This window comes from Drosophila miranda, assembly GCF_003369915.1.
Source record: "Drosophila miranda strain MSH22 chromosome Y unlocalized genomic scaffold, D.miranda_PacBio2.1 Contig_Y2_pilon, whole genome shotgun sequence".
Taxonomy (NCBI): Eukaryota; Metazoa; Arthropoda; class Insecta; order Diptera; family Drosophilidae; genus Drosophila; species Drosophila miranda.
Genome location: NW_022881614.1, coordinates 14,237,623 through 14,365,010, shown reverse-complemented (window position 1 = coordinate 14,365,010; position 127,388 = coordinate 14,237,623). Strand labels below are relative to the sequence as shown.

Below are 127,388 nucleotides of genomic sequence, written 5' to 3'. Positions count from 1 at the left end.
AGGATAGCCACAGCTCTACTCCTGTTCTGTGCAGGTGATTACGATCTATGTGCGTATTTACATTTAATAATGGAAAGGTTACATGTCCTTTCTGGACATTATCGATGATATGTTCGGCAAGGAGTAGAGGAATATTAAATGTGATTGATGAATGTATTGCCAGCCCATTGATAAGCGATAATCAAACTGAAAACGAGGGAGAACGTTTGTAGCATATCACATACAACGATTGTTGTGTGTGGCGGTGCCACTCGAGCTGGTCGGGGGTGTATCGGGCAGGACTGGTGCACGCGCTGGCTCCGGCTGTTTGATCGGTAGTATGGGGGGGTTCCTATACTGGTCCTTTCCTATACGTGCTCGCGTCGATACCTTATCTTATTATTATTTTTTTCGCGTGCGATACCCTGCGTATGACCGTATGACTAGTGTTAGGGGGTTGGGGAAGGAGGATGAGGAGGCTGGGGGAATTAGAAGGGACAAAGGAATTAAGGGGACAGGGAAGTGGGCTTCCGCGTTGCGTATCCGAACCGACGGGTAGCTGTGCTGGTGTTGGATGCAACAGCCATGGCCCTCCCAACCTTGATCATCCTAATTCCGAAGAAAATATGGCTTATGGATGATCCCTTTTCTCGCCGGGGGTCATACCTCACTCTCCCTCATCGATCCCTGCATGGCTCCTAAACAAAAATCTTCTAACAATTCATTTCCAAATCTTTAACAATATTTATTTTTATCGATAGTGCCTAAAGCTAAATACATGGGTAGAAGGAAAATGATATATAGTTATGGGGTGAGTATAAGCTAGGACAATAAGAGAATTAAAACTATAGGAATAATAATTTTAAATAATAGGAATAAAATATATGATCTCAAAAACAGGTGGTAGGGTACTGGGAATAATTTAACGAATAATAACAATAATAATGAATATTTAAGTAGGAACTTTTGTAATTTAAGATTTCTTCATTTTCGGTATTTTTGTATTAATGCAGAAGTAAGGGTAACTAATCACCGTCGCATAGGTGTGAAGCACCTGCTGCCGCTGATCTGCGCTAAAGCTTACAGCTTCCAAAGCTCTTGAGCTTTGCGTGGGCTTAAGGCCTCTTTACAACAAAAAAAAAGCTCCAACATAATTTAGGGAAAAATCAAAGACTACGGGCGACCGGGCTCATGTATGGTTTTTTCTTTTGTCTCTTTATGTTAAAAGTTTATAAACGTTAACTGGGAGTTTGTTCACTTACGTACTTTCATGTTCCGGCCACGTCCAAAAGATCTTTCGGCGAGGGGAATACCTGTAAGTTTTAGAGAGAGAGCACACACACATGCACACGCATGACCACGGCTAACACCAGATTATCTTGATCTTCTTTTTCTTTTTGTTTAGGGTTTTTTTTTTTTGAGCATATATAGTTCATAAATCAAATTATTCCATCTTTAACTTCTATATTTTATACTTTATTCAATATTTATTCGTTTATTTAGATTCGTTGGGGTAGGTCTTGATCCATAGACCAAGGTGTGGGCGCACGGAAAAAGCTCCAAGCAGCTGGTTTCGTTTTATATGCACAAAGGGGTCAACGGCCTAACAAGCGCACATAAGTTCTTTGGGAATAAACGCACAATGGGCCACAAGAGCATCATACGAGTTCTGCCCGTTCCGTTGGGGTTTATTTAATACATTTAACCTTCACATGTCATGATCTGGCTTTTAGGTTAGGGCGAAGCACGGTGACAAAAAAAATTCGGGTCAGGGTCTCTTTTTCCTTGGACGGGTCTGGTTATTCCTGGCAAGGAAGATCACTTGGCACTTTTTGTTTAAGGCTCTTGGCCCGGTGGCTGGATGGCTCACTCTCGGTCGCGACGGCTCGCGTTGGGGCGGCGAAGAGCTCGCTGCTGCCGGCGCTAAAGCTCGGAAACGGCTGAGGGGCCGCTCTCTGTCGGCGCTGAAGCTCGGGAACTGCTGAAGGGCTCGCTGTGGTGGATGGCGTTGGGGCTTTAGGTGGAGCTTCCCAACTCTACGGTGGACCGCGTTGGCGGAGGGCGTTGGGGCGTTGGGTGGAGCTTCCCAACTCTACGGTGGCCCGCTTTGGGGCGATCGTCAGAAAATTCGCACCATCCTCTGCACCGTGGATCGGGGATTGGTTTCTCGTCTGGGTGGATGGGGTCTTTCTTCCGAAAGGCCGGCGGATCGTGCTGGTCTCCCAAGAACTTTTATTTGATTTTTACCTTTTATTAATTTTTTTTTTTTTTGAGCTGGATAAGTACGTCCGTACTGTTCGGATACCACGAGGAGAGAGACAGCTGCTTCTCCCGGAAATCAAGGCCTCATCCCCTCGTTCTTCCCTTTTTCTTTTTCGATTTGTCAAAATGACAGTGGGAGGAGGAGGCCGATTAAAACGTCAGCCAAACAAAATAATATGGGCAGCCCACGGTGACGAAGCGCACCCAGTAGATGGCGTGTTAAAAGCTTAGCTTTCTTGGACCCAACAGAAGACTTAGCCTATTCGCGTAGCATAATTTTAGGGAAAATTAAGACGTCGATGCAAACAATTTTTTCTTACAACAAGCGCACTACATAATCCCCCCCACTTAAATCTCGCTTGGGGTGGGACACCCAAAGTGGGATCCGCGCTTGTAACAATTCATGTCAAGGTTTTATATCCTTGGTATGAAATTTGCCTACAAGGCGGCCTTGAAGATCTTCAAGTTCGTAATAGCAGTTTCCTAGCTTCCTGCGCACTCGGGACTTTATAAAGGTTGGTGCTAACTTTGCGCTAAAGCCCTTAGCGAAATTGCTTTGCTGAAAGTTACGTCTATATACTTCCTGTCCATCCCTATAGGAAATTTGTCTCGTTCGTAAGTTATAGGATCTGGCATTTCGGAAGTGCTGGGCCTGTATAGAGCCTTTTGCTTTGCTGCGAATTATGTCGAAGGAATCTTCTCGCGAAAATTCGACACCGCGATCTTCTAACATGTCTAGGTTACGCATCAGTTTATAGCTACTGGCATCGGTTACCATATGCTGTCCAAAAGCTGGCTAAATGATGGCTAGACCGAAGTGCACAGCAAATGCTGCTTAATTTCTCATCCCAATTACGTTGATCCGGGTCAACATAACTTTTTATGGCCGCCAGAACGGATCTATTTACTCTCTCCGAAGCATTGGCTTGAGGAGAATAAAAGGCAGTATAGACATGAGAGATATTATATTTGTCAAGCAAGGAGTTAAAAGTGTGAGATTTAAATTGGACCCCATTATCGCTTACGATGGTTTCGGGGACCCCGAAACAGTGAAAGAGGTCTTCTTCCAGGAAGCGTTTTATGGAATCTGCTGTAAATTTTCGTACGGGCTTCAAAAATGGAAATTTTGACAGATGGTCTAACACGACAAAGATGCCAATATTTCCTGACTTGCTTCTCGGATAAGGTCCTAAAAAGTCTACAAATAATTTTTGAAAGAATCGAGAAGGTAAGCCCGTATTTCCCATTGGTGGCTTTAAGGGTTGATTTGGATGCTTCGTGGTTTTACAGATATGGCAATTATTTATGAGTTCTTTGACATCCACCGCTAAGTTTGGCCAATAATAAGATCGCCTGAGTCTTTCAAGGGTTTTATTTATCCCACTGTGGGCACACAAGGGATCCTCATGGGCAGCTTTGAGGACGGGTTTTACAAGGGATGGGGGTATCCAAAGTTTCCAGCAGGAATCGTCTGTGATCTTGGTTCCATCGGCATGTTCCGCACGCCGAAAGATGCGTTCATCTTTGATTTTCAGATCAGGCAATCGGGAACTGTTCAACCTAATCTTCTCTTTAATTGACTGATATTCTGGTGATTTGAACTCAGGAGAATCAGGGTCGACCAACATGCTATCAATTGCCAAGAAGGACAAGTCTTCTGAGTGCGTACGGGACAAGGCATCGGGGACTATGTTATCACTCCCTTTTCGGTGTAAGATTTTAAATTCAAATCCCTGCAACTTTAAGGACCAGCGAGCCAATCGGGAGCTAAGATCAGCCTGCGACATTAGCCACTTTAAGGAGGCATGATCTGTAATGATTGTGAATTCTTGGCCCTCAATGTATGCCCTGAACTTTTTTACGGCTAAAACCGCAGCGTAACACTCTTTTTCAGTTACAGTGTACTGCCTCTGGCATTTGTTAAGCTTTTTCGACATAAAAGCAATTGGTACGTCTGCGCCCTCGTTGTTTTCTTGCATTAGAACTGCCCCTACGCCGGTATGACTGGCGTCACAGTGTATTGAGAATGGTATGGAGAAATTTGGGCTATGTAGAACTGGCGCGGAACACATTTGGGACTTTAATGACTCGAAAGCAAGCTGAGCCTCGTCAGTCCAAATAAACTTGCGCTTAGATTTCAGAGTATCTGATATGGGTGAACTAATAGCTGCATAATTGTGGATGAACTTGTGGTACCAGCCTGTCATTCCAAGAAATCGACGAACTTGTTTGATCGACTGGGGAGCTGGAAAGTCCTTAACGGCGGCTATTTTGTCAGGATCAGTGCGAATATTCCCACCACCAATCACGTGGCCTAAATATTTAACTTCTTTCCGGCAAAATTTGCTTTTCTCCACATTTATAGTAAGATTGGCCTTGGAAAGTTGGGATGCGACCAGGGACAACACCTCCAGATGGTGCTCAAAATTATCGGATATAACTAAGAGGTCGTCAAGATATTTGAATATTTCATTCCGTAGATGGGCTGGTATGACTTTATCCATAAGTCGCGACAAGGTACAGGGTGCGTTGGTTAAGCCGAATGGCATGACGACAAACTCGTATAAGGGACGGCCAGGCACGGTAAACGCTGTCTTATCACGAGATTTTTGATCGAGAGGGATTTGCCAAAACGCGTCCTTTAGATCGATGCTTGTGATGAACTCTGCTTTCGGTAGTCTACTCAGGATTCCGTCTATAAGGGGCATGGGATATGCATCCTTTACCGTGACCGAGTTTACTTTCCTACAATCGATACACAATCTAACCTTGCCAGGCTTTTTAACCAGCACTACGGGCGAAGACCACGAACTAACCGATTCTTGTATAACCCCAAGCTTCAGCATTCGGTCTAATTCCTCGTACATTAGCTTCTCCGTTGCCGGTGACACCGCATAGTGGCGTTGTTTAATGGGCTTTGCGTCGGCTACCTCTATCGTGTGAGTGATTACAGAGGTCTTTCCTAGACCTTGCTTTGAGTAAGATGGGAAGAGAGCTATTACCTCCTGTAGTAATACTTGCTGTGAAGGCAGAAGCGCCCTCATTGTGGGGTCTTCTAAGGTTTCAATACGCAAATTTTGTGTCATCAAGTGCAACGGTAAAAGTTCAAAAGCCGTCCAAAAATCGATTCCTAAATAGAGATTACCCGTCAAGGAAGGTACAATATAAAAACAAAGTTCCTTGGATTCCCCTCTATACGTGACTTTTGCGGAAATTTTGCCGACTATACTTTGGCTCTTTCCGTCGGCAGTTCTAACTTTTAGGGACAGCGGCTTATATTGGACTTTATTCCGAATAACGTCGGACGCGCAACTTCCCCCTATGCAGCTAACTGAAGCTCCAGTATCCATTAGTCCTATGACTGGTTTACCAAAAAGCATAATCTGAGCATGGGGTCGTAAATCATTTGGTTTTCCAACTACAGAAGCTAAGAGCAGTCTTTTCTCAAGTTTGCAATGTTTCTTAAAATCGCTTCTTCGGCGCTGGGATCGATTTGGAGGGCTAGCAAGGTGGTCAGCGTATACGCTGTTTGACACGTCTGGTATAATAAGGTCAGTGGAAGGAGAAGAATTGATCACTCGGTATTGGTCGCTTGGTTGACCAGTTGTTTGCGTGCACTTTTCGGCGGTGCACGCGACAACGAGTTTTTTGCCGTGTGGGGGTTGCACTTCCTGCAACTAGGCTTATAAGTATCGGCCCTGCCACAACCATAGCAAAATACCCTACGTTCGGCCATGCACTCTTGGTATCGATGGCCTTTGCCACCGCAATTCCAACAGACGAACTCTACGGCTGATACTTCCAGATCTTCTTCTTCACCTACTTCTTCACTATCTGGGGCAATAGATTCGTCTAATATAGCATTGACTTGGCGGCGTGGTAAAGTTCGGGGGGCCGCCAGGGGAGGCTTGGTTTTAGCTACGGACTGCATGAATATTTCTCGCGTTCGGACCAGGTGACGTAAGGATTTCACCGTCGCAGCCGACTCATATAAAATTTCATGCTGTATCTCAGCCAAAAGGTTTGCTCGCAGTGTCTCAACTAAGTCTGCCTCAGACATGGGCTCAGACAGTTTATCTGCCAATGCGGCAATTACGCCATAAAAATCATCAAAGGACTCGTTTGTTTGCTGTTTCCTTAATTCGATCTCTGTTCTGATATTCCTATCTGTTCTATCGTCTTTAAATTGGCCACGCAAGGCTAGGCATAGATCTGCCCAACGGACTTCAGGGACACTTTTATGATACCGCCAAAACCACTCGCTGGCGCTTCCATCAAAGAGGTTACTGGCGTATCGAGCTGTTATTTCAAAGTTACCGTCCAAAGTTTGCTTTGTAAGTGCTTCAATACGGTAAATGAAGTCCTCAATCGACATACCAGCCTTTCCCGTAAACCGCAGTTTCCAATTAGACATTATCTGGCTAACACGATCTGCCCGAAGGGATGAAGCGGAGGAACCTGTGGAAACTCCTGAGCCAACATTACGGGTTTGCCCCAAATTCGAGGGTGACGAACTATTTCCCGATTGATTAATCCCCGGCACTGGTACCTGTTCACTAGTGGACAGCCGAAAAAGTTGCTCGATCATTTGCTGTTCTAGTTCTGCTACCGGTTGCATCCGAGCTGCATTTATGTTCGGGGAGGGTACAGATGCCGTACTTTGAAGTCCATTGGAAATGGCTCGAACTAGCCGGTTAGTTTGATCAGCCATGCTGGTCGCCAAAATTCGGGTTTGCTCTACCATAGCTACTCTAATCGCGTCCACTATGGACTGCTGTATAGTTTCCGCCATAGTGGCCTGATTCTGTTGAGGGTCGACGGAGATTGGAGACCTGTTGGCATTCTCTGAGTTAGCCATCTCAAGAGGGCTTAACGCTTCAACTCTTTTGCTTGGACTTCTAGTCTGAAGGGACTGAGTAACAGATGGCATTCGTGCTCTAGACGTAGACGGACCAATGGGACTAAGATTCTCAGCTGAGGCCGATGTGATGTTCAGGTCTTGCTGACAAGTGGGACACTTCCGTTTGTTACCACTTTTAGCGGTGAAGCACACTCTGTGGAAGGTGTGCCCACAACTGGCCGACAATAGTTGTATCTGGTAAACGATTACTTCGGAGCAAATTTGGCAATGTTTCCCCGTGTCTTCTGAGAGGGCTAAATTCTCCGTACTACGAGACACCACCATTTCGGTTTGGGCACCACCAAGTATGAATATATTAGATATATATAGCAAATGCAAAAAAAATAATACAAAAAAAAGTCACAGTCAATAGATATGTAGATATCAAAACAGTTTAGGAGCCATGCAATCGTTTTTTGGGTAGGAATAGAGTAAAGCGGATTGCATTGTTTTCGGGTAGGGAAGGGACAGGAATAGGGTAATCTACTTATAACTGAAATCTGCCTCACAAGTTAATCCGTGGCAGGATAAATAATCCCTCATCCAGCGAAATCTAAAAGGTCAGATCAGAAGTATTGGGGCTGAGAAAGGTGCTGGATTAGTTCCACTAATCATCAGGTAGTATGGGAGTCCGATGTCACCTAGGCTTACCGAGGCTTGCAACCTCAGTAATCTTCTCAGGGGTTCCTCGGGACAGCCAAAACCCAGTTAATTAGGGGCAATCTTCGTAGAATTTCATCATAAACGATTTGGAATGCGCTCTCCTTTCCTGCAGTAGTGTTCTCGCTTAGCTCCTATAACAATCTTCAACTAGTTGATAGGCTAAGCTCGACCCACGGAGTTATACCCAATATAAGTTATAACACTTCCAGTGTATCGGACCTACTGCACGCCAATATACCCTGCACGATACTAGGCCCTGTAGGCCATGATGAGCTTACACGGATCCACAGTATCCACTGGATAAGTTGCAGAGGAAAGACGAGCAAAAAACCGCAAAAAAAACGGTCTGGCAAGGATAAAAGTCAGGTGTTACGTTTGACCAAGTTATTTCTTTAAATGGGGCAAGCCGGATCGGCCCCACGTTGGGCGCCAAAATAAGATAAATGTAGCATATCACATACAACGATTGTTGTGTGTGGCGGTGCCACTCGAGCTGGTCGGGGGTGTATCGGGCAGGACTGGTGCACGCGCTGGCTCCGGCTGTATGATCGGTAGTATGGGGGGGTTCCTATACTGGTCCTTTCCTATACGTGCTCGCGTCGATACCTTATCTTATTATTATTTTTTTCGCGTGCGATACCCTGCGTATGACCGTATGACTAGTGTTAGGGGGTTGGGGAAGGAGGATGAGGAGGCTGGGGGAATTAGAAGGGACAAAGGAATTAAGGGGACAGGGAAGTGGGCTTCCGCGTTGCATATCCGAACCGACGGGTAGCTGTGCTGGTGTTGGATGCAACAGCCATGGCCCTCCCAACCTTGATCATCCTAATTCCGAAGAAAATATGGCTTATGGATGATCCCTTTTCTCGCCGGGGGTCATACCTCACTCTCCCTCATCGATCCCTGCATGGCTCCTAAACAAAAATCTTCTAACAATTCATTTCCAAATCTTTAACAATATTTATTTTTATCGATAGTGCCTAAAGCTAAATACATGGGTAGAAGGAAAATGATATATAGTTATGGGGTGAGTATAAGCTAGGGCAATAAGAGAATTAAAACTATAGGAATAATAATTTTAAATAATAGGAATAAAATATATGATCTCAAAAACAGGTGGTAGGGTACTGGGAATAATTTAACGAATAATAACAATAATAATGAATATTTAAGTAGGAACTTTTGTAATTTAAGATTTCTTCATTTTCGGTATTTTTGTATTAATGCAGAAGTAAGGGTAACTAATCACCGTCGCATAGGTGTGAAGCACCTGCTGCCGCTGATCTGCGCTAAAGCTTACAGCTTCCAAAGCTCTTGAGCTTTGCGTGGGCTTAAGGCCTCTTTACAACAAAAAAAAAGCTCCAACATAATTTAGGGAAAAATCAAAGACTACGGGCGACCGGGCTCATGTATGGTTTTTTCTTTTGTCTCTTTATGTTAAAAGTTTATAAACGTTAACTGGGAGTTTGTTCACTTACGTACTTTCATGTTCCGGCCACGTCCAAAAGATCTTTCGGCGAGGGGAATACCTGTAAGTTTTAGAGAGAGAGCACACACACATGCACACGCATGACCACGGCTAACACCAGATTATCTTGATCTTCTTTTTCTTTTTGTTTAGGGTTTTTTTTTTTTGAGCATATATAGTTCATAAATCAAATTATTCCATCTTTAACTTCTATATTTTATACTTTATTCAATATTTATTCGTTTATTTAGATTCGTTGGGGTAGGTCTTGATCCATAGACCAAGGTGTGGGCGCACGGAAAAAGCTCCAAGCAGCTGGTTTCGTTTTATATGCACAAAGGGGTCAACGGCCTAACAAGCGCACATAAGTTCTTTGGGAATAAACGCACAATGGGCCACAAGAGCATCATACGAGTTCTGCCCGTTCCGTTGGGGTTTATTTAATACATTTAACCTTCACATGTCATGATCTGGCTTTTAGGTTAGGGCGAAGCACGGTGACAAAAAAAATTCGGGTCAGGGTCTCTTTTTCCTTGGACGGGTCTGGTTATTCCTGGCAAGGAAGATCACTTGGCACTTTTTGTTTAAGGCTCTTGGCCCGGTGGCTGGATGGCTCACTCTCGGTCGCGACGGCTCGCGTTGGGGCGGCGAAGAGCTCGCTGCTGCCGGCGCTAAAGCTCGGAAACGGCTGAGGGGCCGCTCTCTGTCGGCGCTGAAGCTCGGGAACTGCTGAAGGGCTCGCTGTGGTGGATGGCGTTGGGGCTTTAGGTGGAGCTTCCCAACTCTACGGTGGACCGCGTTGGCGGAGGGCGTTGGGGCGTTGGGTGGAGCTTCCCAACTCTACGGTGGCCCGCTTTGGGGCGATCGTCAGAAAATTCGCACCATCCTCTGCCCCGTGGATCGGGGATTGGTTTCTCGTCTGGGTGGATGGGGTCTTTCTTCCGAAAGGCCGGCGGATCGTGCTGGTCTCCCAAGAACTTTTATTTGATTTTTTCCTTTTATTAATTTTTTTTTTTTTTGAGCTGGATAAGTACGTCCGTACTGTTCGGATACCACGAGGAGAGAGACAGCTGCTTCTCCCGGAAATCAAGGCCTCATCCCCTCGTTCTTCCCTTTTTCTTTTTCGATTTGTCAAAATGACAGTGGGAGGAGGAGGCCGATTAAAACGTCAGCCAAACAAAATAATATGGGCAGCCCACGGTGACGAAGCGCACCCAGTAGATGGCGTGTTAAAAGCTTAGCTTTCTTGGACCCAACAGAAGACTTAGCCTATTCGCGTAGCATAATTTTAGGGAAAATTAAGACGTCGATGCAAACAATTTTTTCTTACAACAAGCGCACTACACGTTGTGAGTTGCTGCGTACACCTCAACTCTACATTTATACCCGATACTTAGTCAGTAGGGCTCTCCTCCGGCAGACACAGCTAATATTAAACGACACGACAAAGAGTGCGTGCGAGTGAGACAGAAAATCAGTCTGAGCGTGACCTCGGGCGCTGCGTAGCCAGTGCAAATTGATTTGTTCCTTTTGGCTATAAAAATTATCTGATCTGATCCAGATTCAGCAATCTGATAGATATGGTCATTATCTATGATTCTGCGTTTCTAGTTTTCTTGAATCTGCAATATTGTGGATGCAACAGATTTTCGTCCTTTGTGTGGGCGGAAGGGCGTGGGGCGAAATTTTGAGATAAACGTTTTATAGTGAAATCTAACAGGAGTGCGGATACCAAATTTGGTTACTCTAGCTTTAATAGTCTCTGAGATCTAGGCGCTAATGTTTTACTCTAAGCAAAGCCACCTATGCTACGTGTGTGTTAGAGAGAGACAGGGCGAGAAAAAATGAAATTGTTTTCTTGATGCTGGCTATAATAATAATACGATCCAACTCAGACTCTGCAGTCTAAAAGATATGGTCATTCTCTACGATTCTGCGTTTTTGGTTTTCTCATATCTTTAAAATTGTGGATGCCACAGATTTTCGTCCTTTGTGGGGGCGGAAGTGGGCGGGGCGACGTTTTGAAATATTTTTATAGCAGTGACATATTACAGAAGTCTGGATCCAAAACATCGTTGCTCTAGCTCTTATAGTCTTTGAGCACTAGGCGCTAATAGGGACGGATTGACGGACAGACGGACGGACGGACGGACGGACGGACAGACGGACAGACAGACAGGGCTCAATCGACTCGGCTATTGATGCTGATCAAGAATATATATACTTTATGGGGTCGGAAACGATTCCTTCTGGACGTTACACACATCCATTTTCACCACAAATCTAATATACCCCAATACTCATTTTGAGTATCGGGTATAATTAAGCCACAAGAACTCGACCCCTAGTTAAGAGAAGAAAAGTCAAAGACCATAAATGTACTCAATCCTAAAGGATTCCTTTAGGAAGCTCCGATTGTATGTGTGGTTTTAAACATTCAATAATAAAATATATTTCAAAAACGGAAAACCTGCATTGCCTTATCTTCCAGTCAATTTACAGCCGGAAAGTTTCATCAAAGAACAGCGACAGAAATATTAGATGCCCAATGATAAGCAAAACGGATAATTATTGAAAGTTTCATCAAAGAACAGCGACTGAAATATGAGATGCCAAATGTTAAAGCAACGGGAATTATAATTGAAAAGTATTTGCCAGCTTCTGCGACCAGTCTCTGTCCCGTACGTACCTTTGCGAGTCCCCGTCCAAACTTTATGTGTCATATATTTCAAAAACTTTGCAAGTTTATGATGCGCCCAAATGCTTACCAGTCTGGCCCTGCGTTCTCCCGACACCCATGCAAACCCCTAACGGTGGTCCCACAGTGCGTATGTGCAACTCGAATTTCCTCTTCCGGCTCGGCTTCGCTTTTAATTGTGAGCCCAGCGCTGCGCAAGTGCTCTGGCCAGCTGCTTGGATGGCGATGGTGTCTGGCCAACGAATGATGGTACCTCCGAGAACGCGGACACATGAGAAATGCCGCAAGAGAGTTGAAATTGTACTCTCTTCGATTGGTCCCTAAGAGAGTGAAGGACAGTGGGCCAACGTGGAAATATGTGTTCTGTTCGGCTTCGTGCACGAAAGTTCCATCGTGTCCACTGTGCTGCGCGCTTGGCCTCAATACAATTGGCTCGCCAACAAGTAACATTTGGCTTACAGCCTGCTATGACGTCATTACCTACATAGGCGCCCACGAAACAGGACATTCCACGGGCTGTAACGCCGCCCGCAACCAGCAACCAGCAACAGTTGACGGCAGTTATCCGAGCCCCGCAAAGATTCAAAAGCTCCCGAGAGAGCAGCTGCCCGCGAGAGAGGAGCAGCTTATCCGTGGAGCCGCTCGGGTATAAAAAGTCGAGTGTCCTGGCAAATGGTAAGCAGTCGAGCGAACGACTCCGTTGCGAACGCGTCTACAGAAGCTGAGTTACTGAAAAGCTACGCGTTGTCCGTTACCGTTTCCACCAGTTACCAGTTTGAATAAAAGTTCTGAGCTACTGAGTACTGAGTCCTGTGCACCTTTCGATTCGAGTGATTCGTGATTTGATTTGTGAGTGAGTCCGTGTTCCGGTACCCCTGCGGTCGTTGCCGCTGATAGAAAGAAGGAAAACCAATTAATAGAGACTTAGCCGTTGACTCTTTTCGGAGGAGGCCAGACACAATGCAGGCGGTGCACAAAACTGCACACAGCAGCAAATGGCTGATACTGTTGCTCTCAATGCTGCTCAATGCCGTAAGTCCTGGGGATTATATTTTCAATTTTCGAATTTTTTCAAATTTTCTTTGTGTTTTATGGACTGGTACAACCTCTGCCTGCTGCTGGCTGCTCGCTGCTGGCTGCCTTCTCCCAAATTTATATTTGTATTTGTTGACGTGTGTGCGGCGGGGCATGCGATTCTGGGAAATTGCTTTTTTCGCGTTTGTACGTACCATATACGTAAATATGTCGTTTCTCTGTTGGTCTACCCAGCACGGTCGAATTTGCTGCGAAGTGGAAAATGGGATATAATAAAGCTTTGGTGGCCAAAGGACTTATACAATTAGCAAAAGTTATCTCAAACAATGAAGATGTTGAGCTTTAAGAGAGGAGTGGAAGGAGGGAAGGATTTGTAATGTGTCCCGGTGTTCTGGTGTGGTAGCTTTCGAGACGCATTCCACAAACTAGACAACTTGCATAGATGTTATGGTTAGCACTGTGTGGGATCTTTCGGCTAGGGCTCGTCGGATGGGGGGGATCTTTCAGTTGTTCCAGCTAAACACATACAAGAGATTCTGGTGCTAACCTGGCCTTTAGGTGTTATACAAATCAAATCAATAGTGCCACATGCATCGCCGCACGGAGTTAGGTCTTGTAATCTCCGCGTTTACCCACCCTACCATGTTAACTCTGCTCGCCTATTTCTTGTGTTAACCCTTAAACCTCTATATGTTCCCCCTTCCCAATACCCCTGTATAGTTATTCTACTCCAATTTCATTTTGATCAATCTTCAGTGTATTTTCATATTTTAACTCCACTCCAACTAACAACCATCCTCAGCATCACCTCAAATCTTCATAACATCTTATTTATGTACAGTTACAGCAACTTAATTTTAGGGGTTTTTTTATATATATAAAGAGGAGAAAAGTTTAGAAGAACAAATCAAATTATAAGCAAAGCGGTGTTTTTCTTACTTTTAGTGGTAGCTTACGTTTGGTTTTCCATCGCTGCAACAGGCCTGCATGCATTGATGTGTCCTAGATTAGATTATAATGTACAAAATTTAAATGCAAAAAAATAATAATAATAGCAATAGTAGCTACGGTTGAATTCAGTGGGTGTGTGTGTGTGTATCAATCATTTTCCTTGAAGACATCCGATATGGATATGTCTGTGCCTATCCAGGCCACGACATAGAATTTCAGAGGCAACTGTATGTCCTCTGCCAAGGTCAAAAATAAGGTTGATCGCAAATTTTCGTTGTGCGGCAGAAGTTTGACCTCCGTTGGATAACTTTCGTCAATATTAAATTACACTGGAGAAACCGAGATCGACTGGCAAAGCTCAGACCCCTTTTGGGGAAGAAAAATTTTATCAGCCACATGTCAAAGCGGGGGGTTATGTAATTACCTTTTGGGGCTTGAAACCGGGTTTATCTTTGGAGAATCACTGATCTTTCGGCTTTTCGGCACACTGATCTTAATTTTTGGGGCAGCTTGGCATGTGCACCCTACTTTCGACGATTTATTTATTTCAATTTTTCTTTTTTTTTCAGACACGTGTATAACCTTTTATTCTTTTCTTTTCTTTTATCTCGCCGTACCACCAAACTGACCTTCCACAATTTAGTTCCATGGATCGAATGATCCAGCGCTTGAGCTTTGATTTTGTTTCTTCATCCCATTCTAAAGCACAAGGGCTAGATAACCCACCAAAATAACCCAAAGCTCGCTCTCCCGTCAAAAGCTTTCGCCTTATTCCCGTTTATTCCCTTGCATGCAGATAAGCTACAGCTCTGTGCACAAAAATAAGTCCATCCAAATATGGGCCGTCACACCACAGGTTATTTTTAAGCTGTTCTACTTGTTCAAAATAAGCTGGAAAACGGTCATCTTTTAAGTTACGCACTTTTGTAGGTCTTTGGCATGGAACTTTCCTATCTGTTGACCATCTTCTTCTAATTCATAACAGTGGTTACCAAACTTTCGAACTACAGTTACCTTCAAAAATTTAGGAGCTAATTTTGCATTAAATGCCTTGATCTTGTTACTTTGGGCAAAGTTTCGTCTATAGACGTGTTCGCCGAGTTCGAACGTAACGTATCTTGTGCGCAAATCGTACGTTCTCTTATTGGTTTGATATGCCTTTTTTATATCAACATTCGAATCTAGACTCAGCGATATACCCCTCATTCTATCTTTAACTTTTCTTATAAAGTTACGAAAACGAACGGTATTTCTCTTAGTTCGGACACAACTGGGTTTTTTAACTAAATCGCTACCAAATATTTTTTCTCTTATTTCTTCATAGTTTCGAAGTCTTATATGATACGGGACTATTGGATATAATTTACCTTGAATATTTTTAGAATTTAAATATTTAGGAATTATATTGACTTTCGGACAGTAAGAAGAAGAATGCTCTTTATTTAATGTTGAGGATTTGAGCGGTAGCTGCTGTTCTTGTTGCCGCTCAACCGTCGGTCTTCCTGACAGGTTTCACAATTTGGTCTTATTATATTCTTAGCTCCGCAACCTAAGCAAAATATCTTCTTATCAGATTGGCAATCTGCGTGTTTATGGCCAAACCTGCGACAATTCCAGCATTGAATCTCTTCTAAGGCTCTAGTTCTTTTTAGTTCGCAAATTTCTTGCTCTCCTAGATGGTTATCTGAACGTTCTTGGTCATACTCCAATGCATTAATTTGCTTTCGTGTGTTTGCTTTCGGGTTAGCGGTGTTATACTCCTCACTAAAAGCTTCTCGTCTAAGGACTAATTTTCTCAACTGGCTAACCGAATTGATTTCTATATAAAACACCTCCTTTCTCATAAACGGTCTCAGATTTCGTTTCAGAATTGACGTTAGTTGACTCTCGCTAATAGGGTATTGTAAGCGATCTACTAAATGCATAACTCCGTTATGAAATTCATAAAAACTTTCGCTGATTTGCTGCTTGCGATCTCTTATCAATTCTCTCACGTCATCGTCAAATAGCGGTTCAAGAAAATAGGAATTCAGCGACTTACAAATATCGGACCAGTTTACTTTGTCTACAGTGCGTCTGTATCTCCAGAACCATTCACTTGCTCGGCCACTAAAGAGAATATGAATGTGTTCGCACAACACTTCAAAGTTTCCTCGTAAGCTATCATTTGTCAAAGCTGTAATCATGTATATGAACTTCCCTACCGGCATACCATTGCGTGAGCCATTATACTGCACTTTCCAGCTACTAATCAAATTTGCTACTTTTCCCACATCGCGACTTAGATTGAAACTACCATTTCTCTCCGGTAGATTGTTACTATTTCTATATTCATTGGGTATGAAGGTGGGTACGTCTCTTTCTAGATTAAGTGACGAAGCTCTAGTAGTTCTTCTTCCCCAATCAGGTTCATTGTTATTTTCATTATCATCTGCATTGGTATGGAAGTTAGGTATTGCATCCGTTCTTCCTGCCCTGTCTGTTGTTAACTTAGAAATTTGACGAGACAGTTCCGAGATCATGGACTGCATTTGACTAATTTGCGAAGTTATTCGATGATCTACCTGTGATAATATTCTCTGCTCTAAGAAACCTACATCTTGGTTTGGGTTATCCGCAGAAGCAGAATTAGACAATACGTTACTGTTATCCTCGAGATCTACTATCTCATTTGATTGCTGCGACTGTCTCTTTTTCTTCTTTTGACTATTAGTTAACAGAATCCTCTCCAAACTATTTGTTTCCAGGTTCAGATTGTGGTCGGCAACATTTTCGGAAAGAACCTCTAATAAACTGTTCCTTGTAACATTGTTTTGACATGTTGGGCAAGATCGCGACTTATCAAGCCAATTCAAAATGCATGTTCTATGGAAAATATGTTTACATCGTGTTATGAGTTTTAAATCCAATGAAATCATTGGGTGTGAACAGACTCTGCAAACCTGTTCATTATTTGTGGATGTGGTCATATCTAAGCTTTGTCTTACGGCCATGGTGCACACACAAATCAATCTTTAAGAATTTTACCGAATAAATGCTCGAAAATGTCAAATTCACTCCAAAAATAAACTATACGGATCAAGGGTATTGAGATTTGGAACATACAAAGATTATGGCAATACATATCACACCATGACTTGTTCCCAAAATATACTATTAAAAAAAAATATTGTCTTCAACACGAGCTGAAGCTTCAGAAAAAAAATATACCAATTGTTCCGGGCAGCAAGATTTAATGACTAGCATTCTAAATCTTAAAGATTTCCACAGACATTAATACAATTTTCTTCCACTTAGCTCCTGGCACGCATATAGACCCGATGCTCCCTCATCGTTTCGGACAGAATGGACTGTGACTTGCACCAACCATTGCAGTTTTCCAGAAAGGAAACAAAAGCAAAAATTCTATATGCTGACAATAACTGAGACACAAAGTTTTGCTACGGTTGTTGTTGTATCGTGCCCCACGTTGGGCGCCACTTTTGTAATGTGTCCCGGTGTTCTGGTGTGGTAGCTTTCGAGACGCATTCCACAAACTAGACAACTTGCATAGATGTTATGGTTAGCACTGTGTGGGATATTTCGGCTAGGGCTCGTCGGGGGATCTTTCAGTTGTTCCAGCTAAACACATACAAGAGATTCTGGTGCTAACCTGGCCGTTAGGTGTTATACAAATCAAATCAATAGTGCCACATGCATCGCCGCACGGAGTTAGGTCTTGTAATCTCCGCGTTTACCCACCCTACCATGTTAACTCTGCTCGCCTATTTCTTGTGTTAACCCTTAAACCTCTATATGTTCCCCCTTCCCAATACCCCTGTATAGTTATTCTACTCCAATTTCATGTTGATCAATCTTCAGTGTATTTTCATATTTTAACTCCACTCCAACTAACAACCATCCTCAGCATCACCTCAAATCTTCATAACATCTTATTTATCTACAGTTACAGCAACTTAATTTTAGGAGTTTTTTTATATATATAAAGAGGAGAAAAGTTTAGAAGAACAAATCAAATTATAAGCAAAGCGGTGTTTTTCTTACTTTTAGTGGTAGCTTACGTTTGGTTTTCCATCGCTGCAACAGGCCTGCATGCATTGATGTGTCCTAGATTAGATTATAATGTACAAAATTTAAATGCAAAAAAATAATAATAATAGCAATAGTAGCTACGGTTGAATTCAGTGGGTGTGTGTGTGTGTATCAATCATTTTCCTTGAAGACATCCGATATGGATATGTCTGTGCCTATCCAGGCCACGACATAGAATTTCAGAGGCAACTGTATGTCCTCTGCCAAGGTCAAAAATAAGGTTGATCGCAAATTTTCGTTGTGCGGCAGAAGTTTGACCTCCGTTGGATAGCTTTCGTCAATATTAAATTACACTGGAGAAACCGAGATCGACTGGCAAAGCTCAGACCCCTTTTGGGGAAGAAAAATTTTATCAGCCACATGTCAAAGCGGGGGGTTATGTAATTACCTTTTGTGGCTTGAAACCGGGTTTATCTTTGGAGAATCACTGATCTTTCGGCTTTTCGGCACACTGATCTTAATTTTTGGGGCAGCTTGGCATGTGCACCCTACTTTCGACGATTTATTGATTTCAATTTTTCTTTTTTTTTTCAGACACGTGTATAACCTTTTATTCTTTTCTTTGCTTTTATCTCGCCGTACCACCAAACTGACCTTCCACAATTTAGTTCCATGGATCGAATGATCCAGCGCTTGAGCTTTGATTTTGTTTATTCATCCCATTCTAAAGCACAAGGGCTAGATAACCCACCAAGATAACCCAAAGCTCGCTCTCCCGTCAAAAGCTTTCGCCTTATTCCCGTTTATTCCCTTGCATGCAGATAAGCTACAGCTCTGTGCACACAAATAAGTCCATCCAAATATGGGCCGTCACAGAATGTACGCATTTGAGCTAATAATCCAGTCAAAATATTCAAGAAATCATCCTCTGAGAACATGAGGCAACCATTTCAAAATGAGAGTGTCCACTTACCATTAATTAGATTGTCAGAAAATACGAAAGTGTTGGCAGCTGCTCAGCTGGAGACCGAGAGCCAACAAGAGGACCAAATTGGACTCCATTTTTCAGGGCACTTTGTAGTAATTTATATTTGCCAATGCCACGCCTTCCCCCGACATTTGTCTTCTGCAACAGTTGCCATTGCGGTTGAAACAACGTCGTGGTCAGCACACTTCCGCGGTGGGGCGACACATGCGGTCCAAAAGTGAAATTTTTCAGTCTTTTGTTTTTTATTGCCATATCCGTATGTATGTGGAATGCATGGAGATTTCTATTGTCTGTTGGTGGCATTTGCCGACATTTTCCAGCATTGCTGCCAGGTCCTTGATGGCCGTTCGTCATAGCTGGCTGCCTGACTGCACGCGAAAACTGCACTGACAAATTATTATTCTCTGGCATACGACTTTTTGTCGATCTCACAACTCAAACTACAGTCCAAAAATACTTCACAGTTTCACTGGTTTAATGGTTTAAGCGATTTAACCCCATTCGAGGGAATGCTGCTTAGAACTGAAGGAAATTGCGGTTTAGTTGTTCCCAAGTTTCTGGCTTCTGGCTTCTGGCTATTCCAGAAACAATGCAGAGAGACAGCTTAAGTGCTTTTGGGATGGACAATTATTGAGCCTATTTGCGGGGAAAGTGGCATAAATGCTTCCAACGCTTTAAAGGGATTTAGGTCTAGTTTTAGAAACCAGAATTTACTTTGTCAATGGATATTCAATATGGAATACATAAATTTCTTAATGATAATGCACCACCACGGAAAGGACAATGACTCAGCCAGCAAATGGAAGGGAAACGGATACGAGTGAATGAGGGAGTCATCCTGTTGTGTGGGAGCCTCCCACATGCAGGATGCGAGATGCGCGATCTATGACGCATCACATCACCCGTCAACGTCAACCGCGAAAGCGGTACCGTGGAAAAAATTTCTAAAATTAGAACAGGCATCGATTAGTGCTGCACGCAGCGCATCATCTGCACCGAATCGATAGCAATTAAAACTGATTCCCTTCATGCCCATCACTCAAAACGAAATCGCGGAAATGACATCAACAGCGGAAAAATTTCCAAAGTTAATTATTTCAGGCAGGCAAAACGCGCATATCTAGTGGGGATGTGCTACACACATAAAAACGAGGGAACGTTGTGAGTTGCTGCGGACACCGCAACGCTACGGTTATACCCGATACTAAGTCAGTATGGCTCTCCTCCGGCAGACGCCGCTAATATTAAACGACACGACAAAGAGTGCGTGCGAGAGAGACAGAAAATCAATCTGAGCGTGACGTCGGGCGCTGCGTAGCCACTGCAAATGGATTTGTTCCTATTGGCTATAAAAATGATCTGATCTGATCCAGATTCAGCAATCTGATAGATATGGTCATTATCTATGATTCTGCGTTTTTGGTTTTCTCATATCTTTAAAATTGTGGATGCCACAGATTTTCGTCCTTTGTGGGGGCGGAAGTGGGCGGGGCGAAGTTTTGAAATATTTTTGTAGCAGTGACATATCACAGAAGTCTGGATCCAAAACATCGTTGCTCTAGCTCTTATAGTCTTTGAGCACTAGGCGCTGAAGGGGACGGACAGACGGACAGACGGACGGACGGACAGACAGACAGGGCTCAATCGACGGACAGCCGAGCGGAACGGAACGGAACGACGGACAAACACACACACATTGTATACAGATTAATTTTATATTATATTAGTTTTCTCGAATGTGCAATATTGTGGATGCAAAAGATTTTCGTCTTTTGTGTGGGCGGAAGGAGGTGGGACGAAATTTTGAGATACACGTTTTATAGTAAGATCTAACAGGAGTGCGGATACCAAATTTGGTTACTCTAGCCATAATAGTCTCTGAGATTTTTGAATATCCCCAGATTTTCGTCCTTTGCGGGGGCGGAAGGGGGTGTGGCGAAATTTTGAAACAAACTCGTATCGGTCCGATATATTAGGAGTGTGGATACCAAATTTGGTTGCTCTAGCTTTTGTAGTCTCTGAGATCTAGGCGCTAATGTTTTACTCTAAGCAAAGCCGCCTATGCTATGTTAGAGAGAGACAGGGCGAGAAAAAATGAAATTGTTTTCTTGATGCTGGCTATAATAATAATACGATCCAATTTCGCAGTCTTAAAGATATGGTCATTCTCTACAATTCTACGTTTTTGGTTTTCTCATATCTTTAAAATTGTGGATGCCACAGATTTTCGTCTTTTGTGGGGGCGGAAGTGGGCGGGGCGAAGTTTTGAAATATTTTTGTAGCAGTGACATATCACAGAAGTCTGGATCCAAAACATCGTTGCTCTAGCTCTTATAGTCTTTGAGCACTAGGCGCTGAAGGGGACGGACAGACGGACAGACGGACGGACGGACAGACAGACAGGGCTCAATCGACTCGGCTATTGATGCTGATCAAGCATATATGTATATACTTTATGGGGTCGGAAACGATTCCTTCTGGACGTTACACACATCCACTTTTACAAAGAATCTAATATACCCCAATACTCATTTTGAGTATCGGGTATAATTATTTCGCAATGTCCGAAATCTTTATAGACACAAATTCATTCAAAGAAGGTTAATCTCTATTTGGGAATCAGAATTATTAATACAAAGAAAAACTGTTCTATGGAACAGATCCATCTTCCATCATTTGAAAGCCCTCGCGCTTGAATATTTTGCTTTGCTAGACATTTTATCCCTGGATTCCCTGGAACTCGCGATATTACAATGAGAAAAGAAGAAAAAAAAAAAAAATACTTTGTGCAAACATCGCATTATATGCGAAGGCAGGAAAATGTAATGCAAATATGTACTTAGACGTGTGTATGTTCGAATGCTGGAAGGGAAATCTGGAAACATATTAATATCCTCTCATGTTTCGATTGCCGCGCCAGTTGTGCGTTTACATTTTCATTACAATGCCAGAGAGTCAAATGGATTTCAACAGGGCACAATGGTAATAAATTGTACCACACCCACGAGGATAGGGGTGGGGATTGCCGGATGCTGGTCCATTACCTCAGCCCACATTTCGCGCCGGTAGCCTGGCTCTTCGCTTTGTCTATTGCCAGAGCCGAAAAATCATTTGTTGCTTTTACGCTCCAGAAAATATTCGAGAGTAAAACGAAGTACACATTTTGGTCCTTGAGATGGCCTTAAGATACGCGGATGCGTTTCAAATTCCTAGAATCGTCTGAGTGCTGTTTGCCTGCAGATAGGCCACGACCATGAAAGTTATGTAAACATATTCAAATCTACACCATAGTTTTTAAGCCTCTTCTCGCCAGTTTGTTTGAGTTTCAGACTGATTCGCACTTTGCTAGCCCCCGAAAAGCGGCACAATGGAAAACTTTATTGATTATTCCATAAAGTAGTTGACACGGTCAGGGGCTATCAATTCAATCTGTGCTATTTCCACAATGTGGGATGCGTGTCCGTGTATGGATCCATTGTCAAGGCCTGTTTGGGTTTCAGTAATTACTGCCATTGTGTGTGTGGATTGTTTCAGCTTTTTCATGTTCATGTAAAGCGATAAAGGGAGTTCCAAGTGGGTTTCATGGCATCCACGGGCAATTACAGAATGTCGGATGACATTTCAAACCAAATGCCAGATGGACATTATGGTAGATGTAGTGGAAATAAATGTGCAGGCGGAGAACCGAAATTAAAGGGAAGGGAAAGGAATAAACATGAAAAGCAAAAACTAGGCGGCATAATGTTTTAATCGAAATGTACTCAAAAAATTAATTATCTCCGTCCTTCTATAACTTATATCAAAAAGGGAAATTCTTCAGCAGGAACCCCGTCCTTTTATCCTTCAATGTGAAAAACATTCCCGTAGAATACATAGCTTGGAACTTCGAACCTTTTTCTCAACTCACCTTTTTCTACAAATTCCAGCAACGCAATGCAGGGCTTGAGTCCCCTCCGTCGCGACTCCGACCCTCTCCGACCCGGGAAGGTCAGAGGCAGAGCACTTAAGTTTTAATATTGCACACAGCATTTATATAAGTAAAATAAAAGCCAAACGAAACAGCGTCATTAAATGTCCCAGGAGAGCGGACATGGGGGAGGCTGGCGACTCTGTTTGCCCGGTGGTCTGCGATAATATGCTTGTGGCTGGACACTGGACACTGGCGGTATACGCAGCTCAACAGGCAACAGCCAACTTAGTGAAAGAGGGGAAAATGGGAGGTCCGCTGCCCTTAGGCTCTATGTTGAGCATCATTAAGGGCAAATGTCAACAGGACTCCTCGCCAATCCGAGCAGATACTTTTGCAACTTTTCCTCTGGCCATTGCAGTTCGTGCATAATCTTATGCCCAATTAGACGAGCGATGTGGGTTCGAATCAATTGTTTGCCGTATCCTTTATTGGCCACGTCCTGTCGGCTTTCCTCTTACTGAGCGCATTGGGCACTTTGATGAAGTTTTCTGCTATTTGCGTATTCTCTTCTTTGTGCCCCATGTTCCAGTTTAATTGGATTTTCATTTAAGCGTCTTAGATTCGCAGATGTAAGGACATTACGATCAAAATCCTTTTTTATTGCGGCCCTGCGGATAAATTATTTAAATATTATCGCGAAATCAGCCCCGAAAGTGTTTTGATGTCAGAGGCAGATATAAAACTACCAGTAAAGTTGAGTTGACGCTGGGCCCGAGTAGAGAGGGGTTTAATGGCAGGGCAAAGGTAATTTTGAGTATGTTTCCAAGAGAGATCCGAAGCGCACAGTTTTAGCTTATGAGGCTTTAATAGCTTTAAATATGAGGATATTCCGAATATTTCATCTCTAGAAATGGTTCGCAGAATTAGCGAAATGAGGCGGGAAAACTTTGTCAACGGAAAATGTTAACCTCCACCCAGTGTCCCGTTTCATTTGTCCTGCCATGAATAAAGGACCTTGGACAGGTAGCACAAGACTGCCGCGCTGCGCAGTGTATCCGCTCGACATCTAGCGGTTTTGTTCGTTTGTTTAGGAAATGCCAGCCACGCAGTGGCATAGACACCAGATTCTGAAGGCCCCCATTCAGCGGCATGCACGACCAAAGGCCAAAATAAATACCAAATATGCGTATTGTCATTATGCGAATTATGGATATTCAAAGGAATATTTATGTACGGCATAATTCATGAATAAACACTTTAATTGCCTGGGCGTGACCAACAAATTTGCCCAAAACACACGATTTTTAAATGATTTGTTGCTCGCAAATCGGCGACCTCGCCACACTGGAATGATGCCACAATATACATATAGTAAATATCTCCGAAGTATATCAAATGTAGTTGACTAAACAAACACCTTCGGGGCATCATATCGAGTGCTAATAAGACATGGGCTCGGGCCTCCGGTTGCGGGTTCTGTACAAAAAGTACAACGCAGAAGCACACACGCACGAGTGCCCACAAGAGGGGTTGGGGGCTGTCAATTTCTGCTGGTGATTTACGAACTCGGGCGCCGCCAGCGAGCACATCCTAGGATACATCCTGTGCGTCCTTGCTCTGCAGAGCCTGGTCCCACTTCCGCCTTCCATTCTCCACGGCGGTCCAGTTATTAAGTTCGGAAGGAAGCATTGTCTCTTGCTCCAGTCCCCCGGCCCAAAGTTTGAGCGGAAGCCCCCACATGAGCATAAACACACACATACTCGTACGCTTAAGATATCCAGTGACTGTGAGTTATCCTTTCACATGAACGACCATTTGCCCAACAAACTGTTTCGACGTGTCTTCGCTTGTCTTGTGTACTTGCAAGGAAAAATACGTATTATGAACGTGGCTTAGATGTTCACAGACGCACTCACAGAGGCATACAAACTTTTGCCATCCAGATTATACACTTTCCACTTTCCTACTAGATGTGCGGAAAGGCATTAAAGGCAATGTGACAAGCCGATGAGAGGCTTTCGATTGCCTGTTGCTCATTCCCCAATGGCGCCCCAAAGTAGACAACTAATAAAAGCTTAAGAGATCCTTTTCTGAGAAAGAAAAGTAGGTAATTCCGAGAATGTCTCACAGTTCCGATGAAGAATGTTAGAGTCTCGATTTGTGAGCTGAGAAGTCGAGAGGACAATGCGCGCACCATCCCCACACGATTTCAAACTCAATTTAGCGCAAATAATTGCTGCGATTAAGTGGAAAACAGTTACAATCCGGAAGAAGTGTTTAAGGCGAAAACCATTTGTTGACCTGGGGGATGATGTATTTGTTAAAGTGCCTAGTCCTTTTCTCATCAATTCTGTTCTGTTACCTTTAGGCCTTTCAGCCGCGCTCGTTTGCCGTGAGTGCCACTGATGATGTTGCAAATGTGTCGCCCTGCGAGATGGAGTCCATAATAAGTCAATTGATGAACCCCAGCCCCGAGTATCAGCTACACGTAAGTCACCTGTCCCAGCTCGTATTTACCTGTGACGTGAAAGGATTTATTTACGCCAGGACAGAGCAACAGCTGCACGGGCTTTGAGTTTAAATTGCTTTTCGCCATCTTCCATCTCTCTATAGGCCTCCGCCTTGCGTAATCAGCTGAAGAAACTGCTCCATGAGCGTCAGTTGGCCGTGGGAGAGGAGCAGCCCCTGGGTGAGTACTCGGACTACATGGAGGAGGGCAAGCGCTCAGTGGCTGCCTTGGCTGCACAAGGTCTCCTGAATGCCCCCAAGAGGAGCCTGGCCACCCTGGCCAAGAACGGACAGCTGCCAACCGCGGAGCCGGGCGAGGATTACGCCGATGCAGACTCCGCTGAGCCGAGCGAGCAGAAGCGTTACATTGGTACCCTGGCCAGTGCTGGCGGATTTATGACCTACGGCAAGCGAAATGTAGGAACCCTGGCCCGCGACTTTCAGCTACCCATGCCCAATGGCAAACGCAACCTGGCCATGGTGGCGCGTCTTCAGAGTGCTCCCAGTACCCACCGGGAGCAGCCGAAGCGGAATGTGGCTGCAGTCGCCCGCTACAACTCGCAGCAGCACCACAATCAACGCGCTGGAGCCGAGAAACGGATCTTGGGGGCTCTTAAATCATCGCCGGTGCATGGTGTGCAACAGAAGCGCGAGGACGAGGAGATGATGCTGCCCGCTGCCGCCCCCGACTATGCCGATCCCATGCAGAGCTATTGGTGGTATCCAAGCTATGCTGGGTACGCCGATCTCGACTGGAACGATTACCGTCGGGCCGAGAAACGTTTCCTAGGTAAGTGCGCGGCCGTCTTGTGGTATGCCAACAAGGGGCCTGAGTCATGCAGGGTACCTGCAATTGGTCCAACATTGCAGCTTTTTTTATATTCAGTCTAACCGGAAGACGTATTTCACAGACCGATATCGATATCGACCTCGGATAGCCGGGGATGCCACTCCTTTGACTTGTTTTCTCGAATTTTTGTTAATGCAATCAGCACCTTTACCTTGCACCCTAGCTAGCTGCTATCCGGCACCTTATTAGCACAGTTTTTGTACATACGTTTATATATATTATTCCATAAAAGACACTTCCAAGGATCCCGAGTTGTTCGGCATTGAGCATGGCAATGATGCTGAGCTCAATGACGCTGTCGCTGTTGCAGCTGCAGATGTGGATGCCGATGCCGAGGAGCCGGACACGGAGGGGAACGAGCAATCGACATCGCCGCAGAAGCGTCACATTGGGGCCGTGTACCGCTCGGGCTTTCTGCCCAGCTACCGATACCTTCGCAGTCCCACTGGAGGCGGTGGCGGGCGCTTTAGTCGATCAGGACGTGACGCCAGGCAATTTGTATGAGTAAATGGCGTTCGATGGTTCGATGTGTGGTCCTTAAGTGTATTTTATTTTTTTATAATTCATTTCCTTGTGATGAATGTGATTGCCTTGCATCTTACTGTTTTTTGTTAGCTAGAATGACCTGAGAAACTGGTTGTATTATGTTTCACGAGCAGTTCATAGCACTTGCCTGCCACAGAACCCTCATCTGCGTTCTATCGCCCGGCTACTGGCTACTGGCTACTAGTTACTAGTAGTGAATGTATCTTGATTATGTCCACGTTTGTATTGAGCATGATAGACATCGATCGCCTAGTACACGTTGCATCTTATAGATTTACTGTGGAAGTTGAAAATTGTTCAAAGATTTATTTGTGCCCTTTAAAACAGGATGAATAAACCGCAAGGCGTGTTTTTCCTACACTTTTCACTTGATTATGGACTCATTTCCGTTCGCATTTTAACTTATTTCTCGGAAATTCCATTTTCTGCTTCTGACGTCCTTGCCATGGTTGCATTGGGTGTTGAGGATAACCGGCTAATTTCCGGCACATTGTCTCGTTGTTGGCTTACGCTTCATCCTCCTTAATTTCGACAGCCTGCACTTTCAGATGTTTGTCAGATGAAAAGTTTTCAGTTGCACAAAGCCTGGGCCTTAAGCGCTTTAGTTCGAGTGCTGTCGTTGTTGGTGGAATGAAAATGTAAAAGTTAATATTGCACTGGTTTATGGTATTTTCATGGAAACGTTGAAATGTTTACCGCTTGCGCTTCACCGCTTGGGCTGGTTATGCCGGAATAAAGCCTCCAAGGAGCAAGGGTATTTTTCAACAGTAACAACACATTTGAACATCGCGCCCATTTGCTACTTGGTTTTTATATATTCCCAAAAGTATGCTATGAATCTCATCACAATAGACACTACCAATAGGTGGCGCCTGCGTCTCCACAGCTTTTTTCAAAATTTGAAATTTCCCGCCATACACATCTCTTTTATTTGTATTCGCTGATCGTAAGAAATCTATTTGATTAATTCTGGCAATCGTGATTAATATTTGTATTCATATTCCTTTTCATTTGTATATAAATTCACTAAAAAACTGTTTTGGTTATTAACTTAATTAAATTATTTAAATCTCTACTCTTAATTGGCATGCTACGGCTAATTGACATGACTGACTCCATCATTCACATATCTTTTGCTTAGTTTGTTTCTTTAACTAGATAAGAACCCATTCTTCGTACCCTTCTTCTTGTAGTGGAGCTTGTATGAGACATGTCTACAATTTTCACATTGAGTCTATTAGTGCACTTTTCTTTAATGTACATCTGTAGACCTGTGATAGCCGTTCGGTTTGATGCTTTATGGGATAAGGGATAAGACTAATTGAAATCTTCTCCCCATGCAGGTCGCGTACTACCCCCAACACGAGCGACTGCGTCAACCCGCAGCCGTTTGTAAACGCTGTTTCCTACCCAATCAACCGACGATGAATTGGAGCGGTGCTGGCATACGCGGTCGTTTTCCCCAACAATTTGAGGGCGAGTCTCCGTCTCCCAGCGCCTTTTCTGCCCACATGCGAAGCATCTCCAGCAACTCGCTGCCCACGGGATCAACGAGGAGCCTCAAGCGCCCACTTTCTCGCTCTGGTGCTCCCGTGTATCCTCCCTTCCACTCCTGGGGCACTCCACCGCGCATTACAGCACTGCATCGACGCGAATTTCGACGCAACATGGACAATTACGAATACTAAATATCGACAATATACTCTCTATACAAATTACGCTATATCGATTAGAATAATACTGTTAATGTTAATGGAACTTTAAACTCTACAGATCTAATGTAGCTCCCCAAAATTAATCCACCTACTTGGCAGGCACACACAACTACCGCCGCGAGGTGTAGGTGTAGTTGTGGGTGCCCCAGTCATCAGTACGTTGTATCTGTATCGATGTATGAATAATATCTACAAAACTGAAGTAACTGATATCAGTGCAAAGCGAAAGAACGTTTAATATCAATGCAAATCATATCGCCATTTATGATTTATACACTTGAAGATGAATATTAAATTAGTGCCAATGTCGTACCTTAGCAGGAAGTGCTAGAGTCTCAATATAACTGGATCGATCAATCTAATATATCCCTTACCTGAGGATACTCTTTAGATGTATTCCATTTGAATTTCTCTCTCCCCCGTCATTATTTTTCCCCTTACTAAAAACAATATATATGGGAAAACTGCTTAACGACAATAAAACTTCGGTGAATGTCTTATATAATTATATCAATATACACGTAAACAAATACATAATACATATATGTACTTCGGACAATAAAAATAATGATATTGACAATAAAACGATGAACTATTTCAAATATTTCGAGTATTTTATTTAAAAGGTCCCTGAAAAAAAAAAAACATATTCACTGTGCGTAATTATAAGTCTGATTTTGTCAATAATTAACATACATGTTTCAACTCAAAATATTCAAAATTCAGAAGGTTAGAAAAACTGTATTTATGTATGTAAAATACCCACGGAAGCAGAGAGTTTGCTCTGGTGGAAGTACGCGTAGCATTAAAATATCAAAGTTATACACACAATATATATATATATATACGTATATGAAATACCAATCTAATAAAAATATATACATATTACTGGTTTGATCCTACACTAATGATCCAGAACTGTGTCCTATCTGAATGGGAGGATTCAACAGGCCAGACGATTCGGGAATCGTCCTTGAATGGGTAGGTATTTAGAAGCATCCATAACTTCTGAATTGTCGATTAAAAATACCCTTTATGCATACCATTTGTAAATTCACTTCTATGTCATTTATTAAAAATATATTTTTTAATTTTTATGCTTTTGTTTATGTTGAACAATATCGCGTCACGTTTAGAGTATAAAAATAAATATGTATGTATATCTATGTGTATAGACTGCTTAAATAGAAACACGTTACCAGCCTTAATGCGCCTCTAAAAGCCATGTAATTCACATGTAGTAAGCGGACTAATCCTAAATTATAGCCAAGCCAATATTTTCCATATTCACGTTCACGGTGCATTGTATAAATAGTTGTCTAACGCTTACATGTGCCTCTGCCTCTGATAATTGAAATGCATAAAACTGACACGAAAGTCGGAGTCGAATGGGGTTCGGTTCGTCGGAGTGTCGTCACCGGCGGATCCATTAACTCATGACCAGTACTTGGCCTGACCCTGCGCCGGCAACGGCTGATTGTATGCAGCGGCCGCTGCTGCATTCCCATGCGCCGCTGCTGCGGCATAATCGTTGAGCTGGTGTTGGGCCACGTGGGCATTATAGTTGGCTGCCGCCACAGCAGACTGGTTGAGATGGTATGCGGCCTGCGACCAATTCGAGGGCGATTCCAGCTTCGAGTGGTTGTCGCTTAAGTGCAAGGAAGGCGAGATCTTTGATACGCTATCGGCGGTTAGCTTGGAGAAGTCATCGATGGACAGCTTGGAGTAGTCTGCATTGGAAATACGTCGAAAGATAGGAAAGTCTTCGTTTATAAAGGGTCGTAATATAAACATTTGTTCTGTTCATGTACCTTGGTGATAGTAGTTTTGACTGGCAAAGTGCCCGGGCTGTGCAAAACCTCCAGGGAATCCGTGCTGGGCCGCACTTTGGACCAGGTCGTAGCCTCCCATTTGCGTGTGATGATGCGCCGCCGCCGCTGCAGCTGCTGCACTGTGGTGGGAGCTTGGGGCATGAGCGGAATGATGAACCCCATCGTTGAGGCTTGCCCCATTGGCGGTGGTCTCTGCAGCCGGACTGTAGCCGGCCATTGAGCCAACGCCGAGAGGACCGAAGCCGAGGGGAGCCGTAGCTCCGCTAGGACCAACACCCACTCCAACTCCAACTCCCACACTGGCACTGCCACTGTTCATTGGCGAAAGACCGGAACTTGATCCGCCAGAATGCTTGCGCAGACGAGCCCTTCGATTGGAGAACCAGACTTGGATGCGGGCCTCAGTCAGGGCTGTGGTTTGGGCCAGCTCCTCCCTGGTGTAAACGTCCGGATACTGCGTGCGAGCAAAGGCCCTTTCCAGGGCCTCCAGTTGCTCAGCGGTGAAGGTGGTGCGGGAACGTCGCTGCTTGCGTTTCAGCGGAATCCCAGGCTCAGACTCCGTGTCACTAATATCCGAATCGCGGCCTGGAATCGGATGGGAAAGTTATCATCAGCGGGAACTCGGTTCTTTATTGAAAGGCAACTAAAATTATGAACGCCTTACGATTCTCCACGCCCCATTGTCTTCCGACAAAACTGAATCATATATGTGGTGTGGTTCGATCTTCGGATCCACCGCGTAGGGCCACCGACGTGGATCGCGGCGATCGTGTGACCCCCAGCACAACGATCAGTACAAAGTCATAGCTCCATATAAATGGGAGTCGACGTTCAATGCGCGCCATTGCATATTAATTGAAATGTTAGGGAGCGCAACAAATCTGTCAAAAGCCACCGACAATCACACAGAAGGCAGCAAGATGACGCGATCGGAGGGTGGAGGGCGAGCTGCTGCGAATGTGGCGAGGGCGTATCCGCAGGCAGCTCGTAAAAGTCACAGCACTTGACAAGTGACACAATATATCATATTACACAAGAAGATGATCGGCAAGTTGTCAGCGGCCATGGAGGAGTGCGCCAATTAACTTCGGCATCTGTTTACGAAAGGGAAAACGCCGCCGTCATTGGCAATCGGGCTTGAAGCGCGGCGTGTGGCACACCAGAGCCATGCCAAATTATTTGGAGAGCTCATTACACAATAAACTGAGTTTTCAAGGCGGGGCGGAGTCACAGCCATGCCATGCCGGCTTAGGATCAAAGCGGAGAAACTATCGCCCATAATCGGAATTATTCAACAACATCACAAGCTCATTTTTCAGAAGGAACAGAACAGGGACAGGGCCGTGCATGTCTTTCCCACAATCCTGCGGTGTATTTTATGCGTGTGGGTGCTGATGAGCGGAAATACCTTTTAGTCCGATCAAATGGATCGTCCTTCGACCTGAATGCAAACGTATTTTAATGTTCATATTGTGTGGTTGTGGGTGTGGGGATCCCTAAGAACGCTGACCTTTTTCTGTTGCGGTCACTGTTCGAGTCAATCGTTTCCGGTCTGTCAAGTGAAATTATTAATTGACTCAACAGCTAAGGTGTATTTCCTGTATACTTAGACACATGATTAATAGGAGTTTATAGAAAATGGGAAGTACAAGTCAGATCTTTCAATAGGCAGGAATCATTTCAAGATCTACTTAACTGTCTCTTTGATTTGATATAATCAAAGTTCTAGTACCTTAAAGGTAAATGTACCTTTTCAATTTCTAATGTTTTAGCTTTGCAAAAGCTAAGTAAAGCTTATATTCGTACGTATTTTAAACCAACTTTCGGCACGCTTATAAGCATCTCGGACTCTCACGGGCCACACCCAAAATCCCCTCAAGCGAAACCGCCGAAGCGAAGAAACCTCGGATCGCGGAACGCCCACAGTTTAGTGAGGTCTCTGGTTTTTGGTCTCTGGTGTCTGGTCCAATAAAGAAATCGAAAAGTTCACATGCGTATTAAGTATAAACGAATGGATATGAATGATAAAATACAGAAGTCCCACTATTAATCTTTCAGCACACGAAACAATAAAACTTAATTATACGAAATAAGGGGAGTCGATGCAGAAGCCATGGAAGCCATGGAGAAGCCATGGAAAGAAGACAAAGAGAAACGGGTTCGGGTAACGACACCAAAACAAAGGAGGAAGGTAGAAAAATCAATTAGTTTTTTAATGTTAAACATTTTATTAATTTGTTGTTACTTGCCCATTAATAATGCTCGTATTCGTATACCGAAAAGAGAGCCCACCAGAGAGAGGAAAAAGTCCAGCAGCGCTCGAAACAAAGGCCCTTTTATTATTGTGGCACCAGCATCGACAACGACTCCGGCACCACTCTGGCTACCGTGGTGCTGCTCTGTCTCTCGGTTTTGGGGGCTTTCTTTTTGGTGACTGGACCCAGTGGAAAATCGACTGGGGGCTCTAGCTCCAAGCTTTGATAAATTACTGCGGCTTCGTAATCGGGGAAGGGTATTCCATCATTTTTGACGACGCGTCATTTCAAGTTGCGTTTTGTCGAACAGCAGGCAGCAGGTAGTACTTCAGAGGGACCTTTGGGAACCGACTTGCCTCCTGCTGCCTTGTGTGGTCGAATAAAATGAACTTGAGGCAAAGTGCAAAAGGCAAACGGGCAGGGCAACTTTTTACATTATTTTCCATTTTTATACCCGATACTCAAAATGAGTATTGGGGTATATTAGATTTGTGGTAAAAGTGGATGTGTGTAACGTCCAGAAGGAATCGTTTCCGACCCCATTAAGGACATATATTCTTGATCAGCATCAATAGCCGAGTCGATTGAGCCCTGTCTGTCTGTCCGTCTGTCCGTCCGTCCGTCTGTCCGTCCCCTTCAGCGGCTATTGCTCAAAGACTATAAGAGCTAGAGCAACGATGTTTTGGACCCAGACTTCTGTGATATGTCACTGCTACAAAAATATTTCAAAACTTCGCCCCGCCCACTTCCGCCCCCACAAAGGACGAAAATCTGTGGCATCCACAATTTTAAAGATATGAGAAAACCAAAAACGTAGAATTGTAGAGAATGACCATATCTTTAAGACTGCGGATCTGAATTGGATCGTTTTATTATTATAGCCAGCATCAAGAAAACAATTTCATTTTTTCTCGCCCTGTCTCTCTCTAACACACACGTAGCATAGGCGGCTTTGCTTAGAGTAAAACATTAGCGCCTAGATCTCAGAGACTACTAAAGCTAGAGCAACCAAATTTGGTATCCACACTCCTAATATATCGAACCGAGACGAGTTTGTTTTAAAATTTCGCCACACCCCCTTCCGCCCCCGCAAAGGACGAAAATCTGGGGATATTCAAAAATCTCAGAGACTATTAAAGCTAGAGTAACCAAATTTGGTATCCGCACTCCTGTTAGATCTTACTATAAAACGTGTATCTCAAAATTTCGTCCCACCCCCTTCCGCCTACACTAAGGACGAAAATCTGTTGCATCCACAATATTGTACATTCGAGAAAACTAAAAACGCAGAATCATAGATAATGATCATATCTATCAGATTGCTGAATCTGGATCAGATGAGATTATTTTTATAGCCAATAGGAACAAATCAATTTGCAGTGGCTACGCAGCACCCGACGTCACGCTCAGACTGATTTTCTGTCTCTCTCGCACGCACTCTTTGTCGTGTCGTTTAATATTAGCGGCGTCTGCCGGAGGAGAGCCATACTGACTTAGTATCGGGTATAACTGTAGAGTTGCGGTGTCCGCAGCAACTCACAACGTTCCCCCTCGTTTCATTTCAATTATTGGAGACCAATCATTTCTGATGGACAACTGCTGCATGACCTTTGTCAGAGTTGTGGCAAAGATCAATCTGCCTTTGGCTATTATCTTATTTGAGCTCATATCATAGGAGCTCATATCAATCAACATTCCTGACACTGGCCCTACCATTGAAATTGGTGCATCTGATGGGGAAGTCTTTGGGGCTGCAGGCAGAATCAAACTGCAATTGAAAAACAATTCTTAAATAACGTTTCCTACACTGCCCCGCCGGGGAGAGAGGCCCAAACTGTCAGCTGTCAGTGCGAGACACGCGCTTGCTCTGTCGCCGAACATCAGATTTGGGATTTGAAAAATCTTGGGGCCATACGACATGTACTGGGGCATGGCTGAAGGGGCCGGCCAACTGGACCCAACTCAGCTCGGTTCAGTTCAGTCGGATATGTTATTTTTTAAGCCTTCAGATTCATGTCAGCAAAAGGATTACAGGAGCTTTAAAACTTATGCCGCTTGTATGTTTAACAAGCTCTGAACTGAGCTGAGTTGAGAGTATGGACGCATGTACCTGTGTATTTTATGTGGAATATTTGAAATTTATAAAAATTATAACACGAGTATAGTTTCAAATTGAAGAAGAGGTTCGAATAGATAGTCGGCTTAGTTCTGAAGACCGTATAATTATATGAACATCCAATTATTGTTTAAATGCTTGCATCGCATATATTAATATTCCACCGATATAAAGTATCCACACTTTATGCTCTCAACGCCCTCGCAATGGGAAAGCCATTCCGATTCGAGCCCAAAATCTAAATACAAACGAGTGGACAACTAAATACTCCCATCAGAAGCCCATTTAAACTAATTTAAAAAAGTCGTCGAGACTTCGACATGGCGGAGAAGAACATGAGACCAAAATTAGTTATAATCATAATCCGGCGGGGTCAGAATGAAACTAATTTTAATAACAATGAATACAAATACTTGATCAATACAAATCCCAGATGATGCCCAGCTCGGCAAAGGCACCAACAGAAAGAGAGTGGAAAAGAGCAAAATTGTGAGTTTTAAGGAGGAAGAGACAGACAGGGAAGAGTGAGAGAGAGAGAGAGAGACAGAGAAGTCGGTTAAAGTGTGATAATGCGTTAATAAAATATTTTGTGACTCATCAACACGAAAGATGGACTCGGGGGGCGCAACAGTGCTCCGACGGCGGCTGAGATGATCAGGGACACAATGAGATCAAACAGAACGCACCAGGACACCCTGGTGGGCACTAAAGTTGCCGCCCAAGATCGGTGCATTTGAAGTCAAAGCGATGCTTTTGTTACGTTGACACTTTTTTCGGGCATGAACGATTTTAATGGGTTTTCAAGTCGAACCATGGGACCAGGCCATATGTGTGAGCGAGGAGTGGCAGGGGTAGGGGCAGGGTCAGTGCTGCGGGGTTATAGACCGCACGCACATGCATATGGTAGGGCCGGAGCAGGAGCAGGAGCAGGAGCAGGATATTTTTGCGCAATCACCGAGAAGCCGAGCTCTTCCTCGCCGTGCAATCATTTGTCATGTGACACTGCAAGAATGCGGCTCTCTCTTGCCGTCTCCCTCGGCTTCCCGTGGCGATGCATTAGAGAAGGTGTGACCCGAGCTCCTATAACTGGATTCCCTTGGTCGGCGTCCGTTTGTCTTCGTCAGCCATCTCGAAGTTTTTTTTCGCAAATAATTGAACCTGTTTGTATTTGGACTTGGAAAGGATCTGCCCTCGCACCGCTACCGCTTTGTCTGGTCCTGGCCATCGAGGTGGGGGCATGTACAATATATTTTGTAAATATCCCTGGCCATTCCCACGGCGGCCTCTCTTGATGCCATTGTTCTATCCACTAATTGCCACAAGTGTTGGCCTCGTCTTTTCTTCTTTCTTTCTATCGTTGACTTCTTGTCGGTGTTTTGGCATTTGATTTCTTTGTGTAGCCCTACTTTCTTTCTTTGAGGGGGCGAGCTGTGCATTCCCAGGGCTAAATAATAAAAATCGCACGCGTATTTATAAGGCAAGCGGCTTGACTTTGACTCTTGGCTTCGATATCAGACATCAGACAGCTTGGCTATTGTCGGGATATTTGGCGAGGGCGTGGCGAACGTTTAGCGGCCTTTTTTATTTTGTTGTGCCTTCACTGGGGCGTGCAATTAAAATTTATCAAGCTGCAGTTTTCCGAGAAGTCCAAGGAAAAATTTCATAGTTTTTCGGTTTACGAAAGATGAAAGCGAGCCGCCGATAAACGCAGTCAGAGACAATGAGCCATCAAAGCCGGGGAGATGGTCGTTGGTGGGGCTGTGGAAGGGGCAGTGCAGGCAGGGGCTGGGTCTGCGTCTGGGACTTGGAGAAGTCGACGGAAACGGACGTGTCCCTATAAATTGTACAAAATCAAAATCAAGCGAAATTATATGCGAAATAAAAGATGAAGCAACATATTTAATAATGCATAATTTTATTTTCGGTGTCTTCAGGTGAGGGCCAGAAATCATTCAGTCGCCGGCAAAGAAGGCGTTGATTACAGGCACCGGCACCGACTTTGTTATCCCAGGTCCCAGATCCCAGAGATTCCAACGCAGTCGGGGTCTGGCCAGTTGCATCTTCGGATGTGTCTCTGCGATGCCGGTTCCGATTGGGGTTCTGATTGTGACTCGAGGACGGGTAGATGGCTACTCTTGCTGGACGGCCGTAATAATGGTCCGAGGCCTGGCTATCGCCATGGATGGAGATGCGGACAGAGGAATCAATTATGATGGGAGGGCGTGAGCTTATTATACGCTTCGACAACATAATGACCACTTTGCGGCAGGGTTATATAGATTATGCTTAGTACATAATTAATGTTCGTCGGGCTCGGCAAAAACTCAAATTGGTTATGTAAACAGGTGCTGACAAAAGAGATCCAACTTGAACGTAAAGTGTAGAGGTCAGACTGTCAGATCATTCCTTAAATTCAAATTTTAGCCACCCTTCGCTCAGAAATCCACCTGATGTCCCACCGGCACATCCGAGCATTTCTCTCGGCATTTTGCAAACACCAAAAAGGAAATATAAACAACATGACTTCGTTTCAAGGCAACGGAAACCCCTTAAAATTCCTGTATTATTCATTGCATGAATGCGGCCTGCACTCATTCAGAAGGACAACGTCAAGGTGACAACTAAGGGTTTCGCCCTCTGAGCCATTGTGAGGCGGGATCTCTGTTGTGACAGGCGGACGAGGCCGGCAAAATATCACAGAGTGTTCGCAAAATTAACAATTGCCAAAAACCTGATCACAAAATTTCGGCTGCCGGCCCTAATGAAAACGAGGGGGAACGTTGTGAGTTGCTGCGGACCCCGCAACTCTACAGTTATACCCGATACTTAGTCAGTATGGCTCTCCTCCGGCAGACGCCGCTAATATTAAACGACACGACAAAGAGTGCGTGCGAGAGAGACAGAAAATTAGTCTGAGCGTGACGTCGGGCGCTGCGTAGCCAGTGCAAATTGATTTGTTCCTTTTGGCTATAAAAATGATCTGATCTGACCCAGATTCAGCAATCTGATAGATATAGTCATTATCTATGATTCTGCGTTTTTAGTTTTCTCGAATCTGCAATATTGTGGATGCAACAGATTTTCGTCTTTTGTGGGGGCAGAAGGGGGTGGGGCGAAATTTTGAGATATACTTTTTATAGTGACATCTTAAAGGAGTGTGTGTACCAAATTTGGTTACTCTAGCCCTAATAGTCTCTGAGATTTGTGGATGCCTCAGATTTTCGTCCTTTGCGGGGGCGGAAGGGGGTGTGGCGAAATTTTGACACAAAATGGTCAAGGTCCGATATCACAGGAGTGTGGATACCAAATTTGGTTGCTCTGGCTTTTATAGGTTCTGAGATCCTTGAACTCATATTTTGCAATTGGCAAAACCGACCATGAAACCTGTGTGTTAGAGAGAGACAGAGCGAGAAAGAATGAAATTGTTTTTTTGATTCTGGCTATAATAATTATACGATCTGGTTCAGATTTTGCACTCTAGAAGATATAGTCATCTTCTACGATTCTGCGTTTTCAGTTTTCTCGTATCTTTGAATTTGAGAATGCCACAGATTTTCGCCCTTTGTGGGGGCGGAAGTGGGCGGGGCGAAGTTTTGAAATATTCTTGTAGCCGTGACATATCACAGAAGTCTGCATCCAAAACAACGTTGCTCTAGCTCTTATAGTCTTTGAGCACTAGGCGCTGAAGGGGACGGACAGACGGATAGACGGACATGGCTCAATCGACTCGGCTATTGATGCTGATCAAGAATATATATACTTTATGGGGTCGGAAACGATTCCTTCTGGACGTTACACACATCCACTTTTACCACAAATCTAATATACCCCAATACTCATTTTGAGTATCGGGTATAAAAAATCATCCAAGTACAGTGCTCTCAGTGCTACAGTGCTACAGTGTTCGTCTAATGATGCATCGGGAGATCATACGAAATAATTTTCTTCTCAATTTCCAACCAACAGACACCGCTTTGACCCCGCCGATCGTTTATCGAATGACTTTGCATATTTAGTGTGATTATTGGCTCCGCTCAAAGTGTGAGGGTCGGAAAGGGAGAGAAAGATGAGATCTCACGCAAGGCAAGGCAAGGCAGAGCAAGACAAGGCAGTGGAAAGCGGTGTTATTAGCTGGGACTGGGACTGGGACTGGGACTGGATCTGGCACTGGAACTCGGTCTTGGTCTGGGCTTGGGCTTGGGCTGTGCTGTGAAAAAAGAATCTGGAATCCTGTGTACTTTTGATTCTCAGGTGTCATCATCTATACCTATTTCGGTTGTGTATAGCCAACAAGCGATCGAGATCGTTATCGTATGACCGCAGAGCGGTCTATTGTAGTATTTTTCCCCTTTCTGAGCGGCTTTGAGTTAAGTTTAAGTCGCTCGTTCTAAGACGATCAAAGCAATTTTGCCGACACAAGTTTGTTGATTTGAGCTACAAATGATTTGATGATGATTTTCCGAAATTATTAAATAAATGATCGTTGGTTTTCACAACGAGATTACCTCTCCACATTCCCAAATTGGTTTCTCTATCATGGCAATCTTGCTCTTGCTTACCGCCAAGTATTCCGTGTAAGGTGTAGTCCTTGCGACCGTCTTCGCTGCCGTGATCGTTTCCCCTCAACAGGCGGCTGATGGACGACGTTGATGGTGGATCCGCAAAGCCCTCCTGTATTCAACAAATAAAGGTTTCCGATTAGACGTGAGTTTAAAGTTCGATCTATAATGAGCATCGTAAGTCACACAAATCAAAACCAATTAAGATAAAAGAAGGCCGGCTAAATAGCTACTTTTTTGTTTGACCCGATAATATATGCCTGTATGGCATACCCTGCACAGATGCTGGACATCTTGGGTACAATTTTGAGAGCTCTGACATTAATGCTACAGTTGCTGGGCAGCTCTTTGTGTTTGGACAATTTTCATGTAGCTGTCTTTCTCACCCCTCCACTTCGCCCCATCTTGGTCGTGTAATCCAATTAGGGAAATGTCAGGCCCAGAGTTAGGCCAGGCATGAGAATTTATCTCTACCCGATGCCGTTTGCCCTGCCCGTGTCGCGTGTTGCATTAAGAGGCGAGACAAGTGTTGAGATTTGATGTAGAGAGAAGTATGCGGCGGGAAATCAAATTACAGGAGATGGGCCGACGTAAATTTAATCTCTCAGGTGCAAAGTTAAGCTCTTTCTTTCCTTGACATGATTTCCTTGAGTAGTACGCAAGCTTCTGTTTGAAATACATACAGACAATATGTTATCGAGCAGAATAACTGATCTGATACTACCCCTTTTCTTCGGGAAACCCTAAATCAGATCCCGAAATCAATTCGAAATCGGAACAAACCAATTCCTCATTCTAAGCCACCGAAAGCTGTCAGTTTTCATTAGAGCAACATGTCGACTTCAACTTTAACTCCAGGTTGCAGCTAATCGCTGCAAGACGAAGCGCAACTGTGCGACGCGCCATCAGATCGGGAGGGAGAACCGACTCAGTACTGGATTCGTGGTACTTGGATACTGGTTACTGGTTACTGGTTACAGGAGGTCTGGGGCCAGTCGGTTGCTCAAATGGAGTGGCATGTGCCGCAAACATTTTCATGATTAATAATATTTTTCCACTGACGAAATGATCATGACTCTCTCGCTCTCTCTCTCTTGGGGTTTGTGGCTAATTCTTGAACGAACAAAGGTGGCATAACTGGCACCTCATAGACAAGACAGGGACCAGACCAGACCAGACCAGACCAGACCAGACCAGACCAGACCAGACCAGACCAGACAAGACAAGACAAGACGCCGAGCACGGAAACCGAAACTGACATTTTGTCCAGTCTGGAACGGGGCACGGGTACGGGTTGTATGTAGCTTCGGACGCCGTGGGCTGTCTGGTTAGCTCTGGCTACCGACTCCTATTTCTATTGAATGTGTCATAAATACAACAACAGAAATGTGTTTTGATTTTCAACTGGACTTTGTTACGTTATTTATGAGTGTGGTGGGGCTGCCTACCCTACCCTATCCTATCGTACCGTACCGAGCCGGTTGTCCAGCTGGAATGTGTGACGGCTTATCTTGTATCAACTGACAACTGGATCCCAAACACAATTTCAATTCCAAACTCGGTCCCGATCTCGAACTCCAACTCGAACGAGCCCCCGACTGCGAGATACATTTTTGCCTTCTCTCTTGGATTCTGCCTTAGCCGTTTCAATTGAAATTTAATTAATTAGTTGACAGTTGGATTGACACTTGACTGCGCTTTATTCCTGAGCATATCGTATAGAAATATTTATCTACATATTTGAGTATTAATTCCCTTCTGCGATCGTATTTTTATACCCGATAAAATGGAATTGTGTGTAACGTCAAGAAGGAATCGTTTCCGACCCCATAAAGTATATATATTCTTGATCAGCATCAATAGCCGAGTCGATTGAGCCCTGTCTGTCTGTCCGTCTGTCCGTCCGTCCGTCTGTCCGTCCCTATCAGCGCCTAGTGCTCAAAGACTATAAAAGCTAGAGCAACGACGTTTTATATCCGGACTTCTGTGATATGTGACTGCTACAAGTATATTTCAAAACTTTGCCACGCCCACTTCCGCCCCCACAAAGGGCGAAAATCTGTGGCATTATCAAATTCAAAGATACGAGAAAACTGAAAATCGTAGAATCGTAGAGGATGACTATATCTTCTAGAGTGCAAAATCTGAACCAGATCGTATAATTATTATAGCCAGAATCAAGAAAACAATTTCATTCTTTCTCGCTCTGTCTCTCTCTAACACACAGGTTTCATGGTCGGTTTTGCCAATTGCAAAATATGAGTTCAAGGATCTCAGAACCTATAAAAGCCAGAGCAACCAAATTTGGTATCCACACTCCTGTGATATCGGACCTTGACCATTTTGTGTCAAAATTTCGCCACACCCCCTTCCGCCCCCGCAAAGGACGAAAATCTGAGGCATCCACAAATCTCAGAGACTATTAAGGCTAGAGTAACCAAATTTGGTACACACACTCCTTTAAGATGTCACTATAAAAAGTATATCTCAAAATTTCGCCCCACCCTCTTCTGCCCACACAAAGAACGAAAATCTGTTGCATCCACAATATTGCAGATTCGAGAAAACTAAAAACGCACAATCATAGAAAATGACCATATCTATCCGGTTGCTGAATCTGGATCAGATCGGATAATTTGTATAGCCAAAAGCAACAAATCTATTTGCAGTGGCTACGCAGCGCCCGACTGATTTTCTGTCTCTCTCGTACGCACTCTTTGTCGTGTCGTTTAATATTAGCGGCGTCTGCCGGAGGAGAGTCATACTGACTAAGTATCGGGTATAAATGTAGAGTTGCGGTGTCCGCAGCAACTCACAACGTTCCCCCTCGTTTGGGGCTGCGCTAGCGTCTGGCTTGAGTGACAGGTGTAGTCTGTAGTTTTTAATTAATCGAGTTTCTTGGAAGTCAGCAGTTTGTTAGCGAAAGTGGGGAACCATCAGCGTGGGGCTTCATCAGCGTGCAACAAACTGCGAGCACTTCCACGACAATACCAATGGGCAGTAACTATCAGTAAAATCAATCACGATCATCGATGGATACACTGCCTCCAACCAAATGGTATCTGTGCAGACAGGGACAGGAGGGGGGCACACAAAGAGAGAAATCCAGATAAGTTATAGAGTAAGAGAGATGCCGATAGCGCATTCTAATTCAGCGTGAAGCGCACCTGGAGGCTGTTTTTACGCCTACTGCACACACAGGGTGCATCTCACAGATACAGGACGGTGCAGTGATGCAACCGGCGATGCAATTGTGTGCGTGAGCGATATCTGGCCCGATCATATCGATGGTCGCCCGAATCGGTATCGCTACATAAAGTGTAACTAATTGCGGCTTCAAATAAAGAGCAGGCCGGCATGAGCCGCCAAAAGGGGCTGGCGCATGAATATGCGAATACAATGTATCTCTCATCCTCTGTGCATATAAACTTGCCGAAAGGCGAAAAACAACTCCAAGACAGCCGTCATCGTCCATCCATCCAAACAGGGTTCCAAGGTGGTGCCCTGCCAAACATCGAGACAGTTGGTCTGCTCTGGGAGTCGGATGTCCATGAATAAGCTATATTGGCGTAGGTTCAGAAATCAGTTGGAGCTCCGTCTCCATTGACTTTGCTTTCCGCTTGCCTGATTCAAGTGTGTTTCTGTGTGTGTTTTTTATCTTCCATAAAGTTTAACGCTAATTTGTGGAAAAATAATGGCAGAGCATGTGCGATTGTGACGAGGTGTTTGGGTTTTTTCGGCTTTGATTTTTAGGTTGACTGGTTGAAATGGTTGAAAGAGGGCAAGGGGACAGACACTCCACTCCGTACAAGTTTTTTGTTTGATTTTTAAATCGTCCAATAAAACGTGACATGAATTAAGTTTGGCTGGTGGGCTGAGATCACAAATAAGCGAATAACCTGCCGAAGGTACACTGAGGGGTCGAATGACAGAAACATCATACTGATGGTAAAGAAAAATCCTACATCAAACCCATTTTCTTTTAGTGTAGGCAGCGTTAAGTAGGTTGACTATAGCCTTATATTACCTGATTCCTTTTTTTTTGGCGCGTCAAGCCGGAAGTTTGGAGCGATGCCTCAAAGCCAAAAGGCAAGATAAATATATGTATTTTTTTCGCACCTTGTTGCCTCCAGCGACAAAAACAGCGACAGCATCTGCCACAGCCTACTCTTTATGGTTTAATCGATTTCTTAACGGTATGGGTGGCATGCGAAAATTTGTCGTCGCCGTTGTACAACAAATTTGTCAATGGGCGGCCAAGTTCAAAATCTATCCTGGGGCAATTAGTGCCAGCAGCCGGCATATGCAAAGACCGGACCGGAGAAATGTCACCGGCAACGTGCCACAACAAAGACAGCGGGCGGCCCGAGTCTGCCACGTGACTTTTCGGAAAACGGAAGTAAACGACCGGCGAATGGTCTTTGCGAATCAGTTGGTATTGGTGCATCTCTTGTCCGCACATAATGCCCATGCGACCATGCGGTTATGGCTACTGGTGGGCCTAGCAAAAGTCCTTGGACCCTTTGTTTTGGCACATTTTATTGCTGCCTGTTGTCGTGCAGGTGCAGGTGTCTGTAAGCCACCGTGTAACTCACCTTGATCAGCTTCTCTCGTATCTCCCAGCTGAATATGCCGGGATTCTCCTTTCGCAGCTCATCGATCCGTGTCTCTATCTCGGGCGAGGTCACCTTGGGCTTCGATCCGCCTATGACCCCGGGCCTAATCGAGCCCGTCTCCTGATAACGGTTAAGAATCTTCGACACACATCCATGCGAGACGCGCAACTGGCGGGAAATCACACAGGGACGAACTCCGCCGGCCGCCATTTCCACGATCTTCAGGCGAATGTGATTGGGCAGCGGTCGACCATTGATAAAGACTCCTCCGAGTTGGTTAACGCGACCTTGTCCTGTAAATGGGAAAGAGCCAAACATAAAGTATATGTACAAAGCGGAGTGCAGTCTTTTGGCGAAATACCATTTTCCATTGCTTGATTGTAATCACATTAAATGTGGAAACGACTACGAGTATGTCCAAGCTATATTTAGAGTGTGTCGACTTAACTGCTTTTGGTAGGTGATAAGCCCTCCGGTTAGCTTACCTTGAAAGGGATAGCCCGAAAATAGAGGCCGCAGGTAGTTGGCGCTAGACATATCCATATTTGTCCGAATTGTCCAAATCCAACTGCTTATACAATAACTTATGAACTCAATCGATGCTGCACTGCACACGTTAAACTGGCTATCACATGCGAAGTGGCCGAAAGGCTCCACCGCGTCAACAAGAAAGAAGTCTGCCACATGCGATTTCCGACTCCCGTTCCGACGGAAGTTTGCGACTCTCAACCCGATAGCGTGATAGCGTGATAGCGGCGACAATCCAGCTCGGCAAAACGTGAGTTTTTGCAAGCACGAGACTTGCAAAGCAACTAAAGAGAAGCGCGAGCATAAATTAACGGAGGCCGGCCGGGACCGGGTGACGTCGACGACGTCAGAGCGACGGGAGAGCGAAGGTAGCTTTCGCGCCCGCCCTTTCTGTGTTTGCTGCCTGCTCGGGCGCCACACCAATATGGCAACGATCAAAAAACTTCAGTGTGCGACCGAGAGGGAAGACAGAGTGCCGCGCGAGAGCCGAGGGAGCGCGGAACTCGTCTTCTCTCGTCGCTCTGTCGCTTTAATCGAGCTGCAATGCCACGCCTCGAGAGAGTTCTGATTGGCTGTGCTCGCTCAGGGCGGTTCAGGGCTGAGCTCGCCTCGCGTTTGATTTTGTACGATATCCGCTATCCATCCGCACGTCACACTTAAACATCAACCCCCTGCCCGCTGCCAATCGGCCGATCATTTTGGCTGTGCAGCTGTCCCCCGGGCTCGGGCTGGGCTCCGCTCCGCTCCTGTCACGGCCGACGACACATTTGTGTGAATTGTATGACTCTTTATTTTGTCACTGGCAGCCAATTAAAGCGTGAAGGCTGCCGTCAGCACAGGACATAGACCGGCACCCGGGCCCAGATCCAGGCCCAGGCAGAGACCAGGACGCATTATCAATCGTTCCGGTTTTGGCAGTTTTAGCACCCACAGTTGTGTGTCGTGTCGTTGTCGTGTGTTCTCAATGTATGTTTATCCCACTTTTCCACCTCGACCTCCGTCTCCTTCCTCTTTTCCCCCTGCCGGCCCAGTTGGGCTAGGTCTTTGTCTTCAAACTTTATGGGGGTTCGGTGCGGGTTTCCTTTGGCTTCTTGGCTTATCCTCTCCAGCTAACATTCGCTGAGATACAATGCAAGTTCATGCTTGTTTACGATGAAATTATGTGAGTGTTGTTCCCTCTGTTCGGTTAGCAGATGAAGCTGCATTTGATTTACGATATGCAATGTAATAATGACCTTTGATAAGGTCGCTACTTTACTTCAAGCTCATTAGAACGAAGTACGTTGTATCCACGTTCCATCATCCGTGCATACATGATTGCTAGATATGGGGAGCCAATCCCTATACCATGCACGACCCTAATCCTTCCCGCAACTGCCAAAGTCATTTACCAATATACAAACATAAAAATTTATCAACATACATTATAGCTAACGAAAGTCACACCTGGTACGGCTCGGACTGTCTGCAGTTTTTGAAAAATTAAAAAACCAACGAACAAAAGCGAAAACAGCGAAAGGACATCATCATACTATGAGAAATTAAGCGTGAAGTTTACGCATATTAAGGATACGCACATGCCGCCTGCATCTGGCTTCGGAAAGGGCAGAGAGGGACAGAGGAAAATTTCGAGAGAGAGAGCTACAAAATGGCTGCCCTTTGCCTTTGTTTGTGCATGTGTATGTGTGTGGTATGCCGGCGTGGGTCTGTGTGGAGTTGGGCCGCATGCAAATCTCTGATCTATAATAATATTTCAGCAGCAGATCTTGACGCTTGCTGTGATACCGTCCATCGAAGCCCCCTGCCGATGTGACACCTTCGTCCATCGCCCTCCGTCCACCGTCCTCTCTGGTGCCTCATGCCTGGGCCCGGCGGGACCAACGACAGCGTTTGTTTGCCTCGCAAATTTAGCATGAAGGAGTGAAAACTGAGTGAAAGTGGCGGTCTGCCAAACTGTTTGTTTTGCCTTCCGTTTGGTCAACATGTCCTTGGCTACTGCTGCAACTGTATCCTTTCGGGTTCTTGTACATCTGTTGATGTTGTTTGATGGATCATTTTGCGGAACTTCATTATAGTCTAGCACTAACGGATAAGTATTTATTGATAGATTGCAAAGGATTGCAATAAGGAGCATGTTCCAGGAACACAAAAATGATGGCCAGAAGCCTGTGGTCTGGTTTTTGAAATGGTTTAACCATCTATTGCTGCAGAGTGAGTTTAGATTTCGAAAGGTGCAGCCGCATATGGTTTGGAATAAATTTCAATTTCATTTGGTCATTTCGTTACATGTGCTTTTTGTATCTTTTGGATACAGTCGGACTTGTAAAAGCGATCTGCGAGAGAGAGAGAGAGAGAGAGAGAGAGAGAGAGAGAGAGAGAGAGAGAGAGAGAGAGCAAAACAGACGTCCTCTTGCGACTTTGATGGATCCGCCAGAGCAGGAAAGTTTAGCGTGTTTCACTTAAATGAAGTACCAAAAACTCAATTTATTTGCAATTAAATTGTGAAAAACAAAACTGCACGGAACCCGGACCAGGACCGGTCTGGGCCTGGGCCTGGGCATTTGCATTGTCCGGTCAAAAAATAAGACTTTGCTTTTCTCTCTTTCCCTCTCTCTCTCTCTCTCTCTCTCTCTCTCTCTCTCTCTCTCTCTAGCTAGCTATCTCAAACTGTGTCTGCGTCCTTTTCTCAGTTGCAAGTGCGCTGCTGCGGCTTGAGCTTTTGATCTTGCCTGTTCAAACGCATGGTCTTTTCACTCACTCCCCACTCCGTCGCCACCCATCAGCATCTCATTTGAAAGCAAAGCCGCTCCACCGTGGGCCAACTCGGGACGGGACTGGGCTATATGTCATTGTAACATAAAAGTTCAATTTTAATTGTCGCGCTTGACGTGCCCAAGGTATTTGGCTTGGCATTTTTACGATCACTTTGGCAAATGTGCGCTTCAAAGCCATTTCGGTCAGCTCCGAGCTCCGAGCTCGAAGACCGCCAACCGCCAACCTTCGAGTGCGCACGGATCAGCGGCCGACTTTTGTCGGCCACTTTGTCCAGTCACTGCAAGATACCGACACCTCAGACACCATCTCCGTCCATGTCCGTCCCCATCCCAGCAGTCCTCTGAAACTCTGTGTCAAGTCGTAAAACACATCAGCATCAGCGTCAGCCCCAAGATGTCGTTCCGAGCATGGATCTTACATATGTATGTTCATTTGTTTATATGACTGAAGTTTGCTGCCGACTCAGATTGGTACTCAAGTTAAGCGATTGCAAATCCGTAACTCATTTCGCCTCTTTTTTCTTCATTTTTCCGTTGTTTAAATACTAACGCAAAATGCTGAGGTGCAACCTTAACCGAAATTTCGAATCTGCACTTGCCTGGGCAGTGTTTTCCACAAACCAGCAACTGGCGACGGCTGGGGCAGATCCAGGCAAGGGCCGACGGGTTCATTCCCGAAGAAGTATATAGATTTACGGCCAAAGAGTGGGAATGCTTGATAGAGAGACATAGAGAGTCATTTCTCCCAGTGCAGTCCATACATCTTTCGCATCAATAACATAAATTAACGAGGTGGAACGTTGTGAGTTGCTGCGGACACCGCAACTCTACAGTTATACCCGATACTAAGTCAGTATGGCTCTCTCCGGCAGACGCCGCTAATATTGAACGACACGACAAAGAGTGCGTGCGAGAGAGACAGAAAATCAGTCTGAGCGTGACGTCGGGAGCTGCGTAGCCACTCCAAATTGATTTGGCTACAAAAATGATCCGATCTGATCCAGATTCAGCAATCTGATAGATATGGTCATTATCTATGATTCTGCGTTTTTAGTTTTCTCGAATGTGCAATATTGTGGATGCAACAGATTTTCGTCCTTTGTGGGGGCGCAAGGGGGTGGGGCGATATTCTGAGATATACGTTTTGTAGTGAGATCTAACAGAAGTGCGAATACCAAATTTGGTTACTCTAGCCTTAATAGTCTCTGAGATTTGTGGATGCCCCAGATTTTCGTCTTTTGCGGGGTCGGCAGGGGGTGTGGCGAAATTTGGACACGAAACGGTCAAGGTCCGATATCACAGGAGTGTGGATACCAAATTTGGTTGCTCTGGCTTTTATAGGTTCTGAGATCCTTGAACTCAAATTTTTCAATTGGCAAAACCGACCATGAAACCTGTGTGTTAGAGGGAGACAGAGCGAGAAAGAATGAAATTGTTTTCTTGATTCTGGCCATAATAATTATACGATCTGGTTCAGATTTTACACTCTAAAACATATAGTCATCCTCTACGATTCTGCGTTTTTGGTTTTATCGTATCTTTAAAAATGTGGATGCCACAGATTTTCGTCCTTTGTGGGGGCGGAAGTGGGCGGGGCGAAGTTTTGAAATATTTTTGTAGCAGTGACATATCACAGAAGTCTGGATCCAAAACAACGTTGCTCTAGCTTTTATAGTCTTTGAGCACTAGGCGCTGAAGGGGACGGACAGACGGACAGACGGACGGACGGACAGACAGACAGGGCTCAATCGACTCGGCTATTGATGCTGATCAAGAATATATATACTTTATGGGGTCGGAAACGATTCCTTCTGGACGTTACACACATCCACTTTTACCACAAATCTAAAATACCCCAATACTCATTTTGAGTATCGGGTATAAAAACTCAGCCGAAAAGGGAAACTCCCAGCGGCATTTGCTTTGAGCAAGCTGCTGACATATGCAAACCCTCTACGAGATCTTGACTTCCACCTTTTTCCCTGTGGCCCCAACGTCGGGTCGGAGGAATCTCCAGACTGCGTGTCGTCTCCCACATGGACTGGCGGGCTCAGCAGCAGACTCTGGAAGTCCCTGGCCCTAGCCCTGGCTCTGGATCTGGCCCTGGCTCTGGCTCTGGCAGTGAGCAATTTGTTTGCAGCGGTGCCCATTCCGCTTAGCGTCTCAAGACGGGGGGGGGGGGGCGTTCTTTGGCGGGCAGTTCGTTATAATTTATTTAATGGCCTACCAACCGTCCCCTCCCGTCTCGTTCCTCTTCCTTGCAGCTAAGATTCTCCCGGCACAGCTGTTGAGTAATTTGCTAAACATGCAACCGCCAATCGATGGAGCGAGACTGCCCACATTTTCGCAGATTTATGAGACGAGCTGGTGTTTTATATCTTGTTGGGGCATCGGCAGTAAACAGACTTGTGAGCTGCCGAATGCGTTTTTAAACAGTGCATCTTAAATCAAAGATCTGTGGGCTTCAGCCGCCGACTGTCGATTTCCGGCAAAATCGCGTGCAGTTTTGAGAGATAACTAAATTACGGCAAACACAACGACCACAGGCGTCATAATTGCGGTAAAGCTGACGGGGGGCGGCGGAGGCGTTTTGGGTGGGCGGAAAATCGTGTTTGCTGTGACCGACTAGGAGACAGCGCACGAAGCAGGACGCAGGACGCAGGAGCAAGGACACCGGCATGTACTAACAAACTATTAACACTCGAACCGCAGACTGACAACCCGGGGAAGATGTTTCGATGTTGCGTTTGGTACCTGGGAACGGCGGTAGGTCCTGGACCTGTATGCCAGCCTTCTGGGAGTCTTCTTCTTTTTGTCGCATGATTAGAGGCCATTACAAATCGTAAGTGTTACGCTCTGCTCTACGCCGGCGACTCTCCGTCTGGACATGTACCTGTCGGTGGTCCAAGCGTAGTCGCTTGCCTTTGTTTCGCTTCGTTTTGTTTCCTGCTTCCTCCCGGCTGTCCAGTCAAATAGAATTGTCAAACTGTGCCAATGATCGATTTGACACGCCAACTTAGTCAACTTGTGGATGTCTACATCCTGCACTGGCGTTTCCAATCGCTTTAGCAGCGCTATTAGCCAAAACGAACAAAACAGAAATACGAGTATCTACGCGCAATCCAGCAGATACATACCGGCCGGTAGGTGCCGCCTCGATACCCAAAAAAGGTGTGGCCAAATTATGCTAATTGAATTAGTCGCGTCAAGGTGGAAACACACTATGGGAGTGGGAATCTTTGTGGTTTCCACCCGAAATGGCATCCGAGTTAGCATAAAGCGACAATAACAATAACAATAATGACGATGATGGCGATGGCAATGTGTCTGATGTGTTAATTGACCTAATGCCGTTTAGTTGTTTATTGCAAATTGATTTTCGACGTCCACTAAAGATATTGAGATATATTTTAAAATCGGAAAAATATAGAAATATTCTGATAGGTGCGTGATCTTAAAAGATTCGAAAGGTTACCAATCAGATATATTGGCAATATGTACAATAGATGATACTCGAGTACAATATACATTACGATTTCACAAAGTTATAATTAATAATATAATAATGGTCTTATCGGATCGGCGGCATCTTCAAAACCAGCTCAATAATAATCTTTGATTCTGGGAACTTTACTTCAATTAGATGCGAAAAATGCCGCAGCAAATCAAAATCTAATTAAATCAACTGGAGATAACATGCAGCTCAATATTTCACACTCCACTCTCCGCACTCCGCACTCAGTGTGAAGAAACGATCCACAAAAAGCCGTTGCAATTTGTTTTGGAAAAGTCGGCACGAGACTCGCCGTTTGGCTTAACGGAACCTGGACTTGATGACACAATTATGGGGGGAGCTCCCAACTTTGACATGTGCCGACTGACGGATCGATTCACCTGAGAATAATTGAAAATCACGCCAATTGTCACTTTTTGGAAAATCAACGAAAATTGAAATTGTAGCAAATCGATTTGTGCCTGCAGCTGGAACCGGAGTGGGAAACGGGTCCGGGGTCGAGCTGCAGTTGGAAATGGACCTGCACATGGAAGCCAAGAAATGTATCTTTAATTAGAAGTAGAAGCTCCATGTGGACTTGGGTTTTTAACCTTGCAATAATTATTTATTTTCCTATTTTCACATAGCATTTGCTGGCGATAATTTTTTGAGAGCATTTCCAATGCATTTATATCTCCTATGGTAAATAAATTAAAACGGGAAAGCGGCGCGGTGGCCACCGTACAGTCTCCAAGAGATTCCTTCTTATGTAGATTATTTATGTATTTGTTTCCCGAATAAAACCTACTCGTGTTCCCTTGAGCTGCTTTGCATCATCGTAGGAAAGGATTGATTGCGTTTCGTGATTATTTCGTCTATGATTTCTCGGTGCATTAATTTTGGAAAATTTCCTATATTTCAATGTCAAATTAGTTGTAATCAAATCTGATAAATATATGAATTATTTGGGTACGGATTATGGAAAATGGAACTGAAGTGGATCGCAAATGCATATTTCTCTAGGATGGGCAAAGATCAAAGTAGCATAGGGCCATCCCCATTTGTGCGTAGCTCGGAGGCAAAGCACAAGGAGGATTGCCCCTGAAACTGCCTTCAAGTTCATGACGATCGATTCTGTGCGTGTCCGAAATGAGCGGCGAAACCCTTTTATTAAGTCATTTGTGGATTATAGGCGTTATAGTTATAATCATTGACATCACACCTCTCGAGGGCCCACAGGTGTTGAACGAATTTTATGGCTTGACGCCACACACGGCACGATCTTCAGGGAGGTGCTGGCGAGGAATTGAAGCAAAGGAGTTGAGGGCATGTCCCTATCAGAAGACGAGCGGAGTGTGAATCAAGAATCAGCTCCAAATTAACAGGAACGCGATAAACGAAGGAGCTACGCCGAAGTGCAATTAAGGTTCATCTTCATCTTCATCCTGATCATCGGACTCGTCGGACTCGTCGTTTCTCTGCCTTTCCCACTTTGTTTTCAAAGAATCCGAGTCCGCCACATTTCAGCGACTGTGACTGGGGCTCAAATGTTTTATTTACGACGGCGAGGGCCACGCCGACGCGGGCTGTTACACTTCGATGGTGGCAGCGGCTTGGGTGTCCTCCCTCTACGTCATTGACGCTCACTTCACTCCCCTACTGGTCTCTCTCTACACTTTTGCCGACAAAGCGCCGCAAACGGAGCAGAGTTGAAAGGGAAACCACAGATCATGCACATAATGGCATTCTTTGTGTGCCCATCCAAAAGTCAAGCGATCCCTATGCTCTACTGGTATGTTCGAGACATCCTTTTGCCATATCATCGTGACGATACGCGTGCCCGCCTCTGCAATACTCCTGATTGGCCGCAACATCCCCTAGGATAGCCGAAGGGCTATTAGATGATTCTCCTTTCGTTGAGCTGGCCAACTGGCATTACACATTTTGGGGGCGTCATCCGATCACACATTATTAATTCGTTTTTAACCGTTCCGAAGGAGTGATATATTTGTACATATTACTCTTCTCACCTCTCGGCCCAACTGTCCCGATCAACTGGCAACTGCTCTCCCGGTCCGATCCCACTCTGGCAAGTAGCCGCCCTAATTAATAATCTTTCTCCTTTATTTCATTTCTGGGCTTTCAGTTTCAGCCCCAGTTCGAGGCTTTGATGAGCCGCCCCTTCGTGGTAACATTTGCTGTGTAAACAGTTGCGGTTGGGTTTTAATTTAGTTTTCTTGTTTCACCGACCGCAGTCGGGGCAGCCTCTGCCCCCACAGCTGTTGCCGTACCCGATGGCCTCGGGGCAGAGGGGCTTCGTTTAAGCTGATATATGGGCGTTAGTGGTAATTTTTCAGAGGAATTTATTGGGAGCGCTTTAAGAATCATTAGCCCAGCATTTTGGAGGGATCTTCATTACTTACTAATATAAGACGTTTTGAAAAATTGGTCTTCAAGGGAGTAATTTAAATCAATATTAGAGCAGGCCTCCGAAAAGAAAACTCTCCCGTCTTCCAATAGTCGTAGAAATCGAATTCCACAGCATTTTAAAGGCATCACTCAAGTCAATGCAAAAGACCTTCGTTGGTGAAAATGAATTTTCCGACTCCAACTGATACCCGAGCAATGTGCCAACCGTCACCCGTCAGCTAGGCCAATAAATGGCCTCCATTACTCGTTTCCTTGTCTGTCCTTGTCTGGGTAAAATATTAAAAAATTCCCACAAAAATGCCACAGTCGACGAGTGTAAAGTATTTCTCTATAAACTGAGGAATAGTTGGCTATTTATTTTTCCAAATAATATGAATTGAAAGGCAAGCGCGAAAATAGGGTGAATAAAGGAGAAGCGGGATTCGAGATGGAGAGACAGACAATAAACCGAACGCACACAACGGACACTTGCCATTCGAAAGTTCAATAGATACAGATACATCACTGCCGCAGACAAACAATCTGTGCCTGTATCTGTATGTGTATCTGCAGCAGTATCGCTATCGGCAGCGGTATTTTTGCCAATCGCACAGTAGCTGTTTGAGTTGTCATAAGATTTGAGCGATTGCCTCGAGGCGAAGCCACACACAGAGCGTGGCGGGCAACCAAACAATAGCCTTACAATTATTGCCAAATGGCACACATTCAACGTGAGCGTCAGTGGCGGTGGCGGCATAGCACCCACGCGAAAAGTATCTCACAGATACACACTCGTACGCCTCCATCGGCAGTGGCAACAAGTTTGTTCATTTGGTCCATGTCTTCAGCCTTGCTACAGCCTTGGATATGATGCCGCATAATTTTCAATGCTCGCACACGCAACATGCCCAAAAGTTCTTTGATTTCGACCGACACTCGGCGCAAAGAGGTCACAGCACAGAAAGAGCCCAGCAAACAGCAAATTAACCAAAAGTCATGCACTCGGAAATGAAGTTTTTTTTCCCTTTTTCCTCGTGCGAAAATCTTTTTGTCAGCTTCCCACTCGTTCACACATATTAGTGGCCTTTCCGCCTCTCCGTTTCCCATGAATTTTAATGTTGTCTGTTGTCTGTTGTCTTGGGTATCGGGTTCATTCTAATTAACAAAAGCAAACAACAGCAACAGCAACAGCAGGCCTGTTGGCCAGCTCCAGTAATTGAATCACATCTTGGGAGTGTGCAAGAGAACAAACATTTAATGGAGCACACCGAAGTTATGGTAACTGCTGTACCGAAATAGCTATGAGTTGTACGAGTGTTATTATACCATACCATATCCAGAAGGCAACGAACAGGTTCGTCTGATGCCGGATACAGAAAACACTGATGCTCCCCTTTTAGCCCAAGGCCAAGGTATGCCTGAAGGCGTTTTCCAGACAAAGCGGAATGCAAATAAAATGCCATTCGAAGGGTAAAAGGGGGAGCCACGCTAAGACCTCCCAGTGACGTCGGTCAGACTGTTGAATATGGGCGGGAGCGCGTGCATCTTGCCCCCCCCCCACTCCCTTTCGAGGGGGCTTTGTAACCTTTTTCACATTCTGTTATTCTTCCTTCAATCTTTCAAAGTAATTCAAATGAGCAAAAGTGTTTTCTCTCCTTCGGCTTCCTCGATGGAGGATTTTTTTACGTTGCAAAATACACGTGTATTTTCACAATGAGTCTTTAAACGGAAAGCAAACGGAAATCCTGTAGATAATATGATTACGACGTGTCCAATCAACCCAAATGCCAGCCGGAAACATAAAGTGACTGTTGGTAAACTGGAGACCTTAGAGACGCAGCAGCCCTAGGCAAACACTGGAATTCGCATAACTCCAAATCAAGAGCAAATAAAATAAATAATCGCAGTGGAGTACCGACTCGGAGCCCACTTGGGCTTATCCAAAAAATCAGCTCCACCGAGAAAATGAAACAACATTAAATTTGGTTTTGGTTTTGGTCCGGGGGCGGAGCTAAGCGGCATTGCAGCCATACTATGAAAGTTCGTGTGGTTCTCTCTTTCTCGCCTGCTTATCTCCTCTAACACAGGGCTGGCACTGCTCAACTCTAGCACAGGCCGCAGCCACGCTCTCGGGCGATCGCTACCTACCTCTCGTTCTCACTCCGACTGCTGACTGCTGAGTGCTGCCTGCTTGCACTTCCACCCTCGCTCGCTTGGGTTTTTCTCCGACCAAAAACTTGTTTCCTTGGCTCTGAGAATCTCACGAATTCGTTTTAGTCTTGGTGGCTGACCATTTCAAAATCAGTTTCGAGGTGTCAAGCAAACGAGCAGCATCACTGAGCACTGAGCACTGAGCACTGCGCATTCGCATTAACAAATCGAAGGGAAAAGTTATCTTGAGAAAAATCTTTCTTTGTGGATTTCCTAGTGATTGTGAAGATTAAATACTGTTAGATAAAAAAAAAAAAAAAGAAGTAGAACACAAGTGTTGTCAATATTTAGCCAAGCCAAGAGAACGGATTACTGAAAGATATGGCTGTGTCGGCTCTCAACATGACTCCCTACTTTGCTGGATATCCCTTCCAAGGTAAGCGCTGATAGCAGATCACAGATTCTACGCACTGGCCTATTACCAATTACCACAATTACGAGTACAAAACGTCAGACATTGAAAAGTGCTGGCTCATCATTTGGGGCAGCGCTTTCGCCCGCTGTTTTCAAACGAGAGATCATTACCCGGTCGGCAGCATGATCAGCTTTTTGACTTATTGATTGTGATCGGGGACTTGCAGGCCGGACAGAATCCCAGTACCGCAGCACCGCAGCATTTTTGGCGCGGTCGGTCGTCTGGCCAGGCCAGCTCTTGGCTTGACTCTTGTCTCGTCTCGTCTCTTGCCTCTGTCGGCTATTGCGCTTTGATCTTGGCTCAGTGTCTGTGTCTGAGCTGGGGTTCGCGCTTGTGCTTTGGGTCTTGTGTATCACGTAGCAGTACCGTCAGCGCCCCAAACAACAGACTCCGACCCAGACCCAGAGCCAGAGCCAGGCCTGGACAGAGACTGCGTCCCCGACTGCGACTGGGGCTGGAGCTTTATTTCACTTTTGGGTTGTTGCCTGTTGGCCGTTGTTGTGTTTTTGGGGCTGGCCTTTATATACTTATATTAGCTGGCACAGCTGGGTGTCCGCAGCGCTTATGGATTATTAGTTTGATTTGATTGCATGGGCCAACATGGGATGCAGCTGTGCCGCATCATTCTCCGGCCTGAGCGGCAGTTTCAGTTTATCCCCCCACCCCCCCCCCCCCCCTCCCAGCCACTGCCACTGCCAGAGATCAGCGCTTTCTTTTCTTCTGTTCGAAAAGACCTACGCAAATTGGCAATTTGCGTTTTGTTATGTTTACAAATGACCAACGAATCGTTTCTAGCTCAGCAGAACAAAAGATCGTGCGAATTGATCCTTGGGCTGATCCTGCTTAGTGCATTTTCGAATGCAATGCAGTGAAGTGGGCAGTGCAGTCTAAATAGATTACCAATTGCTGCTCAATCGAGCACAGAAGAAAAGTTAATTGAAAGATCGACCCAAGAACAGTATCACGGGCCGGCCACACACAATAAATACACATAGAACAAATCCAGCTTGTAGATTATCTGGAACTGAAAAGAACTCTTAGAGCTTGATACTAATCATCCTTTCTCTTTCGTCTACTTTCAGGACAAGGTCGGGTAAATCAGCTTGGAGGCGTTTTCATCAATGGCCGTCCATTGCCAAATCACATTCGTCGCCAAATCGTCGAGATGGCAGCAGCTGGGGTCCGTCCGTGCGTGATCTCTCGCCAGTTGCGTGTCTCCCATGGCTGTGTCTCCAAGATCCTCAACCGCTTCCAAGAGACCGGCTCCATTCGCCCTGGTGTGATCGGCGGCAGCAAGCCACGTGTGGCCACACCCGACATCGAGACCAGGATCGAGGAGCTGAAGCAATCGCAGCCCGGCATCTTCAGCTGGGAAATTCGCGCCAAGCTGATCGAGGCCGGGATCTGTGACAAACAGAATGCCCCCTCAGTCAGCTCCATTTCGCGCTTGCTGCGCCCCACCTCGGGCTCCGGAGCCTCCCATAGCATTGATGGCATCCTCGGGGGTGGCGCTGCCTCGGCGGGCAGCGAGGACGAGAGCGAGGATGACACCGAGCCCAGTGTGCAGCTGAAGAGGAAGCAAAGGCGCTCGCGCACCACTTTCTCCAACGACCAGATCGATGCCCTCGAGCGCATATTCGCTCGCACCCAGTACCCAGATGTTTATACACGGGAGGAGCTGGCCCAGAGCACCGGCCTGACCGAGGCCCGTGTCCAAGTCTGGTTCTCCAACCGTCGTGCTCGTCTGCGCAAGCAACTGAACACCCAGCAGGTGCCCAGCTTCGCATCCACAGCCACTTCCTATGGAGCAACAGCTTCAGCTGCCTCTGCCACAGCTCCCAGCATGGGAATGAGCTTGTACAGCTCCCAGGCGTGGCCCGCATCGGGTGCGGCCTATGAGACGCATGCTGCCTATGGCGGCTCGGTGGCCTCCATGTCGCCAGCCAGCAGCACGGGCAGCAGTTCCGCCGCCCACAGTCCCGTTCAGTCGCAGGCTCAGCATCCGGCCAGCGGCACCGATTTCATGAACTCCACCTACTCCATGAGATCGGCCAGTGCTGCGTACTCGGCAACTGGCTCCGCCGGAGTCTACACAATGCCCTCAACTGCCGCCACATCCGCTGAGCAACTCCGTTCGCAGTTCGCCTCCGCCGCCGCTTCTGGCTCGCATCATCCCTCCTCTTGGGACAGCTACAACTTCGCTGGGTCCTTCTTCCCCGCCAGTGCTCCCCCGGCCAACCACATGGGCGGCTACCACCACCATCAGGTGGAGCAGAAGAGCTCCATGGTCCCAGCTGCTCCAGCCTACCCGTACTTTGGCTTCTAAGAACAGAATGGCCGCCATGGCTGGCTCTACGGAATTGGAAATTTGATTCGATATTCGTCGTTTAAACAATTATTGTTTTATTACTTTACTTCTAATCTACTGGTAGCATTATCTTGTGTAAAGACCCTAAGACTGTTTATAAATATTTTGAATACCTAGTAAATTTAAGCAAAAAGCGAAAATCAAAATCAAAATTAGCACTTGTTTTATGATTATCGAAACAAAGGGCAAAGGGCACCTCTGGCCATTAAAGAAGTTTTTAGTGTTAAGTTTCGTTTGGGGCAAATGTTGGTGCGCTTCGTCACGCACACACTCGCATGCCTTCCAGTGTGTTGGTTTGCGAAACGGAACATTGTATTGGTGCCAACCACAGCCACACACGTGTACGTGAGCCAATCGCTGATTTAGATGGAGCTTTTGTGGCAAGCCAATCCAGTCTCCACACACCCCCAGTAAGTGAAATCGAATTAGAGAAATCTTCTCACACTTAATTAAACTAATGGCGTTCCTCATGATCTTGGACCACACACATGTCCTGTTTCGGTCGGGTACATGTCGCCTGGGCCTGGACAGGTCCACAATCAACTAATCCTTCAAAATCGAACAGAAATTGTCCACTAAACTGATAGGAGAACAATGAACTAACACAGGGATACGCCTGGAGCTGAAAAATCCCTTGTAGAGTGAGCATTTCCCAGACATGGATAAGGGCGCTCTCTTGACATATCCAGACAACCCGCTGACTCATGATCTGACAATTAAACAATTTTATACAAAAACGACAAGCACGCACTGCGGATTCGATAATACGAAAATAATTTACGAATTGGCAATTGTTTAAAGGACCCACACACATAGCAGAGAAATAGAGCAATTGACAAAGGAGATGCGCAGAGTATGGGCAGAGAGAGAGTCCGACGACCACCAACGTCAAATATGAGGGTACTTTCAAGATGCCGCCAAGTTGTGGGCCTGGTCAAGGATGAGACGACCCGACACTGGAGAGGAGAGCCCACGGGAGTGAACAAAGCCATTGACAAAATGCGGGAGGGAAGAGGGATGGACACTACATACTCGTAGCCATCGGCTGGGCATCCTCCTCATGCACTAGTTACGACCGATCGAAGTCCTGGGTGGTGGTGGTGGTCCCTGGTAGGTAGCCGATGCTCAGGATATGCCTTCCCTTCCCCGCTGCTTTCAATTATGTGTGCACAGCGGGCGTCGCACTTACCACCTAGAATGAATACGTTCTCCGGGTCGTCCGAGTGCCTAAATGAAAACATCAATTAGTTCATATCGCCGGGGTCTTGAAACACTGAAGAATGGGAAGAGTCCTGCCACAACGACAGGTTCCCTAGTTCTCTTTCGGGCCCACTACGTCACTACGAGGGCGATAATGTGTGTCAACTGTGACAATCATAAATGATCGCCCAGCTCGTCCTGGGGAGCGGAGTTCTTGCCTGCCTGGGGCAGTTTCACTTTGTCACTGCACTGCCATACAGTAGCCTGCGGCTTCGTTTGTCCTGTCGGCTCGTCCCGGGTCCGGGCCCACCAACTTGGATATTTTTATACAAATTTAATTTGTGTGGCAGTCGAGAGCTGAGTGTGAGTTCCGATGCGGCACACATTTGACAAAGCTGTTGAAAGGCCCAACCGTCTGAAAATGATCGTGATTTATTCGTTTTCGATAGTGAGCCCTCACTTGCCGGTAGCATGCGAATTTTTCATTCCTTCTTTAGCTCAAAGCCAACTTCCTGTGTGGCCAACTTGGCTGAGAGTGTAGCTCCGGTAGCTGAGTTCAGTTTGTGGTCGCTTTGTCTCGAAATGCTGAATTTTGATTGATGATCGGAGACCGTGTTGATGGACGACTTGATGAGCACTTGGTTGGTGGATACTATATAAATCACATACAAAGTTCTAGACCTTAATCCACTTTGCTGATTATTCTGACAACTTGACGGCTTAATCTTGTACCAAATTGTACGTGTCCAATCCGAGTTGCAACCGTTAATTGCTACCGATAGCCAACATCGCGTCGATCCAATGATCCGCACCGAAACAAACATCAGCAGCCAAAAAACACACAATTTTCAAGTGTTGACGGTGTGGAAATTTTCCGCTAATTTTTCACGTACTCATTCGCTTGTTTTAGAACCACACGCCAAAAAAATTTATCATATATTCATTAAAAATTATTTACGTATTAAATGGGGCATCAAAACCAATCTGATAATTCCGTTACATAACGCAAATTTAGAGCGTATCTCTTTCTGCTTTGTTTCGGGACTGTGCAAGGGCTGGCTTTCAGTTCACACAACCTCCGGTTGCCGCTCCTCTGCGTCATCATTTCCGAGGGTGGCCCTTTGCCGGTCCTGTTCCTTATTTCTGTACTGCTCCAGAATCGCTCCAGGGCAATTAAGCATTGAATTTTTTATCAAATCCCGTTGAAAACTTGATAGGCCTGGTATTGGAGTTACGCATGCGAGCTTTTAAATTACACCCGAAGCATTCTTGGGAGTCGCTGACATGTGATGGCTAGTTCAGCAGGTGGTTTGGAACTCAAGAGGGTTACTGTATCGATCGATGCAACTAAAATTACTCTCACTTGGCCATCTGAAATGTCTTAATATCCCATTGAAACGAGCCTTAACCATCGATTCGGAGGGGATCCCCTTAGGCGATCTTTGCCTCCACCAAGTCTGCAAGTCGCAGTCGATGACGTAGATGGAGAAGAGGCAGTGGCAGTGGCAGCGGTAACGGCAACGACCACCAAATAACATTATAATTCAATAAGAAACCACTTCGACCAGGAGAAGACCAGACACCGGGGACAGAGACAGAGACGAAGCCGGAGCTGTGGAAGAACGGCTGAATAATGGTAGTGCAGCTGTGCTGTGATTTCGTTGCCGGCTTGGGCCAATTGGACTGGGCATGCTGCGGCTGCGGCAGCCAGCCTGTCTGCAGCGACTACAAATTGTTGTTATTGCTGCTGATGCTGGCCATCAATTGTAGAAATCATCAAAGTGCCCAACATGTAATTAACATCGCTGATGGAGATGGAGATCGAGTAGTGGGGGGAGGGAGAGCCGATCCGTCGGTGATCTTCTTTGAGCCCGGCACTCGGCAGCTTTAACCAAGCGTAAAAATATGCACAAACGCCAAGCGAAAGAGCTAAGGGTTCTCGAAATATGGATTGCGAAATGTGATTACAATAGTGATTATTTATTAAAGCCTGCTTTTGGGTGATCATCGATCAGCGGTTGATGCAATTGCTTGATCAGGTTTCACAAATTGAATGTTATTTTACAAAATGCGCGCACGTAGTAAGTATACGTGCAGTATGCCACAGCGTGGAGCAGAATAAAGTTACCTTTCTGGGGATAGAGAGAAGGGTAGAGCAGAGTAGAGAACGATTGTGGACTTGGCATAGCGCGCGAAGAGTCTTTGAACATTTTACGCTTATTTGCCGGCACACACAGTCACTGACACCCGAATGATCTTTAGCATATTTTACGCTCAACTTGTGATCAAACCGTAACTTTGGTGTCGTACCTGCTCTCAGTTTGTGGCATCGTGGTATCGTGGTATCCTGGAATCGAGTCAGCGGCCACCACTGCGGATGACTCATGAACCATTTGCCTGTACCATCCATCAGGGTAACTAGCTGGCTATGATATATTTGCATATTGCTTGGGAAAGTTGTCGAGTCGAGTGAAATCGAGTGGAGTTGAAGTTGGTGTTGGTATTGGCATTGGTGTTGCGATGCTGCTTGTTGCCGCTGTGTCTGTGCCATTTTTCTGTATTTTCTGTATTTTCTGTTATTTCTTTGGCAGCGGTTTTGCCTCGCTTTGATCTTTCGCCGACCCGCCAACTGGCATTTGTAATTGTATTGTGCTCTCCCGAGCACGAGTACTCGTACTTTCGAGTAGTTTCGCTTACAGCCTGGGCTCGCTCTTTCTCCATCAGAACGCACAGGTGGAGTGGGTGAGACGAGCGTTTGTTATTATGTCAATTGCTTGTAATTTCTACCATTTTCAAAGATGACTGGATTCCCAAAAGCTCTCACATTGGATGCGCCATGCGGCGACGACGTTCAGCATCAGTTTTCTGCTTAAGCGATCTGTCAGGTACAGCAGAAAATTTCACTCAACTATTGTAAGGCATTTCCCACCAACCATATATTATACATCCTTATATCCTCTGCAAAACCCAACTCTGCATGCGATTGGAAAAGTAAATTTCCACGGCAACCATTTCTCAGCTCTCCGTCTCCCCTCCTTCCCATCCATTTGGCTATACAAACAACCCAATCATTTAAATGAAATTTATTTCGTGGCATTGAAAGTGATTCACAGAGCCAGCGTGGAACAGGGAGGATAAAATGGGAACAATATGCGAAAGGATGTGGTAGTTGAAGCTGATACCGATTGGGAAACGCGTACAGCAAACGCGTACGGCCCTGGGAGCGGCCTGAGCGGAGCTGCGTGTACCACCACCACCACCACCACCGTCACCGTCACCGTCACCACTGCCGTCAGCTAGCTGATAGGCGCACAAATTGGCGTGAAGCGTGCAGAAATCATGAAAAAAGGACAAAGACGGGAGCGGGAGCGAGAGCATTATTTTTTAACATATCTAAAACGAAACATTTTTTGACACTTTTTTCTCCTGCCTTGGCCTCTCCGACAGCTGCCTACCCGGATCCTGATGGCGGAAACTGGCGGCGGCAAGGGGTCGCGCCAGGCCGTTTATCAGGACAGCGCCTGCAGCTTGCTTAGCAGAAAGATGGATTATTTGTACGCTTATTTCGATCTGCTCGGTGGATGTTTGCTTTGGGCAGTTATAAACGCTTGGTGTGACCGCGCTCCAGCCAAAAGTCGTTCCAAGTAGTACGACACTTTCCAGTCGGGGTTGCAAACTCTGATTTTCCCCTCAATACGGCAGCCATCATGGATTGCGAGCAACAACAACGGAAGCCATTGCAATTCTGATGTGGCATTTATAATTGGATTTACATTATGGGATTTCTTTCAAGTCGAAGAAAAGTCCTTAGGAAAACATGTTCTTTCCATTTCAATAAATGGAATGCAAAAGCTGTTTGCTAATACCATATTCTACACTACTCAAAATCATTATTTCTGTAGGTGCTACTATTAAAGGAATTAGAATTTTGCACACATTTCATTATTCAACGAAGACACAAATTGCACAAATTGAATGTTATTTTACAAAATGCGCGCACGTAGTAAGTATACGTGCAGTATGCCACAGCGTGGAGCAGAATAAAGTTACCTTTCTGGGGATAGAGAGAAGGGTAGAGTAGAGTAGAGAACGAACCGACACCTTGCTTATCTTTTCCGGACCCCCTGAAAACTCGACCATGTCCGCAAAATGCGTAGAAGTTTCCGATAATATGAGACGAAGTAATACCCCGTGACCAAGTTTAATTTGCTCACACAAGGAGGTGACAGCGCAGGACGAAAAGTCATTGGGGGGTGGCTTGTAACTCACTTTTCCTCATGGCAGATTCGCATCCAAGATTGCGCACTGCTCTGGGCCTAAGCTGAAAATCCAATAAAACCAATAAATATTGCCAAACTGTGGCGGGCTCAGGGCTTTGTGAGTGCAAGGATCAGATAACGATCTTGATCTACAGCAGGTTGCTACGCAGAGGCAGGAGGTTCAAGAAATTGTGTCAGTGGCAGGGCAAATCCTTTTTGCCACAACATGACATGACTTTTGGGCCAGTAGGCGTTGACTCGACTTAGGAGCGGCTCAGGCCAGAAGGATCAGTGCCACGACGCGGCGTGTCTGCCGACCTGTCGACATGTCTGTGATGAGTTTAGCGCAAAGAGCTCTTGCTTTTGAACCTCTTTAAATTTTTTTGCTTTTGTCGCCTTTCCGTGGCCGACTCCCGAGACTCCCGAGACCTGCCTCTGCGGTCGCCTATGTGTAACAAGTGCAAAGGATAATCCGCTGCACACGCGCATTCGAGGGTGCCTGCTTTTGCCTCTTCGCTCTTCTCACACGCTTGGCCAAATAAATAAATTGTAATCTGCTTTTGTGTTTGATTTCAATCAAAATGCAGCAACGCCCACGTTGCCTTCGGTCAAGTCTTTATGCCTTGATTCCTTGACTCGTTTTTCCGTTCCTTGACTTGTACCCTCATCGGATTCGGATTCGGGTGCGAGCTGGGACTTAAGCTCGGTCTGCGGTCTGCGGCTGAGCCATTCGAACGTTTGACAACATGCCGTTTTCTTGTCTTTTTTCGCCAGCTTGTTTTTGTCCGCTGATCGCATTGATCTATATAATCGGATATTCTGATTTCAACAGAAAACTCCAGAGGCTCTGGCAGGAAACGACTTAGGCAGTTCCTGAAAAATATTTTGGCTGATTTTTGATTTTGTGACAATTTATGGATTACCCTTGTGCTCAGGTTGTGCCATTCTTTCATTTGTGAATGAACAAGGATCGTGTACTGTATATACGAGTATATTCAGAAGAATGATGCTGTACTGTAGCCATGACTATGCCTTAAACTCTCGCTGCTAAAATGTAGTTCACATAAACTGGAAAATGATGATGGATCGCTTAACGGACTGATTTACAAGATCAAGATCGCACCGATCACATATCAGGCAGGGAAATAACAAAAGACCTCCGCCAGATTGCCGTTAGACTTCCCTTTGTAGTTGAGCCGACAAATCAGCGCAATACTCGCCCATTTATATTCATATCAGCGAACAATCGACATGATCGCCATCGACAGCAAGAGCAACAGCAAGACAGATTGCCTGCGGAGAGCAGTGGCCTATGAAACACTCACAGAAACAAGACGGAGCAAGCAACCCACCAAGCAACATATTCATGAGCCAGGCCAGGACCTTAAGGCTAACACAGGCAAGGCAGCCTCCCCATCGATGATGGCGTTGGGTTGTCCGTTCATCTAAGCTGATCCTCGGCTGAATGAAGCACTTAGTAAACCCACCAGGCTGCCAATTGAAGGTCCGAGGGGGCAACCCAACATTAAGTGCACTCAAAGGCAAGTAAAGATATCGATTTTTATACCCGATACTCAAAATGAGTATTGGGGTATATTAGATTTGTGGTAAAAGTGGATGTGTGTAACGTCCAGAAGGAATCGTTTCCGACCCCATAAAGTATATATATTCTTGATCAGCATCAATAGCCGAGTCGATTGAGCCATGTCTGTCTGTCCGTCTGTCCGTCTTACTACGTCCGTCCGTCCGTCCTCTCGCCCTGTCTCTCTCTAACACACACGTAGCATAGCCGGCTTTGCTTAGAGTAAAACATTAGCGCCTAGATCTCAGAGACTATAAAAGCTAGAGCAACCAAATTTGGTATCCACACTCCTAATATATCGGACCGAGACGAGTTTATTTCAAAATTTCGCCAAAATTGAGCCCTGTCTGTCTGTCCGTCTGTCCGCCCCCGCAAAGGATGAAAATCTGGGGATATTCACAAATCTCAGAGACTATTAAGGCTAGAGTAACCAAATTTGGTATCCGCATTCCTGTTAGATTTCACTATAAAACGTATATCTCAAAATTTTGCCCCACCCCCTTCCGCCTCCACAAAGGACGAAAATCTGTTGCATCCACAATATTGAGGATACGAGAAAACTAAAAACGCAGAATCATAGATAATGATCAAATCTATCAGATTGCTGAATCTGGATCAGATCAGATCATTTTTATAGCCAAAAGGAACAAATCAATTTGCACTGGCTACGCAGCACCCGACGTCACGCTCAGACTGATTTTCTGTCTCTCTCGCACGCACTCTTTGTCGTGTCGTTCAATATTAGCGGTGTCTGCCGGAGGAGACCCATATCAAAGGCTAGGGGCAAAAAATGTGGAAAAAAGAAAAAATGGGAAACCTAAAAGAGAAAATTCATGCAGCTTTTGTCGCCTTTAAAAGCAGCCATCCGTCAGAACATGGGTACAAAAAAAGAAATTCAAGCAAGACCCGGCCACTGGCAATTCCGGTCAGTGTGGGTGGCAGGACGGGGTATGTGCAGAGCGATGTGATTGAATGTGTGGCCTATGGGAACGTCAAAGGATTGATACGTGAATTGATACACTGTTGACATGTGGAGGACTCTCAGTATTTATTTTTCGGCACCGAAAGAGCAAGAGAAATAGAGCACAAGTTATGAGGAAGCCGAGCGGTTGAAGTTTGCCGCGGCCAACGACAGCTAATAAGAATTCATCATGTGCTCCATGCTCCACGAGAGGCAGAGGCAAAAACTCTCCCAGGTGGAGGCACAGCGTCCCCTGCACGCGTCGTAATTGCAACGCAACAGGAGGGCTGAAGATCTCCTCGTCCAGGAGCAAACCAGAGCAGCCGCAGCACCGACGTCGTCGTCGTCATCATGGCCCCTCGATGTTTATAAACTTAAAGTCTGTAATCACATTAGGGCATGTAGTCCGAGAGCTCCGGCTGGCCAAAGTTTTGCTGCTTTATCACCTGACGGAGCTTCGCTTCTTCACTTCTTCGCTTCTCGGCCTGCGCATCGATTACTCTCCTCCTTGCATATCCCACGATCGCGATCGATGACAGCACGTACGAGTTTTTCTCCCCTCTTTCGGAGACCGGAGAGCAGGCTGCCGCCTCGCCGACTTCGGCTAACTTGGGGCACTAGAGGCGTGACCGAGGTGGGCGTTACACTGCACATTCATGATAAAATTATTATATTGTTGGAGCTTCATGCCGCCGCTTTAAGGAAGCCGTGGGTAAGAAACAGAAACAGAAACAAAAACAAAATAAATATATCCCTTGGAGGTGTTGATGTCTATTAGGGTATTCAAGAGTACGGGCATTTATTTCATTGCAGTCGCAAGAACCTAAGAAGCAGAAAGTGTATTGTTTTTTTTTCCAAGGATCAGGCTCATAAATGCTCAGGATGTTGGCCACGAGAGAATCGTTCCTGGTTAGGCTTGCATCCCATAAATAAATAGACGCACGACAAAAACAATGCACCGTGATAATGTGGCAAGTAGGAGGCAATGCCGGTGAGGCGAAGCAAATCGCACGGGCGGCAGATGTGGCTCCGTTCACGGGCTTCACTTCGTTCATGGTTTGGGACCAGGTCATTTCACAAAACGATCGCCACTGCCGTCGCTAATCTGCTGTAAATGAGTAACATGAAGCAATGGGAATCGTTACTGCGGCTCAGGCCTCACGATCCTCCATATGCTCGATGGATCCTCATCCTCCCAATCGGAACTAATTGTGGAAACAATGAAATCATTCTTCTCCACGTCCCTACGAAGTGTGAAGGCAAATCCAATCATAGACTGAGCGTTCGCCAGTGGCCGTTTTCGATGGATGTGGCATTAAAATGATTGTCCAAATAGCAAACAGTCCAAGAGAGGATCACTGATCAGGGGACAAGATGATCGCCAAAAGGCAGAGGACAGCGCAAAAATGGCGATTCGATGCGCAGACTTGTTACGTTTGCCGATCAACCCCGAGCTGGCTGTCGGCCCTCGGCAGGGAGCCGACCTGAAACTGGGTGTGGTGTCACTATTGTCAACTCTGTGCTATTGCCATCTTGCTCGCTCTCGGCCAGTATTGGCATGCGGTCATGCTGGCCTGCTGTCCCGCTATCCTGCTGCTTGGCTCGTACTATTACATCATGCAGTGAGCACATTTGTCATTACCATGGCACCGCTTTCGGTGGGATCAGATCTCTTTGGATCTCCCTTTGGCTGTCGAATTGGGGCCTGTCCGCAGTCTGCCTCATGCTGCTGCCTCGCTGTCTGGCCAGGTCTGCGTAAGGCACAACAGCATATCACTGGCCTGGGATCAGCAGAGCTGCGTCCCATGTTGGAGGCACGCGCAAATCCCTAATGGAATCGCCCCAAGATTCGTATGTGAGGCCAAGAGAAGTGTGCAGAGTGCTAAGTAGAGAATGTAGAATGTAGCATATAAGATTTCTCTAATTTATCGACCCACTCGTCGTAACTGGCTATCGGTACGAGCATTAACATTTTATTAACAATTTCTATGAAACGAATGTTCTATACAATATAATTTATACAGATGCGAGAGAGCAAATATGTTGAGGAATACAATTGGGCCTAGGGGCTAGGCAAACAGTTCATTCATTGAAATCGACGCCTTCCCCATTCACCTGAATGGTGATGTAGTCTCCGTTTCCGTTTCCGCTGACCTCCCTCTCACGATTGGCCTGGGCAGGAGCTGTTCCCCCAGTGCCTACCATACCCCCTCGCCTGGGTAATGGGCGCAAGGATATCTCATCGCTTTCCCGCCCCATGAAGCGGCGCCGCGTTCTGGCAAAGTCGAAGGTCTCCCGCTGCCGCTGACTGGACTGAGCGTACGAAGCATCCGTCAGCTGTTGCAGGGATTGGGTGGAGCTCGATCGAGGGATCTGAGGGATGTCCGGCTGAAGCTGGACTGAAAGCTGGCGCTGTCGGCCGCCAAAGCACCCGGTGGAGTAGCGACCATCCGCGGAGCGGGAGCGACGATGGCTGGCCGATTCCCGGGCGCCCAGAAGTTGCTGCGGGGATACAATCGGTAAATAAAGGTAGTGAATGTGGAGTTATTTGCTATTCGTTGCGTTGGCCACCTGCTGCATTTCTTCCTTTCGCAGTCGTCGCAGTCCCTGCTGCTCCTCCAGCTTGTTGGTCATCAGGCTCATCCAGTCTCGCGCCTGCCGGAGCGACAGCGAACTCTGCGACCTCTCTGGTAGTCGGATGGGGAAAAGTATTTCGCGGGCGCCCACCACGCTGCCACTTTCGAGGACGAACACGCGAGGAAAGTCTATCACGAAGTCCCGAATGCGAATGAGGTCGGCCAAGGCAGTGGGGCGTGTCGAAGGTGGGCCCTGACTGGGGTCCGTGCCAGAGCCATCCGGACGATCTGGTTGGTATTCCAGTATGCTCTCTTCGCTGCCCAGAAACTGAACGAGGGGGAACGTTGTGAGTTGCTGCGGACACCGCAACTCTACAGTTATACCCGATACTAAGTCAGTATGGCTCTCCTCCGGCAGACGCCGCTAATATTAAACGACACGACAAAGAGTGCGTGCGAGAGAGACAGAAAATCAGTCTGAGCGTGACGTCGGGGGCTGCGTAGCCACTGCAAATTGATTTGTTCCTATTGGCTATAAAAATGATCTGATCTGATCCAGATTCAGCAATCTGATATATATGGTCATTATCTATGATTCTGCGTTTTTAGTTTTCTCGATTGTACAATATTGTGGATGCAACAGATTTTCGTCCTTTGTGTGGGCGGAAGGGGGTGGGGTGAAATTTTGAGATACACGTTTTATAGTAAGATCTAACAGGAGTGCGGATACCAAATTTGGTTACTCTAGCCTTAATAGTCTCTGAGATTTTTGAATATCCCCAGATTTTCGTCCTTTGCGGGGGCGGAAGGGGGTATGGCGAAATTTTGAAACAAACTCGTCTCGGTCCGATATATTAGGAGTGTGGATAACAAATTTGGTTGCTCTAGCTTTTGTAGTCTCTGAGATCTAGGCGCTAATGTTTTACTCTAAGCAAAGCCGCCTATGCTACGTGTGTGTTAGAGAGAGACAGGGCGAGAAAAAATGAAATTGTTTTCTTGATGCTGGCTATAATAATAATACGATCCAATTCAGATTCCGCAGTCTTAAAGATATGGTCATTCTCTACAATTCTACGTTTTTGGTTTTCTCATATCTTTAAAATTGTGGATGCCACAGATTTTCGTCCTTTGTGGGGGCGGAAGTGGGCGGGGCGAAGTTTTGAAATATTTTTGTAGCAGTGACATATCACAGAAGTCTGGGTCCAAAACATCGTTTCTCTAGCTCTTATAGTCTTTGAGCACAGACAGGGCTCAATCGACTCGGCTATTGATGCTGATCAAGAATATATATACTTTATGGGGTCGGAAACGATTCCTTCTGGACGTTACACACATCCACTTTTACCACAAATCTAATATACCCCAATACTCATTTTGAGTATCGGGTATAAAAAGAAAAGCGGGCTATATGGTACCCTTTCTAGTTCTTGTTCCTTAAATTTCAATGAGCTTTATGATGCGAGCGATTCTAGACAGCAAACAAGCGGCAATTTTTAAATAATTTGTGTTATTTTATTGGTTTGGTTCTTAAAAAGTTTTGGGTCCACAATTCGTTCAAGGGTACTAGCAAACGAAAATCTTATAAGGTTTTCCAATACATCTAACAATACAATATCGTCTTACAAGACCACTTCTACCTTATTTGATTACGCTATTTGGGGGCAGTTGATTTTCGGGTTGTTTCGAGCTTGAAAACAAAAAATAAAAACCAAAAGATATGAATATTAAAATAATCCAGCATATTATTTTTGGAATGTCGCAGAGCAGTAAAACCTGTCAAGATATCCAAATAAAAAATAAAAATGTAATACTCGTACCAACGTTTCAGGATGTAAATTAATGTAAATTGAAATATCTTTTCGTTGTTGTAGATTTATTCAATTTGAACAACTAAAAGCAAATACTTTGGCACCTTCGATATTAATGTAGTAGTTTAAGTTGCTTGATGGCAACGAGTAACATTTATTTGATAAGTATGTTGGACTTAAAATTATAACAGCTCCAAGTTTTACAAGTATGTTTGTGACTAATTATATGCGTGTACGTCTGATGCGTGGCTGAACTGACAACTGACTCATCTCTCTCTCTTGCTATCGGCTCTCTCAGAGCCGATTACTGCTCTATCCCGACGACACGACGAAAACACGACCGCTTCGTGTCTCTCTCTTTCTTTCGTTTCCTACATTCGGCTGTCCTGACGGACCATTCGCCTCGGATGGGTCTAGCCAAGGTTTCATATATTCTGAAACTGTAGAGGTCTTATAGGGACCCTCAGTATCCCCAATCTTCTCGACTTCGTACCTTCCATGATTCTTTACCCTAACCACCTTATACGGCCCTAGATACTTTCCTTTTAGCTTTAATCCAGTACCATACTGAGTACGCTTGATAGCTACTAGCTCATTAACCTCACACTGTCTATCTAGTTTCCTTTTTAAGTCAAAACTCTTCTTGTTTTCCTGCTGTAACCGTGCAATGTTTTCAACTACTTCCTTTCTAATTTTTTCGCGGTCCTTGTTCAACTCTTCGATAAGTGATTCTTCCAATATTTCTTTTATTTTTGGATCCATTCCTATACGCATGTCTAGCCCAGTCAATATCTTGAAAGGTGTTAACTTGGTACTTCGCGGCTCAACACTGTTGATCATTTGCTGTACTTTTCCTAGATGCTTATACCAACTACCGGAATTACCCTGACACAATTTCGACAACATAGGCACCACTATCTTGTGCATCCTTTCGACTTGACCATTCCCACGTGGAACGCCTGTGGCAATCATTAAATGCTGTATTTTCTCTCTCTCACAATATTCACGAAACAAATTGGACATAAACGCTGCACCCCTATCCGTCACTATTCTGTTCGGATTACCAAAACTAGTCCCCTGAATTTCCAAACACTTAACGACCTCTTCAACGCCTGTACTACGTGTAGAATATAACCAAACAAACTTAGAAAATCCATCAACGACAACCAGTATATAATTGTACTGTTTTTTAGTCATTTCCCTTTGTCCAACGTGAAAAATGTGATACGTTTGTAACGGCCTATCACCCTTGTCTATTGGTTTGCAAATAACCCTCACGTTTTCCAGTCTTTTCATTGACAATGATACACTCGACACAACTATTTATTACGCGCCATACTTTGTCTTTTAACTTCGGAATATAATACGACTTTTCAATGATATCTTGTGTCTTTTTAACTGAAAAATATCCTTGCTTATGTGCTATTGATATAATCTCATTTTCCAACTGAGCTGGTACTACGATGAGCTCCTTATCCGGATCCTTAAACAAAATCTGATTCTGAATATAATAATCCTCATATTCCTTGTCCTCCACAATACTTTTAACAGCCTTAACCCAATCGTCGGTTAGCTGAGCTTCTTTCAAACGATGAGCTTTACTTTCGGTCACCATAAAACAAGATACACGACTCAACGCGTCAACGTGCCTCATCTTCGTTCCTGAGCGATGTTCTATAACATAATTAAAATCTTGTAGGTACATGGCCCAACGTGCTACTCTCAAAGGAACGTCTTTCTTTTTGATCGTCATTGTAAATGCATTACAATCTGTGACAATTTTGAACTTTATACCCAAAACGTATACACGCCATTTCGCTAAAGCTTCGATAATTGCCATAACCTCAAGGTCATAAGCAGGATATTTCTCTTCACATGGCTTAGTCCTACGGCTCATATATTGATCTGGATGGAATTGGCTGTCTTCCAAACTCTTTTGCAGTGACACGGCTCCATACCCCCATTTTGATGCATCAGTATGGATTTCTGTGTCCAACTTCGGGTTGTACATTTCTAAACCAGGTCTACTAATCAATGCTACCTTTAGTTGTTCAAAGGCAACCTGATGTATCTCCTTAAATTGAAATTTAACATCCTTCCACAGCAGATCTGTCAATGGTTTTGCAATAACAGCATAACCCTCAATAAACTTTCGGAAATAAGAAGTCAATCCTATGAAACGCTGCACTGCTTTTTTATCAACTGGCACTGGGAACTTTTCGACTACCCTCGTCTTCTCATCACTTGGTCTTATCGTATTCTTTTCTATTATATACCCCAGAAAATTAACCTTTTGTCGTAACAGCTGACACTTTCTCCAATTTATACGTAGCCCATTCATTTCCGCTATCTTCAGTACTTTTTTCAACTTAAACAAACCCTCTTCTATATCTTGACTACAAATAATAACGTCATCCATATAGACTGCTGCTTCATTATTCTTTACCAAATCTCTCAACACAGCCATTATAAATCTGGTAAACACCGCTGGAGAATTTGAAATTCCAAATGGTACATATAAAAATTCGAACTGACCATTCTGAGTCACAAAAGACGTATATTTTTGAGACTCGACTTCTACAGGCACATGGAAAAAACCATTCGTTAAATACAACGTGGTGAAATACTTTGCACCCTGCAGTTTCTCCAACACTGTATCCATATGTGACATTGGAAAGTTATCGCGAACTATTTTCTCATTCAGCTTTCGGTAATCACAGCATAGTCTCTTGCTACCGTCCTTTTTGGGTACCAACACTACTGGTGATGCATACTCCGATGTACTTGGCTTTATAATCTTCTGAGCCAGCCACTCTTCCACTTGCTTGTCCACGATTTCCTGTTCACACAACGGTAATCGTCTCGGATGCTGGAAAACTGGTATCTCATCCACTAATACAATTTTCATTTTTATCGGCGCTTCTACATTTCTCTGAGGTTGGTACTTTCCTACCATACCCCTAACCTCTCTAGCATGTACTTCACTGAGATGACCAACATCAATTGAAAACTCCTTCTCAACTTCGTCAATACTTGACATGCAAATGCCTTTATATTCATTAAACAATTCCACGCATGAGGACGATGCTACCTGATCAAGTTTCTTATCTTTATCCTCGCCACAAACTCTACGAACAAATCTTGTTCCTGTCTTAGAAACTTGCATGTCAACATGATCCAGAATAGTCCTTCCTAAAATGGCTTCAAAACCAATATCCTCGTCTGGAATGACATGAAATTCTACCTCCATTTCAATCTCATCGATTTTCACTGGTATCGAAAAGCTACCAAAAGTTACAATTTGACTATCTCCAATACCTGTTAAACATTTCTCCTGGCCGATCAGTTCAAGATTTCCAAATTTCAAAAATACCCTCCTGCGAATTAAACCCAAATCTGCTCCAGTATCAATCAAACCTTGGAATACCAAATTCGCGTACTTAATATCCTTTAATTCCAAACCTGATGGAGTGAAAATACCTGACGGCTTATCAACGACTTCCTTATCTCGAATAATGTTCGTATTCGATCTCTTTTCTTGTCTGGTTTCGACCTTGACATTACAGCTTGCAGCACGGTGTCCTGGTTGGCCACATTTGAAACAACAAAAATCATTTTTTGGACAATCTTTCCTCAAATGCTATTGGTCTCCCCACTTAAAACATTTCCTAAAATTCTCTGCCATCGACCCTTTCACCGAACTCTCACTTTTATTACTCAGCGGCCAATTCTTACTCATCGGCTTGGATCCGCCTCTAGCTTTCTGGTAAACATCGATCTGAAATTTAAGCTCCTTTAAGTTTCTAGCTTGGTACAGCATTGCCTTACTTGCCCTAGCGTCTGGTATACCATCCACAAAATATTCTATTAAACTCTCATCATCTAGTTTAATTGGCTTGGCTATCTCCATTAACGCATACAAAAACTCATGCAACGACTCTCCTTTTTATACCCGATACTCAAAATGAGTATTGGGGTATATTAGATTTGTGGTAAAAGTGGATGTGTGTAACGTCCAGAAGGAATCGTTTCCGACCCCATAAAGTATATATATTCTTGATCAGCATCAATAGCCGAGTCGATTGAGCCCTGTCTGTCTGTCCGTCTGTCCGTCCGTCCGTCCGTCCGTCCGTCCGTCCCCTTCAGCGCCTAGTGCTCAAAGACTATAAGAGCTAGAGCAACGATGTTTTGGATCCAGACTTCTGTGATATGTCACTGCTACAAAAATATTTCAAAACTTCGCCCCGCCCACTTCCGCCCCCACAAAGGACGAAAATCTGTGGCATCCACATTTTTAAAGATACGATAAAACCAAAAACACAGAATCGGTGAGGATGACCATATCTTCTACAGTGCAAAATCTGAACCAGCTCGTATAATGATTATAGCCAGAATCAAGAAAACAATTTCATTCTTTCTCGCTCTGTCTCTCTCTAACACACAGGTTTCATGGTCGGTTTTGTCAATTGCAAAATATGAGTTCAAGGATCTCAGAACCTATAAGAGCCAGAGCAACCAAATTTGGTATCCACACTCCTGTGATATCGGACCTTGACCGTTTCGTGTTCAAATTTCGCCACACCCCCTTCCGCCCCCGCAAAGGACGAAAATCTGGGGCATCCACAAATCTCAGAGACTATAAAGGCTAGAGTAACCAAATTTGGTATCCGCACTTCTGTTAGATCTCACTATAAAACGTTTATCTCAGAATTTCGCCCCCCCCCCTTCCGCCCCCACAAAAGACGAAAATCTTTTGCATCCACAATATTGCACATTCGAGAAAACTAAAAACGCAGAATCATAGATAATGACCATATCTATCAGATTGCTGAATCTGGATCAGATCGGATCATTTTTGTAGCTAAAAGCAAGAAATCAATTTTCAGTGGCTACGCAGCGACCGACGTCACGCTCAGACTGATTTTCTGTCTCTCTCGCACGCACTCTTTGTCGTGTGGTTCAATATTAGCGGCGTCTGCCGGAGGAGAGCCATACTGACTTAGTATCGGGTATAACTGTAGAGTTGCGGTGTCCGCAGCAACTCACAACGTTCCCCCTCGTTTCTTCTGGCGCTTTTGCAACATTCTATGTACTTCAACGGACGACAGTTTAACACTAAACTCATCCAACAGAGCTGCCTTCAACGAATTCCAGTTACGAATATCACGCAAACTACGAGCGAAAGATTTTGCTGCACTAACTAACAACTGATTGGCATAAATGAATAATTGTAATTGACTCCATTGAACAGTAGCTGCGCATTCTTCTAATTCCTCTATCCATTGATTGATGTCGGGGTTATTAGAACCAGAAAATTGTGACACACTACCTTCCACGGTCTTTTAGGGTAAACCAAGATTTATACTCTGCCTGTCGCGTACCTGGTTGAACTGCTACGGTATCATCAAATGCTGTTACTACGGACTCATCCTCTGACTCTTCTTCATTCTCAACTGGAAAGCCGTGATGTATTAATAGTCTATCTTGCAAATCGCGCTTTCGTCCCGTCGTCTGCAACGCAAGCTCTCTTAACTTCTCTCGCAAATCTGCGACTCTCAGTGTCATTATCTCTTCAACTTGCATCGTGACGATTTAAATACAAATTAATTGATATTAGCTTATATCTAAGAAAATGTAATTAAATAAACTTAAACAACCTTATTACTGCTGGCCTGTTAACAATTTTCCAGTTAACATGGACTCCGAAAACGACTTTAAAGTCGTCACTGTTAACGATCGCTTTTTTGTTATCGCTCACCTTACTATGGGTTTACCCTTGTTAACTCTCGCTTCTGCGCAGAACTTTCCAGACTCCAAATTTGACGCACACACACCACCATATCCAGATCTCGCTTGCCTGTCGATGTCGCTGTTGCCGTCCTCTCTTTGTTGCCTTGCCTTGCTCTCGCTGTTCGCCGTTAACTCGTTGTCGCTTCCCGAATCGTCGCTGCTTCTGCTGTTACAAAATGGTCGTCTCCTTGCTGCTTGTCTCTTCTTGTAGTTGTAGTCTCCGTCCGACACAGTCAGGAGTCGTCAATTCATTCAATTTCGCACCGCGACCGATCTCTTATGTCACCAGTCTCGTGTTCGCCAAAATTTCCAAATACACGCACAAATCTCACTTGCAAATGTTGTTGTCTTGGGCTTATTTTCGGACGAGCCCCCAATTTGTAGTAGTTTAAGTTGCTTGATGGCAACGAGTAACATTTATTTGATAAGTATGTTGGACTTAAAATTATAACAGCTCCAAGTTTTACAAGTATGTTTGTGACTAATTATATGCGTGTACTTCTGATGCGTGGCTGAACTGACAACTGACTGATCTCTCTCTCTTGCTATCGGCTCTCTCAGAGCCGATTACTGCTCTATCCCGACGACACGACGAAAACACGACCGCTTCGTGTCTCTCTCTTTCCTTCGTTTCCTACATTAATATAGACATCTATGATTAAGTGTGTGCGCTGTGCGATTGGTATAAGTTACTATGTTGTATATGCATATACATATGTATGTAACAAGGGGATGGCTAGCTGGCCTATTGAGGGGGCAGCGGAGATAAGCAACAGCAGTAATAACAGCAGCACAGGAACAGCTGATTAGCAGCAACAGCAGTAGTAACAGCAGCTGCAACAGCAGTAGTAACAGCAGCAGATCAACAGCGGACAGAGAAGAAGAGGAACCGAGCGAAGCAGTGAAAAGGAGAGAACAGCAGCATACGGACGCGACTCAAGCAGCAGCAGAAAATCAGCAGAAATAAGCCGTAACATTAAGAACTTTTGTAAGCACATATAACAGGCCACCGCGATAATAATACGAATAAACAATACTCTAAATAATATCTTACATTTGGGGGCTCAACCAGTCGCGTACTGCCTGTGTAAAGTGGAAAAAATCAAAAATTGTGTGTCTCATGTCTCAGAAGCCGGCAGCAGACGAAGCGAGACGGAAAAGCAAAAATTCGGTGCAAAAAAACTGCGCATTAGACTCTCAGAAGCCGCAAGCAGAAGAAGCGAGACAGCGAGTGGGTGAAAAGAAGAACCGAGAAAAAAGGGTTGTTTCAAGCTGGCTGCCCACAAGAGTATTGCGCAGTAGAATTATAATGGAAAATACAAGTGGACCACCAGCCGGGAATATGCAGCAAAACGCGAACGAGGAAGCGATGAGGTCAACACTCCTAGAAGAAAACACACAGACGCTCCAACAGCTGGTTCAACTGCTCTCGATGAAAATAAATGCTGATGAAATAGACAAGAAAAATGATGCAAAGCTGGTAGTGGAAAATTTTGCCAAAATTATTCCAGAATTCAACGGAGAAAATATGTCGGTACAGCAGTGGTTTATTAACTTCGAGCTAAACGCTGAAGCATACGGACTACAGACACGGAGTCGGTGATTCGATACATTGTCGACGGACTGAATTTAAAAACGGATTATAAGTACACCTTGTATGGATGCAGCTCATACAAGCAGCTGCGAGAGAAGTACGAAATCTACGAAAGAACGCTCGCGGTTGATGGGGCTTGGCCCCGAAACAAAAAGACTCACAGCCGTTCGGAAAGAAGTCCAATTTCACCAAATATGAAAGGAAGCAACACTGCTACAATTGTGGATCCCAGGAGCATCTACGCAAGGATTGCCGAGCTGCATTAAAGTGTTTCCGCTGCAATCAGACTGGACACATGTCTAAGGATTGCCCGAGTGCTGCTGCCATAAACGTTGCATATGAGGAAAAACGCCTGAAGTCTCTTAAAATTAACGACGTGCAAGTCAAGGGGCTCATAGACACCGGTGCAGATGTTTCCCTATTAAAGATGTCAGTGCTCGGCAAAATGAGTGGTATCCATCTGCAAGCCAGTTCGTCAACTTTGAGGGGACTTGGAAATAACATCACACGCTCCGCTGGGCAGTTTACGGCAGAAGTGGAGATCGACGGAATGCGACTGGCACACAAATTCCTTGTGGTGGCCGATCATGCCGTCGGATGCGAATTGTTGCTTGGACACGACTTTATATCCAAGTTCACAAAGACATCAACGCCAGGAGGATATAAGTTTTCTCCCCTGCCGGGGCAGGAAACTGAGGACACCAAACAGATAAGTATTTACAACGTGGTCGAAGCAAATACTGACATAAACATTCCATCGCAGTTCAGAGATGCCGTCCAATCAATGATTCAGGACTTTACTATAAAGAAGCAGACTGCAGTGTGCCCGATCATGCTGAGGATCGTACCGGACGAGAAAATAGCGCCGTTTCGACATTCGCCAAGTCGAGTGGCCATCAGCGAAGCCGACGTTGTCAAGCAGCAGATCGATGAATGGGCCAACGCTGGGATAATACGACGCTCATCATCAAATTTCGCCAGTCGGACTGTAATTGTCAAGAAAAAGGATGGGAGCAGCCGGGTCTGCGTGGACTATCGTTAGTTGAACAAGATGGTCTTGAAAGATTGCTTTCCCGTTCCAATCGTTGAAGAGGTGCTGGAAAAACTGGAAAATGCTAAGGTGTTCACCATCATGGACTTAGAAAATGGGTTTTTCCACGTTCCTGTGGAAGAAAGCAGCAAAAAATATACGGCGTTCATAACGAAGGAAGGCCTCTTTGAGTTCAACCGTGCGCCTATCGGTTTTTGCAATTCGTCAGCAGTTTTCATCCGTTTTATAAGTTTTGTATTTCAAAACCTTATAAATGAAAACATTCTTGACCTGTACATGGACGATATCGTTATACACGCTGAAACTGCCGACGAATGCCTGGGAAAGCTGAAGAAGGTTTTTGATGCAGCAGCTGAATACGGGCTGAAGATAAAGTGGAAGAAGTGCCGATTTCTGCAGTCGCCCATTACATTTTTGGGTCACCAAGTTGGAGGAGGGGAAATCAAGCCTGGATTGGAGAAAACCAAAGCCGTCAGCAAGTTCCCGATGCCGAAAAACATAAAGGCTGTGCAGTCGTTTTTAGGATTAACTGGGTTTTTCCGTAAATTCATAAGAAACTATTCGCTAATCGCCAAACCACTGACCAATCTGCTGCGAAAAGATGTCCCATTTAAAATGAGTCTGGAGGAGCAGCAGGCGTTCGCTACATTAAAGGAAGCATTGGTGAAAGAGCCGGTCTTGAAACTTTATCGCAGGAATGCAAAAACCGAGATACACACTGATGCGTCAAAGGACGGGTTTGCAGCGGCGTTGTTACAATGGCACGAAGGACAATTGCATCCGATCTTATTCTGGAGTAAGAAAACCTCGGAGTCTGAAGCACGACAGCATAGCTATATACAGGAAGCCAAAGCAATTTTCCTAGCGTGCATAAAATTTCGTCAGTACATACTTGGAACCAACTTTAAGCTCGTAACGGATTGCGCTGCTTTCAAGCAAACGTTAAGCAAGAAGGACTTTCCGCGGGAGGTAGCCCAATGGGTCCTGTACTTGCAGGACTACGACTTTGAAGTGGAGCACAGAGCAGGAGAACGGCTGAAGCATGTGGATTGCCTGAGTAGGTACCCAATTGATGTCATGATGGTATCTTCGGAAGTCACAGCAAGAGTTAAGAAAACCCAGCAGGAGGATACGACGATCAAAGCAGTTTCCGAAGTTTTGAAAAGTAAACCATATGACAACTTTAAGTTGAAGGCTGGTCTCGTATACAAAGTGGTGCAAGGCACGGACTTGCTGGCAATACCGAAGTCATTAGAAAAAGAAATAATAACCGACGCTCACAACGCAGGACACTTTGCCGCTCAAAAAACAATGCATACCGTACAGCAGAGCTATTGGATTCCACATCTGGAAGGAAAAGTAATGCAGATTATAGGAAACTGTATGAAATGTATAATCTACAACAAAAAGCTTGGCAAAAAAAAAAGGAATTTCTGCATCAAATTGACAAAGGATCACAGCCGCTGTATACTATACACGTGGATCACCTTGGGCCTATGGATGCTACTTCAAAGCAGTACAAGTACATCTTCGCAATGGTTGATAGCTTCAGTAAGTTCGTATGGATGTATCCCACAAAAACAACAGGAGCAGACGAAGTTCTCAAGAAGTTAAGGGAGTGGTCTGATGTATTTGGTAATCCGGCACGCATGGTAAGCGATCGTGGAGCAGCATTTACATCTTCAAGCTTTGAGGAGTTTGTCAAGGAAAAGAACATCGAACACATATGGAGCACCACAGGGGTACCAAGAGGAAACGGACAAATTGAACGCGTAAACCGATCTATTCTGAGCATCATTTCCAAATTGTCGTCGGAGGAACCTGGAAGATGGTATAAGTTCGTACCGCGAGTTCAGAGGGCTATTAACAGCACCGTTCATGTGTCTACAAAGCGTTGACCATTTGAGCTGATGATCGGGGTAAAAATGCGTTGTGGGCCGGATAGCGACATACTTCAGCTAATAGAAAAAGAGATGGTTGATAATTTTGAAGACGAGAGGCAAAAGATGCGACAAGAGGCAAAAGAAAATATTCAGCAGGCCCAGGACAGATACAAGGAACAATTCGATAAAAAGCGGAAATGCGAATACGGATACAAGGTCGGAGATCTCGTAGCCATACGTAGAACACAATTTGTAACCGGAAGAAAGATGGCCAGCGAATTCTTAGGACCATACGAAATAACCAACGTAAAACGAGGCGGACGCTATAATGTTCGGAGGGCAGCAGACGTCGAAGGACCAAGCAATACGACCACAAGCAATGATAACATGAAACTATGGAGCTTTTCTGTAGAAAACGAGGACGCATGGTCATCAGGGACTGATGACTAATCAGGATGACCGAGTGTAAGAAGGAGTTGGCCAGCTGGCCTATTGAGGGGGCAGCGGAGATAAGCAACAGCAGTAATAACAGCAGCAGAGGAACAGCTGATTAGCAGCAACAGCAGTAGTAACAGCAGCAGCAACAGCAGTAGTAACAGCAGCAGATCAACAGCGGACAGAGAAGAAGAGGAACCGAGCGAAGCAGTGAAAAGGAGAGAACAGCAGCATATGGACGTGACTCAAGCAGCAGCAGAAAATCAGCAGAAATAAGCCGTAATAATTCGAAATAAGCGATAATAATTCGAATAAACTATACTCTAAATAATATCTTACATGTATATGTAATCGGCAGGGATTCTTAATGCCTTTGATCAGCAAATCAGGCTACAAATGATTCCATTTAAGTATATACTTTAATCTACTACGTCTATACGATAAGTGTAGTCATACATACTCGAGTGGGTATGTAGGTATGTTAGGTAGGTATAGTTATTGTAGTACGAGTACGCTACTATTTGCATCTACTTTTATCGACAGTCGGTACGCTTAATCAGAACTTAAACATTTAACTTAAAACTCTACTTGATGCAATTATATTTCCGTTTTCAAGTTGAACTTCCAGCGGTTATTTGTATGTGTAAGTGTGCGTGGGATTGTTGTAGAAAATAAAACTGAAGTCTTCTGGTCAGCATTTTTAAGTACACTGTTCTCAAATGAACTTATTTACAAACGAGTGTATATATATCATTTTAAATAAAGCCTTTGTGTTACTCTCGATCAGCAGCTGATGGATTGGGATGTAGCTGTCCGGCCCATCAATCACTGGATGATCTGCAGTTAGTGTCCTTTGTTGAACAGGAACTTAAACATCGTTTCACAACAATTTATAAAAGAGTACCTAATTTTACATTTTTTTTACCTACAAAATCACATATTACAACTTGTGTTATCATAAATTATTTAAAATTAATAGACAGTTGCGGCTTGATGACGATTTCTCCTATACTGGTGGCGGATGGTAGGTTGCCCTGTGTACCCGCTCTAATTGTTTCCCTTCCATTTTGCTATACAAATACAATACAAAGGTCCTAAAAAAAAAAAGTGATGAACATTGTTCTGGTTATGCTTCTTTATATTCAAATCTAACCGCTCATTGCACACCACGACTGCTTACTCTCGAATTCCTGCACACCTAAAACATCAGTGACCTGATGGCTGGCAGTACAAATGATAGCATGTGGCATAGTAGCTGGAGCTGAGTTCCGTCGGACGCGCTCCATGGCCTCTGATGCTGCTGTTGCTGTTGTTGTTGTGGCGGAAGCTGCTGCAATTGGGGCTGATTACTACTACTAGGACTACGACTACGCGGATGAAAATAGCTAGCACCAAAACTACTCATGTTGCTGGCCTGTAGTTGCTGCAGAGGCTGCTGCTGCTGCTGCTGGGCCTGTGATAGAGCCACTACAATGACAGGAACCTCCTCAATAGAGGGCTGTGCGGCAGCGACAGCAGCAATGGGCGCAGTGTGCTGTGGACTGGGCGTTTGATAGATTTGATCACCCACCACATAGCCATAGAATTTGAGCACATCTAGTTTGCACATCGGACAGGTTCGATGCTCGATGAGCCACGGATCGATGCAATTCTTATGGAATTCGTGCCTAAGGAAATGCATTTAGTTAGATTTGTTAATGCTTTAAATGGATTCGAGATGCTTTCGCTTACTTGCACGGCAATATGCGTATTGTGTCCGTGGGCTTGTAGGCCTCAATGCATATGGCACAGCAATCGCTGTCCAGGTCCTTCTCATCGCTTATTTTTCCCGTCTTCGTTGGTATCTTCATGATGGCTTTTTTGGTAACAGAGCACAGATTGCGCTAAAGGTAGAAGAAGTTAGAAGTTAGTATATGGAGACAGACAATATACATATGTATGTAGATAGAGGAGGTTTCCTTACCGATTGCTGATCCTTCGCCTGCATGTAACGGAACCTCTGAATATAGTAGAAGATGAGCCATACCAGCGATATTATCATCAGAACGATGAATGAGATGGAGACGAATAACACTGAAGTTCTGAAAATGAATTATGAACCGTTAATATGGGATTTCAAAATGTAACCCAATGCTAGCCCAAGTCGATAAACAGATCTTGTCTGCTGTCGAGTAAAGCATTTGGCGAAAGAATGGCTCATGGGGACGTAGCTCAGTGGTAGAGCGCTCGCTTCGCATGTGAGAAGTCCCGGGTTCAAACCCCGGCGTCTCCATATAGAACAAGTCTTATTTTTTACTTTTGACCCTGCAAAGTTTGATTAGATTTATAAGGATCTCCAATTTGACTTTACTTTATGTTAATAAAATAACTTTATGTTAATGCCGTAGTACTTTCAGCACTAATCTAAGAAAACTTGGTATAAAAATCCACTTCAATCTAAAATTTGTTCTATAAGGAATTCGTGTTAACGAAAAAGAGTATTTACGAGTCGTAAATATGAAAAATTGTTACACTGCGCTACTGACGTTTGTTAACAACAAAGAGTAGTCTGGGCGGTAATAGCACGTTTGTCTCAAATAGGATGCCAGGGGACGTAGCTCAGTGGTAGAGCGCTCGCTTCGCATGTGAGAAGTCCCGGGTTCAAACCCCGGCGTCTCCATTTTCAGCTTAGAACTATTAATTTTTTTCTTGACTTGCAAACATTTATTAACGGAACGGAAAATACTTATTAAGTTCAGTAACTTGAACGTCGGCTGTCCGGTATGCATATTTCTTCTTCACAAATTAAATTTTTTGTTCAGCTTTTTACCAATCAATTATTTGAATTTGCAAACAAATCGACAATGAAATTTTTGTGCAATTTCTAAACTGCATCCGTAATAGAAGTCCTAGTTGAACAATTGCTTTGATCTGCCGACAATTTCAAGGGGACGTAGCTCAGTGGTAGATCGCTCGCTTCGCATGTGAGAAGTCCCGGGTTCAAACCCCGGCGTCTCCATTAAATTCGGGGCCAATTTTGTGTCGTTTTTTATACTTTTTTTATAACTGAACACACTTACCGGTTTAAGCTACTGACAGTTCGCACACCACGGCGTCCCTCGATTATCGATATATTCACAATGTATCCCCTATCAACAGTAATTGCCAGATCTTGTCCGAAAATTCATATGTATTCCGAATTCAAGAGCTTTCACCACAAAACTCACGCGTCTTGCCCTTGATCTGCATCTTCTCCAGCTGAGTCACCTGCTTGTCGTTGTAGATAATGACACCGGCGGCGTTCTGCTGATAGACATGCTTAACCTTTTCCTCTAATGAACAGCGGCCGCGTCTAACCAGGGCAATCCATTCCACCCCCTTGTCGGGCATGGCGGCGCCCATAGTTCCCCGGATATAGGGAGTGCAGGCGTAGTCATCGCTAACGTTGTCGGTGGCACTGATGTGGATCAAGCGGCCAGTTACATTCAGCACCCGGCCCTCGCCATAGCGAGCCTGCTCCAGGGCGAAATCCGTCTCACACAGCGTGTTGCCGTGGTCCACATATGACCAGTTGAGGAAGGCGTAGTTGTAGACATCCACGGCAATCCGCTCCTCCATGCTGGCGAAGGTGTGCGTGGCATTGGCTGCTCTAAAGTAGCGCTCCAGGTCCTGATTGGCAATCGACATGGCGGCCACCAGAGTGGTGGTCGTGCTTGTTGACGTGAGATGCGGCAGACCACCGAGCAGGAGGACCAGGCCGGCCAGCGTAAGCATTTCTTGTAGATACATGACGTGAGCAAATTCTGACGCGGTTTAGGTATTTTTAATCAATTCGGGGCATTTGCCCCTCCTCCGCGTCCACTCAAGATCGATTCGGCAACTAAAATGAAAAATAGCGGAATCGAAATGTGAATTTTGGCCAACAACCTGGAGGGCCGTATCTGGCGATAAGCAGTCTATTCAAAAACTCTCACTAGTCGACGATCGGCCATCCATTTACGAGCGCCTATTTTGGTACTGTTATTTTGACTGTCTAACCCGATAAGGGCCTTATCAGAACTGCGCCGCATGGAAGACCATTGAAGAAATGAAGCATTGCTTGTCGTTAATCCAAGCCTTGCTGGAGAGTCTACTAAGTTATTAAAAATTATGCCTACACTTCGGGTCTCGTCCGATGGAATTCAGCTACTTTCTCTCTGCCAACGTCTTCTGAAGGATGATGATGGCCAGGATGATGCTACAGGGCAAGTCACAGCAGAGGCAGAGGCGTGGGCGTGGGCGTGCGCCGGACACTGAAAAGTGGTTCGGTCGGACATGAAAAGAGGGCTGGGGCTGGGACAGCAACCAGTTCTCTCATACGACTTTTTATGCAAAACACAATAAGAAACTGCCACAGACACAGACACTATAAAACATTTGCATGTGCACGGTGCGTCTTGGGCTGAATCGCGGACCTGGTCTGAGACACCTACTGGGATTACTTTTCTGCTTCTCATGGGGCCATAATAAATAAGTCTTCCAGCGAAGTCCTAGCCAGGAACGGGCCTCGAGTTGAATACCAACTATATTTTGACGGCTATTTATGTGCAAATAAGTGAGTGCCTGCGATTTGTGTGGGTTACCCGCCGAGTCGCTTCTGCACATGCACTGCTGGGAGTGGCTTCTACGGATACGTTTAATCAGATTCAGGGAGTTCGTAGTTCGAATTGGGTTCCCTCTGGACCCTAATCACTCTCTCCCCATGAAAACTATGAGATCTGTTTCAACAATATTCCCAGATAATACATATGCCAAACAGGAAAAACATGGTGAGATAGATGTGCCAAACAGCAATGCCAGCAGCACCAACAACAGTCAGTCTGGTTAGGATAATGACCCTGACAGTTGCTGCCAAAAGTGAGCATACGAGCATGAACATGCGTATGCATGTATGCATACTCGTACATGCGTCTCGTCTGGATCTGTGTGTCTCTGGTTGAATGCAGAACAACAAAAGTGAAAAATGATACGATTGACTTTGGCTTTCGGTTTTTATACCCGATACTCAAAATGAGTATTGGGGTATATTAGATTTGTGGTAAAAGTGGATGTGTGTAACGTCCAGAAGGAATCGCTTCCGACCCCATAAAGTATATATATTCTTGATCAGCATCAATAGCCGAGGCGAGTGAGCCCTGTCTGTCTGTCCGTCCGTCCGTCTGTCCGTCCGTCCGTCCCCTTCAGCGCCTAGTGCTCAAAGACTATAAGAGCTAGAGCAACGTTGTTTTGGATGCAGACTTCTGTGATATGTCACTGCTACAAAAATATTTCAAAACTTCGCCCCGCCCACTTCCGCCCCCACAAACAACGAAAATCTGTGGCATCCACATTTTTAAAGATACGATTAAACCAAAAACGCAGAATCGTAGAGGATGACTATATGTTCTAGAGTGTAAAATCTCAACCAGATCGTATAATTATTATAGCCAGAATCAAGAAAACAATTTCATTCTTTCTCGCTCTGTCTCTCTCTAAAACACAGGTTTCATGGTCGGTTTTGCCAATTGCAAAATATGAGTTTCGCCAATTAAAAATCCAGCAGGCGGTTGGTGCTACTCCAGTCAGCAAAAGGCTGATATCTTCGCAGACAGTTTAGAGCAAAGATTTAAGCCATTTAATCTTACGTCTGCTGTTACACGAAGGGCCGTCGAGCTACAATTGGAAATGCCATTTCAAATGTCCTTGCCAGCAAGCCCAGTCACATTTCAAGAGGTGGTGCAGCAAATTAAGAAGCTGAAGGCCAAAAAATCCCCTGGTGAGGACCTGCTGGACAACAGGACTTTAAAACTTCTGCCTAAAAAAGCGCTGCTATTTATAGCGCTGCTCCTCAACAGCATTCTTAGGATAGGACACTTTCCTACCTGCTGGAAGATGGCGCTAATCTCCATGGTACCTAAGCCAGAAAAACAACACACAGAAGTCGATGGCTACAGACCAATTAGCCTGCTCTCAGCGCTAGGGAAGATGGCGGAAAGAATGATACTGAACCGCATCATGCAGCTTGAACCTGTAAAGAAAAGAATTCCAAAGTGGCAGTTTGGATTTAGACAAGGTCACGGCACGCCAGAACAACTTCATCGAGTGGTCAACTTCGCGCTTGATGCAATGGAGCAAAAAATGTATTCGGTAGCTGTGTTTATGGACATTCAACAAGCGTTTGACAGGATGTGGCATGATGGCCTCCTCTTTAAGCTGAGAAACGTATTGCCGCCGCAGCTATTCCAGCTGGTGAGTAGCTTTCTAATGGACAGAAGTTTTAGAGTTGTTGTAAATGGAGCAAAATCATCGAAGCGCCCAATCTGTGCAGGCGTCCCACAAGGCAGCGTTCTTGGACCAACGTTATATACCCTATATACAGCCGATATGCCTTCCTCAAGGGTAATAACTGGGTTGGACGAGGACGATGTGTTGATAGCAACCTACGCGGATGACACTGCAGTGCTGACCAGAAGTCCAAGCATAAATCTAGCTACGGAAGCTCTGCAACAATATGTGAGCAGCTTTGAGGTCTGGGCTCAGAAATGGAACATAGGCATCAACAGCAGCAAATGTGCTAATGTTACTTTTGCTACGAGAACACTTTCTTGCGGAGGCATTAATATGCTGGGCTCCACACTTACGCACAAGAGCTCGTACAAATACCTGGGTGTTGTACTCGACAGGTCACTAAATTTCAAAACCCATACTACCATGGTTCGACAGTCTGTGATGGCGAAAGCGGGAAAGATGGCGTGGCTACTTGCACCAAGAAATAAGCTATCGCTGTACAGCAAAGTCACGATATACAAGTCCATCCTCAGCCCCATATGGAAATACGCACTTCAAGTTTACGGCATCGCGTCAAAAACCAACTTAAATAAAATTAGAGTTGCTCAGTCAAAAATTCTACGACGAATATGCAATGCTCCATGGTACATACGAAACAGCGACATCGAGAGGGAACTAAAGGTTCCCAAAGTGGGCGATGTTATACAATTACATGCAGCAAGGTACTTGCAACGACTTGGTGGTCACCCTAATGCGCTAGCCAGACGTCTAATTAACCCGCCAAGGAAAAGAAGACTCAAAAGGAGTCATCCACTGGATCTCCCTACTAGATCCCTCCTCTAACATCTCCTTAACTTTTTGTAAATATTCTAAATAATGTATGTACCTACTCCATATATGTAACATTAAGTTTAAGTATGTATCTCCTGTGATCAATTGTTTTTCCCCTTAAATGTAAAACTAGATTAAGTTGCCACGAAAGGTAGCAGTAAACTTGTTTACAATAAAATACAAATTTTCCACATGAAAAAAAAAAAAAAAAAAAAAATATGAGTTCAAGGATCTCAGAACCTATAAGAGCCAGAGCAACCAAATTTGGTTTCCACACTCCTGTGATATCGGACCTTGACCGTTTCGTGTCCAAATTTCGACACAACCCCTTCCGCCCCCGCAAAGGACGAAAATCTTGGGCATCCACAAATCTTAGAGACTATTAAGTGTAGAGTAACCAAATTTGGTATCCGCACTTCTGTTAGATCTCACTATAAAACGTATATCTCAGAATTTCGCCCCACCCCCTTCCGCCTCACAAAGGACGAAAATCTATTGCATCCACAATATTGCACATTCGAGAAAACTAAAAACGCAGAATCATAGATAATGACCATATCTATCAGATTGCTGAATCTGGATCAGATCAGATCATTTTTATAGCCAAAAGGAACAAATCAATTTGCAGTGGCTACTCAGCGCCCGACGTCACGCTCAGACTGATTTTCTGTCTCTCTCGCACGCACTCTTTGTCGTGTCGTTTAATATTAGCGGCGTCTGCCGCAGGAGAGCCATACTGACTTAGTATCGGGTATAATCTTTGGACGTTGACATGCAATGACTGCATCTTTCAAGAGGCGATGCAGTTACTGCACCGTCAAGTGGCCCGTGTGACACCAGCAGAAGGCTGTTACGCGCGGATCCCAGGCAAAACCCAGCCCTCCTCCCGCCCAACCGACCGAGGGGCGCTGCCGCATGATGCACGGTGCGTAGCCGAACCAAACGCGAACATGCAAGAAAGATAGCTATTAGACTAACATTCGAGGAAAATTAGTACTAGACTTACTAAGAAACTAAGCATGCAATCAAAATACAAATACCACTACAGTTACTAATTAATAGAAAGGTTTGTAAGGATTAATAATTTAATAAGAGGAAGAGAATTAGTGTTGGATATAATATGGTAGAGGGAATTATAATCCGAGCATAAGACCCTAAACGGTTCATGCAAGGAATAATTCGATCTACAAAGTGGAAGGAACAACGGTATAAAATTTCTAGTCAATCTAATAGGAATCGTGAAGTTTATGCGGCTCAACAGATCAGGGCTGTCTATGTCACCCCTGATCAAGTTGTGCATAAATATCACACCAAGCATTTTTCTACGGTTAACTAAGGATGGGAGGTTTACTAACAGTAGTCTACTAGAGTAAGATGGGAGTCTTACACCCGCATCCCAGTTAAGGCCCCGCAGAGCAAAGAGTAAAAAGTTTTTCTGTACTGATTCTATACGGTCCTGGTGTACTTTGTACTGAGGGCACCATACACAGGAGCCGTATTCTAAGATCGGACGAACAAGCGAGGTATAGAGAGTCTTTGTTATATAGGGGTCGTCAAATTCCTTTGACCACCTCTTTATAAACCCAAGCACGCTCATGGCCGTAGAAATGTGTTCGGAAAACTTTAACTTGGGGTCTAACATAACACCCAGATCATACACCAGGGTAATTCTCTCAAGAGAACCACCAAATAGGGTGTAGGGAGCCAACAAAGGGCTAGAACGATGAAATGTCATAACTTTGCATTTCGAGGCATTAAGGTGTAACAAGTTTGCACAACACCATGACTGAAAGTTATTGAGATCGGATTGCAAGTGAGAATGAAATGAAATGTCCTTGCACTGGACACAGAGTTTAACATCATCCGCATACATAAGTACTCGAGAGTATGTTAATACTGAAGGCAAGTCATTAATAAAGAGTGTGAAGAGTAAGGGGCCTAGATGGCTGCCTTGTGGTAATCCCGAAGAAACCTTTACTGGTAAAGAGAGGGAGTTTTTGAAGAGGACTCTTTGAGACCTAGAACAAAGATAGCTAGAAATCCATCTCAGGAGGTTGGGCGGAAACCCTAAAAGGTCAAGTTTATGCGCTAAAAGGGAATGGTTTACAGAGTCGAATGCTTTACTAAAGTCGGTGTAAATAACATCCGTCTGTAAGTTACATTGAAAGCCTTTAATAGTGATAGAGGTAAACTCTAACAAGTTCGTGGTGGTTGATCGCCGCCTTATAAATCCATGCTGAGTTGGAGATATAAGTGACTTGCAGAGATGTTGCAAGTGCGGAGTTAAAACCTTCTCAAACATTTTAGGAATAGCGGATAACTTTGCTATACCTCTATAATTTGTTGCATCAGACTTGCTAGCTTTTTTATGGAGAGGAATTATAAACGATTCCTTCCAGATCGGGGGGAAGCAAGAAGAATCAATGGACAGGGTGAATAGTTTAAGCAAAGGTCCACACAGAGCCTCGGCGAAGTACCTGAGTACACAACCTGGAACCCCGTCTGGATCCGGTGAAAACACCGGCTTAACTAGTCGAAGATCATGAAGTAGGGAACATTCATTTAACAAGGGACTGAAAATGCCGTTCGACCTCGGTAAACCGTATGGGTACGGATGACCAGAGTAGCTTTCCTCAGAATAGGTGGTTTGGAAGAATTGGGCAAAAAGATCGGCAATTGCCTGATCATTATTTGCCGACGTATTACAAAATGATAGCGAGGATGGGTGTGCGGACGTTCTACGCTTACTGTTTACGAAGCTGTAAAACTGTTTAGGGTCCTGAGAAAAACGTATCCTGCATCGAGATAGGTAGTTCTTATAGCAGTGAGCATTAAGAACTGAAACTGTAGAGTTGCGGTGTACGCAGCAACTCACAACGTTCCCCCTCGTTTAATTATACCCGATACTCAAAATGAGTATTGGGGTATATTAGATTTGTGGTGAAAATGGATGTGTGTAACGTCCAGAAGGAATCGTTTCCGACCCCATAAAGTATATATATTCTTGATCAGCATCAATAGCCGAGTCGATTGAGCCATGTCTGTCTGTCCGTCTGTCCGTCCGTCCGTCTGTCCGTCCCCTTCAGCGCCTAGTGCTCAAAGACTATAAGAGCTAGAGCAACGATGTTTTGTATCCAGACTTCTGTGATATGTCACTGCTACAAAAGTATTTCAAAACTTCGCCCCGCCCACTTCCGCCCCCACAAAGGACGAAAATCTGTGGCATCCACAATTTTAAAGATATGAGAAAACCAAAAACGCAGAATCGTAGAGAATGACCATATCTTTTAGACTGCAGAATCTGAATTGGATCGTATTATTATTATAGCCAGCATCAAGAAAACAATTTCATTTTTTTTTCGCCCTGTCTCTCTCTAACACACACGTAGCATAGCCGGCTTTGCTTAGAGTAAAACATTAGCGCCTAGATCTCAGAGACTATAAAAGCTAGAGCAACCAAATTTGGTATCCAGACTCCTAATATATCGTACCGAGACGAGTTTGTTTCAAAATTTCGCCACACCCCCTTCCGCCCCCGCAAAGGACGAAAATCTGGGGATATTCACAAATCTGAAAGACTATTAACGCTAGAGTAACCAAATTTAGTATCCGCACTCCTGTTAGATCTCACTATAAAACGTATTTCTCAAAATTTCGCCCCACCCCTTCCGCCTACACAAAGGACGAAAATCTGTTGCATGCACAATATTGCAGATTCGAAAAAACTAAAAACGCAGAATCATAGATAACGACCATATCTATCTGATTGCTGAATCTGGATCAGATCAGATCATTTTTATAGCCAAAGGAAACAAATCAATTTGCAGTGGCTACGCAGCGCGTGACGTCACGCTCAGACTGATTTTCTGTCTCTCTCGCACGCACTCTTTGTCGTGTCGTTTAATATTAGCGGCGTCTGCCGGAGGAGAGCCATACTGACTTAGTATCGGGTATAACTGTAGAGTTGCGGTGTCCGTAGCAACTCAAAACGTTCCCCCTCGTTTTTTATACCCGATACTCAAAATGAGTATTGGGGTATATTAGATTTGTGGTGAAAATGGATGTGTGTAACGTCCAGAAGGAATCGTTTCCGACCCCATAAAGTATATATATTCTTGATCAGCATCAATAGCCGAGTCGATTGAGCCATGCCTGTCTGTCCGTCTGTCCGTCTGTCCGTCCGTCCGTCTGTCCGTCCCCTTCAACGCCTAGTGCTCAAAGACTATAAGAGCTAGAGCAACGATGTTTTGTATCCAGACTTCTGTGATATGTCACTGCTACAAAAATATTTCAAAACTTCGCCCCGCCCACTTCCGCCCCCACAAAGGACGAAAATCTGTGGCATCCACAATTTTAAAGATATGAGAAAACCAAAAACTCAGAATCGTAGAGAATGACCATATCTTTTAGACTGCAGAATCTGAATTGGATCGTATTATTATTATAGCCAGCATCAAGAAAACAATTTCATTTTTTCTCGCCCTGTCTCTCTCTAACACACACGTAGCTTAGAGTAAAACATTAGCGCCTAGATCTCAGAGCCTATAAAAGCTAGAGCAACCAAATTTGGTATCCAGACTCCTAATATATCGTACCGAGACGAGTTTGTTTCAAAATTTCGCCACACCCCCTTCCGCCCCCGCAAAGGACGAAAATCTGGGGATATTCACAAATCTCAAAGACTATTAACGCTAGAGTAACCAAATTTAATATCCGCACTCCTGTTAGATCTCACTATAAAATGTATTTCTCAAAATTTCTCCTCACCCCCTTCCGCCTACACAAAGGACGAAAATCTGTTGCATGCCCAATATTGCAGACTTGAGAAAACTAAAAACGCAGAATCATAGATAATTACCATATCTAACAGATTGCTGAATCTGGATCAGATCAGATTATTTTTATAGCCAATAGGAACAAATCAATATGCAGTGGCTACGCAGCGCCCGACGTCACGCTCAGACTGATTTTCTGTCTCTCTCGCACGCACTCTTTGTCGTGTCGTTTAATATTAGCGGCGTCTGCCGGAGGAGAGCCATACTGACTTAGTATCGGGTATAACCGAAGAGTTGCGGGGTCCGCAGCAACTCACAACGTTCCCCCTCGTTTTTAATTTGCCTTTTGCCTGCACACATGAGTGGAGTGGATGTACGATAGCCGTACGGCACAATATATGGGCTTGTCGCTGAGGGATTTATCTCGAAAATGCGCGGAATTCTTTAAAAAAATGAACCAGGTGATTCGACGAAACGTGAAGGATGTGGCGGAGTGCTGGAGTGTAATACACTATTCCTCCGAAATGTTCCATTTTAGTATTTTCATTCTGCTTTGTGCCACGTTAAAATGTTTATCATCACTTCGATTCGTGGCGCATCTTGTTGGCCATTGCACTTGTTATTGTTTATTTTTATAAGAATTTTTTTATTCATTTTGGCCAATTGCCAGCCACGCCGCGAAATGTTTTCCCAAGCATTTCTGTCTTCTTCGTTATTTCTATTTAAATCAAAAACACATTCACATACTTGATATTTATGTATAATTGGACAAGTCTTGAGTCGTCACTTGATATATTCCTTTGTTTACTTCATTAAATGCACAAAGAGATCCACAAGTGGCTCTGTTCTAATGGCAACAAAGAGCCTTTTCAGCTGTGTTTTGTTTCTTGAGATAAATTAAAAGCTAAAAATAAAATATAGTTTTTGTATCTATTCGATTGTTTGCCTGGCAAAACGTGATTTGCTATAACGTGCTTCGAATGATAATCATTTTGGGATATTTTATTTAAGTTTTTTTCTAGTGTCCGTGCCGTGGCTGTTTACTTGTTTGCCTCACATGTTTTCTGAAATAAATAAATACTTGATTTGCGAGGGGCTTTGCATATCAGATGAGCAGAAGAAACCTTCGGTTCGACTACAGAAGCGACAAGAGGCGAGTGTCCAAGTGCCAAGAGCTTTGATAATGGATAAAGGTATAAATTAGAAATTGTAGAAAATTAAAAATTAAAAATTGACCAAGCAATTATCCGATTTTTGGTGAGTGTTATTTGGTTGAAAGAAGTGGAAGGCGGGAGAGCAGAATTGAGTTAATCCAGTTAGAGCCACAAGCCATCAAGCTCTACACATTTTACCGCTTCTTTGGATGGAATTTTGTGCTCCAACAACTCTGAAATATCTGAAAATACTTCACAGTTTCCGTACAATTCTCTTAATTGCTGCAAAGCTGTTTTAATTGCAGGGTTTTAAAAATTCTTTAGCAATCAGCCAACAACAAAAGTTTTTGTACAATTCTCGTTGAACATCTATCTGGGATCTGGAAAAAGCTTTTGATTTAACATTTGAGTGATTTTGATGCTCTGCTGGGCCTAAAGCATTTCGCTGAACTCTGAACAACTCCACTCCACTGCCACATGAAGGGGACAGGTGCGGACAGGGTATACTCAAAATGAGTATTGGGGTATATTAGATTTGTGGTAAAAGTGGATGTGTGTAACGTCCAGAAGGAATCGTTTCCGACCACATAAAGTATATATATTCTTGATCAGCATCAATAGCCGAGTTGATTGAGCCATGTCTGTCTGTCCGTCTGTCCGTCCGTCCGTCTGTCCGTCTGTCCGTCCCCTTCATCGCCTAGTGCTCAAAGACTATAAGAGCTAGAGCAACGATGTTTTGGATCCAGACTTCTGTGATATGTCACTGCTACAAAAATATTTCAAAACTTCGCCCCGCCCACTTCCGCCCCCACAAAAGACGAAAATCTGTGGCATCCACATTTTTAAAGATACGATAAAACCAAAAACGCAGAATCGTAGAGGATGACTATATGTTTTAGAATGTAAGATCTCAACCAGATCGTATAATTATTATAGCCAGAATCAAGAAAACAATTTCATTCTTTCTCGCTCGCCAAAAGGAACAAATCAATTTGCACTGGCTACGCAGCCCCCGACGTCACGATCAGACTGATTTTCTGTCTCTCTCGCACGCACTCCTTGTCGTGTCGTTTAATATTAGCGGCGTCTGCCGGAGGAGAGCCATACTGACTTAGTATCGGTTATAACTGTAGAGTTGCGGTCTCCGCAGCAACTCACAACGTTCCCCCTCGTTATTATTTTTATTTGTCACAAATTAATGTTAAATTTGAAGTCATGTCACGCCATACATAATCGTATATGTACCTATGCATGGCCCCCAGAGTAAGGTGGATATTATTTTTCACTCCCCTGTCTCAAATCGAATTATCGCTCAGCAGTTAACCACAACTGCGACAACTGGGGAGGGTGTAATTTACTTGTATGCAAATGGTTTTTACTAGTTATCGTATGGAATAGAATCTTACGAGTCTAGTATTTACGCAGCAAGAAATTGTTTTATCAGTTGTGGCTCTGTTCTGTTGCTGCTGAGAAATTGTGACTGCAGCAGACACGCCACGCCACTCCACGCCACGCCGCGCCGTCTGTGAAATGCATAGAAATGATTCAGTTTTCTCCTCCCGCCACCCAGGTGCTGCCACCTTGCGAGGGAGTCGAGTCGTCGTTCCTGGCGGTGACTGCTGTTCCGCTTGTTTGCATATTGCAACATCTGTGCAAGCGAAAGCAATTTAAAACGAGGGCGAACGTTGTGAGTTGCTGCGGACACCGCAACTCTACAGTTATACCCGATACTAAGTCAGTATGGCTCTCCGGCAGACGCTGCTAATATTAAACGACACGACAAGGAGTGTGTGCGAGAGAGACAGAAAATCAGTCTGAGCGTGACGTCGGGGGCTGCGTAGCCAGTGCAAATTGATTTGTTCCTTTTGGCTATAAAAATGATCTGATCTGATCCAGATTCAGCAATCTGATAGATATGGTCATTATCTATGATTCTGCGTTTTTAGTTTTCTCGAATGTGCAATATTGTGGATGCAACAGATTTTCGTCCTTTGTGGGGGCGGAAAAGGGTAGGGCGAAATTCTGAGATATACGTTTTATAGTGAGATCTAACAGAAGTGCGGATACCAAATTTGGTTACTCTAGCCTTAATAGTCTCTGAGATTTGTGGATGCCCCAGATTTTCGTCCTTTGCGGGGCGGAAGGGGGTGTGGCGAAATTTGGACACGAAACGGTCAAGGTCCGATATCACAGGAGTGTGGATACCAAATTTGGTTGCTCTGGCTCTTATAGGTTCTGAGATCCTTGAACTCATATTTTGCAATTGGCAAAACCGGCCATGAAACCTGTGTGTTAGAGAGAGACAGAGCGAGAAAGAATGAAATTGTTTTCTTGATTCTGGCTTTAATAATTATACGATCTGGTTGAAATCTTACATTCTAAAACATATAGTCATCCTCTACGATTCTGCGTTTTTGGTTTTATCGTATCTTTAAAAATGTGGATGCCACAGATTTTCGTCTTTTGTGGGGGCGGAAGTGGGCGGGGCGAAGTTTTGAAATATTTTTGTAGCAGTGACATATCACAGAAGTCTGGATACAAAACATCGTTGCTCTAGCTCTTATAGTCTTTGAGCACTAGGCGCTGAAGGGGACGGACAGACGGACAGACGGACAGACGGACGGACGGACAGACGGACAGACAGACATGGCTCAATCAACTCGGCTATTGATGCTGATCAAGAATATATATACTTTATGTGGTCGGAAACGATTCCTTCTGGACGTTACACACATCCACTTTTACCACAAATCTAATATACCCCAATACTCATTTTGAGTATCGGGTATAATAAAACATACGACAGCACAGGCTCCGTCCGACATGCACATGCTGTCGCACCCACTCCACTCCCTTCATATGCTTCTAAAAATATCCACCGCAACACATTTCCCGAGTCTTCGTCTTTATGTTCCGTCTTTATTGCACTTTTGCTTGAACTTCAATTTGTCTTGCCGCCGGCTCTTTCAGATATAGAATTTTGGGAATTTGGTGACATGTTATGCTTAATTACTCGCATATTTTGCACATAAGCACTCTCGGACTTTGATTTGATCTTGCCGAGAAATGTTAAACAGTTTTGAGAAATAATTTTAATTTAAGCTAAGAAACCTTAGAACTTATGTTCATATGTATACACATGTACATGTTTGGTGTGTGAACTAAGAGAGAGAGTATGTTTGAGGTGTATGCAAATTAAATAACTGCGGTAGCGGATTGCGTTTTTAAAAAGTTTTTATTTAACTTCTAAGTTTACAGATATAGATTTAAGTTGAGGGTCACAAAGGATTCCGGGCAAAGGGTTTGCGCGATCTTAGTTTTTAGCTCGACTTTTCGGTGTCGCTTCTGGATCAAGACTGACTTGAACTTTTTATACCCGATACTCAAAATGAGTATTGGGGTATATTAGATTTGTGGTAAAAGTGGATGTGTGTAACGTCCAGAAGGAATCGTTTCCGACCCCATAAAGTATATATATTCTTGATCAGCATCAATAGCCGGTCGATTGAGCCCTGTCTGTCTGTCCGTCCGTCCGTCTGTCCGTCTGTCCGTCCCCTTCAGCGCCTAGTGCTCAAAGACTATAAGAGCTAGAGCAACGATGTTTTGGATCCAGACTTCTGTGATATGTCACTGCTACAAAAATATTTCAAAACTTCGCCCCGCCCACTTCCGCCCCCACAAAGGACGAAAATCTGTGGCATCCACAATTTTAAAGATATGAGAAAACCAATAACGTAGAATTGTAGAGAATGATCATATCTTTAAGACTGCGGAATCTGAATTGGATCGTATTATTATTATAGCCAGCATCAAGAAAACAATTTCATTTTTTCTCGCCCTGTCTCTCTCTAACACACACGTAGCATAGGCGGCTTTGCTTAGAGTAAAACATTAGCGCCAAGATCTCAGAGACTACAAAAGCTAGAGCAACCAAATTTGGTATCCACACTTCTAATATATCGGACCGAGACGAGTTTGTTTCAAAATTTCGCCACACCCCTTCCGCCCCCGCAAAGGACGAAAATCTGGGGATATTCAAAAATCTCAGAGACTATTAAGGCTAGAGTAACCAAATTTGGTATCCGCACTCCTGTTAGATCTTACTATACAACGTGTATCTCAAAATTTCGCCCCACCCCCTTCCGCCCACACAAAGGACGAAAATCTGTTACATCCACAATATTGCACATTCGAGAAAACTAAAAACGCAGAATCATAGATAATGACCATATCTATCAGATTGCTGAATCTGGATCAGATCAGATCATTTTTATAGCCAATACGAACAAATCAATTTGCAGTGGCTACGCAGCGCCCGACGTCACGCTCAGACTGATTTTCTGTCTCTCTCGCACGCCCTCTTTGTCGTGTCGTTTAATATTAGCGGCGTCTGCCGGAGGAGAGCCATACTGACTAAGTATCGGGTATAACCGTAGAGTTGCGGTGTCCGCAGCAACTCACGACGTTCTTTGCATCGTCGATCCCTTTCGGGAATAGTTTTTCTATAAACATTTCAATTGATTTCGCCATCCCGAGTATTGGATTTCGTCATCCAAAGAGAGAACTGTAAAATGCCTAAAGTGCAGGATCTGCAGAAAGCCGGGTGTGAGATTGTTTATGAGAAGCCGGGTGTGGGCAAACATTGGTTTTCCATTTAGGCGAGTGTCAAAGATTGGGATTGTGGCGGGAGCCCTTGAGATTGTACATCTTAGGCGGAGGCCCAAGATTGAAATTGTTTTCGTTTTGGAAAGCCAAAGATTGTTTACAACTCGTATAAGAGCTCAATAGAATTGGGTACGTTAACTCCCCCCATTCTTAAATGTTTCGTCCCGATACATTTTGAAGTTCTGATAGAGATCTAATTTCTTCTGACAGTATTTGAATGCTGCTTTCCACTATTTCTTCTGACGGTATTCTTATTGATTTAATAAGTACAAATTTGGTTAGTTTATAGCCGAAGTAAAATAACATTATCAATATCAAAATGATTAAAAATAATGTTGTTAATGGTAAGGCCGTATTACCTAATGTTATAAGGGGATTTAAAATATTAACATTATGAAAAGAAAATTGCTTATCATTCGATTGTATATAATCAACTAATTCAAAATCGCTATATCTATGATGCGATATATATCTTAGAATTTTACCCTTATCATTTATGTGGGTTATATTATTTATTAAAATTGTGTTGTTGAATATAAGGAGATACGAACCTAGCAAAGTAGTATTGTCTACGATATTTTTGCCTGAAACTAATATGGCACCATCCTGAATGATGTCTATTTCTCTGTTTTTTTCCCTTTTTTTAGTGCAGTTGGCTTTAAAGCCATTAAGTAAATTGGTGAAACAGGTCTTCTTTAAATTTATTTGTGCGTAATTGTTAAAAGTTTCACTTTTAAAATTATTCATTAAATAGTATTTCTCCTTACATTTGTTGAAGAATGACCATCTCTAGCAATGCACGCATGTATTGACAGACATATGAGTATGTAGACGTATGTATGAGTGAGAGACGTAACGAAGCGACGTTCTCTTATCTCCCTTTTTGTTCTCCCTTTCGTTTCGGTCTCTATCTGCCTGCGAGCAGAGCATTTATTAGTCACAAATAAACCTTACATATGAATGGTTGCGTTTTTACTTTTCGGTACAAGAACTTCCCTTGCAACGGCAGCGAAATTCTGTCCAACAGGTTATGGGCCCAGGTTCGGATTTTGTAAATTAAAAGTAAAGTGATTGTTTTAGTTACGAACTATTAACATCGGTGTGACTCAGAGACTAAACGATAATCAGCAATGAGCGGGATGTATCAAATAGACAAATTAGAGGAGGGAAATTATGACTCCTGGTGTATTCAAATGCGGTCTGTGTTGGTGCACGCTGAATTGTGGAGTGTGGCATCTGGTTACCTGCTACCAACGAATGTTCCTGCGTAAAACTGAAGGAAGAAGGCGAACGAAAGGGAAACACAGAAGATCAAAAGGAATACGCAAAGGCATATACCGCAGTACATAAGCCGGCCGCGCACAGAGCGCAAAAGAAGAGAAACAATACAATGATATGTTTCAAGTGTGGTGAGCGCGGGCATATGAAGGCTCAGTGTAAGAAGGAGAGCGTAAATGTGGAAAGGGCAGCAAGAGTGGAGAACAAGCAGTGCAGTCTATTAAATGCGTTGGACGCAGATAATTTGAAAAAGAGTATGTGGTGTTTGGATAGTGGTGCCACAAGCCACATGTGTTGTGAGAAACAGTTATTCACAAAGTTCGAGAAACACACAGAAATGATTGGTCTGTCTGACTCCGGTTTCCTAAAAGCTGAATGAAAAGGGGAAGTAGAGCTGAAGACAGAGATATGCACGCTGCTGTTTAAGAATGTTCTCTATGTGCCCGAAATGAATGGAAATTATTTCTCGGTGAGCAGCGCTGTACAGAATAAATGTTTCGTCACTTTTAGACAAGAATATGCACGAGTTATCCAAAATGGCGAATGCATTGTAAAGGCGAACAGAGTTGGAAACTTGTATATGGTTTTCCCGGCGAATATGAATTGCAAAACATGTATGGTCAGCAAGATTCATGCGCAAACATTTCCTGTTGCAACCACCAGTAGAGCTCAAGATATATTGGAACTAGTTCATGCAGATGTGTGCGGGCCCTTTGGCACACAGTCGCTTGCTGGATCAAAGTATTTTCTAACCTTCATCGATGACAAATCAAGGCATATATTTGTGTATTTCCTGCGGACAAAGGATGAAGTCTTCCAGAAGTTCGTCGAGTTCAAAACCCTGGTTGAACGGCAAACGGGAAAAAGTCTCAAATGTATCCGGAGCGACAATGGCGGTGAATTTGTCAACAAATCGTTTGATGAATTTCTGAAAACTAATGGGATTGAGAGGCAGCTGACAGTGGCGTACACTCCACAGCAAAACGGCGTTGCTGAGAGGGCAAACCGCACTCTGGTGGAAATGTCAAGATGTATGCTGGTCCAGTCAGGATTAGGCGAATCCTTGTGGGCTGAGGCAGTCAACGCAGCTGTGTATGTACGGAATCGATCACCGACCAAGGCGCTGACCAGTATGACGCCTATGGAAGCGTGGACTGGTAAGAAACCTTTTGTTGGTCATCTAAAGGTTTTTGGCTCCGTTGCAGTAGCTTTGGACAAGGGTCCAAGGAAGAGTAAACTTCAACCAAAAGGCAAAGAATATCGCATGATTGGATATTCAGTAGCGGCTAAGGGCTATCGACTGTATGACCCTGTGTCTCATCAGGTGATTGAGAGGCGAGATGTTCTCTTTGACGAGATCCAAGACGACAAGGATACAGTCACATTCGAACTTCCGAAGGCAGAAGTTAGCATGCAGTCAGGCGGCGATACTGATGACATTGACAGCAGCGGTGGAGACAGCAGCCATGGTGCAAGCGTTGACGGGGAGAATCCCAGTAGCAGAAGTACTGATGGGTACGAGAGCGCAACAGAAAAGGATGAGTCAGATGAGCCAGCTCCTCGCGTTGGACCTGGCAGACCAAGGCTGATTCGGACCGGCAAACCTGGCCGTCCGAGAAAGGAGTACAACATTCTTGGTGCTCTGGTTGCCAGCGACGTAAAGATTCCAGTATCCTACGAGGAGGCGTTGATCAGTATTCATGCATCACATTGGTCCGAAGCGATGCAACGCGAATATGAGGCATTAATGGCAAACGAGACATGGCAGTTGGCAGACTTACCGGCAGGACAACGAGCAGTTGGATGCAAATGGGTATATAGCCTGAAACGCGACAAAGATGGTCAAATCGAACGATTCAAGGCGCGGCTGGTGGCAAAAGGTTGCTCCCAGCAGTACGGCATAAACTATGCGGAAACATTTTCTCCAGTCTGCAGATTGGAGAGCGTGCGATTTATTCTTGCGCTAGCAGCAGAATTGAAATTATATGTCAACCAAATGGATGTATGTACGGCATACCTCAACAGTGACCTGAGCGATACGGTGTACATGAAGCAACCACAAGGGTACATTGATCGAGCTTATCCAGCGAAGGCTATGCTGCTTAAAAAGGCAATATATGGATTGAAGCAGTCAGGAAGGGAATGGAATTCGAAGCTGAATGGCGTCCTGACTAATCTGGGTTTTGTTTCCTGTGACAACGAGCCGTGCCTCTACCAGCAGAGAGGGAAAGGTAACTTATCGTTAATCTTGGTATATGTTGACGATTTACTTATAGCATGTCAGTCCAAAGAGGACATGCTCGGTATCAAATCGGCTATTTCAAATGCGTTCGAATGTATCGACAAAGGTGTTCCAGAGCTGTTTTTAAGCATGGAGGTGCACCGTGAAGGTGAGCTTGGGCCTATCACCATAGGCCACTCGCAATACATCAAGGAACTATTGCAAGCTCACGACATGGACAAATGTAGACCAGTGGCTACTCCGTTGGATGCAGGGTTCCAGGTGGATTGTACTAATGAGCAGTGTCAAAAGGTTGATCCTGTCATGTATCAATCCATGATTGGTGAGCTGATGTGGCTGGCACTCACAACCAGACCGGACATTTTGCATTCAGTTGCAAAGTTGGCCCAGAGGAACAAAGATCCGCACGCAGAGCATCTAGCTGGTGTGAAGCACGTTCTGAGGTACTTGGCAGCGACGATGAACTTCAAACTACACTACAAAGGGTGTCACTTACTGGATATGTGGATGCGGATTGGGGCGGCGATCGAACTAACCGGAAGTCGTATACGGGCTATGTTTATTTTTCGGCAGGTGGCCCAATTTCTTGGCGATCTGAGAAACAACGCAGCGTGGCACTTAGCAGCACGGAGGCAGAATACATGGCACTGTCGGCTGCGTGTAAGGATTCCATATTCTTACGTCGCTTAATCATTGAAATTGGCTGTGGAGATGAAGCTACCTCAGCTACCTTATATGGCGATAATCTGAGCGCACAAGAGCTGGCTAGGAGCCCAGTGCATCACTCAAGGACCAAGCATATTGATATTAGATATCACTTTGTACGACAGATTGTAGCAGAAGGTCAAGTTAAGTTAAAGTATGCTAGTACAACAGATATGATTGCAGATATCTTGACCAAGAATCTCCCTAAGAGAAAGCATGTCGAATTTACAAAATTGTTAAGTTTAAATTGAGTTAAATGGAAGCATGCACGCATTGAGGAAGGGTGTTGAAGAATGACCATCTCTAGCAATGCACGCATGTATTGACAGACATATGAGTATGTAGACGTATGTATGAGTGAGAGACGTAACGAAGCGACGTTCTCTTATCTCCCTTTTTGTTCTCCCTTTCGTTTCGGTCTCTATCTGCCTGCGAGCAGAGCATTTATTAGTCACAAATAAACCTTACATATGAATGGTTGCGTTTTTACTTTTCGGTACAAGAACTTCCCTTGCAACGGCAGCGAAATTCTGTCCAACAACATTCACAAACTTTTTCACTTATAACTAACATTCCATCATATTGTGAGATGGCTCTTGCATGGTAAAACTTGCAAATATCTTTAATTTGAGGATATTTTATATAAATGATTATTAAATCTGCATTTCGAATTATTTTAACCGTTGCAATGTCCAGCAGATCAGACAGTTCAACAGGATGTTTTTCATGCTTATAAATGTCCTCTATTTCGTTTTTATTTAAAATTTTTGTATTGAAAATGTTTACTTTTAAGAGGGTTATGGTATCAACTAAATTTAGTAGGTCAAAAGTTATTAATTTTAAACGATGCTTTCTCAGTATCGTTTCTTCATTGAAGATGACATTTTTTAATGAATTTGATAGCAATTCTATTTCTTTGAAAAATTTGGAATTTATTACAAATTGTTTATTATTATTTTCAGTTAATTCATTTACTTTATTTTGTATTTTCAAAAAGTCGTCATGATCAGGGCTGCCTGCTATCCATTTCCAAATGGTACCTAAATCATTAATTCCCCTTTTATTCCGTTTTGGAACTAATTCTGAAATCATTAATTTTAATAGACTTAAGTCCATTGATATTTCCCACTCATCGTCTGAATTAATTGATTTGTTGACATATTTGGATTCTATATCAATTATCTCTCTATAAAAACTCAAATTAGTAATATGGAAAAGTTCAGCGTATGTTTCATAAGTGTAAACGTCTCTGTCGTCTTTGAGCAATAGATAGTCACTATGCGTATAGTCAATTACTTCCGAAGTCGTCAATATAACAAAAGTCAGTATATGTATATACATTCGCATACATTTTCTGGAAAAAAATATTTAATATTTAATGTTATCTTTATGTATAATTCTGTTTCTATTGTTGAAGTTTATTTCTTTCCCCGAATTTCTTTTCATAAACTACTTCTCCTAATTTATAATCTTTTTCTCTTCTATCTTTGTTATGTAGCTTAAGCATTTTAGTCTGAGCTTCCTTAAGTAATATTGGATTATTTTTGTGCTCTATATTGTTATACAATATGTCATATGGCATTTGATTGGTCGTTGAATGTATCGTCAGGTTATATTTCAGTGCCGCCCTTATTATTATTTCTGAATAATCTGTTAGATTTAGTTCATCCTTGATGTACCGTGCTATTTCTGTTAGTGTGGAATGTACCCTTTCTACCTGACCATGTGAGGTGCTGTGTCTGGGATCAGCATAATAAATAGTTAAGATACTTCTTTGTATGAATGATCTAAATTGTGCTGAAGTAAAGCTTGGTTCGTTGTGAGTCATTAATGATGTTGCTAACGGAAAGTGTTGCAAAATTTCTATTACCTTATTTTCAATGTTTAATTTACTTTGAATTTCCTTGACCACCAAGTATTTGGAATAAGAATCTATACAAGTTATGAATGTTAGGTTTTGGGCATAGTATATGTCTAAATGTAATTGATCTCCTTCTTTTGCTGGAATGGGAGCTTCCCCAATTGGAATTTTTACAGGGTGTCTGTGATATTTGTTTTTGTTACAGATCTCACAATTTTTTATATATTCTTTTAATTTTTTGTGCAGGTTTGGCCAATAATACAACTTAGTTATTTGTTTGTAATTTTCGTCTAGTCCTCTATGGGCTCTGCAATGTGTTTCTTCTATAATTATAGCTTTATCTTCTGAATTTACTACATCTTGGAGGAACTTTCTCGTGAAGAGAAATTTATTTATGAAGTTTTCCTTTAGCTTATTTTGGATAAGGTATAAATCTTCTAAAGTGCAGTGTATTCCTGTGGTTAAGTGAGGCTGAATAAATTCCTTTAAAATGATTAGCAGATTGTCAACCGTATCAAATTCAATAATATGTCGGGTATTTTCATAAACTTTTACTAACTCATGAACTGTGAATCTCCCTTGCGCTAATAGTAGCTGCTGTTTAAATTGGTTTAGAGGCTTGCTATTCTCTTGAATGACGTTTTCAAAACTACTCTCTGCTGAATGCTGAGTATTTATGTCTGATTCTGATTCTGTCTGGTCGACATCACTATCTGTCATATGATTTATTTTAATCCGAGATAAAGCGTCCGCTACTACGTTAGTTGAGCCTGGCTTATAAATGATTTTTGGTGTGAAATTTCTATGAAGTAATACCAACGTTTCATTTCAACATTTGGATTTTTTTGCGACATTGCAAAGGACAAAGGTTGGTGATCTGTATGTATTTCAATTCCACTCACTCCTTATAAATAATTTCGCAAATTTTTTAATGCCCATAATGCCCACAATAGCTAATAATTCCTTTTTATTAGTAGCATATAATTGCTCGGTTTTACTTAAAGTTTTAGAAATAAATGTTATGGGATTCCCATCTTGCGACAAAACTGCACCTATTGCTATGTCCGATGCATCTGTGGTTAATGTGAATTTTTTATTGTAATCTGGTTGAACTAATTCAATATGTGCTATTGAACTGTCCTTTAAATTATTAAATGCTCCAATTGCTGGTTCATCCAGCTGTATTAATGTTTTCTTGGATGCCCTTCGTGAAACTTTCCCATTTACTCCACTCAGATATTTTGTTAATGGTTTGGCAATTGTGGCATAATTTCGGACAAATTTTCTGTAATACCCTGTTAGTCCTAAGAAGCTACGTAGCTCTCTGATATTATAAGGAATTGGATAGTTTTGTATTGTGGAGATTTTGTCTGGATCTGTTTTCATGATATTATGGAAAACAATGTATCCCAGAAATTTGGTTTCCAATTGAAAGAATTTAGACTTCTCTAGGGAAATTTTCATATTAGCATTTTGCAAAATCTGTATTATATGAATAAGATCTTTATAATGTTGTTCTATAGTTTTTGAAAATATTATTATATCGTCCATATAGACGTGACAAGTTTTCCCAACTTGTTCTCTAAGTATATCGTCCATTGCCCTTTGGAAAATTCTGGGAGCGTTCGTCAATCCCATAGGCATTCTTAGAAATTCATATATGCCGTTATTTATGGAAAAAGATGTTTTTTCAATATCTGATTCCCTCATTAAAATCTGATAGAAACCTGACTCTAAATCAATGGCCGAGAAATACTTTGCCTTACCTAAATTGGCAAGGATTACTGAAGGATCTTGCATAGGGTATCTATCCGGTATGGTGTTTTCATTAAGTTTCTTAAAGTCTATTACTAATCTATGCTTAGGAGTTCCGTCCTCATTTACTCCCTTCTTTGGACCTACTATTACCGGTGAACAATATGGGCTTTTACTAGGTCTGATTATACCTTCATCTAACATTTTACTTATTTCGTTATTAACGAAATCGTTAACCGAATAAGCGTATGGATACTGTTTGCCATATACCGGTCTATCATGTTCAGTGTTAATCTCTCCTTTTATATCCGTTCTGAACGGTAACTGTAAATCTATATTGGCATGTTCTTCTTCGATGATAGATACCATTTTCTCTCTGAGATTTTCTAAATTGTCCTCTTTGTAGGTTATTGTGTTATACAATTTCATTTTTTTCAATTCAGAATTTGCATAACTTTGTATGTCGGATATTTCTACGACGGCGCGTTCAGGATTTTTGCATCCCAACCTTTTAAATTGTTCATTGTCGGATAATTCAACGACGGAGTGTTCAGGATTCTTTAATCCCAAACTATTCAAACTTTTAGTGTCGGATAATTCAACGACGACGGGTTCAGGATATTTTAATCCCAAACTATTGACGGATAATTCTTCGTCGGCGTGCTCAGGATTTTTTGATCCCAAGCTATATAAACTTCCTTCTACCTTTAGTGAATCACTTTTCATTTTTTTTTCTTCTTCAAAATATTTTTTTATTATATATTCCTTTAATGGAAGGATGGTTTTTCCTTCTATAAAGGTTAATTTGTTTAAAGAAAGGACCTCGTCATATATTAGTTTTTCTTCATTGTCTTTATAACTTAAAGTCCCCTTTCCTGTATCAATAACAGCTCCGATTTTCTTTAATAGGTTAAATCCTATTAGTAAATCTGCCTCCATTCCATCTATTTCATAAAACACTTGTTTTGTGTTGAAAATAGTTATATTATGGAAATATTTAATTATTGAAAACCCATTTACTGTAGCAACTTTCTTATAAATTGATAATTCTTTTTTATTTTCGTAAATTCCCTTTTTTATATAACAGGAAGTTGCTCCCGTATCTATCAAAACTTTTAATTCTCTGTTTATTTTTATACCCGATACTCAAAATGAGTATTGGGGTATATTAGATTTGTGGTAAAAGTGGATGTGTGTAACGTCCAGAAGGAATCGTTTCCGACCCCATAAAGTATATATATGCTTGATCAGCATCAATAGCCGAGTCGATTGAGCCATGTCTGTCTGTCCGTCCGTCCGTCTGTCCGTCCCCTTCAGCGCCTAGTGCTCAAAGACTATAAGAGCTAGAGCAACGATGTTTTGGATCCAGACTTCTGTGATATGTCACTGCTACAAAAATATTTTAAAACTTCGCCCCGCCCACTTCCGCCCCCACAAAGGACGAAAATCTGTGGCATCCACAATTTTAAAGATATGACAAAACCAAAAACGTAGAATTGTAGAGAATGACCATATCTTTAAGACTGCGGAATCTGAATTGGATCGTATTATTATTATAGCCAGCATCAAGAAAACAATTTCATTTTTTCTCGCCCTGTCTCTCTCTAACACACACGTGTCATAGGCGGCTTTGCTTAGAGTAAAACATTAGCGCCAAGATCTCAGGACTACAAAAGCTAGAGCAACCAAATTTGGTATCCACACTCCTAATATATCTGACCGAGACGAGTTTGTTTCAAAATTTCGCCACACCCCCTTCCGCCCCGCAAAGGACGAAAATCTGGGGATATTCACAAATCTCAGAGACTATTAAGGGTAGAGTAACCAAATTTGGTATCCGCACTCCTGTTAGATCTTACTATAAAACGTATATCTCAAAATTTTGCCCCACCCCTTCCGCCCCACAAAGGACGAAAATCTGTTGCATCCACAATATTGCACATTCGAGAAAACTAAAAACGCAGAATCATAGATAATGATCATATATATCAGATTGCAGAATCTGGATCAGATCAGATCATTTTTATAGCCAATAGGAACAAATCAATTTGCAGTGGCTACGCAGCGCCCGACGTCACGCTCAGACTGATTTTCTGTCTCTCTCGCACGCACTCTTTGTCGTGTCGTTTAATATTAGCGGCGTCTGCCGCAGGAGAGCCATACTGACTTAGTATCGGGTATAATCTTTGGACGTTGACATGCAATGACTGCATCTTTCAAGAGGCGATGCAGTTACTGCACCGTCAAGTGGCCCGTGTGACACCAGCAGAAGGCTGTTACGCGCGGATCACCGGCAAAACGCAGCCCTCCTCCCGCCCAACCGACCGAGGGGCGCTGCCGCATGAGGCGCGGTGCGTAGCCGAACCAAACGCGAACATGCAAGAAAGATAGCTATTAGACTAACATTCGAGGAAAATTAGTACTAGACTTACTAAGAAACTAAGCATGCAATCAAAATACAAATACCACTACAGTTACTAATTAATAGAAAGGTTTGTAAGGATTAATAATTTAATAAGAGGAAGAGAATTAGTGTTGGATATAATATGGTAGAGGGAATTATAATCCGAGCATAAGACCCTAAACGGTTCATGCAAGGAATAATTCGATCTACAAAGTGGAAGGAACAACGGTATAAAATTTCTAGTCAATCTAATAGGAATCGTGAAGTTTATGCGGCTCAACAGATCAGGGCTGTCTATGTCACCCCTGATCAAGTTGTGCATAAATATCACACCAAGCATTTTTCTACGGTTAACTAAGGATGGGAGGTTTACTAACAGTAGTCTACTAGAGTAAGATGGGAGTCTTACACCCGCATCCCAGTTAAGGCCCCGCAGAGCAAAGAGTAAAAAGTTTTTCTGTACTGATTCTATACGGTCCTGGTGTACTTTGTACTGAGGGCACCATACACAGGAGCCGTATTCTAAGATCGGACGAACAAGCGAGGTATAGAGAGTCTTTGTTATATAGGGGTCGTCAAATTCCTTTGACCACCTCTTTATAAACCCAAGCACGCCCATGGCCTTATTTACCATGGTAGAAATGTGTTCGGAAAACTTTAACTTGGGGTCTAACATAACACCCAGATCATCCACCAGGGTAATTCTCTCAAGAGAACCACCAAATAGGGTGTAGGTAGCCAACAAAGGGCTAGAACGATGAAATGTCATAACTTTGCATTTCGAGGCATTAAGGTGTAACAAGTTTGCACAACACCATGACTGAAAGTTATTGAGATCGGATTGCAAGCGAGAATGAAATGAAATGTCCTTGTACTGGACACAGAGTTTAACATCATCCGCATACATAAGTACTCGAGAGTATGTTAATACTGAAGGTAAGTCATTAATAAAGAGTGTGAAGAGTAAGGGGCCTAGATGGCTGCCTTGTGGTACTCCCGAAGAAACCTTTACTGGGAAAGAGAGGGAGTTTTTGAAGAGGACTCTTTGAGACCTAGAACAAAGATAGCTAGAAATCCATCTCAGGAGGTTGGGCGGAAACCCTAAAAGGTCAAGTTTATGAGCTAAAAGGGAATGGTTTACAGAGTCGAATGCTTTACTAAAGTCGGTGTAAATAACATCCGTCTGTAAGTTACATTGAAAGCCTTTAATAATGAAAGAGGTAAACTCTAACAAGTTCGTGGTGGTTGATCGCCGCCTTATAAATCCATGCTGAGTTGGAGATATAAGTGACTAGCAGAGATGTTGCAAGTGCGGAGTTAAAACCCTCTCAAACATTTTAGGAATAGCGGATAACTTTGCTATACCTCTATAATTTTTTGCATCAGACTTGCTACCTTTTTTATGGAGAGGAATTATAAACGATTCCTTCCAGATCGGGGGGAAGCAAGAAGAATCAATGGATAGGGTGAATAGTTTAAGCAAAGGTCCACACAGAGCCTCGGCGCAGTACCTGAGTACACAACCTGGAACCCCGTCTGGACCCGGTGAAAACACCGGCTTAACTAGTCGAAGATCATGAAGTAGGGAACATTCATTTAACAAGGGACTGAAAATGCCGTTCGACCTCGGTAAACCGTATGGGTACGGATGACCAGAGTAGCTTTCCTCAGAATAGGTGGTTTGGAAGAATTGGGCAAAAAGATCGGCAATTGCCTGATCATTATTTGCCGACGTATTACGAAATGATAGCGAGGATGGGTGTGCGGACGTTCTACGCTTACTGTTTACGAAGCTGTAAAACTGTTTAGGGTCCTGAGAAAAACGTATCCTGCATCGAGATAGGTAGTTCTTATAGCATTGAGCATTAAGAACTGAAAAGTTTGACCGAGCTAATACATAGCGAGAGTGCGAAGTAGGAGAACCCACTTCTTGAAATTTTTTATAAAGTCTTGATTTTAAGTTTTTTTAGACTGGATAACTCTTTGGTAAACCAAGGGGGTTTTCCAGATCTAGTCGGACAAGAAAGCGGGACACAAGAATCGAAAAATGTGCCAAGAGCATTGTAAAAAATGTTTGTGCCTTTTATGATATCAGTGCACAAGTACAAAGCGGACCAATCAAAATCCCTAATGAGGGTATTAAGCTTCGCAAACTCGGCTTTACGAAAGCAGCGGACACGTTCGGGCAGCCTACTCGACCGATCCAATACAGTTGGTCCTATATCTAGCGACACCTCGAAAGTAGGGTGGTGGGTGGTAGGCGTCTTCAGGTATAGTGAGCGAAAGGGCTCGGGTTAACAACACTATGGTCGTATCCGATACAAAGCACAGATCAAGCAATCGACCCAAGGAATTTTTCACATGGTTGACTTGAGACAGGGATAGGTCAAGCAAGCTGTCAACAAAGTCATGTCGTGACATGGGCACTAGGATACTAGACTCGTTTACCGAAGACCAAACAGTGCCTGGCAAGTTGAAGTCACCAAGAACTATCATACGATCTTTATCAGATAGCGAGGAAGAAACAGCGGTTAAAGCGGACAAGTGCTGCTCATAAATTGAAATATCCGAAGAAGGTGGGATATACGAGCAAGTAATGAATATAGCGAAAGCGGGAAGAATCAGTTTTACACACAGGAATTCCAGTTCCTGTTGAACTTGGACTGTGAAGTGTTCCGACGTGAAGTAAGAGTCCACTGCAATTAGAACCCCCCTGCCCGTCGAGACGAACGGTCCTTTCTAAAAGTTGTGTACCGACCTGCCAAAACCTCGGAACTAAGAATGTCCGGCTTTAACCAGGTTTCAGTAAACACAATAACGTGGGAAGCAAATGCAACACTATCCCGGAAAAGAATGCTGAGCTTACTACGCAAGCCTCTTACATTCTGATAGGTTACTAAAAGAGAAGTTAGTTTTTTGGAAAGGTGGAAGCAAGACGGGAAGTTGAGGAAGAGGAAGTTGAGGTTGAGGGTGGCACACTGGAAAGATTTGGAAGGGATATGGGGGGCCTATTCTTCTTCTTAGCCTTAAACTCCTTCACCACCAAATGCTCCGGCCAAAATTTGTCGGAGCAAATGGTGTTAAATTGAGTTGGGGAGATGCTTATCTTAAACGAGGCTATCTCCCTGGCATAAAAGAAGTTAAATTTCTCCACCTTTAAACCCACGGCTTTTATTTTGCTTTGAATAAAAGCAATTACATCATTAGATGTGAGGTCAGGGGCCAGCCGTGAAACAAAAACTTGTCGTTTTGGTGGTGTATATGTATTTACATCGTGTATAGGCCAGCCGTAAACAATTTCCGCGCACTGTGCCAACTCCGTGCGCCCCGGTCCCAACTCGCTCTCGCGCGCTCGGAGGGGCGCTCGGATCCACAATCCACGATCCACACGGCGCTCACGGCAGAAAAAGCACCATAAGGCATAGAGTTAAGCAGTTACGATTTCACCCCCGCTTCAGACGGCCGATCTACCGCGCCACCGACCAACCAAATACACACACATAATTATATATATACCACGAAAAAAACGGTTTTCATTTCTTATGACGGCTACATCAATTGCGTTGTGGGAGAGTTGAGCTTCGATCCGCCCCACTACAAACATTGGTCCTTCGAGCCGGATCTTCGCCTTCCCCATAAGGAGAAGCTCACCCCAGCCAGCATCGGCGGATCGCTCCAAGTTCAAGATAAGTACTCTTCGATTGTGCCTAACAACAGTGCAGTGATTTTGTGCGAGTTTTCCATCCCAGTCCGAGTTCCCGTGGCATATGTACATACATATGTACGCTCTAGCTCCAAATTAAACCATACTTCGTTCTGCCAACGGTTGTGGCTTCCTACTTCTCCAAAGGTTTAATTTGATCCGAGCTAACTCCTGCGTTCAGCTTCCGATCCAGTGTAAATAATATTCTTACCTCTCCAGCTACCAGCTGAGCTTTCGTTGCTAACATGCATACAAGTTAACGTACCCAATTCTATTGAGCTCTTATACGAGTTGTAAACAATCTTTGGCTTTCCAAAACGAAAACAATTTCAATCTTGGGCCTCCGCCTAATTGATTTCTAAGATGTACAATCGCAAGGGCTCCCGCCGCAATCCCAATCTTTGACACTCGCCTAAATGGAAAACCAATGTTTGCCCACACCCGGCTTCTCATAAACAATCTCACTCCCGGCTTTCTGCAGATCCTGCACTTTAGGCACTTTACAGTTCTCTCTTTGGATGACGAAATCCAATACTCGGGATGGCGAAATCAATTGAAATGTTTATAGAAAAACTATTCCCGAAAGGGATCAACGATGCAAAGATCAGAAAGTTCAAGTCAGTCTTGATCCAGAAGCGACACCGCAAAGTCGAGCTAAAAATTAAGATCGCGCAAACCCTTTGTCCGGAATCCTTTGTTACCCTCTACTTAAATCTATATCAGTGAAGTTAGAAGTAAAATAAAAACTTTTTAAAAACACAATCCGCTACCGCAGTTATTTAATTGGCGCCCAACGTGGGGCGACGTTGTATAAAAAGCACCGAATAATAAAAGTGTTGCGTCGTGCCGAAAACCGAAGGACAATTAATTAATGGAATAAGTCCTTCAGATATAAAAACGCGGAGTGACTGTGAGATATAAGATAAGAAAAAGTGAGATAAAAAGGAAACAAACCGGAGCTTAGGGTGTGCAAAAATAAATACAATATACAATACAAATACAAATACAAATACAATACAAAATACAAATAAATACAAAAGCTAATCAAGACAATTAAAAAATACAAAAAAACCAAAAAAAACCAAAGTTTTTAAACAAAACCAACCAAACCAAAACACAAAGAAAGTAAAACTATCAGCTAAACCAAAGAAGGAAGACCCCCAGAAGACCCAGTTAAACAAAGAAATTTAAGAAGGAAGACCCGTTCGAAGACCTATCAGCCAAATCAAGAAGGAAGACCCGTTCGAAGATCTGTCAACCAAACTAAGAAGGACGACCCCTACCGGATAGTTCGTGAGCAAAAGTTGTATTAATAAATATATAAGTTCAATTAGGTTATATTAGATTATAAAAACAAACATATAAGAAAAATTTAAGGTGGATCAACTAACTTTAGATTTTGAAAAACTAAAAATGATTAACTCACAAACAAGGACCGATCTCACTGCAGATCTGGTCAAACAATTGATAGCACTTCAAATTTCACAAGTACAGGAGCAAATTGTAAATTTAAAACAACAAATAGAAACTAAATCCGATCAGGTATCAGATTATCAGGCAGAAACAATAGACGAGACAATAAAAGATGACACCACATTAAAGGTAATAGAATCCCTACCAATTTTCAATGGTGGATTAAACCAATACGTAGGATGGAGGGAAGCTGCAGAAACTGCAGTGAAGTTATATAAGAAAGGAAGTAAGCAATATTATATTGCCTTAACAATTTTGAGAAACAAAATAACAGGACCAGCACATGACGCACTGACCAACCACGGGATAGTTTTAAATTTTGATGCCATACTTTCACGACTTGACTTTGTTTACAGTGACAAGAGACCAATTTACATAATAGAACAGGAGTTAAGCGTTCTCCGACAAGGGAACCTTTCAATAATAGATTTCTATAACGAGGTTAACAAGAAAATGACCTTGTTAATAAATAAGACAATAATGACTCACGGAAAGGACAGTGAAATCACGAAAGAATCAAATAAGAAAATTAGAGACAATGCCTTACGCATTTTTGTCACTGGCCTAAACGGCGGCATTGCAGAAATCCTATTTTCATTGAATCCCCCAGATTTACCGAATGCCTTGGCAAAGGTACAGGAATTGCAATCAAATAACATTCGGGCCCAATTTGCCTAGCAATTCAGTGGCCCCAGAAATTCAGGGAATAATAATTACAATACATTAAGATTCAACCAACGACAACCAAGGACTAATAGTTCACCATTCGACCAAAAAAGGGATTTTCAGAGGAATAACATGTCATGGGGACAACCCTATTTCTTGGGTAATAGACAACAAAATCAGGCCCCAGAACCAATGGATGTAGACGAATCATTACAAATCCAGAACCGACTGAACAGCAATCAATTCAGGGGAAATAATAATAATAATAATAATAGATATTATCGGGAGAATACTAATGGTTATTATCGGAGAAATAATAACAATTATAACCAAGCTCAGCAATTTAGAGCAAACGTAGTACCAAATAGTCAATATAACGCAAATCCAGCGTAGAAACGAAAACCAAATGAAACGTCGGAACAACCGGCTAATAAAGCAATGCGGATAAATAACATTGAAGAGGACCAATTTTTAGATCAGCCCCCGAAGTAGGTCTGCCCTATTTAAAAAGAGTAGATACAAAAATATACAAAGAATTAAAAGTTTTAATAGATACGGGAGCAACTTCCTGTTATATAAAAAAGGGAATTTACGAAAATAAAAAAGAATTATCAATTTATAAGAAAGTTGCTACAGTAAATGGGTTTTCGATAATTAAATATTTCCATAATATAACTATTTTTAACACAAAACAAGTGTTTTACGAAATAGATGGAATGGAGGCAGATTTACTAATAGGATTTAACCTATTAAGAAAATCGGAGCTGTTATTGATACAGGAAAGGGGACTTTAAGTTATAAAGACAATGAAGAGAAACTAATATATGATGAGGTTCTTTCTTTAAACAAATTAACCTTTATAGGAGGAAAAACAATCCTTTCATTGAAGGAATATATAATAAAAAAATATTTTGAAGAAGAAAAAAAAATGAAAAGTGATTCACTAAAGGTAGAAGGAAGTTTATATAGCTTGGGATCAAAAAATCCTGAACACGCCGACGAAGAATTATCCGTCAATAGTTTGGGATTCAAATATCCTGAGCACTCCGTCGTTGAATTATCCGACACTAAAAGTTTGAATAGTTTGGGATTAAAGAATCCTGAACACGCCGTCGTTGAATTATCCGACAATGAACAATTTAAAAGTTTGGGATGCAAAATCCTGAACGCGCCGTCGTAGAAATATCCGACATACAAAATTATGGAAATTCTGAAATGAAAAAAATGACCATGCCAATATAGATTTACAGTTACCGTTCAGAACGGATATAAAAGGAGAGATTAACACTGAACATGATAGACCGGTATATGGCAAACAGTATCCATACGCTTATTCGGTTAACGATTTCGTTAATAACGAAATAAGTAAAATGTTAGATGAAGGTATAATCAGACCTAGTAAAAGCCCATATAATTCACCGGTAATAGTAGTACCAAAGAAGGGAGTAAATGAGGACGGAACTCCTAAGCATAGATTAGTAATAGACTTTAAGAAACTTAATGAAAACACCATACCGGATAGATACCCTATGCAAGATCCTTCAGTAATCCTTGCCAATTTAGGTAAGGCAAAGTATTTCTCGGCCATTGATTTAGAGTTAGGTTTCTATCAGATTTTAATGAGGGAATCAGATATTGAAAAAACATATTTTTCCATAAATAACGGCAAATATGAATTTCTAAGAATGCCTATGGGATTGACAAACGCTCCCAGGATTTTCCAAAGGGCAATGGACGATATACTTAGAGAACAAGTTGGGAAAACTTGTCACAACTATATGGACGATATAATAATATTTTCAAAAACTATAGAACAACATTATAAAGATCTAATTCATATAATACAGATATTGCAAAACGCTAATATGAAAATGTCCCTAGAGAAGTCTAAATTCTTTCAATTGGAAACCAAATTTCTGGGATACATTGTTTCCCAAAATATCATTAAAACAGATCCAGACAAAATCTCCACAATACAAAACTATCCAATTCCTAAAAATATCAGAGAGCTACGTAGCTTCTTAGGACTAACAGGGTATTACAGAAAATTTGTCCGAAATTATGCCACAATTGCCAAACCATTAACAAAATATCTGAGTGGAGTAAATGGGAAAGTTTCACGAAGGGCATCCAAGAAAACATTAATACAGCTGGGTGAACCAGCAATTGGAGCATTTAATAATTTAAAGGACAGTTTAATAGCACATATTGAATTAGTACAACCAGATTACAATAAAAAATTCACATTAACCACAGATGCATCGGACATAGCAATAGGTGCAGTTTTGTCGCAAGATGGGAATCCCATAACATTTATTTCTAAAACTTTAAGTAAAACCGAGCAATTATATGCTACTAATAAAAAGGAATTATTAGCTATTGTATGGGCATTAAAAATTTGCGAAATTATTTATAAGGAGTGAGTGGAATTGAAATACATACAGATCACCAACCTTTGTCCTTTGCAATGTCGCAAAAAAATCCAAATGTTGAAATGAAACGTTGGTATTACTTCATAGAAATTTCACACCAAAAATCATTTATAAGCCAGGCTCAACTAACGTAGTAGCGGACGCTTTATCTCGGATTAAAATAAATCATATGACAGATAGTGATGTCGACCAGACAGAATCAGAATCAGACATAAATACTCAGCATTCAGCAGAGAGTAGTTTTGAAAACGTCATTCAAGAGACTAGCAAGCCTCTAAACCAATTTAAACAGCAGCTACTATTAGCGCAAGGGAGATTTACAGGGAGGTATTAACCGTCGCGGGAGTGTTAATGTGGTTTTAAAAGTCCCAGAGAATCGAGGTGTTTTTAGCATAGGCCAGCAGTTCCTGTGGCGTCCTTTTGGAGGCATCTTCCAGTGATGCCAACACTGGGGCGCCCAGGTATCTCCTCCTTGCCCTTGAGAGAGCCGGATAGTTGCAGATGAGATGTTCCAGGGTTTCGATAGCCCCAGGTTCCTCACATTTCCTACAACTGTCTCTGTTGGTGATGCCTAGCTTTGCTGCATGTGCAGCAGCCAGACAGTGACCTGTTAGTATTCCCACTAGCAATCTACAGTCTTTTCGTGGTAGGTGCAGTAGGTAGTGGCTAAGTTTCTCGTTGCGCTCCTTGCACATTATCTTCGAGGTTCTGCAGGTCGTGGTACTCCTCCACCTGCTATCAGTCTGTGCTCTAGCCTGCTTCTCTAGATCGCCTAGCAGCGTTCTGAGGGAGACAGGCACGTTCTCGGTTCTCCTATTCTCCAGCCCGACGCCTTCCTTAGCTAGTACGTCCGCCGCTTCGTTTCCTTCGATGCCCTGGTGGCTGGGAACCCAATAGATCCGCACTGTCTTTGTCGTGCTTAGGATGTCTAATGCCTCCCTGCTCGCCAAGACACTTCTGGAACTGACCGCGGACGACTGCATGGATCTTATCGCCGCTTGGCTGTCGACGAATAGGTTGACCGCATCGTGTTCTCGTTCTGTGAGGAGAGCGACCTCCGCTGCTTTCCCGATGGCAAAAACTTCTGCCTGGAATATGCTGCATTGGTCCGGTAGCTTATACGACAGCCTTATCTTAGGGTCTGTACAGTATAGGCCCGCTCCTACTCCTCCGTCCATCTTGGAGCCGTCTGTGTATGTATTGAGGTGCTCAGTTTGGTCCCTTCCAATTTTCCAGTCTTCAGGTCCCAAAGATGTGGTTGTTTTGACGTCAAGGCAAGTTTGGGGGGTCATGTAATCAGTTGATCTGGTCATTTCCCTGCCGATTGAACTATGCCCGTAACCTTGTGGCGATAGATTTCCTGATGCTATGAGGCGTTGTGCTGCCTTTCCCGCAATCAGGCGAGCGTGAATATCCAGGGGGTCGATTCCGAGTACAGTTTCGAGTGCTTTTTTTGGGGTTGACCTCAGCGCCCCTGTAATACAGAGCATAGCTTGTCGCTGAGTCTTTTCCATAAGCTTATGGTATGTCTTGTTTTCAGTAGCCTGCCACCACACTAAGGCTCCATACAGCAGAGTTGGTCGCACCACCGAGATGTAGATCCAGTGCATTAGAGCAGGTGACAGGAACCATGTGCTGCTGAGCATATTCTTGGATGCATAAAGCGCAATGGTAGCCTTCTTCACCCTTTCCACTACATTGGGCCTCCATGCCAGCTTGCTGTCCAGTACTGTGCCTATGTAATTCACCTGTGATTTTGGAGTCAGCCTAGTTTGGTCAATTTTCGGGGGGTCCATATCGGTACCTTGTACCTCTTGGTAAAGAGGATGAGGTCCGTCTTGTCCGCGTTGATACTGAGTCCTACCTTTTCCGCCCACTCACGTATCTCCCTGAGTGTACGTTCCATTAAGGAGCTGAGGGTCGATGGACATACACCCGTAATAAGTATGCTTATGTCGTCTGCATAAGCTGTTATCTTTGGGGCCTTCCTTTCAAATCTCTTGATGAGGTCGTCGACCACCAGATTCCACAGTAGTGGCGACAGGACTCCACCCTGAGGTGTGCCTCTGTGTGCCCCCTTTACCATGGAAGCAGTGCCCCACTCCGATTGCACCCGTCTACAACTTAGGAGGTTTTTGATCCAGACGTTGATTGCAGGGTGTATGTTTTTCGCTTCTAGGCGACTTGTTATTGCGGTTGTGGCCACGTTGTTGAATGCTCCTGAGATGTCCACAAATGCTCCCAAAGCATACTTTTTATTGTGAAGGGCGCTCTCGATGGTGGCTACTAGCGAGTGTAGTGCCGTCTCCACTGATTTCCCTTTAGTGTAGGCGTGTTGGTTTGTTGGCATCAGTCCCTCTACCTCATTCCTGATGTGCAAATCCAACAGCTTTTCTAGTGTTTTTTGTATAAAAGAGGTAAGGCTTATCGGTCTGTAATCCTTGGGACTCACGTGGCTGCACTTTCCTGCCTTAGGGAGGAAGACAACTCTCGAGGTTCTCCATTGGATGGGGATATATACTTAGGCATGCTGAGTATATTGCGAGGAGCCATGGGGTAATAACCTCTTTGGTCAACCGCATCATGGCTGGGAATATCCCGTCCAGTCCTGGTGATTTTATGCCCGCGAAGGAGTCTATGGCCCAGTGGATTCTCTTAGTGGTTAACAGACCTATTGGAGGGTGCTGTTCCTCGGTTGCTAGGTCCTGATGCTCCTTGGCGTCAGTGACCTCGGTGCATCCAGGGAAGTGCGCCTCCATTAGTGCTGTTAGGGCTTCTTTACTGCCCTCTGTCCACTGTCCGTTGTCTAGTTTTAGTTGGCTCTGTACTGTGGGCTGCTTTGAAAGCAGCTTCCGAATCCTAGCGGTTTCGGGCACTTTCTCGATGTTGGAGCAGAAGTTTCTCCACGAGTTCCTTTGTGCCTTACGTATTTCCTTCTTTTAGCTCCTAAGTAGGATTTTATATTCCTCATTGACAATCTCTTCGTTCGCTTGTTTGGCGATCTTGAAGAATTCCTTGAGGTTGTTCCTTTGGAGAGAGAGATCTCGGTTCCACCAGAGTGGCTTGGACCTCCTCTTCGTTCTCGAGGGTTTGCACGATGCATGGCAGGCGTTCAGTAACTCGTTGGATAGGGTCTTTAGGGACTTCTCTATATCCTCCGCGGATTTCACTGAGCCCGGATTCGCGAGCTTCGAAGTAACTGTCTTTTTAAACTTTGCCCAGTTTGTGTTCCGGGGGTTTCTATAGACTGTTGTCTTCGAAGGGTGTTTGAATTCGCACTTGAACTGAATGTACTTATGGTCTGAGAAGGATGGTCTTTCGAGGACCCTCCAGCTAGATACCGTAGTACTGTTTCCCGTTGCAAGTGTTAGGTCTAGCACGTTGGATAAGGTCGGACCTACGAAGGTGTGCTCCTCCCCAACGTTTGCTATATATAGATTAGTTGCTAGTATAAAGTCTAAGAGTGACACCTCTGTCATTGATGTCGGTGCTTCCCCACACATTGTGGTGGGCATTGGCGTCCGTTCCGATGACGAGTTGATAGCTTTTGGTGCCGGCTTCTGTCACCAGGCTCCTGAGTTCGTCGGGTGGTGCGGGTCTGTCGTGAGCCATGTAGCAGGAAGCCACCAGAAGGCGCTTTTCCTCACTTTCCAGCATCACAACCGTCAGGTCATCCGTGCTGTAATGAGACATAAGGTAAGCATGGATTCCCTTTGGTACGAGTACGACGGTTCTGTTCCTGCTTACCGATGTTGAGTAGAACAGGTTCTGATTTGAGGACTTTAGTCCGGCCACTGAATTGCCTGTCGCAATCCAGGGCTCCTGGACTAGAGCTATGTCGGCGAGCCCTTGCTCCATGGCGATGAGGAGCTCCGCCGACGCTACCTTGCTTTTATGCAAGTTGAGCTGCAGCACACTCAGCATGGGTGGCTGGCTCACTTGCACCTGACGGGTTGACTACCAGCGTCAGGTCACCGTCTTCCTCTTCTTCGTCTTCAAGCGCAAGACCCTGGGCGGCCTCCACGATGGACTCGAGACCTAAGTCCTTTTCCACCTCGCCTGCCTGCAGGGTATGCGCGTCCTTGTCCTCAGGGTGGCGCTTTTTGAGGCGCAGGTAGACGCTACCCATGCCCCACGCCATCTTCCCGAACTTGGGGTATAGCAGATCCTCTGCTTCCTTGTTTATTTGGAGGATCACACATTGGCCCCCCTCGTTGGGTAGTGGGCTACCAATGTGTAGGATCCTCCAATCGGCCGTTGGCACGTCCGCGTTTTGCCGCTGAAGGAGCTTCAGCGCTCGGTCCCCCTGGATTGTGATGGGGAAGAGTACCTTCGCCTTAGGCTTGGACGGGATAAGCTCCCGGTCCACAACCTCCAGCTTGGCCCCCTCCCACATCGCCTCCAGTTGGCAGACCGTACGCGTCAGCCACCTTAGGGTTGGATCATCATTGCACTTCAGGATCTTAACCCCATTTAGCCACCCAGCACCATCGAACGTGGGCATTGGGGCCGCGGGGTCTTCCTCCATCTGTGCAAAAAGTGCGTCGACGAGACGCGCGTGCACCAGCTTCCCCTGTGCCGCTGACATCTTGCCGTTTTCCTCGCTGCGGTCGATGAGTGCCACGATCAGATGTCGTTTGGTCACATCGCTGACCTTCGCTTTCGGCTTCGTTGGCTTCTTGGCCGCTTTCGGTGGAGGGGCTGCACTCTTGGGCCCGCGTTGCCGCTTGCTCGCTGGAGTGTCCTTAATGGCACTCTCAGTCGAGCGTTGCCTCTTGGTGGTCATCATCTCCTCCACCTTATTGGCATATTCGCCATTCGACGCCCTCATCTGTGGCAACTGAGCATAATGTAGCCAACCCTCCTCTACTCTCTGCTCGGCCCAGGCTAGCTTGACCTTCTCCTCCTGGGAGATGTCTGCTTTACCTTGCAGCCGGCTTTTGATGTTGAGGGCCGCTTTGTATTGCGCTTTGGCCTTCATCCCCTCCTTGGAACGCTTCGGCCCTTCCCTACGCAGGGAGCTGGTGCCTGGTTCCGGCGAGCGGAGAAGGCTCTCTTCATCCGTCCTGCTTAGAGAGAGCACGCTCTCCAGATCCGTGTCTGTATCGACTACGGCATCTGTGCGGCTCAACTTGCAGGCTACGGAGTGAGTTATTTTTGTTGTTGTTGTTGTGGCAGTAGCTTTACAACTGACCTGGCCTGCTCCCGCCAAGTCTGAGGTGTGACCGCTGGCGACACGCAGAGAGGACTGCTCCTCCCCGTGCCCGCCGGTGGTAGCAGTCACGCTTTCCACCGACGTTTGGGGTGACATCCCAACCCGTGCTTACTCCTTCTTCGACTCCATAGTTGGCCCGAGGGTCCATATTGGTTAATATTTTTCGGGGGGACCACCCCCTAGCGTTTTAGGCCTGACCGCCAGGCACCTCTAGCCATGGCCCTGGTTCGGTTCCCCCGACTTTGAATCGGGAAGACGCCGGACCATAGCCTGTAACATTTCCACGATATATTTCTATCCGTGAGTAGGGGATGGATTGGAGGGGATGTCGAGGTCGCGGTCGGGGGGGGGGATTCTTTGGTTCCGTGCTCATTCGGTAACTTGGGGGGGGTTCGTTTGACCGCGTCTCGACGCCTTACACATAAACTTTAAATTTTTTAGAATCCCGTGACTCTACCGGGAGCGAACTCCGAAAACAACACTATGCCTAGTCCGAGCATAACGGACATTAAATGGCACAATCATAGGGCGTACCCGAAAAGTACTAGTGGCTTTCGTCGGCGTGTTCCAAACTCTCGCGGGCGTGAGGTCTTGCGATGGAAGTCGACCCACACGATTCTATACCCACCCTTCCATGATTTCCAGTGGTGCGAAGGTTCTGGAAATCCCTAAAATTCTTACCCTACCCCATTACGTCACCCTGTCCCTTGGAAATTATAAGTCTACTCCATGTTCATTGCTAATAAAATTCAATATATTTCGTTGTACTTCATCATAGACATGTTGCTTCAATCAAAACCTAGCAAACCAAGTTTCACTTCCAAAAAATAACACAAGTATTAAACTACAATCAGCAGGCAACTAAAAAAAATTTTAGTGGAATGAAAAAAACAATAGGAGGCTTAATCCCTAAGGAGAAAAAAATTTTTATAGATATAGGTATATATAAACGGTGGAGTATAAATAGAAAAGATAGGAATATAATATAGGATATTCGAAATAAGTAAATTAGGTATGTATAAAGGAAAAAAAATAAAAATCAAACAAATTTTCAAAAGCAGCGGGGGTCATACCAGCGATCAGCAATGGTGAGCCAAAACGAAATTTAATTAAACATTATAAATTTATTTATTTATTTTTTCTGGGTTGAGGAGATGTTTTTTTCTATGTTGGTTAGTGTATAGCTTGGCTACGTTTCCATGCATTAAAAGAATGCAGGGAATGCGAGCAAGGCAAGCTTAGCAGAATGGCACCGAAGAGACCGAAAAGCTTCGAGCGTGTGGAACGCAAGCGTTGCGCTCTCTTATCAGCAGCGGATGGCCGCTGCTCATGCGTTTTAGGTTTTGACGAAGACAGGCGCAAAGGAGAAAATTGAAATTGGGTCACTTACGGCTTTAATACAGTGGTCCCTCGCTGAAAGGCGCCTTTCGTTGTGGAGCTGTGGAAACCATGTTAATGTGTGCCCAGGGCGGAGGGGGATTGGTAAATAGGGGGGGTATGAAAAAGGTTTTTTTTTTTTTTTTTTTTTCATGTGGAAAATTTGTATTTTATTGTAAACAAGTTTACTGCTACCTTTCGTGGCAACTTAATCTAGTTTTACATTTAAGGGGAAAAACAATTGATCACAGGAGATACATACTTAAACTTAATGTTACATATATGGAGTAAGTACATACATTATTTAGAATATTTACAAAAAGTTAATGAGATGTTATAGGAGGGATCTAGTAGGGAGATCCAGTGGATGACTCCTTTTGAGTCTTCTTTTCCTTGGCGGGTTAATTAGACGTCTGGCTAGCGCATTAGGGTGACCACCAAGTCGTTGCAAGTACCTTGCTGCATGTAATTGTATAACATCGCCCACTTTGGGAACCTTTAGGTCCCTCTCGATGTCGCTGTTTCGTATGTACCATGGAGCATTGCATATTCGTCGTAGAATTTTTGACTGAGCAACTCTAATTTTATTTAAGTTGGTTTTTGACGCGATGCCGTAAACTTGAAGTGCGTATTTCCATATGGGGCTGAGGATGGACTTGTATATCGTGACTTTGCTGTACAGCGATAGCTTATTTCTTGGTGCAAGTAGCCACGCCATCTTTCCCGCTTTCGCCATCACAGACTGTCGAACCATGGTAGTATGGGTTTTGAAATTTAGTGACCTGTCGAGTACAACACCCAGGTATTTGTACGAGCTCTTGTGCGTAAGTGTGGAGCCCAGCATATTAATGCCTCCGCAAGAAAGTGTTCTCGTAGCAAAAGTAACATTAGCACATTTGCTGCTGTTGATGCCTATGTTCCATTTCTGAGCCCAGACCTCAAAGCTGCTCACATATTGTTGCAGAGCTTCCGTAGCTAGATTTATGCTTGGACTTCTGGTCAGCACTGCAGTGTCATCCGCGTAGGTTGCTATCAACACATCGTCCTCGTCCAACCCAGTTATTACCCTTGAGGAAGGCATATCGGCTGTATATAGGGTATATAACGTTGGTCCAAGAACGCTGCCTTGTGGGACGCCTGCACAGATTGGGCGCTTCGATGATTTTGCTCCATTTACAACAACTCTAAAACTTCTGTCCATTAGAAAGCTACTCACCAGCTGGAATAGCTGCGGCGGCAATATGTTTCTCAGCTTAAAGAGGAGGCCATCATGCCACACCCTGTCAAACGCTTGTTGAATGTCCATAAACACAGCTACCGAATACATTTTTTGCTCCATTGCATCAAGCGCGAAGTTGACCACTCGATGAAGTTGTTCAGGCGTGCCGTGACCTTGTCTAAATCCAAACTGCCACTTTGGAATTCTTTTCTTTACAGGTTCAAGCTGCATGATGCGGTTCAGTATCATTCTTTCCGCCATCTTCCCTAGCGCTGAGAGCAGGCTAATTGGTCTGTAGCCATCGACTTCTGTGTGTTGTTTTTCTGGCTTAGGTACCATGGAGATTAGCGCCATCTTCCAGCAGGTAGGAAAGTGTCCTATCCTAAGAATGCTGTTGAGGAGCAGCACTATAAATAGCAGCGCTTTTTTAGGCAGAAGTTTTAAAGTCCTGTTGTCCAGCAGGTCCTCACCAGGGGATTTTTTGGCCTTCAGCTTCTTAATTTGCTGCACCACCTCTTGAAATGTGACTGGGCTTGCTGGCAAGGACATTTGAAATGGCATTTCCAATTGTAGCTCGACGGCCCTTCGTGTAACAGCAGACGTAAGATTAAATGGCTTAAATCTTTGCTCTAAACTGTCTGCGAAGATATCAGCCTTTTGCTGACTGGAGTAGCACCAACCGCCTGCTGGATTTTTAATTGGCGATTTAGGCATGACTACTCTTTTAAAGTCTGTTACTTTATGATTAATTTTTTCGGTCTCCAACCCGAAAAAATTAATTCCGTTTTGAGAACTTTCACATTCCCGCCTATCGAGGTAGGACTGTGAGGCAGAGTTAAGGAAAGTTACATAGTCATATAAGTGCTCAGAAGGAACCAAAAAAAATTACAATTAAAACTACACTATGCTACGAAATCTGGGTCCGGATCCGTGGCGGCGTCTTCTAGGCCGTCGCAGACAGCGAGTTAGCGGCGCATATGGGGGGGTGATCTCTATGCCCTCTATGCGCGTACGTTAGATATGGCGCAAGGGAGATGGCCGGTGGAGGTTATGTCGCCGGGCAGGTGGATGCTTCAACGACTCCAAAAGGGACAAAAATCTCGGCCCCACACCAAGGTCGACTCCGAAGAGTACTCCCGTCAAGGGTGGGAGTTTGGTGTGGGTGGGGCAGAACTTTGGGAGAGCCGGGTGGCTACCGCTCGGGGCCAGGGCCCTATGGGCGAAACAGAACCAAAACCACGAGGGCTAAGAAAAAAATCTAAATTTTCCCTACAGGGCACTTTAACATACCAGTTTTTCGGACTTTTCCACGGAGACACGAGCGTTGGGTTCTCCTGGCAGTGCTGCGGGACGCACGGGTTTGCAACAAGAACAACACTTGCTGGCGAGGCGAGGCAAACATGCACTTTTCGCCAGGGTAGTTTCTTGCCAGATAGCCACCGGCTGCACAGATTCAAATTTTCGAAAGAGAACGTTCTGGTGCTTTTGCACTGCTTAAATAAGAGCTTACCGATCTTAAAGCTCGGCTTCGAAAGCTCCGTTGCGATGCGCTGCACAGCACTTACGGCAGCTCAGCTCAGCTGTTCCCTACCTCGAGCTTGCTTGCACCCACCCCAACTATACTATGCCCTGCAGCGATAATTGGCCCAAGGTTATTGCATGCGATATCCGAGCACCATAGCGATAACCTATTTTGAATCGGTATTGTCCAACCGCAACCGTTACACCACCCGATAATATGCCACCGTTAGACGGAATATTAGCGGGAATCAGGATCGAATGTCTTTCGCATGAAAGGTTCCTATTTCTCGGCCCTGCAGATTTTCCAGGAGGTAGAAACAATTACCCAGTTTTTTCCGCACGCGACATTTCAGAAATTTAGGAGCCAATTTGGCATTAAAATTTTGCGTGAATTTGCTGAAGGAAAAATTTCGGTGAAATACTTCCTGACCTTCTCGGAACGACACAGGCTTGGCTCGTAAATTGTATTGAACAACGTTGCGCTCATACGCTTTCTTAATATTGCCCTGTATATCTTTTCGAATTAGAGCTAAATTGTCTGACCTAGCTACCGGGACAACGGGTTCTTCCAGCAAGTCTAAATCCTTCAGAAGCTTATAATCCGTCC

The 127,388-nt window shown here is 44.1% G+C and overlaps 4 protein-coding genes, 2 long non-coding RNA genes and 3 other non-coding genes across 12 annotated transcripts; 5 read left to right on the top strand and 4 right to left on the bottom strand.

The window, feature by feature from the left end:
- The first annotated feature begins 12,646 nt into the window (after positions 1–12,646).
- Positions 12,647–29,150, top strand: LOC117185787 (neuropeptide-like 1). Of its 3 annotated transcripts, none has more exons than XM_033397983.1 (5): positions 12,647–13,002; positions 25,255–25,374; positions 25,500–26,184; positions 26,477–26,742; positions 28,134–29,150. In XM_033397983.1, the coding sequence occupies exons 1-5, from the start codon at positions 12,931–12,933 to the stop codon at positions 28,476–28,478; spliced, it is 1,488 nt and encodes a 495-aa protein (XP_033253874.1). In that variant the 5' UTR covers positions 12,647–12,930; the 3' UTR covers positions 28,479–29,150. The 3 variants fall into 3 exon arrangements, with proteins under 3 accessions (XP_033253874.1, XP_017150629.2, XP_033253875.1); XM_017295140.2 differs by having other exon boundaries at positions 26,477–26,748; positions 28,134–28,222; XM_033397984.1 differs by lacking the exon at positions 26,477–26,742 and having other exon boundaries at positions 28,134–28,284.
- LOC117193238 lies at positions 14,187–14,703 on the bottom strand. Its single transcript, XR_004474547.1, has 2 exons — positions 14,381–14,703; positions 14,187–14,322 (listed from the first exon to the last, which is right to left on the bottom strand). It is a non-coding gene; the product is annotated as an uncharacterized LOC117193238 (long non-coding RNA).
- On the bottom strand, positions 17,796–18,142 carry LOC117193237. 2 transcript variants are annotated; one of them, XR_004474546.1, is made up of 3 exons: positions 18,130–18,142; positions 18,018–18,063; positions 17,796–17,911 (listed from the first exon to the last, which is right to left on the bottom strand). It is a non-coding gene; the product is annotated as an uncharacterized LOC117193237 (long non-coding RNA). The 2 variants fall into 2 exon arrangements; XR_004474545.1 differs by lacking the exon at positions 18,130–18,142 and having other exon boundaries at positions 18,018–18,108.
- A 397-nt stretch (positions 29,151–29,547) lies between the features above and the next one.
- On the bottom strand, positions 29,548–44,770 carry LOC117193236 (protein gooseberry-neuro-like). The gene is made up of 5 exons (XM_033397985.1): positions 44,369–44,770; positions 43,863–44,176; positions 39,268–39,379; positions 30,317–30,922; positions 29,548–30,235 (listed from the first exon to the last, which is right to left on the bottom strand). Exons 1-5 carry the CDS (start codon positions 44,424–44,426, stop codon positions 29,940–29,942), a joined length of 1,386 nt encoding a protein of 461 aa, XP_033253876.1. The 5' UTR covers positions 44,427–44,770; the 3' UTR covers positions 29,548–29,939.
- Positions 44,771–55,402: 10,632 nt separating this feature from the next.
- Positions 55,403–58,227, top strand: LOC108160731 (protein gooseberry). Its single transcript, XM_017294917.2, has 2 exons — positions 55,403–55,674; positions 56,796–58,227. The coding sequence occupies exons 1-2, from the start codon at positions 55,620–55,622 to the stop codon at positions 58,037–58,039; spliced, it is 1,299 nt and encodes a 432-aa protein (XP_017150406.2). The 5' UTR covers positions 55,403–55,619; the 3' UTR covers positions 58,040–58,227.
- Positions 58,228–68,121: 9,894 nt separating this feature from the next.
- LOC117192996 (protein goliath-like) lies at positions 68,122–85,018 on the bottom strand. Its single transcript, XM_033397726.1, is given in 7 exon segments — positions 68,122–68,585; positions 68,655–68,987; positions 82,791–82,887; positions 82,952–83,103; positions 83,184–83,301; positions 84,280–84,382; positions 84,385–85,018. Coding segments are annotated over 7 exon segments (1,827 nt in total). The 5' UTR covers positions 84,989–85,018; the 3' UTR covers positions 68,122–68,165.
- On the top strand, positions 83,421–83,492 carry Trnaa-cgc. Its single transcript has one exon. It is a non-coding gene; the product is annotated as a tRNA-Ala (tRNA).
- Trnaa-cgc lies at positions 83,808–83,879 on the top strand. The gene has a single exon. It is a non-coding gene; the product is annotated as a tRNA-Ala (tRNA).
- On the top strand, positions 84,147–84,218 carry Trnaa-cgc. The gene has a single exon. It is a non-coding gene; the product is annotated as a tRNA-Ala (tRNA).
- Positions 85,019–127,388: the final 42,370 nt, after the last annotated feature.

Excerpts from the sequence above, each read along its gene's own strand:
- LOC117193236 (XM_033397985.1), bottom strand. The coding sequence starts at position 44,426 with ATGGATATGTCTAGCGCCAACTACCTGCGGCCTCTATTTTCGGGCTAT. Across the intron at positions 44,177-44,368 it reads TTCGGGCTATCCCTTTCAAG|GACAAGGTCGCGTTAACCAA; the intron begins GTAAGCTAACCG and ends TCCCATTTACAG. Across the intron at positions 39,380-43,862 it reads TACGAGAGAAGCTGATCAAG|GAGGGCTTTGCGGATCCACC; the intron begins GTGAGTTACACG and ends TGTTGAATACAG.
- LOC117185787 (XM_033397983.1), top strand. The coding sequence starts at position 12,931 with ATGCAGGCGGTGCACAAAACTGCACACAGCAGCAAATGGCTGATACTG. Across the intron at positions 25,375-25,499 it reads GCCCCGAGTATCAGCTACAC|GCCTCCGCCTTGCGTAATCA; the intron begins GTAAGTCACCTG and ends ATCTCTCTATAG. Across the intron at positions 26,743-28,133 it reads GACGTGACGCCAGGCAATTT|GTCGCGTACTACCCCCAACA; the intron begins GTATGAGTAAAT and ends CTCCCCATGCAG.
- LOC108160731 (XM_017294917.2), top strand. The coding sequence starts at position 55,620 with ATGGCTGTGTCGGCTCTCAACATGACTCCCTACTTTGCTGGATATCCC. Across the intron at positions 55,675-56,795 it reads TGCTGGATATCCCTTCCAAG|GACAAGGTCGGGTAAATCAG; the intron begins GTAAGCGCTGAT and ends GTCTACTTTCAG.